Source organism: Nyctibius grandis, chromosome Z (genome assembly GCF_013368605.1).
Source record: "Nyctibius grandis isolate bNycGra1 chromosome Z, bNycGra1.pri, whole genome shotgun sequence".
Classification (NCBI taxonomy): Eukaryota; Metazoa; Chordata; class Aves; order Nyctibiiformes; family Nyctibiidae; genus Nyctibius; species Nyctibius grandis.
The window spans coordinates 28,399,260-28,524,236 of record NC_090695.1 but is presented as its reverse complement, the minus strand read 5'-3'; the positions used below and the strand labels follow the sequence as shown (position 1 = coordinate 28,524,236).

General features: G+C 42.7%; 1 protein-coding gene across 4 annotated transcripts; it reads left to right on the top strand.

Moving 5' to 3' along the window:
- The first annotated feature begins 33,043 nt into the window (after positions 1-33,043).
- Positions 33,044-93,908, top strand: LOC137676209 (polycomb group RING finger protein 3). 4 transcript variants are annotated; one of them, XM_068422872.1, is made up of 11 exons: positions 33,044-33,129; positions 55,044-55,164; positions 63,910-63,952; positions 74,084-74,201; positions 80,459-80,555; positions 83,211-83,266; positions 84,252-84,362; positions 84,841-84,929; positions 86,766-86,903; positions 89,200-89,280; positions 90,439-93,908. In XM_068422872.1, the coding sequence occupies exons 4-11, from the start codon at positions 74,093-74,095 to the stop codon at positions 90,484-90,486; spliced, it is 729 nt and encodes a 242-aa protein (XP_068278973.1). In that variant the 5' UTR covers positions 33,044-33,129; positions 55,044-55,164; positions 63,910-63,952; positions 74,084-74,092; the 3' UTR covers positions 90,487-93,908. The 4 variants fall into 4 exon arrangements, with proteins under 4 accessions (XP_068278973.1, XP_068278974.1, XP_068278975.1 ...); XM_068422873.1 differs by lacking the exon at positions 55,044-55,164 and having other exon boundaries at positions 33,060-33,129; XM_068422874.1 differs by lacking the exons at positions 55,044-55,164; positions 63,910-63,952 and having other exon boundaries at positions 33,086-33,129.
- The last annotated feature ends 31,069 nt before the right edge of the window (positions 93,909-124,977 follow it).

Below are 124,977 nucleotides of genomic sequence, written 5' to 3'. Positions count from 1 at the left end.
AAAGGGAGAGAGACTTATGGGTTGGAAAGTTAAAAGTTTTAATGAACTATAATAATGAAAAAGAGTATAATAATAATAATGGAAATTATTAAATATATACAAATATATACGGTACCAAGATTGAGCTCCCCCCATGTCAGCCACGTCACAACCGCCACTGCAGGGCAGGCTCCGGGAAGGCCCAGGCTGGGCCTAGCGACGGTCGAGAGCTGGATTCAGGAATGCACGGATCGGGATCAGGGCAGCAGGAAAACAGACAAAGTCCTCTTTGGACACCGGCCATAGCAGAAGGGGGCGAGACCCTCGTGATCCCCCTCTTTATACTGAGAATGTTGTGTATGGGATGGAATACCTCATTGGTCAGTTTTGGGTCACCTGTGCTGTCCGCTCCTCCCTGGAGGTGCGATCCTTCTATGGCTCTTCACTCATAATCAGTGAGGAATTTAGCAGTGACCTTGGTTTCTCTAAGAATAAGTACAGCAAGAGCCTTTCTGCATAACATCCCTACCGGTGCCTCAGTGATAACTATAAACTTTGAGCATTATAAGTCCTGGAAGCAGTTAGTTTCAGAAAGTGCAGTTACTTAGAAGAAACTTAGCTGAAAGGAAAAATCACTGAAAGGAAAATTGGTCTGTTTTAGGCCAAACCAGGACAACATCTTATACAGTTGTGTTGGTTTTAATTAAGCCATACAGGGTTCTGATGGGAAGTTGCCTCCCTCTTTGCTGGAGTATTTTCCATCTATCTGTGCAGACATTGGGAACTAAGGTCTCTAGCCTGCCGCAAGATTACTGCTTCAGAAACAGGTAGAAAAGCTTCCCAAATCTGCTGCTGCATCCCCTCTGCACAGCATGCTGAAAGGTTTGGCTTGTATTTAAAACCCAGAGCAAAAGCACATTTCAAAATAATGAATCCTTTTGTACAGCAAAGTACCTCTCTCCACCAAATCCTCCTAAAAAAGCCTTCTAACAGGATAATTTACAGGCCTGGCAGCTGAGTGAGCAAGCACCATAGGTGGAAAAATGCCTGTTATAAAACTCTGCTCTGTCCTGAGCAAATTGGGAAAAGAGCAACTTTCAGACAATAGCACATCTTGTATGACAACACGGTTCATAAAATCCTTTTTCAGACAATGCAACAACAGCAAAACATGAACAGGCTTTTGGCTTAGTGGTCAGCCCTACATTTGCCTGACCTCAGCATTCACTGATTAAGAAAAGCTAACCCTTACTTTGCCCTGTTTTCCCCAGTGCTACCCAGATGGTAAATCACTCATTTAAGAGAAATAAAATGTGAACTTTATCATTGCCTCCTGGTCTCCAAGCTTTTATGATTCCCTCATTTGATTTCCACATTCTTTCCCAAAGACTGGAATTTTACTCCTGTATTTTTGAGATAGCTTTTTAGAAAAAATTTGACATTCACATACAGTTATTCAGTACCATGAGAACTAGATCTCATTGCAGAGATCTACCTTTCCAATAGGGTATGGAAACCCCAATCCTCATGCATAGCAGTCTCTGCATTGTCCAGTATGTTTTCCCTTGTGGGTCTTTACCCAGGCTCATGCTTAGCGTAAAACTTTGACAATGTATTGTTGCCCTATCTACATCTCTAAATCACTTTGTGTTCAGGAATTTTGTCTCTTGCTTCTATTTAATCTGAGTCAGCAGCTGAATTATGTTTGTTCATTTTATGTCCAGCAAGAATGACTTGTTAGGCTAATATTTTTTTAAGCATCCTTTTGAACAAGGTTTGCATAGGGGGCAGAATGACAAGATCTTTTTGTTGCAAGAACATTAAAGAGCATAATAAATTACACGAGCCATGCTCAGGTAATTTCTGCATATAATCTGTAAAATTGCTCTTTAAAATAAATTCAGAGCAGGAATGTATTTGTTCACATTAACAATGTCCTAAAGGGTATCGAAAATGAACTGAGACTCATGTCAGCTCCTTCTACGCCAAACTGAATGTTCTGTCTCTGATGTGCAGCCTGTTTTTCCTGTTGGTAGTTTGCTGTGGGTGGGTATGGGAGGATGTTTGGAGTGTAGAAGTGTTATTAGAAAGGCAAGTCAGGGCTCTCAAAGTCAGGGCTCCCAAAGCCTGTGGTGTTTGGGAGGGTTTCTCATGTTTATCACACTGGTTGCACTTGTGCCTCCTGTCAGTGGTCCTGCCAGGACAGTGCAGCGATGGGCCTTGCATCACGCTGCCTGTGAGTCTGTGGACTTTTATTTTCCCTGCCTCGCCAAGATGTCCCATGTACTGACCATAGCTATTTTGGTGAGGCCAGCTGAAGGCTTAATCTGTACAAAGGGCTTCCTCGCATATGCAGTGACAGCAAGCAACAATTCCTCAAGAACTGCTTCTTCAGCACCAAGCATAGTTTCTCTTCTTCCCTAACAATGTAAAGCTACCCTCATCAACAGCACAGACCTCCAAGAGAAGCATCCTGTGTCACCTGAAAGACACTTCTATCCCATCTCAGGTGGGACCCTGTGTTTTCTGGGCCTAGAGCTTTGGGGTCTCCTTGATCCTGCAGGTGAGGCCAGGGAATGCATGGGGCTTCAGCTTTGGTGGTGCAGTTCTGCTCTGCAGAACTGTACCCCGTGCTAAAGTGAGCGCCTGACCATTTTCACACCCTCTTCAGATTTCTTCTCAGTGCACACTCCTACCAAGTGACTTCAGCCTGGCAGGAAATGCTTCGTCTTCTTCCCCTCAGCCTGCCATTGCAGCTGGTAGGGGTCTTGCTGGGCTCTGGTGTAGACCAAGGGCAGGAGTAAGGAGCTGAGACCTCCACACCTGAGGTCTGACTGGGGCCCTCCCCACCCTACGTGGTGCCTCAGGGTGGCTGCTGACAGCACCTCCTTATTGCCGTGGTGGGGATGACAGAATCACAGAGCCCCAGAAGGGCTGAGGCTGGCAGGGATGTCTGGAGGTCATCTGGTCCAACCCCCCTGCTTCAGCAGGGTCACTGAGAACCAGCTGCCCAGGTGAGATGTGAGAGTGAGCTGGAATTAATTGCTGCGAATGTTTATATTAGGGTCTGCAAACTCTCTGCAATTAAAGGCAGCTAGTGGCTCCCAGACTGGTGTTAGACATCTTGCAGAGAGTAATTATATGCAGTTTCTCACTTCCCCATCGTATGGGAACTGACACGGTAGGTTTGCAAACAGTAAGCTCTTGCCAGTCAAAGGAAAGGACTGGTCTTGTTTTCTCCTCCTCTAGGTTTGTTTGCAAGTACCTCCTATCTAAAATGATTACAGTAGGGCTGAGTTTGAACCATGGGGTTTACTCTGCTAAAATTATTTATTTTAGTTTTTCAAATTTAGATCTAATTTAACCTACTTAGAATGCAATTGTTAATGACCATATTTGAAGTCAAGCTCCAAATCCAATAGCTTATTTAAAGAATCTAAAATAATTTCTAGACATTTTTATGTCTAAAATTTAATCTATGTTTTTGAGAGAGAAGTTTTAAAGACAGTTTTAGATAATTCTTTAGTCTTGAAAATAATTTGTGGAAATGGATAGCTTTTAGATCACTGTATGGAGACAAGTCTCTCTGTAGTTTCTCAAAGGTACTTACGAAAATTTGTACCAAAAGACTTCTAGTGATGTTTAAGAATTAGTATGGTGTGTGTAGATGTCCCAAGGTGGCAGTGTTAGGCAGCCTTTCAGTTGTTTTCTGTTCAGTTGGATAAGACAACCCTCTGTCCTGGGCAGACAGGCAGTGGAACAGCATTCATTTTATTATGCAAGACTCTGGATCACTGTTTCACACAGCAGCATCTGCCAGTAATGAAAAACAAAATGAATAAGTGCAATTACTTAAGGAGTCTCATGGCACAAAATAGTTGACAATCTAAACCTGTGTGTGAGCCGACACAGGCAGGATGCAGGAACAGCCACAAGACCACGGATAAAATGCAAAGAGCAAATTTATTCCCGTTACCTCGCAAACCGGGGGATCTCCGAAGCAGCACCCGGGCCAAAGGCACGCAAGCGGGGACGCAGACACCACGGAGCTTGGTTCCTGCTAGACAGAGAGCGAGAGATATTGGGCCTGCTGCTTTTGCCTGCATATAAAGGATTTCTAGCAGGCGGTAGTTTTCCACAGTGCTTTGATCTTCTTGCAGCAGGGCCGAAATCTCCGGCCTCAGCAATTAGGTGCCCCTGAGTCTTATCACAGGCCTCTGTTATCTAACTGCAGATGTTCTACTTGTCAGGCACACAAGACTAAACAACTGTTAGTAGTATGATATATGTGTTTTTTGTTACCCCAGGTGCAAGTCACTTGAGCGTGTTTACAATCCTCCTCGCCAATCTTCCGTTATATTCCCACAACCTGTCACTTTTTTTTCCTCTTATGAAGCCAAAGACAATCAGACTGAACTTTAGGTATGAGACAGTAGAAAGGAACACATCTACTCCAGCATCCCTTGAGGACAGTTTTAAATGGCGTTCCACCGCAGGGCTGGTGCATTGTTAAGGAACTATGCTAAACACCTTATCCTGTGTCATTCACACTTTGCTGTCTCCTCCTGGAAAAATCAGTATCTGTGTGCACCAGCTTCTGACCCAAGAATTCCCCTCTCAAGCTCATAGGAGAACCAAGGCCACTGCTTTGGATAGCCCCAATAGACTCAGCTGCCTAAACTTCTGTGCCACCTCATCCTGATTCTAGAGATACTTATCAACACCGCTGAGCCTGACTGCATCTGGGGACCTGTGTCGAGTTTGGGCTCTCCAAAGCAGGGCAGCTATTGACTCCATGGAAAACGTTAAGCAGATGCCACAGATAGGAGGATGATGCTGGAGCACAGCACATCTGGAAAGAGGCGGAGAGAAAGGCCTTCGTTCAACCTGGAGACAAGAAGGGAAAGGAGGACTCTTTTGGATGTCTTCAACTTCCTTGGGGTGGGGCAACTGAAAGGAAAGAGCCAGACTCTTCTCAGAGGTGTAGAGGGACAGCACCAAAGACACTTGGCAGAGGCCAAAGGAACCCCTTCTTCCCCAGGAGGATGCTTGACCCAGGAGGAGAGACCCAGGGAAGCCATGGGATCTCCAATCCTGTGGATCTTCCCAGGTGTACTGGACAAGGCCTGGAGCAGCCTGATTCAGCTGGCACTCCTTTAAGCTCCATGAGTGGTGGTGGGGCAAGTGGTGGATCACAGACCTCCAGAGGTCCCTTGTGAATGAAATTATTCTACAATACTATCTCACAGCTTCCTGCGCTTCAGCTCTGCTCATTTTCCTGAAATACCCTCTGCAACAAATTAGGATTCCAGAGCTAAAGGGGTAGTCTCGGTGTGCTGGCTGAATCCTTGCCTTGGAGGACAAATAGGCAATAGGAGATAATTTGTTCTAAGGCTTCTCTGCCCTGAAGCTGTAGTATTGGTGACAACTGTCCTGGTCTCAGGTCACCAAATGTATTTCTACTGCCTATTCTTCATCAAACTATGATCCCCAAATTTATCCTGATTTCAGAAGTTATTTGTGTTTTAAAAAAGAGACTTCTAATGTGTCATGTTACAGCCAGGCAAATAAGGTGAGATTCATCCAGGTATAAAGCTTTAAGAAAGCCTTACAGGAGCAAAAAGAGTCTGGGGCCTCTATAAGTAAACCTAGATGATGCTTTGGCTACTGGAAAGGGGTAAGAAAAGTTGATGGCAGAAACTGTAGCAGCAGCACCAGGTACAAGCAGGTAGAAAGGTCTAATGGCCTACTCCAGGGAGAAAAGTAGCACAAGTAGATATTTATGAAGGAGTTACATGCAAAAAAACAGCTTAGCAATGAAAGGGACAGAGCTGAAATCTAACATGGGTATATGCTTTCAGTTTGTCAAAAAAGGGGAATACTATCAGCTTGGCTTGCTTAGAACATGAAGGTTCTTCAGAGGAAATTAGCACAGAGCTAAGGGATAATGTGTTTCCCTTTACAGATAGCCCTTCTAAGAATTACTGTGTGGTTTATATCTAGATATGGACTTCGGAATTATTTTCTATTTCCTGGGTCTAAGCCTTGTGTCCCATTGTTTGCCTAGGCTTCCTTAGTAACAAAAGCTCAATGTGCGTGCTGAAAAAAATGAGCTGCGATGTTTTCCTAGTGAGAAGCTGAAAATACAGCCTTTGTATTCCTCTGGTATCCATCTTCACAAATGTGCCCATTGTTTCTGCTTGTTTTCTGCCTGTTGCACTAGCAACATGGAAAAAACAGTGTTGTAGTTGCAGAGCTGTACATGGGAATCCAAGAGCCCTCATATCTCAGCTTCAAATTTCTACATGGCTGGGACAGCCTTTCTGTTTATATTTTTTGTTTTGTTATCCGTTTGAAACCTCTTCTTGCTCGTTTTAAAGTGTACTCAGCTTCCCTAAAGATCTGGCTGCTTCAGGAGCCAGGACTCTGCCATTAATATCTCTTATCACTAGAGTCTAAATATGATGCTGCACTGGTCACCATAGAAATACCCTGTCACTGTGAGTCTTTCATGCATTTCTCATAACGTAAAAACATTTCTCAGTTTTCTTTTTTTAAATCTGAACTGCAATAAGCTAACCCACAAATGTCTTGGTGTGATCACACTATTAATCACTGTCATTGCTTTGTAGGAGCCTCACATCTCGGTTTATCCCATGTTTGCAGTTTGCTCCTTGACACTGAGGCTAACGTGGGAGGAGGGAAGAGAGAAAGGTGGGACAGCACCTTCCCTGCCCACAAACTCTTGCCCACTCAGGGCTGCAAAAGCCTGTGGAAGTCTCCTGCCACTGCAATAATTCTGCAGCCTACAGATCCTCCCCCATGTGCTTGGAAATGTGGCACAGATGGAGCTGTGCTGGCAGTGGGGATCACATACTGGGGGAGAGTGGCTACATACAAGAACCCTGTCAGCGTTTAAACCCACTTGCTGGAGGCTGATGGCGTGAGTGGGAGGAAGAGAACATGGGGAAGAGCTGTGACATCCCAGGTCTGGGCTGGGTCCTGTCCCGGAAAGGGAAGCAGAGATTGAGAGGCTGTCTTCTTACCATGGACAGAGAAGCACCTCTGGAAACCCACGGTGGAAACGGATTTCTTAGAACCTCTAGGAAGGCTATAAGTACAGATGAAAAGTAGAGTTTTAATGAGGGAAAGACCATCGGGAAAAGAAGTCAAACGGTGTACGTTTTCTGCCTGCACAGAGTGCGAGTTACATTCCAGGCACCAAAAGGATCAGATCAGGTCACATGGAAGCAACTTCTGTCTTTCTCTGCTGTTCCCTCCCGTGCTGTTTCTTCACAGCTCCTATTTTCAGGGCACAGTAACTCCTGCATGCTGCACCACTTGAAGGCTACACACACTACCAAATCAGGATGTGCTCAAAATCTTAGCAAGAGAATTTCTTCTCCTCAAAGGAGAATCATGCACTGTTTTGTATTCAGGAGATTTTCAGGGTTTTTAGTGTCCAACTGGTGTTAGATATGGTGCTAATGAGGAGGAATTACTTTTGAGGCCACTTATTCAAGTGTAGGTCTCTTGGCTCTTGCAGAATTTTTTTATTACTATGCTTTTATAACTATAGTTGAGCATTATATGTATTTCAGATAATACGGTAATTGAGCTGGTATTATTGGCCAAACAGGCTATTTTAACAAAGCACAGGACAGCTGCTCAGTATGCAAATGCTGTAATGACACTGAACTCTGAAAAGAGAAAAGCACCCATACAGGAACTGTATATTGTAGCATGCAACAAATCTTTGAATTACCCAGTGTTATATGAGCCAAGCTGAATCTTTAAATAAATGGGTATAGACTAATCATTAGAGATTTATCTTCAGTAATCAATTCAATTCTAAACTGTAGCACTCAACAGAATTCTCTTTGCCAGAGATCTGGGCTGCACAGTGGGACCTACTCCCACCCTCAGCCACACCCCACCAAAGAGAAAAGTCCTCCTGTAGGAATCTGCTGGGGGGCCCATCTCTAAATGAGGAAGTTAGAACAGCTGTAGTCCTGTGCTTGGATGGTCCCAACACTGTCCTCAGTCCATGCAACAGCCCATTGAGCAGACTGCCCACTTCAGTAGACTGGTAGTAAATGTGAAGATTTTACTCTCTCTTTACATATAATGGAAATTTCACTTAAATGTCTTAAGCATAGATTTAAGTACGGAACTTTGTATTCACAAACCTGTTTAGGTTGACATTCGTGGCTGAACCAGAGTTCGCAGAGTGCTTGCTAAAGGAGCCATATAATTGGTGTTAGCCCTATCAACTGCTCACTTTGGAGAAAGTCCTTTACTGTCAGCCTGTTTTTCGCCCAGGTTAACAGTGAGGACTAACTCTCAAAAAAGATCAAAACAGTGCTAGTAAGCTAGCATTTGAGGCACAAAGAAGGCAGAAAAATGTTAGGAAAAAAATCATGGTTTCAAAGCAGGCTAGTACAACTGTTGGTACTTCAGAACTGCTTGCAGTTTTTATACAAGTGGCTTAAGCAATCATCTTCTTTGTTCTCAGAGAAACATGGCACTCTTTCATTCAAGCCATGAACTTTAGGGAACCTAAAATGGGGTTTAAGAACGGAAGTAGGTTGCTAACTTAATTTTGCTTCTCATAAAAAAAAAAAAAAAGAAAATTAAAGAACAAAATATTTCAAAAGGGACTAAAGGTATCGATTTAAGAAACCAAAACCAGATGCCTGACTTTCAGAGTGAGCATGCAATACTTACTGTACTGCACCTCTTCAAAACACCCCAAATCATTAGTCACTGGGGAATAACATCATCTTCAGAGTTCACAGAAGGGATAAATATGTTCCTGTCCGTGACTGGGGACCTCAGCAGACTAAGATTCATTAATCAGCACTGCCTTTTCCTCAAGGAAAATGACAGCACTTCTAAATTTTATCTGTAGTTTTCATAATGTGTGGGTGATTTGGCTGACTCATTAACCCTGGGGGGAGACTGTTAATCAGTGGATGACTGCTATGTATGCCACAAAGCCATGATTCAGATTTGCTCCTTTATGGGAATGCCTGATGGAAATAAATTGCATGTCTTACATTAAGCTGTAGTCTTCTCATTTTGATCCTTGTTTTCCTAAGAAACATGGCTTATGTAAACAGTCCCTGTCTTTTCTCTGCCTTCCCAAAATCTTTACTTTCCTTCGCCAATTTCCAAAAAATTCATCAATAAAGTAGTGACCTCAGTCTCTAGTTGTCACAAGGTTTGTGATAGCAGGTGGCTGGGTAAGAGACACCACATTACTGTAGCCCTCTTTGAAGAGCTGCAGTCCTTACTAAACCTGGGTGGAAGAAGAGGTACAGGAGCCAGGGGCTTCCCTTCCCCTGATACACTCAGTGAGTGCATGACAGTGGGAGGCAGGTCCTCCTCCTGTGCACCTTCATGGCCACTGCAGAGGAGTTTTCAGATATGCAATTACAGATCTCCAGAGAAATTACTTGCATTTTTTCCATTCAGACAGTTGATTTATTTCTATTTTTCGTTTTGATGTAAATAGTTCTTCTACATCCCAGTGTGCAATTACAGAACAGGACAGACATTGCAGGACTGAAGGGGACTAAGAGGAGGAAGTTAGTAGACTTTATCCAGGTCTTAGGATTCTCCAGTATAAACTACTGTTAAAAAGTTATGTTAGTCATAAGCCTGGAAGTATTGCAGGGTTTTGTACACAGAGCTGGACAAAAGCTAGCTGAATGCCCCAACTTGGCAATTCCTTAACTAAAGCTGTTTAAAAGAAAAGTGGAAAAGCTCAACCCAGAAATCCCTGGGCTTTGTAGTGGCTGGCTTTTAGAAGAAGGCCCACATGCTGAAATGTCCTTTCAAAATTCAATGTAAATTCACAGCTTCAACTGTACCTTAGTGCAGTGTACTTTGGTTGGAAAGTAAAAAAGAAAGCAATGCTCTGGTGTCAATTTGGAAACACAATCCAAATCCACAAGCCACGTGGCTTTAGGTCATGGCACATAACCTTGTGCCACTGCCACTGATCCTGGGCTCAGTCACGGGTCACATGCCAAACAGAAGGTGGACCACCCATTTCATTTTGCCAAGGAATGCTTTCAAGCTGCATGCAAGAAAGGAGTGTGTCTGCAGTATGGATATCTGAAAGTTATAAACGGGGAATTGGCTTTTATGTATAGGTACTACATTTTCTGTAAAACGTAAGAAAAAAACAAATCCAAGCCTCATATGCAGTCTCCTCCATTTTCTCTCTTCCTCCCCTTTCTCCCCTCCTACAGACTTTCACAACAGTTTGTATTAACTCTTTCCCCTCTGCAATATTCTTCTCTCCCTGAGTATTATTTTGTGCTTAATTTTTCCCTGCTTAGCTTGCCTAGTAGATGCCCATCTCCCAGCCTCCCTTTACTTCTCTCGCACAGCCCATTGCTTTGCTCATGGCTGTTCCTCCTCACTCTCTGCAGCCATGGGTCCATTAATTTGCCACTCCTCCATGTCTCTGCCTCCTTGCAGTCCTTATTGTTTGCTCCTTCCCCGCTTCCTCCTTAGTCTTCTGTGGTTTTGCCCACTCCTTTCCTTCTGTCTTGTTCCCCATCAGTGGCTGTGGCTCCCATGCACTCCTGACCTCTCTCCAGCTTTCCTCCCTTCTTTCTAATTAGCAAGTGCTCCTTAGAAACACAAACCCAACCTATGGAATTTTTCGCTTTTATTGGGTTTACATGACAAGGGACAAGGTTTCGGCGGTGGAGGGGCTGTAGGAGGGCCTTTGTGACGAGAGGCCTGGGCTGCTCTGTACTAGACCCACCACAGGGCACAGCTGAGCCGCTCAGCCAAGATGGTGGCACCTCGTGGAGGAAGTACTTAAGAGAGGGCAAAAATGACACAAAGGCAAAGAAGGAAAGGGGAAAAAAAAGTGTGAGAAACAGCCCTGCAGACACCAAGGTCAGTGAAGGAGGGGGAGGAGGTGGTCCAAACGCTGCAGCAGAGGTTCCCCCATAGCCTGTGGAGAAGACCATGGTGGAGCAGGTTGTCCCCCAGCAGCCCAAGGAGGACTACAGTGGAGCAGATATCCACCTGCAGCCTGTGGAGGACTCCACACTGCAGTAGGTGGAGATGCCCTGAAGGGAGCTGCTGCAGCCTATGGAAAGGCCATGACAGAGCAGGCTCCTGGCAGGAGCTGTGGCCTGTGGAGAGGACCCCATGCAGGAGCACATTTTCTAGCAGACGCTGCAGCCCATGGAGCAGTCTGTTCCTGAAGGACCGTACCTTGTGGAGAGGACCTACACTGGAGCAGTTCATGAAAGAATTTATCCCATGGGATGAACCCCGTGCTGGAGCAGGGAAACAGTGTGCAGAGGAAGGGGCAGCAGAGAAGACCATTATGTACAGACCATAACTCCCATTCTCCATTCCCCTCTGTGTCTGGCGTGAGAGGAGGTAGAGGAGTTGGGAGTGAAGGAGTGAAGTTGAGGCTGAGAAGAAGGGGTAGAGCGAGGGGAAAGTGTTTTACTCGTCTTTGTTTCTCACCATCCTACTCTATTTCTAATTGGCAATAAATTTATATAATTTTCACCAAGTTGAGTCTGTTTTGCCTGTGATCGTAACTGGCAAGCAAATTCCCTGCCCTTATCTCAACCCATGAGCTCTTCCATCTTATTTTCTTACCCTGTCCTGTTGGTGAGGGGGAGTAAGAGAGCAGGTGGGTGGGAGCCTGGCAGCCAGCCGAGGCCAAACCCACACATCAGTCTTCACTGGGCCTCTTCCCTTGCCCAATTCCTTTAACTAGACTGTCAGCCCTCTGCAATCCTGTTTTTTTCTTCACCACAGTTGTCCTCCACACTTTCCTCAGCACTCTTCTCTCCTTTGTCCCCAGCACTTTCTGGTACTTCACTGCTTGACTGCTGATTTGCCTGTTGGCTGTGGGACCCCATCACTGTCCCATTCTGACATGGCACTGCAACTCTAACCACGTGGGTATGTCTGTGCTCAGCCTCTCTCACACTGTTAGTTCTCTTCCCTAGCACATCCAGGAACCAGCTGCCTTCTGAAATCTGATTTGAATTTCACCTTGGCGTCCACTCTCCCTTCTTTGAAGTGACAAACTTCCCCTACACTATCCCCACTCACTATAATACCATGTTCACACCTATTGCTTAGCTTCTTCCTGCTCGCTGGGTAGTGGCTGCCTTATTGTGCCCTTAGACACCAACAGCCAAGCACAGAGGAAAAAGCATCACAGCAGCTTCTCCTGGTCACTACAGGCAATCCTGACTGATGCTAACTGCTCTGTCTGGAGAAAGCAATTATGGGCAAGCTGACACCACTCTGTGAAGACAATCTCATTCTGGTCATGACTGGGCTCGATTACCTTAGGGAAATGGATGAAAGTGTTAACCACCTTCTGCCTTTCCCATACCACATATATATTAAGGAGTTCTTTAGCATCAGTGAGGCAAAAGACCTAGCTTTACCTCAGCCTCCTGGGCAAAGAGTGATCATAGCACATCCACATTAGAAATAAGGGCAGTAATTCTCTTAGGTAAAGAGAAACTTGGTTTGCTCATCCCTGAAAATGAGCTTGCTGCTTTGAACTCCTGTCTAGTAAGTACTACAAATGTTAGCTTGGCTAGTCCTTTAAGGCCAATGCAAGACATAAATAAGGCAATGCATCAAGACTGATCTATGCTGGAATGAAACAGTGCATAAACTAACTTGACCTGCTGGGAGGAGGGAGGACTGCTCATAGCATCTTTCCAGGCAAAATGATGTTGAGACCAGAAAAAGTGGCAACTGAGACTCTGTTTTGGATGAGGGAGAAAAGGTTGATGTAGTGGAGGAGAATTGGGAAATTGTGTCTTGTTTGGAAAAGACATCACTTCGAGATCTCTCCTAGCCCATAGGCAATGAAAAGTTTCTGCTACGATCCTCTCTGTTTTATTTGGCAGTTGCCAAGCCCTTGATACGTAATAACCTGTGAGTCTTTTTCATATCTCTTGGCCATATGACTATCTTCCACCTTATTGAACAGACTGAATGTCTGTTCTTAAGCTGAAGTTTCCATGTAAACTTCCAGAACTCCAGTTTTCAAATTTGTCATTGGAGACATGGGCTTGTCAGTGGAGCCTGCCAGTGGCTCAGAACTCATTTTAGGACATGGTTCCTATTCCCTCCCAACATTCTGCTTGGTTTAGCAGCTGGTTCTATTGGACTTCAACCTTCCCCCATGGCTTCTAGTTAGGTCTGTCCCTTTGTGGTCTTACTGATCTGTTATCTTCCCAGAGAAGTCTTCACAGGTGTCAATGGAAACACTAATGCTTGTCTCCATAGTCAGTAATAAATTGTCAGGAAGTCATGAGGTTGTGGCAGTTTGTCCAGGTTGCCTATGGTATGCAATGGGTGGTTTTGGCTAAATTTCTTCAGTAGCTTGAAGGTTTGGGGAGACATGCATTAGCAGGTACACCTCTTGCTGATCTTCCCTAGGTCTCTGTATCGTTTGGGGAAGCATTTTTTGTTCTCCTACATCATCTAAAATCTCACTCAGAGTTGAGGCCTTACAAATTTTAATTTGTCTCCTTGTCCAAAGGGTAATAAACCCGAGTAAACTGAGGGAAGCCCTCCTACAGGCTCCAAAGATAAACCTTTTCTCCTCAAACTGTTTTCTATTTGCAGAACTACAAAGCCTGATCTGGGGTCTTGGAGCAGATAAACTTAGAAAAGCAGACCTGTTCTTTCAACCTGAAATGTATTCTTTGAAACAGAGCTTTTGCTTCTGGTCTCCAGTTACTAACTATACTGACCTAAACTAGGAAGCTGTTCAGGAAGTGGGCAATGTATACTGTTCCCATAGGCTGTGAGTAGGTACCAAGGTTTAGTACAATTAAAGCCCTTTGTTAGGAGAACAACATTTTTAAAAAACTTTTGTATGGTTATGCATAACCTTGAGCCAGCCTTGTCTCCTAGATACAGACAGAAATGTTTTTTTTTTTTCTTATGTATTTAAATGTCTGAAGTAATACTGTTAAATAAAGAGTTGGGCAGATATAAACAGTAGGTAAAATGGTACCAGCTTAAAAATCAGACTACTGTAACTAAACTGTACTTAATACTTCCAAAGCAACATTTATTCTTTTTTCATCTTTCATTTTTGTTTAGTTTTCTTGGTGGATCAGGTGGTACCTGCGATCGTCAATATATAGTATTCCCTTGTGGTAGTCAGCTGCTCTCTGTTTTCACAGAATCACAGAATCGCAGAATGATTAGGGTTGGAAGGGACCTCTGAAGATCATCTAGGCCAACCCACTGCCAAAGCAGGTTCACCTAGAGCACATTGCACAGGGTCGTGTCCAGGCAGGTTTTGAATATCTCCAGAGAAGGAGACTCCACAGCCTCCCTGGGCAGCCTGTTCCAGTGCTCTACCACCCTCAAAGTAAAGAAGTTTTTTCTCATATTGAGATGGAACTTCCCATGTTTCAGTTTGTGCCCATTGCCCCTTGTCCTGTCACTGGGTACCACTGAGAAGAGTCTGGCCCCATCCCCTTCACACCTGCCCCTAAGGTATTTGTGAGTATTGATAAGATCCCCCTCAGTCTTCTCTTCTTCAGGCTAAACAGACCCAGCTCCCTCAGCCTCTACTCATAACAGAGATGCTCCAGTCCCAACTCCTGCTTACCTGCCCACCAACCCTGCAAAATTCCAAGGATGGTCTGACACTGTGGCCCTTTTCTCTTTTAATCTTGCTGAGTCCTAAAAATTGAAGTACTTTCAAAATTTTGCCTAGGACAAAAATGGCATGCTAGAGAGTGACGCTGATTTGACTGGTAGGGTTCAAGGTGGAGGCAACATATCTGTCCATGTAATTGTTAGAAGTAAGAATCCAGAATCCCTCTAGCTCCCTCTTCTATAGTTCAGGGATTCACAAATTACGTTATATGTCCTAGTTGTGGTATGCAAACCATTTCAGAGCAGTATTCTGCCCCAACAGACTGCAGCCTTCTCCCAGATGCTGGCTTAGTAGTACCTCAGAAAAGCTTGGAAACCTTTGATCAGACCAGTGTGGTCTCTTCAGACAGGCTGAATGAAGGATTAGTCACTCTTGCTCCTCCTCATCTAGCTGAGAGGTGGAGGCACAGAAGAAATAGTAGCACCAGAATGACAGAGGAGCTCTGTGGAAACAGTGAGATTTCAGTTTGGGTGCGCCTCAATTGCTGATCCACTGTTTCTTTCTTGGGAGAGATTGTCCTTACCCTGTTGGGTACATCGCAGCAGGGCTCTACTTGACTCGGCAATCAGAGAACCTTAAATGCAAGCTCCCAAGCATGACAGCTGTGTCATCTCTGCAAAAAAACAGTGCAGATTTGACACATTTGCTTGTGCTGGGGGGCAAAGATTTCCTCTTGCTCCCTGCCTTCCCTGACAAGTGGAAGCCCACAAAGTTTCAGGGAAGGCTCAAACTCTGCAGGACCTTATGTTGCAAATATGTTAATGAGATGACTCGATCTTGTCCTTAATTACCTCTCACTTGTCCCTGTGTTTTCAGATAATACTTTTCTTAAAGAAAAAGGAGAAATACTACACAGTAGCAGATAATGGGGAGGTGGAGGAACCAGGTAAAGATTTATGACTAGGTTCTGTGGTCATAAAGAGCAGTACAGTCCAAACACTTACAGTGTTAATATTTACAAGAGATTTGTCTTGACTTGAGATGCCTAAGACTGCCTTTGGACAATTATCCCACAAAAGTATTGGCTTCTAGTCATTAATATCCCATCCCAAAGAAATAGCTACTTTGGGGACTTAGACTCACCATTAAACATTTCTCTTTGTCTCCAGGCTACATCTCTTTCTCCTTCCCGAGTAAACTAGTAAGTACAAACTATTTCAAGTAAACACCATAAAAGCAGGGCACTTTGGTTCCTCTTGAGACAGGATCATGAAGATCAACCAGAAAGAAATTAACTTACAATAAACTGAATTGCCTTGTCTTCACTGGAGGAAGGTGGAGTTATTTTTCACTGGGCCACATTAGTTAACTGGATGTTAAATTATAAAAAGTGCTTCCTAGGTGTGGGTACAGCTCTTGATAAGTCCAGGTCACTATCAAACTGGTTTAAGACATCGTGTTTCCCCTTCATCTATAAACATCTGAATCCTTTCCAGTCCTGAGAGCCTCTGCCTAAAGTTGAGTGTCTCCCATGCTCCTGGGGAGCTTAATGATAATTACGTGATGGTGTAAGTAGTTCCTACTTTGAGAAAGGCTGTGAGAATCACCGATGTGATGCAGACCCAGCATGGGATGGCTCAGACTGTATGCTCTGTGTCACTTAGCACGGAAGGTCTCTCACAGAATCCCTGTACCCCCTTGGACACAGTCACAATGGGAAGTCACAGCCCACCCCATCTAGAGCTGCTCCATTTCAGAACACGGTGCCCTGTGCCTCCAGGTGCCACACTCAAGTCCAGACATCTGATGCAGCTTATCATAACATAGCTCTTTTCATAATGGACTATGAGTATTTCTCCAGAGCTAGGTGGCTGTTTGTTGTGCCTGGTGCAGCAGGAATATGCCAGTCTCACAAATAGGTATGATTACAAGTTGAACATATGAATTCCTGAGGTCTTGATGGTAGTAAATGAGTTTTCTTGAGCTTTCTTTTCTCTCTCTGTCTCTCTCCTGATTCCTAGATCAACAGTATGCTTCACCTCAAAGGCTGCAACAGCATCTTGAAACACTGGCCTTCTAGTACAGCAGCAGAAATTTCTCTGCTATTGGCAGTGATCTGACAAGCTTTAGCGTATCATCAGGATGTCCCTGTATTTTTTCTGCCACAAGAAAGCTGATTCTAAATTTATAAATCTTGTGGTGGTCTTTCCTGACTACATGTCCAGTTCCACGTGGATGAGTCACTAGGTGAGTATACTTGCCAGGGAGAATGTTTTCCTATAGTATACTGGACATCATCCAGATAACTTCCAAGACAATTTATAAATCTCTTGTAATACCATTGTGCAAAATGCTATGGGGGAACCTTGCAGAGAAATAGAAAGTCCAAGGAGGCCCATGAAAAGCCTAAAAAGGAATCTATCAAAGGCCACAGGAATCCCCAGACATGCTGGAGACCACAGCATGGGCTATACGCATATTCCCATGGAAGGAAGGATATGCTATGTCAGCCCACAAGACAAGAGGTGATATAGATCTCTAGTTATTATAGAGAATATTAATTGAAACTTGGGGATAAAGCTCCTGTATTATATTGACTATATATGTCTCACTATAATGTGAGACTATTACAGTGAGCAGCAAAAATGGTTTGTGCTGATTGAACCAATGTAACAGAAGAAAATTGGCTGGTTTGATTTTAAAGTTGTGGTTTAAAATACGCTATTAAGAAACGCTGAAGCAAGTTTGTCTTTAGAAATGGAAAACCACTTAGCAGATCAAAAATGTAGTGAGAAGATATACTGGAATTATATAAACAGGGGAATTCAGAAAAAGAGAAACAAAAAATGTAGAAGAAAAGCAGAGGGGCACTGTATACATTAATCCCTCTACAGTGCAGTGATTCTCCCTTGAGCAAGGAAAATTCCAGAGAGACCTGATCATAGTAAATGTGAAGGTAAAATTAGGTGCTTGTAAAAGCAAATCAGGATGCAAGAACCAAACATAGCTTCTGCATATGCAGGAAGAGATGGAAAACTTGATTGGGAGCTGTCAGAGATAATCTCTGTGAGCTAACGGGTTTGAATTGTTCACTGAAATTACTTTAATCCCAGAAGTGAGGGCTATTGTCACCCTACAAAATATAGTTCCATATGATTGCTAAACCATTCCTGTCTTGGAAATCTACATAGAAGCAACTGGTGATTGTACTAAGTTTACTTAAGGTGAAGTCCTGATAAGGCCCTTTTGAACAGGAGTTTCCTGGAGGATGTGCTGGAAGCTAGATTACCAGAAGTAAAAAATAGGCCCCCCACCCCAAGGTAAGATCAACTGGATTTACAGACATGTTTGTTGTCAGCCTGGCAGATGCCTGTTTAGCCTCCTAGGATAGAAACTACAGACCTTCCCTGCACCTTCACAGTCAGATGCTGGAAAAATATTCTCCCAAATACCTCAAAACTTTCAGCTATCTTTGATATGTCTCCCTCAAATGAATTTAGACTAAACCCATGCTCCACAGTCTTTCCTCTTAGGTCATATTTTCTACACCTGTTTATCCTCATGCACTTTCTCTCATTTATTTCTTCGAGTATGATACTTGACCAGTAGTACCAACAATATGGAAAAACTATCACTGACTTACAGGTCACACCTTTTTTACACACTGTGAAGTCAGATTTACTTCTTTTTTTTTTTGCATCAGCATAACATGGTATTTCCACGCCCAAGATAAAACACTTATCTGTAGCTGTAGTCCTTTGAGTGTCCCTTTCCTGGGCCCCATAACACCCTGCAATTGACCTCACTGCAGCAGTTCCACTTTCAGGACTATGGGCTCTTCTCACTGACTGAGATACTTGATTGGTACTTGCTTCCTTCACTGCATGCAGCCAAGACACTAATTTGCTTCACAGACAGTTCCAAAGGCTCATCAGAGCTCCTGAGGGGAGGCCCAGCCTGAAATGCGAACAGGCAGAATCAACGCTCCCATATTAGTCACTTGCGCGAACCTGTTCTCCCTCCCATCTTCCCTTCCTCCTTCCCTCTCTTGTTGTCTGATGTAATTGAAGGAACTTTGTTGACTGAAAAAAGATTATGTATTCAGTCACTCAGAAGATTCCCAGATGACATTGTGGCTGATGTTCCGCCTGCTCCTTCAGTTGTAACTGTTAATTCCAGCTCAAGAGTGCTGTCTGAGGTGTCCTCTCGTCCACATGACCCTACTGAAACATAATACACTGCACGACTGTTTGCACTCCACCTGCTCTCTCAAGGGAGAGCTAATCAAGATTCCTTGTATTTCATTCTGTGAAACAAGTGTTTTAAAGGGGAGAACTAGATATCTGAATATGCCTCTTACCTCTTAACTCATACTCTTCTTAGATAATGCAACTATTTAAGAACCGACACCTGAAATTTCAGTCAGGATCCATAGAAATGTTAGTGATCAGTGAACAAGAAGTGACTGGTAACTGTACCTGACTATATAAATATATAGCGTACATGGCACAGTTTGTGTAGAGGAATATTTGCCTATCATAATATGTATATGGTGAAAAAAAACCCAAATCTTAAATATATATGAAGGTGATATGCTTGAGTTGGAAGACCAATGACCCTCCTTCTTTTCCTGGATAATCTTAACAAATAAAATCTGTTTTCTGAAAGACAGATTTTACCCCAGAAAAAAAAAATGCAAATACTGGAAATCAGCAAAGCTCTATCACAAGTGGGTTTTGGTCAGCAGCGGATGGCCAATATACAAGTCAGAGTGGCTATTTTCTACCTGTTTGGAGGAACCAGAGCCAGAACTGATCATATACAGAGAACTACTTGGAGTAGCAGGTGGACCATGAATTACGCTGTCTTATAACCAGTACTGTGACTTGCAAAATGTGGAGGGTTGAAAGTATGTATGGGACAACACAACAGCAGATAAATGTGAGCAGGGTGGATACATGCAGTTGCATCCACTTGGTTATCATGGTTTCTAAGCCTGTCAGGTTTATGCACTGGTCTTGCAGCAACCTGTTGGAAAATGAAGTCAGGAACCTGAAGAGATGTGAGCCAAGCATTCCTTCTGCAAAGTGTGTCTTGGCTCATCACAATGAATAGGTAGCATTCTGCCAAGTTTGATTGTGGTATCACTGCATCTTGCACCTCAGTTTCATATCAAAGCTGCAACTCAGATTAAAAGAAAAAATTCCCCAAGGGAAAGGACATCATGTACAGCATTCTAATAGCCTGGAGCCTATCTGCTTAAAAACCCCTTACCCCTGCAATTTAGTAGCAGCACATGCTGGTAATTCAAGACGAAATTTTTTGAGCCCTTTTTCCAAATGTCTGTCACTTCCTCCTGTAGTCTGCTCCTTTTCCTAGTATTTACTTCTGATTTTCCATCTCTGCTTTTGACTTTGTACAGGTTGTCTGGGAGTGTATCTGAAACTGAATTGCTGGAATTTAAGTGGTGATGTTAGTGGTTTCTATATGCGTAGGCAAAAATCTCATCAGGGTTCTGTATCTATGTAGTCTGGTATGTTAGGAGCCAAATGATAACTGATGGTCATACAGAACTGCACCAGTCAGGAAGGTAACTTCCTCCTCAGCTTTAATGCAGTAACTAGAGCTGACAGTTGAAGGGACAACACATTGACGTGCATAATCCAGCAGGTTGCTGACAGCGTTCCTCATACTGGAGCAAGCTCCAAGTTCTGAGAATGAAACATCCCAGATGCAGAGCTCCTGGGAACTAAGTGTGGGTTTTTGTTTTGCTTCTCCCTGCCACCCTCTGCCCCCAGTGTAAATCTCTTCATTTAACAGTAAGGATATGGCTGAGGCTTTTTGTGTTTAAAAAACAAACCCTTAAAGGGATCTAATCTGTGTTTATGTAAGTAGTTAGTGGTAACAAACAAATACTTATTTCCTGCGTCACTTAATCCCTCTCTATTTCCACTTTTCTATCTAACGTTCATCTTCGAAGCACTAAGAGGTCTTCTGGTAAGGAAGAATACAAAACCAGAAGTTTCTAATTGCTAGTTAACAGTTGCTGACATGCTCTGCCAATAGCCTTAATCTTTCACTTACCAGTAGGAATATTTGTAAGCCTAGAGTTACAATAAGTGGCTGGTATTTGCTAAAATAGTGTGTTTCATCTTTTCCAAATGATTGCTGAATGAGTTTGTCTTGTACAGTTCAGTGGATTTGGCTAGAGGGCTTAATGAACCTGATTTATTTGCATTTGACATTAGAGAGAAAACTAGGGATTTTTTTTGCCGTGGGAAATGGAGAAATTTGAAAGCCAAGTAACAGTGACGATTGAAGAGCTCAGGTGGGTTGGAATGACTGAGGGTATAGTTAAATACCTGTCTCTTGGGTTTAAGTCTCACTGGGTTTTATGGTATCCTTCAATCATAAAAAAAAGCTGCAGATTGAACAGGGATAAAACTGTTCAGCTAGAGGCTGAGACAGCATGCCTTGTCAATTCAATAGCAGGGACAACAGGGAGAAAGATACCAACTCCCCAAAACCCAAAGATTACAGATTGTTAAAAGAAATAGAAGTATCTTACTGCTTTACAGATGAAGGAGGTTGCCTAACAGTTATGGAGTTAAAAACTGTTACGGATTACTCTTAAACTAAAGTAAATCTATAACAAAACATTGATTAATATTTCAGAATATGTCTGAATTTGTGGGGCAGTGAACCTCCAAGTTGCCTCTGATTTACAGCTCGCCAGCATAAGATTTGTATGACAGACTATACCTCCCAGTTTGTCACAGTGTTTCTGGGACAGCGTGGGTCCAGAGTCAGAGTTGTGTCAACAAACTGCATCTCTGGGTTTGTACATATTAGAGCAAAGCATCTGGATGGTGAAAGCAGATCTTGTTAAAAGCACTTTCCTGATGGAAGGTGTCGGGTTCCGGATTTAAGGTCCGCCTCTAAAGCAAATCTAGAAATAAAATGCAGACAGCCGCCCCCTGTCCGCCCCCCCCGAGAGAGAGAGAGGGAGAGAGAGAGGCCCGCCTAATTAGTCAAAAAAAAGGAGCAAATCTAGAAATAAAATGCAGACAATCCCCGTCCCCTGCTCCCCGAGAGAGAGAGAGAGAGAGATCCGCCTAATTAGTAATTCCAGTGCAGCCCACGTGCGGCGTGCCTGGTTCAATGCAGACAGCCCGCGCGCAGGGCCCGCCAAAAATATAAATAATTCCAGTGCAGCCCACGTGCGGCGTGCCTGGTTCAATGCGAACACCCGGTATGCTTAACCTGCCGGCAGGTAAAGCACCCCCAAACAATCCTGACCCGAAATATTAAAGATTCGTGATCCCTGAGTTCAGACAAAGCACAACCGAGGCACGGTATCAACACACTTGGCTCTGACTTTATTAGGTCCAACACTGAGGCAACTCAATATTCAAGGAAAAGAGAGAGAGAGATGAAAGAAAGAAAGAAACAGAGAAAACAGTTGAAAGAGAAAGAAAAAAGAAAATATTCACCACCCTGAGATCCAGCGATGTCTTCCTTGGAAGATGGCGGTGAGGGTCCCGCGTGGTGAAGTGATCCAGCCTCTTTTATAGAGTTTTTCGGCAGAGTCATGTGACTGGGAGCCGTCAGTCAACAGTTCGCACCAATCACAGGTCCGAAGGCGGGACATGTCCGGTTCCTGCGCCGTAGGATTGGTCCCTTGCCAGGCTGTCACCGGAGACACGCATCCGGAGGAGGGTGGAGGGCGGGCGCCTAGCTTATTGCGCCATCCCACGTTGCCAGGCTCAGGCATTCCAGGCAGCCGCCATAAGATGTCGCCCGAGCACGTGGTTTACGATTTCTGAGACAATGCCCAAAAGGAAGGGCCAGATTCCCACACCACCCCGTGGCTCAGAAATCATCAACATATAGTCAGTAGTTCGATTCCAGGGGGTGTAGAAAAGTTCGATTCCAGGGGGTGTAGAAAAGTTAGGACAGAAAAAGATAACAGGTTAAAAGAAAGAAAAGGGAAGAGACAAGGAAATGTAGAAAGGTAAGGATAGAAAAAGATAATAGGTGTTGAAGAAAGACAAGGGAAGAGTAAAGCATACAAGGAAATAAAGATAAGTCCAATGACTTGTGATTGGTATCATTCTAATAAACAGAATGAGTCACCTCTTCTTCTTTACAGAAGTCTAACAACAACAATATCATCAATAATGATAAATAGCTTTTGATAAAGTTATAGTGCAACTATAACATGTAAACAAAATGAGAAAAAGTTATACAGTGTAAACACATTTCCATTATCATCAATTTTCAGGAAACAATTACAGTCATTTAACTTTGGCACAAACTCCTTCTGTTAGCAGGTAATCGAGAACCAGCCAATCTTGATTGGCTCTCGAGCACCGCTGATTGGTTCATTGGTGTTTCAGGTTGCGGGTCCATAATACTCAATAATTCGTTGGGGATCATATAATTTGATTCCCAGTTCTTAGCTGCCAATTTTTAGAAGTATGAAGCATATCATCCCAATATACCATACCCCAGCCCAATTTTTTGGTAGTATTTTGAATGCATGGTGCCCGCAAAACCAATAATGACCTTTCAGGGTTCGCATACCATTTGCAAAGGACTTGGCCATGATCTGGCAGGGCGGTAGTCCTTTGACTCAGATGGTTCCCAGGCCAAAGGGGTTCCCTGTCACACCACAGTTAATGCAATTAATTTAATTCCATCCCCATTTGCATTACCATGCTCCTGCTCATTGTTTCCAAACACAATTTGTATGAGGGTGATTCTTTTCACAATTCACTCATGAGCAAGAGAAATGGAGATCCACAATCAACTTTCAGACCAAATGGTCCGCCACACACCCAACCATTAATAAGCTTAAAAGCTTGAGTAACCAATTTTCCCAACAACAAGAACTCATTTTCCCCATGTTAAACCTGAGAACACGGAAGCAAGGTTCTCACCGGGTAGGCTTTGAACAGTATAGGCGAGACAACATACAACTGCCCAAAACAATTTGTCAATAGTGACAAAGGCACATTGCAAAAATTATTAAGGCTATACAATTTAAAACTATACATTCAATCAAAACTTCCATTAAATGTTGCTTTCTTCTTCTGCTTCTCTGAACTTCTATCTTCCGACCTGCAAAGGAACAGAAAAAGAAACTTCTCGGTCCTATTAGTGGAAGGACCGGATGAGGTTTTGGTTAACCATTGTCTGGTGGAATAAGCTGGGGTCTTGGGAGTGAGCAAAACCATTCTTTTAAGGCTTGGGTTATGCTTTCCCCAGCGACAGGCCAGCCCCGAGCCCGAGCCTTACAGTAAAGATCCTTGGCTCCCATATGTCCTCGTCTGATATGCAGCCACTCCAATAATCTCTCCCAATTTTCCATTACTGGTTCATTTTGTAAGGGAGCTGGACGAGACAATTCACCTGCTCCACCATTCCATCGACCAGCCAGACCATCAACGCCCTGATGAGAGGCCACCCAGGCTATGGCAAAATTCCCTCGTTTGGCAATTCTTACAATGTCCTGCCACTTTTCCTTTTGCCATACCGGTATCTGGTTGACTTCCCACCCATTTTTCTCCCAGAAAGGAAGCCACTCAGTGCACTCCTTGGAGACAGTGAGAGAGTCAGTGTAGATGTAGACAGGAGAAGAAGATTGAGCCTCATGTTGGAAAACACTCCAAACAGCAATTAATTCACCCACTTGTGCACTACCTTCACCTTCTGTTATGATTTTCTCATCAGTCTGGGCTTGTAAAGCAGCAGCTCGATACTTCCACACTTTTGCCTCACGTTTGGCTGAGGCATCAGTGAGCCCGGTATTTGGTGATTGCTTGGAAAATGGAAGCACTACTTGTATGACAGGAGGTGGGAGGTTATTCTCATGATCTGGAGAGAATTCCTCCTGTATAGCTAATTTTTTAGGTGTGCCTTCTGATACGTTAAAGATGCTACAATAATGTTCAATTTGTGCATGCCATTTCTGTACAGAAGCTCGTTGTGCCACCCCGTCAGGGGGAGGGGTCCCTGCTATTTCCTTAAAGGGGCCTCTGAGAATGATTTGTTGCTGACGAATCATGTGCTCAGCCACTAGTAGTGCTAAGCTTACCACAAATAGTTCTATTATCCACAACACTCTCTTTCGAGATGTACTATCTCTCTTTAAATTTATCAGGTTTGGGCGAGAGGGCCTCGCTAGAGGACACTTTGCCTCCATACGCCTCACATTTTTAGGTCCTGATTTCACTGGACCATATTTCCACCCATAGTTAATCAATTCTTGAGCTACTTCCCCCCACGTCCACACTTTTTGTCCTGGGATACAGCGATCCGGGGTTACAGCTCTGGTTAAAGCAGCTGTCACCCGTGCACTCTGAGGGGTATTTCTGATCGTACTTTGCAATTGAATTCCTAAGGGTTTCAATGAATCAGGCAAACCTCTAACCAGGGGAGTCATCCTCTCAGGATCTACCGGTATCATCATTGGGGATTCCTGCCTAAGCTTCAATTCCCGATCATACATCATTTGCAAACAAGCCGCCTTGTGCACATTCTCCACAAGCTGATCCACCGAGCCTGTAAGCGCAAGAGGATCTCCCCTCTCCAAGGGATTCAAACCTCCAGCCCAATAAGCTGCTCGCTGAGTGAGAGACCAAGGGGCTCTATTATCACCAGTAGTCAAAAACACTCCAGGTCCCCAATATCCCTCAGCTTCTCTTTCACTCAACAGAATCTGATCACCACCAGTCAACGACACTCTCCACACATACTCTGTCTCAGACTCCTTTGGACTGCGTGAAAAATCCCTTTTCAACTTAGCCAATTCAGCTGCTGTGTACGGCACCTCCTTCGTAACCATCTTAGGATTATGGTCCTCACTATCCTCATAAGCATATTCGACCTTAACCAGCGGTCGAAGGGGTTGCGTAGGACCCTGCGGTAAATCACATTGTGTCCCCGCTTCCTCTGGTTCCCCCTTACGGTACAAACCATCCCCTTTGTGATCCTCACCAGGGGACGGGGCTGCATCAGCTGCCTGTGCACGACTCCGTCGCCCTCTGCAGTCACAAGCACGTAAGTTCTCCACAAAAGCCTCCTGCAAACACCTTACGTTCTCCCGCTCATTCTCTACTTCATCCTGCAGAGTTTTAACCCTTTCCTCCAATTCACAGTTTCTCTCCTCTAAAGTTACCAACCGATCTTGCAACAACCGCACCAAAAGCTCTTTTGTCTGCGGCGTCTGTGCCGAGTCCTCCAACTCCTGCTCTTGCGTTACATCAAATGCACTCAGAATTGCACCCATTCTCTCTAAGTTATTGATACCTTCCGAAAACTCAAGGATCCTGCCGACTACGCCAATTTATAAATGTCGGGTTCCGGATTTAAGGTCCGCCTCTAAAGCAAATCTAGAAATAAAATGCAGACAGCCGCCCCCCGTCCGCCCCCCCCGAGAGAGAGAGAGGGAGAGAGAGAGGCCCGCCTAATTAGTCAAAAAAAAGGAGCAAATCTAGAAATAAAATGCAGACAATCCCCGTCCCCTGCTCCCCGAGAGAGAGAGAGAGAGAGATCCGCCTAATTAGTAATTCCAGTGCAGCCCACGTGCGGCGTGCCTGGTTCAATGCAGACAGCCCGCGCGCAGGGCCCGCCAAAAATATAAATAATTCCAGTGCAGCCCACGTGCGGCGTGCCTGGTTCAATGCGAACACCCGGTATGCTTAACCTGCCGGCAGGTAAAGCACCCCCAAACAATCCTGACCCGAAATATTAAAGATTCGTGATCCCTGAGTTCAGACAAAGCACAACCGAGGCACGGTATCAACACACTTGGCTCTGACTTTATTAGGTCCAACACTGAGGCAACTCAATATTCAAGGAAAAGAGAGAGAGAGATGAAAGAAAGAAAGAAACAGAGAAAACAGTTGAAAGAGAAAGAAAAAAGAAAATATTCACCACCCTGAGATCCAGCGATGTCTTCCTTGGAAGATGGCGGTGAGGGTCCCGCGTGGTGAAGTGATCCAGCCTCTTTTATAGAGTTTTTCGGCAGAGTCATGTGACTGGGAGCCGTCAGTCAACAGTTCGCACCAATCACAGGTCCGAAGGCGGGACATGTCCGGTTCCTGCGCCGTAGGATTGGTCCCTTGCCAGGCTGTCACCGGAGACACGCATCCGGAGGAGGGTGGAGGGCGGGCGCCTAGCTTATTGCGCCATCCCACGTTGCCAGGCTCAGGCATTCCAGGCAGCCGCCATAAGATGTCGCCCGAGCACGTGGTTTACGATTTCTGAGACAATGCCCAAAAGGAAGGGCCAGATTCCCACAGAAGGCAAGGTGTCCGTCTGTCTTGGAGAGAAATGGCTGGTCTTTTGAAGAGGAAGAAAGGTCTGTTGGGGCGGAGAACTGGGAAAGTTGTAGCAAAGAAACACAAAAGTCTGCAAGCCCAAAAACTAGGATGCAAAATGAGGGAAAAAGTGGTTACTCAGTAAGAGAAGATTGACTGGAGGTTATGTCAGATATGTCACAAGTATTTGCAAAGACAAAGGGAATGAACTGCTTTGTCTACTAAAATCATAGCAGGAAGAGCAAGGTTAGAAACTGGGAAATACTTTCTAATAATCAGACCAACAAAGCAAGGCTAGGTTGTCAAACCTATTTGAAAGTCTCAGAGGACAGACACTTTATGTCTTCATGACTGACCTGTCAGAAGCTTACACAGTACAGACACCATTGATAGTATCCCTTGGTAGATCAAATGACCTTTCATGGCCCTACCTCATCCTCCTAAAAAATGGTTGGGGAAAGGGGGACGAAGCAAGCTTCTAAGGCTAGCATTGCTGGCAAAGCACGTGAAAGGGACTTAATGGTAGTACTAGAAAGGCCATTTAGCAAACAGTTCTTCATACTGAGCCATCTGGATCTGCATGACATGGTGTGCACTGGCTACATGAAATATACCTTTCATCTGCTTCAGCTGTTTCATTGCTGAAGCAACAGGTGTTCTTTAGTCAGTATCTCTGGTTGGCCTGTTGCCTATGCAGCTGTGTCCGTAGGGGATGCTAAATCATACCTGCTCCTGTAAAGGACCTCTAGGTCTTTATCTTCAAATGACAGGATTAATAGACTACATCTCTGAAGCCAGAATTTCCTTGTGGTAAAAGTGACATTCAGAAGATTGGTTCCCAGTGGTTCCTGAGCAAGAATGAAGTTATCATTCAGTCATTAGAATGTTCATGCAGAATCTACAATGTAAGAATGGCAGTGTTTGATCTTGTGATAAATAGAAGAAGCAAGACAGCCTGCTCTACCTGACCTTCCTTTCAGCATGGAGGCTGTCCTGGGTGATCTCCAAAGGTCCCTTCCAACATCATCCATTCTCCAATACTATAATAAAATGCTATGTACCATCTCTTTACTGTTAAGAGACTTATCCGGTTATTAGCAGAAGAATGGAGACACATTAGCAGGTGTCTCCCTAAGATTTTAAAAATCAGGATTCCATTCCCAGAATATCATGAATGACTTAATGCTAGAACAGCACTTGCATATAATTCTGTTGTTATTAAAACACTTGAAGCATAGTCACATTGTCTAAGCATTTCTCTAAACCTACATGATCTACAAGTTTGTAAAATAAATCTGCATATTCTTGCATGAACAGAAACCTGTGTCTTGCATCTCCAGGAACTGAAACTTTAAATTAAATGCATGCTAATGTTGCAAAAGTTGGTGATGAGGAATGTTTCATACTCTCAATGTAAAGGTTCAATGCAGGCTAATGCAATACAATGCAGGCCGGTAATGTACACACATTTGAGAGGAATGTGGTACATATGTGCGTGCAGATATCCACAAAAGAAACCCGATAGTGTAAAAGGAAAAGGTCTAAAAAAGGAGATGTCGAAATATAAGGTTTTACATATATATCTGTATCTATGTATATGTATACTCATATATATGTATGTATTGTGTGTGTTCTGAAGTGATCATTTTGTGCTGCTAATGCTCAAGTCTTGTAGATGCTTCCCATAAGTATAGGTTACTCAAATAATCAGTGCATGGTACATTCATCTAGAAGACAAAAGCTGGTGAATGTTTGGGTTCTTTGGTTTTAGGCTGCAAGATGTTTGGAGCCCAGCTCTGAGATCTTCGGTTACTACTACAGTGCTTTGCTTGCTGCCTGCCATTTGAACCTGAATGAAGAAATCTAAGTGAATCCAGTGCTGACTGAAGATTTATCACTGGAAAAGAGCAAGTGTGAAAGCTGGTCATTAGAAATGCTCCAAGTTTTCAGCTGCAACTAACAGGTATGTATCTGTACTCAGAGTGGCAGCAGTTGGTGAGGGCCTGTTGGGAGCTAATAGCAGCCAAGGTGAAAGGTGAAGCATGAAAAAAACAGCCAACAGTTCACTGACAAAGCTGAGTCATCCAGTTCAGCCTATTCACACACCATCTAAAAGGCAACGTTGTTCTTGAGCAGTTTGAGAAAGTTGCTCTGTCTTCCCAGGATGATTCAGCCATTTTAGATACTCTTTCTTCTGTTAATCTAAATTTTCCTGAACAATTTTGATTTCTCTGCTTGACAATTAATCCCAGTATTACAGAAACATTTAGATGGGAAGGGACATCCAGAGGTCTCTAGTACAGCCTTTTCCTTAAAGCAGGACTTTTTCCAGCCTTGTCTTGAAAACCTTCGAAGATGCACAATGCACAGCCTCTCTGGGAAACCTCTTCCCAAGTTTAACTATCCTCATAGTGATCTTTTTTTTTATCCTTTCTGTCCCATCAGAATCTCCCCTGATTCACCTCATGACCACTGTTTTTCATTCTCCTGCCATTTGCCTCACTAAAAGAGTTTGGCTCAGCTTTTTGTAGGTGACACCCTTGTAAGTGTTGAAGGCTGCTATTAGGTCCCCCTGAAGCCATCTCTTCTGCAGACTGAACTACTCCAGTTCCCTCGGCTTCTCCTTGCAGGACATGTTCTCCAGACCCTCTACCATCCTGGTAGCCTCTGCTTGACTTGATCAAGTTTATCAGTATCTTTCTCATTTTGGTGCATCCAAAACTGGATGCACTATGCCAGACTCGTTCCAACAAGTACCACATAAAGAGGAACAATCACATCCCCCAATGTACTGACCTGTTAATACATCCCAAGATGCTGTTCTCATCAGTGCCAGGGCACACTAGTGGCTCATTGTTATCCTATTGTCCCCAAGAATTGACAAAGGGTTTTCAATAGACCTGCTTTCCAGCTAGTCGGTCACACCTGAGCCTGTACCGCTGCAGGAAGTTAAGTCTGTTTCAGGTGCAGAACTTGGAATTTGTTGAATTTTATTCTTACAGTCTGTTTAGGTCCCTCCTAAAGACAGCCCTGTCCTCAGGCATATAGACTGCACTACCAGTTTGATGTTGTCTACAGACTTCTGTGTGTCCAAGTCATTGACAAAGATATTAAACAGGTCCCAGGGAAAACTGCTGAAGAACTTCATTCTGTCACCAGCCTCCAGGCAGAATACAACCTATTAAACAGTACTCTTTCAGACCAGCAAAGCAGCCAATATTTCACCCATCCAGTAGCTCACCTATCCAGGCCATAGTGTCCTAATGTGGGGCAAGAATATTTTGGGGCAAGAATAAGAAAAAAGCCTTGCTGAAGTCTAAGTACACAACGTCCACTACATTCCTCATATCCACAAAACCAGTCATTTCATCACAGAAGACAACCAGGTTGGTCCACCCTGATTTACCTTTAGTAAGATGCGTTCTTCTCCTTCATGTGTTCAGAAAAGGCATGAGTGGACTTGCTCACGGTTTTTTCTCAGGGACCAAAGTGAGGCTGTAGTTCCCTGAATTATCTTTCTTGCTGTTTTCAAAGACAGGTGAAATATTTAACATTCTCCGGTACTGGGGGACTCCCCTGGTGATCATGATCTTGCAAAGGTAGTAAAGAGAGAGTAGCCTTGCCATGATATCAACAGGCTCTCTCAGTACCCTCGGATGCAACCAGTCTAGTCCACAGACCTACAGGATCAACATAGGTCTATTGCTCTGGAAAGCAACTGCACAACTACTGGAAATATTAGTTTTCAACTTTGCTGTTTGGAAACACTGTATTATGGTCAGTCTTAAACTAGAATAATTTTGTCATATATTTGCCTACTTTGTGCTTTAGTACTGTTCATGAAAATAGCCTGTTTTGTTGCGTTTCTAGCCATTCCCCTGTTTATACCATTACCATTAATGTGCTTTTGCTGACCAATACCTTTTCACTGTTAGAAGTCCTAAAAGAGACAATGAACTTCTTTTACCTGAAATGTTTGGTTTTTTTTCCTGTCAAGAGGTCTCACATGGAACATTCTCTTCCATGAATTGTTTTAGCTAGGAAATACATGCTTCCAGAAGCTAAAGCTTCAATTTACCTGTGTTCACATTATGCTTTTGTTTGTGTGAAAACTGTGAGGACTAACACGTTAGTGTTAGCTAACAGAGAGAATCCTTTAAATGCTGTTTCTAGTTCCTCCTGAGTCATTCTCTGAACTTCTGTAGTTTGATCACAGCTCACTGACTGCAATGCTGACAAGAAGTTCCGCTCCTCTCCTAATACCAAGTGCTGCAGTTCAAACAAGGCAGTCGTATCGACTCAGTTATGATATTGGATACTCTAGTCACTGGCTAAGCTTATATTTCAGAAATATCACTTATAGGCTAACACACTCTTTAATAGCATTGCCAAAGGCATTGGAACTTATGTTAGGGTAATGAGGTTGAAAAGAGAGCAAACCATTGCCTTGGCTCTCTAAGGGTCACAACAGTCTTGTCACAAGGGGTATATTAAAGTAGATTAATTGTTTGAGTAGGCATGGCCATATCATCTTGGTTCAGGTACCATCTTCTGAAAAATATCTATAGTAAGAGAAATCCCAAACCCATAGACTCTGGCCTTAATGGTTTTCCCAGTCTGCAGTGTTTGGCTCCAGAAACACTAGGAACAACAACAACAACAAAAAATATAAAGCAGGCATCCAGTTTATAATTTCACGCACATTCTTATAGTTTCCTACTTTTGCTTTTGACTACTTGAACCCCAACTCCAGACGTCAGGAGGAGGCTCCAGTACTTTCTAGAATATATCTCTGTAAGCAAAAGCCTATGCAAAGTCATTTATGGTTAAACTGAAAACAGAATTTAAATTTCTGACAGACAAGATGCATCCATTTAACCACACAACCCTTGAAGTTAAACAGAACAAATCTACACTGCTGGCATATTTTCTGTTAACACAGGGTTAGTTTTTGGATAACACAGCTTCTAGAGCCAAGCACAGACCTTGAAGTCTTGGTCCACAATAAAGGCTCAGTAGTTTGGACAAGGAAGAAAACATCTTCTAGGGCTGTGCCACATCAGATAGCCCATTTCCAGTTGCATTCTTAGACAAGGTGGAAGACTGTCTTGTGGCTCATACTTGGTTGGCAGGGAGGAAAGAAACAGGGAAACACTCAGGAATGTTAAAGCATTACATTCAAAATATATCTATAATGGGGAATGTAAAGCTTGCTCTGGCGTCTTAAGATTGGACAGGGGAATTTTTAAGCACTTGTCTTTGCAACCTTGGCATTCAGCCACTTGGTGTGAAGCTGAACTTTGCATAGGCTTCTCAAGCTTTATGCACACTCCTTAACCCAAGACCTCACACCTTCCAACTTTCAGGAAGCCAAAATCTTCGTAATTTAATCAGTTGGGGTGTCTGAGTCACCTGCACTTGTCACCCAGCTGCGTGTCTTGACACCAGCGGTCCCAGCTCCAGATTTCCGCGTTCATCCGTTAATCTGCTTTTGAGGAGAACCTGGAGAGACGAGACAGCCTGGAGCAACACCCTGCCGAAAAGTAAACCCCCTTCCTTTGCCTCACCTGCCGCCCGTTCAGTGACTTTTCAAGGCTGAGCACGCGGGGGACGCGGACATCCTCCGCCGCCCCTCAAGCCAGGCTGCCGGGACGGCGGGCGGCTGCCGCCGGGGGGCGGAAAGCCCCTCGGCCGCTGCCCCCGCGGCCGGACCCCGCCCGCCCCCGGCACGCGCGCTCGGCGGGCAGGGGGCCGGGGATCGCGCGTGGGCCAGCCCCGCTGCTCAGGGGAGGGGGCGCCCAGACCCGTGCCCGGGTGAGACCCCGCGCGCATGCGCCCTGAGCGCAGCGCCCTCGCTCGGCTACGCTGGGGCCACGCTCGGCTATTTCCGCCTCTTTGTTTTAAACTCCGGGCCGAGCCTTTAAATTGTATCCCCCCACCTCCTTCTTCTTCTTCCCCCCCGCCTTTTTTATTTTTTTTGGCGGGGGAGGGGAAGAGGGGCTGGTGTTTCCCTCTGTCTCGCGTCACGTCGCTCGCATCCTCTGCTTTCTCTCTGTGGTGGCGCCCGGGGAAGGACGGGCCGAGGAGCGGAGGATCGGTGGCAGGAAGGAAAACCCCCCGCCAGCCCCGAGAGGCGACCGCGGCCCTCCCCCGCCAGCGGACACGGCGCCGCCCCTCCCCCGTCAGGTCAGTCCAGGGCCGCAGCGTGGCGTGGCATGGCGTGGGGGTCCACCGGTGGCGGGGCCGAGGTCCCGGCCTTCTCCTGCGCCGCCGCGGCGGCCGCGGGCCGAGCGAGGCCAGGCGAGGGTCTTCGGGGCGGGGCAGGCCTGCCCCTCTTCCCCCCGAGGTGTTTGAGGTGGAGGGTTGCGGGTGGCCTCCCGGCACGGGTGGCGTGACGCTGGGTGCGGAGCGAGGGTCTTCTCCGCCCCAAGGGTGTGGGGGTCTGCAGAGGAGGGGGGCTTCTGCCCCTGAGGTGTCTGGGGTTTGGCGGTGGGTGTCTGTGCTTGAACTTTCCGTGCTGCAGCAAGCACGCTGTATTCTCGGGGGCGGGGGTGGTAATACGAGAGGCTGGGTTTTGTGTGGGGTACCCCTCCACAAAGTTCCCTTCCGGAGCAGGGAGCCTTCACTGGAGCGTCCGTCCCCGTCCTTCCCTCTGTCTGGAGAGCTCCCCCCGCCCCAGGGGAAGGTGGCTCTTGTCTTCTAGGGGAAGGGAAGCCCTGACGTCCTCCACTCCACCCAGTCCTACCCCCGGGCAGTGTTACCTGTTGTGTGGAGGGGCCTGGGGCCGCTCAGCTGCGGGCAAGTCGGTGCTGCCTCCGGGCAGCCGGGGAGGATGGAGCTGTCCCGAGTTGTCCCTGAATGCTTCCTCCCCTTCAGGGGTGGGTTTGCAGGGCTCCAAAACCCCACGGCTTTGGGAGAAAGGGTCGCTTTGGAGGGTGGGGTGGCGGTTGGTAGTGGTGGAGATACCATTTCCAGTAAGCTGGACAATAGAGGGGACATGTCCCTTGCACGTAGGACCTCAGCTGTGCATATATGTGGCTTCAGTGCTGTGTATCTAAGTGGCATATGGGATTTTAAGTGTCGTGAGAAATAGGAATGAAGTGGTACTTGTAGGTAAAATATAGAATGCTTGTGGTTTGGGTTGTTTTAAGGTCTAAGGTTGTGTACATACACACACATACGTATATATATTTGATATATATATTGTTGTTATTGCAACCAATGAGTTTTAGTGAGTTGTGGTGCTGTTGGATTTGGTCTCTTTTAGTCTGAAAGTGTCGGGTGTCAGAGTGTTCTGTGTGGAAAGTTTAGCGTGTCCTGAAGTTAATAAGGCTCACAGGAGGTTTGGTTATTGTGGTTTATGAAGTACTCTGTTGTTCTTTTCTTACTTCAGATGCTTGGGGTATTTTTTAAGTGTTACAAAACTATCACTCTATGCACGCTTTGCGTCAAAACAGTTTAGCCATTTCTTGCCTTCTGTATGAAATGCATGCCTCTGAGAAACAGTTCAAGAAATTCTGTTTTATTATCTGTATATACTCTGGAACATTCTTCTGGAAATATTTTGCTTGATGTTTTTCAAAATTATCCTACATAATTGTCTTCCAGAGTTTCACAGAAGAATTAAGTTTGTGGATGAAAAGGTTTGAATTTAAAAAAAAAAAAAAGTTGAGATGAATCTTATGTTTAAGGAGCATCCCACATATGTATCTTCCATTGTAAATTGGTTTCCTTAATAGAGCATGAACAATTAGTCATATGCTAAATATGTTGTTATGAGTCTTTTTAATGCCAGTTAATGTGCTTTTTAAAAATTATTATTGATTATTGTTGGTTAGGATACTTGTGAATTTTATGTTCGTTCATTTAGTGGCAAGTCAGATGAGAATCTGAGCTGTGATACTTGTAATCTGTCTCATACAGGTGCTCTGCAATTAATAAAATTCTTTGGTTGGTGACGAGGTGACTAGAAATAGAAACTTTGTATCCTTCCAGTAACTTTACTGTTTCAATTTAAGTTGTACTTGCAGATATTTTATAATGTGTTTCAGAGAATACAGAACCTGTGCAGAACTGAAGGTACTTGGTGAGATCATGGAGGATACATTAGAAAAGGGTCAAGCAGTTTTCTGAGAGATGCATAGGGGTAATGCAACTGAAAGTTTGGAAAGAAATAAATTTTAAAGTATTTCGTAAACGACTTTTTGAGGAAAATCTGTTTCAGTTCTTTATGTGGGCCGATCTAGCCAGCTTGATCTTGTTACTCTGCTGTCACCATAGAAAATCAAGACTGAACACTTGTAAATGTTGTATTAAAGTCGATTTAGAGTTTGTAATTATGCTAGCCTAATATTAAAGCCTAGAATGGCAGAAATTAATTACCATGCTATGAAAGACTTCTGCTACTAAGAAACTGTATAGTACAGCTTCTAGTTGCTGCAGCTGCCCAACCTACTCTTACTTCTCCTGGCTACTTACATGCTTTAGAGGAGGTCATCTCTAAGCTTTATATATGAGATACAGGTTAGCTTTCTTGCCAAGAACTGTTCTGCATTTGCTTTAATAGCTTCCATTTCCCTTTTCCCATATGACTGTTTAATCTAGGTGGCCTTTTATCTTTTGTCAGGTAATGATCTCCCATAACTGAAATAATTCCAGATTAAATTCCTGAACTCTCTGGGAAACTCTGTAAAAAGAAGTAGAAGCATTTCCACTGAAGCTCTAAGCTAGATACAAAGTGGGTGCAGGCATGATGTTTTGAAAAGCATGCATGTTGATAGTGTTTCACTTTTCAGCTACTGTCTTAAGAAATGATACCAGCTTACAAGAAAGTGTAGTGAGATCTTTTATGTTATAAAATAAATATTTTCTCTGTTTTTTGTCTTGGAACTATTGTCCAATTGGCACACATGTGGAAGTAGGGTTACTAAATGGAAGCTTGTATTGTGTTTGGAGATGCAATGGGTTTAAGACTGTCGGCATTCCTTGGAGTTTAAACTACTAAACTCTGTTCTCTTTTTGTCATTGCTAGTAAAGATGTTTAATGATTGTTGAAACTACTCTGATTTGCTAGGTTAGGAGTGCTGTCATGTTTAAAGGAAATGTAGGGGAAATCTGCTCAGGGCAATTTGATTGCAGTAGGTTAAAAGCCAGTAAGAAGCTGTCCATGTCTTTTAGCTTATACAAGGCTTATTTTGAAGCTTTGTCTTGAAGTGAACTTATAGTTTTGTATTCCTTGCACCTCCCTTTTTAAAATGTAAGCTGGCTGTATTAGACTGTAAGTTTAGCTAATATATGGAAGTCATAACCGCAATAAAAGGGAAGAGAGAAAGAGATTGTTCTGCATTAAAACCAATCTTTGCTATTGTGATACGTAACAGTTTCGTTGCTAACTGAAGACACTATAAACAGTTGCTTGTTCTATAATTGCTCTAAGGAGCCAAGAAAAAACTTGCTGCTCTTATCTGAATTAGGTTTTCTGAAGTTAATTTTACTGAATAAGTGCATCTGTATTTAAATCAACAGACTATGAAAATGAAGTACTCAGTGTGGTGAGAACTAGTGAGATTGAAAGCATTATTTGCTATGGGAAGTTTGACTGAAGTTTGCTACTGCAGAGGCCTGAAGTCTTGCAATCATATTGCAGAGCCAGCACTTGAGGAAGGAATAAAACAACAGTGAGTTGATCAATGATACTATTTTTTCTTTTGTTTCCTTTTTTTTTTTTTCTTAATCAGAAACAGTACTTTATACTAGGAACTTCATACTATACGTATGAACTTAAGGGTCTTTTTATTCCTTTGTCAAGCACAGCACGTATTATTCAAAGTAGGGGGTAGTACAGATCATTCAAAAGCAGGGGGCATGACAAAGCATGGTCAGCTTAAGTTACTTGTTCTTTGTGCCAAAAGATGACTGCTCTCACAGTTATGACTCCCTCTTTTTCAAATCACAATTATAAACTGATGGAGCCAGTGGGAGAAATTGTTGAAGGGGTGGAGAGGAGAGTTGAAGGTAATTGAGGTGTATGTGTTGGCATTAACTACAATGCCAGGTAAGACTGTGAGGAAGAAATATGGAAGCATGAAGAAAATCAGGCTTTTTTGTAGTTATGCTGCTAGTGGAAGATTTAAACTACCTCTACCATTATTTTCCATCTCTCTGCAAAGTGGCAAGAAGGAGACTTACTATTATCCCTATAGATGTGTGTTTAGGTTGATGTTAACAGATAACTAGTATTCTGATCTTGTGACTGACAATAACTTAGAACTTTGCCTACATTTAAAGGGCTCATTTTTTTGCAGCAGTAAGGATCCTTGTTTGAAATTGAGGCCTTTTGTTAAACTGGTATCAGTCCTCTTAATGCTAGAAATGCTTTTTTTTCCACCTTTGAATTATTACTTGCTTCTAAGGTGTGAACTCCAAACTAGTATACAGTGTTTGCCTGATTGGTTCTCCCTGCATTTATGAACCCCTCCCCAGTCGCAGTGCTACAGCAAGCGAATGATTCCCTTAGTCTTTCTTGCTTTAGCGTTATACCTGTTGGTTGTTTACTGACTTTTTTTTTGAGCTTTAATGAATCTTTTTCAGGGAGAAGCAAGCATAACACCACCACTTGTGAAATGCTCACTTAGAATTTCTTATCCACGAGCACAAGTTGCTCTTACCGATTTATTAATCTTGTGTTTCTAATTTTGTACTTGCATTTCTTGACTGGCTAGAATGAGGTAGAAATCCCTCCCAAGATCAGGTCATTCTGTAATAACTTCAGAAAAGACTTGTGTTTATGTTCATAAAATGCTTCATTCAAACTTCTTATTTCGACCATTGTCCACAAGAAAATTAGTCTAGATTTGTATGGGATTATATCTGAGGTAACATAAATGGCACGAGAACAGATAAAAAGGCTTCTGGGTAGCTAGTGGAGCTAGTGTTTGTCAGCTCGCCTTCTTGAATGTCAGATTCTTTCAAGATTTGACAGAAGTTACCAGAAACAGTCTGTGTATATTGATCCACAGGGTATTGAGTCTTGGCACTTGAAGGTTTCATTTTATGAATACCTTCAAAATATTTAGGTGTAAAAAGTACTGTATTAGTTGCAGTCATTTTTAATGCAACTTTTTAGGCATAATCTTAAACAATTTCTGGTGGTAGCATCTATCAGGAATATGTTTGCTCTAATCTGTAACAGTTATTCAAATTTTGTAACATTATCACTCCCAGATGATAATAGCTCGTGGGTCGTGTGATTATAATTTTATGACTAAAATGGCTTGAATTTGGGCAAAGTGTTACAGACAGGGTAATGCCTTGTTTTGTTTTCATTTTTTTTGGACAAAAAGGTATTTTGCCCTGACCTTTTTTTTCTTTTTTACCATAATTAACACTGTAATGGGACACAAATACGTGCAGGACTAACTCTGTATATAAGCCATTCTGTGATCAAGTGTGTAAATGGATTACAGTCTTTGAATGAAGTATTTTTGCTACTTCCCTTTGGGAAGGGAAAGTACATTTTGTCCCCATGTTTCAGTTCCTCCCTCTGTTGCTCCACAAAATGGGTCAAATGACTTGCCTAGCGGAACTTGAGGTAGACTTCCAAAGCCACTGCTCTGTCAGGGCATTTATTCTCCATTCACAAGCAGGACTCTACACTGAATTGCATTTCTGGAGGTGATTGGAAAGTATCATGGAGATTTGTTTTACCTTTAGAATATGGAAATGCAGAGTCTAAGGATAAGTGAAAAGATTCCAGATTCCTCTTCTGTAGCCTCCGTTATTAAGCCTGATGTTACTGTAAGATATATTCATGGAGGAGTGAAGACAAGGGAAAAATAAGCTGCTTTTGCTTCTCCCCCAGATTCCTTAGCCACTTATTGCTTTCCATGATAAGTAGCCTTTTTTTCAAGTTAGTCAACCATTATCTACATCTGCAGACACTGACAGTTTTACAGAATCACAGAATCACAGAATGTTAGGGATTAGAAGGGACCTCGAAAGATCATCTAGTCCAATCCCCCTGCCGGAGCAGGATTGCCTAGACCATATCACACAGGAACGCGTCCAGGTGGGTTTTGAATGTCTCCAGAGAAGGAGACTCCACAACCTCTCTGGGCAGCCTGTTCCAGTGTTCAGTCACCCTCACCGTAAAGAAGTTTTTCCTCATATTTATGTGGAACCTCCTGTGTTCCAGCTTGCACCCATTGCCCCTTGTCCTGTCAAGGGATGTCACTGAGAAGAGCCTGGCTCCATCCTCATGACACTTGCCCTTTACATATTTATAAACATTAATGAGGTCACCCCTCAGTCTCCTCTTCTCTAAGCTAAAGAGACCCAGGTCCCTCAGCCTCTCCTCATAAGGGAGATGTTCTACTCCCTTAATCATCTTCGTGGCTCTGCGCTGGACTCTCTCTAGCAGTTCCCTGTCCTTCTTGAACTGAGGGGCCCAGAACTGGACACAATATTCCAGATGTGGCCTCACCAGGGCAGAGTAGAGGGGGAGGAGAACCTCTCTTGACCTGCTAACCACACCCCTTCTAATCCACCCCAGGATGCCATTGGCCTTCTTGGCCACAAGGGCACACTGCTGGCTCATGGTCATCCTGTTGTCCACTAGGACCGCCAGGTCCCTTTCCCCTATGCTGGTCTCCAACAGGTCTGCCCCCAACTTGTACTGGTACATGGGGTTGTTCTTGCCCAGATGCAGGACTCTACACTTGCCCTTGTTATATTTCATTAAATTTCTCCCCGCCCAACTCTCCAGCCTGTCCAGGTCTCTCTGAATGGCTGCGCAGCCTTCCGTTGTGTCAGCCACTCCTCCCAGTTTTGTGTCATCAGCGAACTTGCTGACAGTGCACTCTATTCCCTCATCCAAGTCATTAATGAATATATTGAATAGTACTGGTCCCAGTACCGACCCTTGAGGGACTCCGCTAGACACAGACCTCCAGCTGGACTCAGTGCCATTGACCACCACTCTCTGGCTTCTTTCCTTCAGCCAGTTCACAATCCACCTCACTACCCGATCATCCAGACCACACTTCCTCAGTTTAGCTGCGAGGATGCTGTGGGAGACCGTGTCAAACGCTTTACTGAAATCGAGATAGACCACATCCACAGCTTTACCATCATCTATCCACCGGGTTACGTCCTCATAAAAGGCTATCAAGTTGGTTGAGCATGACTTCCCCTTGGTGAAGCCATGCTGAGTGCCCCTAATGATCCCCCTATCCTTTATGTACCTAGAGACAGCACCAAGGACAAGTTGTTCCATCACCTTTCCGGGGATGGAGGTGAGGCTGACCGGTCTATAGTTACCCATGTCCTCCTTCTTGCCCTTTTTGAAGACTGGAGTGACATTCGCTTTTCTCCAGTCCTCAGGCACCTCTCCCGTTGCCCACGACTTAGTAAAGATGATGGAGAGTGGCCTATCAATGACTTCCGCCAGCTCCCTCAGCACCCGCGGGTGCATCCCATCAGGGCCCGTGGATTTATGGATGTCCAGATTGCTTAATTGGTCCCTGACCCAGCCCTCATCTACCAAGACAGATTCCTCCTCTATCCTGACTTCTTCTGGGGCCACAGGGGTCCGGGGCTCCTCAGGACAGCCTCCAGCAGTATAGACAGAGGCAAAGAAGGCATTCAGTAACTCCGCCTTCTTTTTATCCTCTGTCTCCAGGGCCCCCACCTCATTCATCAGTGGGCCTACATTGCCTCTAGTGTTGGCTTTACCTGCAATGTATTTGAAGAAGCCCTTTCTGTTGTCCTTGACCTCTTCTGCAAGGTTTAATTGCAAGGAGGCCTTAGCTTTCCTAGTTGCCTCCCTACATCCTCTGACAACAGACTTATATTCCTCCCAAGTGGCCAGCCCCTCCTTCCATGATCTGTACACCCTCTTCTTCCACTTGAGTTTGCCCAGCAGTTCCCTGTTTAACCATGCAGGTCTCCTGGTACCCTTCCTTGACTTCCTACTTGTTGGGATGCTCTGATCTTGAGCTCGGAAGAAGCAGTCCTTGAATGCTAACCAACTATCTTGGGCCCCCTTACCTTCTAGTACCCTGTCCCATGGAATTTCCCCTAGCAATTGCTTGAAAAGGCCAAAGTTGGCCCTCCTGAAGTCCAGGGTTGTGATTTTGCTAGCTATTGTGTTCCTGCCACATGAGATCCTGAGCTCTACCATCTCATGGTCGCTACAACCAAGGCTGCCCTCAACCTTCACCTCTTCAACCAGACCCTCCTTGTTAGTGAGGATAAGATCCAGCAGCGCTCCTCTCCTAGTTGGCTCATCCACCATTTGCATCAGAAAGTTATCATCAATGCACTGGAGGAACCTCCTGGACTGAGGATGGCTGGCTGAGTAGGCCTCCCAGCAAATATCAGGGTAGTTGAAATCCCCCACAACAACCAGGCCCTGTAATTGCGAGACTGCTCTCAGCAGCCTGTAGAAGGCCTCATCACCCTCCTCATCCTGATCCGGTGGCCTGTAATAGACACCCACAACAGTATCACCCCTGCCAGCCTGCCCCTTAATTCGCACCCACAAACTCTCAACTCGCTCCTGATCCGCCCCTGGACAGAACTCAATACATTCTAGTTGCTCACTCACGTAAAGAGCAACTCCACCACCTCTCCTTAGCGGCCTGTCTTTCCTGAACAAGACATAGCCATCCATGACCACATTCCAGTCATGCAAGGCGTCCCACCAAGTCTCTGTAATTGCCACTAGATCATAGCCCCCCGACCGAACACGGATTTCTAACTCCTCTTGTTTATTCCCCATGCTGCGTGCATTGGTGTACAGGCATTTCAGGGAGCGAGCTGAGCACACCGATTTCACCCCAGGGGGATGGGAGGCCTCCTGGTCTCCTCAACACTAGAGCGTTGCCCCAGTGGTGCAAGCCCAGCTACTACCCCATCCCCCTTCGAATTTAGTTTAAAGCTCTCCGAATGAGCCCTGCTAATTCCTGTCCCAGAACCCTTTTGCCCCTACGACATAAACCTTTCCCATGTATTACCGTCACGCCTGGTGTCTTATTACCGTCACGCCTGGTGCATGTTTTAGCATGCAAATGGAAAAAAAAAATCAGTGCTCTCTCCTCCCAGGTTTAGTCCAAAACCAAAGGAATGAACTTTTCCCTGAAATGACTTTTTCAAATGCTCATAATATATAAAGAGATTTACACATGGTACATCTTGAAACAAAATAGTCTTTCAGATGCCCAGGATTTGCTGTGTGGAGATCACTGTGAGGCAGGGCCCACTCTGTCCTTGTCAGCCAAACTTTTAATGATACATGTTTCTTTTGAGGTATTTTATTAAGTTGTATTCTGAAGAATGGAGGGAGAGAGTGTCAGTGAAGATGTAATTTATTTGAACAACTATTACATTTTTATTAATGTTTGTAAGTTATTTTGATTGTCCCTTATGACATAGTTCAATCTCCAAAAGCAATTCTTGGTGAATTGCAGAGAGGAACCAAATTCAAGCCTATAGATAACTGCTAGCAGGCTGCAGTAGTTAACATCTTACACGGAAATACTGTTCCTTCCCTTTTTTTACTGTACATGTCACACATCGATCTAGTGTTTGAAATTTGTTGTAGGAAGCAATAAGGGTCTATGAAAGTTATTTTGCTTTTAAAAATTCCTGGGGGGAGACTTAAGGTATACCTGGAATGCAATTATTATGATACATAGCAAAGGTAGTGTTTATTTATTTACTTACTTATTCCTTGCATGGACTGTCAGACTGTTTAGGCTTAACATTTTCAGAGAATATTTTCTTCCTACAGTTTTTGAATAGTTGGTATCATGTGCAGCTGAAGAGTTTAGTTGGTAACAGATATCTCTTTGAATGCTAATTATCAATTCTGTGATAATTTTTTAAGTTCAGTGGTGTTTTTAATGATGGATACCTTTTCATATAGAATGAATAAAAGATTGATATAAAAAGTTTTAGCTCATCGATGACTTGCCACTGCTTTCTTTGTAACTTGCTGCTTTCTGATCTGCTGCTGCGGATTAGAAAGGTTCTGCAGTATATCATGGAATCACTATGTCCGTGTGAAATGCTGTTGTGAATGTCTGACTCTTGAGAGCATAAAACCCATTTAGTGGTTATTTGTCTGCTTTCATACTGTTTTTTCACATAGATGTCTCTTTTTTTTAAAAAAAAAAAAGTTGGTCTACTTTTCCGTTCTTCTGCTGATTTTATCTTTTATTAAGACTGTTTGTTTTACCTGGGTGTTAGTGCTGTCTTTGTATACTTGAAGTTGGAAAGAGCTAGCTGCTTAGCTATTGGTTTTGTTTCAACTTCTTTATTTTCACCAACAATCTTCTCTTACCTATAAAAGGTGACATCCGTGCCTTGTTTTAAGGGATTCTGAGGGGTTTTGTGCAAAGATCTAAATGCAGAGTGTGTCTTCAACTCATTTATAGACTAAAACTATGCCAGAGTCTGTAGAGTACCATTACTATGACTGAATAAGGAAGAGCGATTTAACTTTTGTACTGTTCAAAGACGTGTTTTCTATACTTCTGACTCTAGAGAGACAGACTTGAGCACGTGACAAAATGGCTATATGCAGTGCTAGAAAGCGAAAGTTCTGTTCAGGGGGTAGTTAATTTATCTTGCTAGCTGAAATCTGTGAAGCTTGTGTTAGTGTTGCAGCAGTTGCAGAGTAAGTTGTAGTAAGGGAAACTGGTAATTGCTTACCTTCTTTGAGATTCGGTTAAACTGTTGATATTTGGCAATTTAGAGAACGTTTTCATGGGTACTTATTAAAGTGTAAATCTTACTGAACGTGAGAAGGGAAATACAGGCTATCATTTTGGGAGATCTTATTAATGTGTGCTGTAAGAACAGCACTTGCGAATTATGGCTGACAGGCAAGCTGGTGGATGTAGCTCTCATTCCTCCTGCTTTTTTTCTTGAAGAGTTTTTCCCCTTGCTCTTCTGCTACATTAAGCCTGGCATAAAGCTGCCTTCATCAGTGGTTTGTGTAATAAGCATCTGATGTGTAAGCAATTTTTGGTTCAAGGTGGCCTTCTCCAGCAAGGGGGTGGACAGTTGCAGCCGGTAATTTCGAAAACCGGAGAAATGAGGCTGTCGGAGCCCTTGCACAAGTAAAACTAATCTCGTGGTGAGATTATTTTGTTGCCTTAATAATATAGACCTTTCAGGTCCTGCCTACTGCTGAGCAAATTTTCTCTGTTTTAAATAAAACAGCAAAAGTCAGGTCACAGCGAAGAATTCAGTTTTATAAGTGCTGAATCCTCTCATGCTGTTGATTTCCACTGGATTTTTCTGTCAAGAGTCCTTGTCCCTTAAACCAGTGTCATGCTGCAGCGTTAGGACTGACAGCCAAGATAGTGATGCTGTAATGGTGTTGCTCTGCTTTTTTGGTCAGAGTTTGCAGAACTACCAGTTAATAATGACTTTGATGCAAAGTTTAGAATGATTGATGTTCTATGAGGTTTTCTTGAACTGTGACACATCATTAGATTATGCAGTGAAAAAATGTCTTATCAGTTAAATTTTGGAAGTCTTTCCTTACTGCAACATGGCCAATGAAACATTTTAAAAAAAGAAAAAACCAAAAACCAAAACAAAACCCAAAACAAAACACAAAAACCACACCACAATCCAAAACCAAAAAAAAAAACCCCAACAAAACAAAAAAAAGGTATGAAAATTGCAGATATCTTTTCTATGAAGTGTCATGTCTTTGTGGAAGATAATGCATGTTTTCATATTGCTAGACATTTAACTTCCTCTCTCCCTTCCTACAGACATTCAGAACACTAGATCTGATCGTAGAATAATAGAACGGTTTGGGTTGGAAGGGACCTTAAAGATCATGTAGTTCCCCCTGCCTTGGGCAGGGACACCTTTCCACTACACCAGGTTGCTCAGAGCCCCGTCCAACCTGGCCTTGAACACTTGCAGAGAGGGGGCATCCACAACATCTCTGGGCAACCTGTTCCAGTGTCTCACCACCCTAACAGTAAAGAATTTCTTCCTAACCTAAATCTACCCTCTTTTGGTTAAAAACTGTTACCCCTCATCCTATTGCTACATGCCCTTGTAATAAGTCACTCTCCAGCTTTCTTGCAGGCTCCCTTCAGGTACTGGAAGACTGCTATAAGGTCTCCCCAGAGTCTTCTCTTCCCCAGGCTGAACAGCCCCAGCTCCTTCAGCCTTTCTTCATAAGAGAGGTGCTCCAGCCCTCTGCCCACCTTCGTGGCCCTCCTGTGGACTTGCTCCAACAGCCCCATGTCCTTCTTATGTTGGGGGCCCCAGAGCTGGACACAGTACTCCAGGTGGGGTCTCACGAGAGCAGAGCAGAGGGGCAGAATCACCTCCTTCAACCTACTGGTCATGCTGCTTTTAATGCAGCCCAGGATACAGTTGTCCTTCTGGGCTGCAGGCGCACATTGCCGGCTCATGTTGAGCTTCTCATCAACCATCACCCCCAAGTCCTTCTCCTCAGGGCTGCTCTCAACCCATTCTCCGCCCAGCCTGTCTTTGTGCTTGGGATTGCCCCGACCCACATGCAGGATCTTGCACTTGGCCTTGTTGAACTTCGTGCGGTTCGCACAGGCCCACTTCTCAAGCCGGTGAAGGTCCCTCTGGATGGCATCCCTTCCCTCCAGCGTGTTGACTACACCACACAGCTTGGTGTCATAAGCAAACTTGCTGATGGTGCACTCATGGCCCACTGTCCATGTTGCCAACAGAGATGTTAGACAGGACCGGTCCCAATACTGACCCCTGAGGAACGCCACTCGTCACTGTCTCCACTTGGATATCGAGCCGTTGACCGTAACTCTTTGAGTAAGACCATCCAGCCAATTCCTTATCCACAAAGTGGTCCATCCATCAAGTCCATGTCCCTCCAATTTAGAGACAAGGTTGTCATGTGGGACAGCGTCAAAAGCTTTACAGAAGTCCAGGTAGATGACATCAGTTGCTCTTCCCTTATCCACCAATGCTGTAACCCCATCGTAGAAGACCACCAAATTTGTCAGGCATGATTTGCTCTTAGCGAAGCCATGTTGGCTGACACCAATCACCTCTTTGTTTTCGATATGCCTTAGCATAACTTCCAGGAGGATCTGCTCCGTGATCTTGCCGGGCACAGAGGCAAGGTTGACTGGCCTGTAGTTCCCCGACTCTTCATTTTTTCCCTTTTTAAAAATGTGGGTTATGTTTCCCCTTTTCCAGTCAGTGGGAACTTCACCAGACTGCCACGACTTCTCAAAAATGATGGATAGCGTCTTAGCAACTTCGTCTGCCAGTTCATTCAGCACCTGCGGATGCACCTCATCAGGTCCCATGGATTTGTGCACCTTCAGGTTCCTTAGATGGTCTCAAACCTGATCTTCTACAGTGGGTGGTTCTTCATTCTCTCAGTCCTTGCCTCTGCCTTCTGCGACTTGGGTCGTGTGGCTTGAGCACTTGCTGGTAAAGACTGAAGCAAAAAAGTTGTTGAGTATCTCAGCCTTCTCCATATCCCGGGTAACAAGGTCTCCTGTTTCCTTCCGGAGAGGGCTCACATTTTCCATGGTCTTCCTTTTATCATTGACATACCTATGCAAGATTTCTTGTTGCCCCTGACATCCCTGGCCAGATTTAATTCTACCAGGGCTTTAGCTTTCCTAACCTCATCCCTGGCTGCTTGGATAATTTCTCTGTATTCGTCCCATGCTACCTGCCCTAGCTTCCACCCTCTGTAGGCTTCCTTTTTGTGCCTGAGTTTTTCCAGAAGCTCCTTGTTCATCCATGCAGGCCTCCTGGCGTTTTTGCCTGCCTTCCTCTTTGTTGGGATGCATCACTACTGAGCTTGGAGAAGGTGATCCCCTTGAATATTCACCAGCTTTCTTGGCCCCTCTTCCATCTAGGGTTTTATCCCAAGGTACTCTGCCAAGCAGATCCCTGAAGAGGTCAAAGTCTGCTCTCCTGAAGTCCAGGGTAGTGAGCTTGCATCTAATGATGATGAGGAAATGAAAATAAATGGAATGTGAGGGCTTTAAATGTATAATTCTTTCTACAAGTGTAAGTTTTCAAACGCTGCTATCCTGTTGAAAATACTGTGAATCTTTTTGAACTGGCAAGTTGGAGTGGTCTTCAGTCATTTGTAATGGGGTTGGGTTAGAAAAGGATGGTTGTTTCAATTCTTAAAAGATATGCACCCCCCCCCCCCCCCCCCAAAAAAAACCCAAACAAATCAGTAAAAAAAAAAAATTATCTGTGGTCAGGTAGACAGGTCCTTGAGAATGCTGGCTTCTACACTCTGACTTGAAAATACAGTACTTGTTTTACATGATCACACATAACAATTTAACAAAATTTCAGAGATACCAGGCTCATGTCACTGTAATGACTTCATTAAGCCTGCCAGAAGTGTGAGGTGGAATCTTCCCTTTATGCAATGTAACTGATCCCCAACACAGACATCTTAAGAAGAGTTACGAGAAACATGGCTGATAAAATGTAGTTATGAACGTCTTCTGTGTTTTGGTGAAAGATACTTTGATGTCTGTGCTGTCTGCTGCTTCTAATGGATAAAGTTATTGCACTTAATTGCTGAAAAGCTGTAAAGGCAAAAACTATTAAGATGGCTGGGTTAGAGAGTATCAGTAGTTTAGGGCTACTCTTTATGTTCTTGTTTTGTTTTAGTAGGGTAAAGGAGGTATGGTCAGCATGTCAAAATAAGCCAAGAGCTGAAAAAGCTAGAATTACTGTATTAGAAGAATGTTTTTTGTGCTCATTGCATGAGTGCAGGTTTTTCCTTGTCTTTATAGTCTAATTCATTATAAATGGGAAAGAATTAAAAAAAAAACACCCAGTAAACTAGATTACGTTTCGGTGTTTAATTTTCTCTTTCTTCCAGAAGAGTAACTTTCCTTTCCTTCCTGCTTTGTTCAAACTACTCTTTTTCACTTTCCTTTCTATTACCTGTTTAATGTTGCCATTTCTTTCCTAATTCTTCTCAACTATTCATTCTTCTACTACAAGCATACGTGCTTTTGTGACTCAAATGGCAGTCTTCATTTCAAGTGCTGTTTATATTGAAGCCCATTTCTCAGTTGGGTTGAGTGCCGTTTACATGGGTACAACAGGGGAAAAGGAGAGTTCTGCTGACCACACTTGCTATGTCCAGGTTGTTGTTTTTTCCCTGCCTTTGTAAGGTTGACAAGTGCTTATTCATTGCTCTTGATTCTGCGGAGGGCAAATAGCCCTGTGGGTTTTTTGCACAGCTGTGGAATAGAGGGCCTTACAGTGTCATGACAGTTCAGCTGCTCTGTTGCTGGTTGATGGAAATGCCTTTTGGGCCTTCAGCATTGTGGCTGGCTGTCCGCTGCCTTTCAAGGGAAGTTTGTCACGTGGAGTGGATGATACTTGACTGAAAGACTTACCATGAGAAATATGTGTGCAGCGCGAGGCCTATAGGGCTGACACTAAGGAAGGGTCTGCTAAAATAAGAGATGATGCTGCTTCATGGCAAGTGCACCCTCTCTAATAAGTGATGATTTTCTCCTGGTATTTTAGTATGGCTATCACTGGTGGAAGTGGAAGGAGAGAGGAAGATAGCAAACAAAGCAGCAGTGTCACTTGGCTTAAAGTTAGGTGACATAATTAGGACTAGGAGCTTCATGGTAGGATTTGCTAAGTTTCATGCTACTGTTGTGATCAAAATAGTTTTTCACAGTATGTTTATCTTGTAAGGCATTAAAACTGAAAATCATATATGAAGTACTATAGATTTCTCCCTAAAAGCACCTGAAAAGGTAGAATTGGCTACTTCAGATACTACTCTCTACTGTCATAAGCATACTGAACTAAAGATAAATTTTGTTTTAAAAATACTTAAGTTCCTAATATTTCATTTATGCTAAAGATTCTACTCGGCAAAGAACTGGAAATGAGAATTCTTGTCTCACTGAAAACTTTACACTTTTGGCTTTAGTCTGCTCAGCCTTAGGACTAATACGTTTTAGTAGTTTACTTGACGCAGTCCCAGGTATTTAGTGAAGAAAATAGCAAGTCCTCATAACAGAGAAGTCAGATGTTACTGTGTTGTCTCCAAGTATTAGGACTGTTGTGCTCCCACTTACTAAAAATAAGCCTTTTGCAGGTAAAATGGTGTTGAATTTGATTAGGTTGTCTTGACTTGTACAGTCAGTTTTATCAATCAGAAGTAGAAGTGTACTGATGTGGGTTTTTATCACCTGATGAGGTTTTCTGTACTTCGGTGCATTTGGGCAAATATGTAATTGTATCTTAGCTTAGTTCTGGACTGAGTCAGCTCTTTGAATGTGCTGTGTGTATGCTCAGACTGGTGTGTTTGTTCAAGGAGAGGGGCAGATGTGCATAGCTGAGTGAGACTGTGGAATAGAAACACAGCAGGCCAGAACTGGATTGGCACAGCCTGTTGTCCAAGTCCTTGATGAAGCTAGTGGAGATCAAGATGCAGGTATACTAGACGTCACATCTAAGATTCTTCACATTATGCTGAGCCAGGCAGTGTTGGAAATAAAAAAATTAATGAGGAATTGTCGAGAAAACTGGCTCTACTCTGCAGTGCTATTCGGTCTTGCTCAGACTGTCATAAATGGCATCAGTGCAGGTGATCTGAGTATCTCCCTCTCTCCTCTCGTGTTGTACTTGAGGTCTTAAAGCAATGACAAATAGTTGCAACAGGTGTTTCCTATAAAACATTGAAAATGGTCACTGTGAAAACAAATTCTATTTCATTTGTGTTAACATCTAGTTAAAAAAAAGTTGTATGCCTCACATAGTAAAGCCAGAGTTCTCTGCTGTTTATACTCACTGTACTTTGTATCCTCTAAACATAAAGTACTTGCAGAATACTATGTACTGTAAATTTAGCAGTGGTGTCTAAATGTGATACAATGCTTAAAAGCCGTACAATTTTCATTTTTAAAATCAGTTGGATTTGTACTGGTGAAGAATCAAAGCTGTTTCTCTTAAGTTCACAATGCCTAGCAGTGCAAACTCCTTTATACTGAACAAAGTGAAATGTTCTTAAAGATAGTGAGAGGAGATTGCTTGGATACTTGAAAAATATGCCACAGTAGTGAAATAAAGTAGTAAATTTTTTAGATGATGAATCCAGCCCTTTGCAGGTGTATTGACAAAGAATTACAAGCTATTGGAGTAAACTTCAGAGGTTATGAATATTTTCCCTGCTGGCAGTGATTGACAAGTGTAGCTTTATTTGAACTGTTAATGGGTTGATGTATTATTGAAATGATTTGTATGTCTTCTTGTTAAGAAAAAGGAAGCTTTTAATAGCACATTCTACTGTATTTTTAACAAGGAGAAACCTTGCAGTCTTTGGAAGTAACACATACAAGCTTCTGGTGCTTTTGCTCTATATTAACATCTGCAAGTCCCAGCTCAGATGGTCCTGATTTTGTATTGCATTCTTGTGTCCCTTCCTAATGTGACAATTGTATTTGTTTTGAGAGAGAAAAAAAGAAAAACACTGAGAAAATATTTTCAAAACTGATGTTTCAAGACTTCAAGGTAAGAATTCAGGCAATCAAATACAGGAAGATATGGAAGACTAAACAGTTTTACATGGAAAGGAAAAAAGCTTTTCTGCTCTATTGATTAAAATCCTGCTATATAATTTAATACTAAATAAACAATGCTACCTGTCAGATTTTTTTTCACATTTGCAGTCATTTGAAAGGCTAGGATTGTGTCTGGGGTAAGAATGCTGCAGCAGGAAGAGTTCAAAGGAGACTAAATGACTGTGTTATATTATTGCTTCAATTTATATCTGAAAGAGCTGAATGTTAGGACAATAGGAGAAGTGTGAGCAGAGTGCATCTTAAAGCCCTCCTGGGAGTTCAAGAACAAAAGAAGAAAGATTTTGAGAGAATTGGAGAATTCTGAGAATTGGATTAATCTTGTGTTTTGTACATTTTTGGCTAGTTACATGAATGCATGATTTTTGTAATGAATGTTTCTTTCTCTAGGATGAGTGCTTTTGCAATGGTCAGCTCTTTTTTTTTTTTTGGTTACATTTTTATGTTTTACTTCCCCTCCTCTTTTTTCTTTTGTAACATACTAGCAGTCTTTTGGATTAGTTCAAATTACTTCTCAGTATTGATTTTACAACGAAATCTGTGTTGAAATCTATAAGGTAAAGGTAGATCACTGTAACTGCACTTAAGGCAGCTTTTTAAGTTTGAAAGATTGAAAACTGATTGAAAGAAAACTAAAAGTATCTATAAAAAAATTCTCATATCATGTATTCTTTTGTATTCCTGATCATGTTTTCTTTCTGGTAAGAGATGCCTGCCGTCTGTTGCCACTTGAAAAGCCTCCTATTGCTGAATTACGAGAATGTGATCTCTTCCATATTTACACTTGCCAATGTGTCTTGAGTGGATGTAATACATATTTATCCCTTGCCTGACTCTGTAAGAAGAGTTGAGGCAGTGGAAAGAGTGGAGGAGGAAGGGTATGGGGAATAACACACTAGGACTGACAGTTGTGATGGTAGGTGAGAAGCAATCAAGTAAGTAGGCCAGGTTGCATTTAGGATGTATATACATTTTCCGTACTTTAAAAATCTGCCATTCTTTTACTTTTTACTCTTATTGCTCCTCTTCCTAAACAGAACCTTTTAAAATGCCAGCTCCAATTTAGTATGGATGCTTTATTCATATTAATATAAGGCAATTCTCAATCATCACTGCTTGAAGTCAGGAAGACCTTAGTCTTGCATTTCTTTGCACTGTTTGCTTTCATCTTCAGAGCTGAAAGGATCCAATGCCAAAATCTGTCTCCAGCTTGATAGAAGCAGGGTGCTCAGTTTCTGTGCTCTGTTGAATTCCCATTTGTACATTTTAAATGCACTTTCATTTTCTTTCCTTATACATACTCCTGCAACAAAACTCTGTAGTGGGCTTCTACAAGAAAGATTTAAAGAGGTTACAGGTAGTTTTTACAAGAGGGGATTAACAATGGGTGCGTTGTGAATCAAAGAGTTGAAGGTATGACATAGTGTGTGTTTGAAGCTGGCATACTGAGAAAGAAAAACAGGTATTTATTGTAATCTTCCTGAGTTTGCTGTGACCTTGATGTACCAGGGGCTCCATCTTAGACAATAAAAGCCTGAAATGTCGTCTGGATCATTTCGTTAACTTTGCTAATGTCTCCACCATCTCCCACTGTCTGTAGATAAGTAAAGGAGGTTCCTGGTTACCTACATTAACTGAAGTGTAAGACTATTACAGATATTTGGGAACGTTTTCCTAAAGCCCTCCTAAACTTAACTCTTAGATAATTTATGCATGTGCTTTCTTTCCATCATACGTTTTTGGCTTAAATAACTCTTTCTGCTTTCTCCTTACAAGTAGCAGTCATACTGCCCTCTCAGAATAGGATCTGATAGGTGTATATAGGAAAGACAGAGGTTTTTTTCGTTCATGCTCTGTGTTCTCCTAATTGTGATAACCCTTCCTGGTACTTGGTCCAGTTTCATGCCATTTTTTCTTAATGTGTTCAACTAGAATTGAACATCATTTCAGAAGTTGTTTCACCACTGGCTTGTAAAGTTGCAATGGCAGTGGACTGTGGCTATTGAAATTGACCCATGACACATTCTGTGTTAGTATGTATCTGATTATGGCTGTGGTAAATATTGCTAATGTTTGAAACTTGTACTTTCACGTTTGGATGGAAGGCACTGTATATGGGGGATTTTACATTGCTAATTCATGGTGACTGTGAATTCAGATCTATTACGAATTTGGTAAAACTCAACATTTACCGAAAATGAAATATGAGTCTCAATGGAGGCATGATGTCCATCTTCTTTGCAGTGTTCTGTTACACTAGTGGGTAGGCAAAGGCGTAGATGAGTTGCTAAAGTACAATAAAATACTGTGTATTACAACTGTCTAGTCTTTTGCCTTTTTACTAACAAACTGCTATTTGTTGTATTTATTTGATTTTTATTAAAGGAATAACAGTTAATTATTTACTTGATTTTCAAAGTGTCTTCCTTAATTTAGTGCTTTATAAGCATCTGTTGTCAGGTGGAAGGTTAAAGAAAAGAACTAACTTTCAGAATTTGGGTATTTGTGTATCTATTTGGATGCAGACACTTGGAGAGATAGGTTGTGTGACCATTTTTAGCTAAAATTTAGCAAGCAGGTAGTGGTTATTTGACTGTTCAGGACTCTAATAGAGTCAGTTTTAATACAGACTCAAAATCTAAGCAATATATAAGAGAAAATATTTAAATAAAACCTTATATTAAAATGTCTTAATATCCAAACCCCATATTAAACATGTGTCTACTAACTTTGAGCTTTTTATGATTAGATGCCAAACTGAGATTGAATGGCTCTGTTTTTTTAAGAAATATATTTAACATTTTGATAGTACTTATTTTCTGTGAATTTTCTAAGAAAGTTAATTCCTGCAACAGCTGGAAGGAGGTGGTGTTTGATGTTCTTCTTTCCTCTCTGCAAAGTTCAATGACAGAAAATAAGTTACCAAAATTTGTGTGAAGGGGCGTAGGATCCAGTTTTGAGTCACTCAGTTGCCAACTGCATTGCTATTTCTCCTGCCTTACCAAAGTCCTTTTTTTCCTCATTATGTCTTTTACTAATAACATGCAAGACAGAAATTTTGAACAGTCATGTTTGCTGTTTTGACAACTTACTGCAGGACATAATTCATTTTGTGTAGACAGCAACAGGTGTTTTATGGAAAAGTACCAGATAGATCAGTCTCTCATTGCACCATAAAAGGTAAGTATGTGGTGTGAATGAAGATTAAATGGGTAAATTTAATGCTATTACGTCCTGATCATTACTTCTGCTTTATCTCATTTATGTCGCTTTTTACATGTCATTTATTAACAGTGGTGTTTTTTACTTTCCATTGAAATGAATGAGACCTGTGTAAAAGTGAATGTGTTTTGCTTTGGGGTGGACATTTCTTAAACCACTCTAGTGCAACTATTAGTAATGGTGTGACTACACCACATGTAGTTTCTCTTTAACCTGTTTGTCACGTCTCCTCAAAAAAGACCAAACTGCCTTTGAGCATAATAGATCGAATAAATGAGTAGTACATGGTCATTTGCAGAGGATGTTTTCATGAAAGTGATGTGATATTAGAGTATCTTCTTTGCATTTTATTGCCTGATGACTGATGTTACCATTAATCATGATCTAAATTCTCTAAAAGAACATGACAGACTTTATTTCAAGTAAGTTGGCTAAAGATCACTTTATTCATACTTTGCTTGCCTTGTCTAGTCACCTACTACTTTTTGGCTTTTGATCATGAATAAATTGTAAAAAACTTAAGAATAATGTGCAATGACTAGTGAATAGTAAGAATTTCTGACTTAAAAATCTGATGTGTGTAAAACCCATCACTGGAACAATCTCTTGGGGAGTAATATTGAAGATAGAGATATACTTAACTATATACAAGCAATTCTACTACAGAAGTATTCAGGCAGAGCTTATTTTGGTTGGCAGGTGGCTGCAGGGAGGGAGTGAGAAAACATCTCACTCATTTGTCTAGTTGTGGAACCAAGACTAAGGGTTTAAAAAAAACAAAACAACCCTTTCAGTTACCAACTCACGTAGTCAATTTAAAACTGGGATCATGAGCTTTGTTTTTCCAGTATTCTTGTGGGGATAGTAATACTCTTGTCTTAATTAAAAAATTTTAGATGTCTGTCATGAGGGATCTTTTACTTGTTGTCCACAAAATAAGGTGGAATATGAAGATACCAAATAGTACTGGTCCCAGTATGGACCCTTGGGAGACACCGCTATTACTGGTTTCCACATGGACACTGAGCCATTGACTGTAACTCTTTGGACGTGACCATCCAGCCAATTCCTTATCCATTGTAACAGTCCATCCATCAAACCCATGTCTTTCCAGTTTAGTTGGAATGTGCTTCTGTGAACATGTTTAGAGAGATCTATTATGTTACATGCTAAAGCTTATCTGCACAGCCACAAAGGAACGCAAAGAGACAATGACAGATGAGATGGGATAATCGTACCCTGCCTAATTACTTCCAGGCCTGTCACAGGAGCCATCAACTTGTCAAAGGCCCATCTTCCCAAGCCCAGAGGAGACAGGGACACAAGGAAAGGGAGGGAACACAAATCAAGGACTCGGAGGAGGACACACCCCTGTCAGGTGCGTAACCTAACCTAGGTTGTTCCTGATGAGCCATCAGCCTCATTGTCCAGACATGATGCCCATGACCATGAGTCAATGCTGGAGCACCTTTTGTACTGGCGGCTGGAGGTGTTACTGCCAGGGGTGTGGGAAATGTAGGGTGCAGAGGAAGAGCATTTTGGGATTGCAAAGGACTTACAGGAGGTTTTGAGGAGGAGCCAAAGGCAGGGGAGGGGAGGCATTTGGGGAGGAACAAACATAGGAAAACAGAGAGGGGAGGGGAGTTAGAAGGCCAGGCATGTATAGATAGCTGGCTGGTCAGTACATGTGTCTGGCCATGCCCTGTGTCTGATGAGTGCAGTTGGTCCTACCTTCCTAAATTTCTTTCTAACTCCTTCCTGGGTGAGGGGCACTCTGTTCTGTGTGCAGGTGTGTCTGTGGACACCTGAATGCCAGCAACTGCAAGTCAGACCATGGGTCGGAGGGCCCAAGGTGCCAGCAGCTGGAGAGACTGGCATGAGTGGACTTAAGTGCCAGCCACAGGAGTGGGATCTGTGGTCACTGGGGCTTGTGCATCCATGGTGCCAGGAACTGGAGCAAGTGAGGGTCTGGGCACCACAGCTAGAGTGGGACTGCAAGCCAGAAGGGACTGTGTGCCTGAGCGCCAGTGGCTGGAGAGACTGGAGTGAGCAAAACCAAGTGCCAGACACTGGGGTGGGATCAGGGGTCAGAATCCCATGTGTCCATAGTGCCAGCAGTTACACTAAGTGGGTGAGTGTTAGTGAAGAACAAGACAGGCTAGCTTGCATGTAGAAATGGCCAGGTGTGTGTGCCTCTATAAGGGTGAGACCAGAGGAGGAGCTGGCTGTTGGGGTGACCATGTGAGTCTGCCTGGCTGCCGTAGGATCTGGGGATCTCTAAGGGTGAGAATGCTGGTGAATGTGTGGCCCTAAGGGCAAGACCACTGGCTACTGGGAGACCAGTGGAGCCTCAGCCGTCTGTGTGAATGTATGCCTGTGTGTCTCTGAGGGTGTGAGACCATGGTGAGGGGTGGAGGTGGGAACTACTGGGGGAGCAGTAGGGTCCCAGTGAGCTTGGTGTGTGCATGCATGTGTGTGTGTGTGTACATGTGCATACCAGCAGCCAGGCCCCAGACAGTCTGTACCAGCAACTGGAGTGGGGCAGTGGCCTCGAAGGCATGTACATCCAGGTGACAGCAGTTGTGGAGACTGGGATCCGAGGGACAGCTACTGGGCTGACTGGGGGTCTGAGTGCAGCTGCTGGGGGGATCCACCTTGCACGTATGTGTGTATATTCTCACTTGTGACCTCCATTCTGCTCAGCCATGAATGAAAAATTAATACCTTAATTTCCACTGGAACTGGAGAACCCTGACCTGTCAGTTAGTTTGCATGTGATGTGATCTCTGCAAGTTGCTCAGCACACCCATGAAATGGGCACAGAACTGAAATGCAGTGTTCCTCTCAACAGAAGGTAAACTTAAAGTAACAACAAAACCCCTTGAACAAATGCATCAGGAAGCATGCTGCTCTCTGTATTCTGGGGCTAGTGCTGGTTTCACAATAATGTCAAAATACTATGTACTAATTCAAATTAACTGCATGCTGTGTTTGTGCTCAGTAGATCTTTGTTTTAAGAAGACAGCGACAACAAATGTGTAAAGGTTGTTTTTCATTTGTTTTTCTGTTGGGGGGGTGGCCGCTTTTTTCTGTGATAAGATGTAGACCTGCTGTATTCCAGTAAGGGCACTGGTGCCATCTGGTGGTGGTAATACATTCCCAGAAATGGGAAAAACGACCTGTGAGGAGTTCCACTGACGGGCGAGAAATTGCTGGCATGATACTAAAAAGAGTACACAGATACATGTGCTGCCTTAACATATAATTATGCAGATGAAGTAAGTCATAAAAGGCTGCACATGGGCCATTAATCATAACTTGGCTTGCTAAAGCAAATTTAAATCTTTAACCATATTTCTTTCTGCTCAACAAAAAGGTTTGTTTGTAGTAGTTTCTTTTATTGAGAAGTGCTTTGCAAACACAACATAAAGAATTTTGTTGAAGGTTACAGTATTTTAAAACTCAATTTGGAAGAAGAATTTTCTTCTGTTGTATTTTGCTAAACCCAGCACAACCTTCTCACTGCTAGTATGTTTAAAGTTACTGGTTTTCTTTTTAAGTGGCTGATACATTAAGTTTGAAAGTAAACATTCAACAACATAAACCTGACAACAGTTGAAATAGACAACTTTGGTATCTGAAAACAAAACAACCACAAATATTTTGTTTTCTTTATCCTTCCATCACTTAAAAAAGGTGTCCTGCATTGTAAGTCGTTTACCTGAGGTAGTATCCTCATCATTCTCTAGAGTACTCTATAGGCTGTATTCACCTTGTTAGCAATGAAAGTAGGACTATGACTACTTCTCCAGTTCTCTTGAAATAAATTTCTGACTCATAATTATATTATATCTTGCCCTGTGATGGAAAGATTTGCGGAAGTGCGAGATACTTTATATTAAGCTGGTGGGGGTTTTTAATTCGTTTCACTTAGCAGTAATTCTCTTGATCTGTTGCAGGTCAGCATGATAGTATTTTAGTAAGTTACTGCTAAATAAATTTCCTCATGGAACAGAGGTCTGTCTGTTCAGCCATTAACGACTTACATCTTTGTATTGCAATTGATTACAATAATAGGCTATTTTTATGTTTTAATCCAGCTAGTTGAAGAGGTACAAATTCTGTACTTGTATTTCTTCATAATATCTGACCTCATGACCACCCAACACTGCCTTCAGTTGCATCATGCTGAAAGTATGAATTAGACTTCCCTTTTAACTAGGCATTAGTTCTCTAGTTACATGATTGTATTCACAATGTCAGGAGCCTTTTTTGGATTCTGTCTTGATGGCATGAGGTGTTTGCAGGCCTGTTCAGCTAATGTAGATTGTGGAAATAGATGGAAACAGCTGTTAAAATTGAAAAGATTTAGTAGTATCTAAGAATGTAATATTAATATTTAAATTAATATTTAAATAGTTAATTTATCAATATTTATTGGCCGCATTTGAGAGTAATTAAACTGGCTGCCATAGCAAGGATTGTCTTTTTTCCCTACAGTTTAATTCAGCTCATTGTAGACCTAGGTTTGTCTACTGAGTTTCATCTGCATGCAGTTACCACTAAAAGTGTGCAAGGCTTATACCAGGCAATCATAAGCATCAGAGTTGAAACTTTTCTTTCCCACACTAAGTTTTTGGGTCTGAGCAAAGTTCCATTGTTGTAATGTTTTGTTCTTGGAACTATGACTTTTCACTTTAATAACATTGTCCTTGTGAACTGAGGAATACCTGTTGCTTCTATTATTGTCATTCAGCTTTCAGTGCTGTATGACCTTAGTACCTTTCAGTAATTATTCAGCAAAATTACTGGCATCTGCCACATACAGCTTTTTTCCCCTCACTCTCTCCACTGTGAGCACTATACTTCTGCTTTTTAATGAAGTAACTATTAACGCTATATTTCAGCAAAATATAAATATATGTGCTTGTTCTTTTAACATAGAGCAAGCTTGTAATGGTTTGTAAATCCTTCAGGCATTCACTTCAGTTGTGGATTTGTAACCTGGTAGGAGTAACTTCCTGTTTTGCTTACAAAGCTAGGTGGTACAAATGAAAATCGCTGTTTGATAGTCTGTCAAGTTATCAAGACCAGTCATAGCAGTTGAACAGTCCTTTAAAGAAAATCCATTTTGGAATATTAGTACTCACGTCTGACTTGTTAGCGTGCAGGATCAGTAGAGCGATCCACTTGCCCATTCTCCAACAGCTGTCTAGATATAAAAATGAACTGAATTTCTCTGTCTTTAGCTTTTATAGCGCATTACTATCTTCCTGTAACCATAACATGAAGAATATGGTAGTGATTTAGGACCGGCTTGGTAGTTGGCTTTTTCCTCACAAGTTGAATGCCACTTTCTTCTTCCAGCTGAACCAAAGCGTTACCTTGTCCTCTTCCAGTAGCAGTGAGGGAAGAGGCATGACAATTCCTTTTGGAAGACTGTTACTCAGAAGTTTATGTTGTGATGTGCGCTTGGAATGGTGATAAGCCTCTGCCTCTGTTTCTTCAGAAGCAGTGTCATTGACTGCTCTGTTCTCCACATTTTGCTGCAGAAATAGATCTCTTCTTTTTTTTTTTTGTGGCAAATACCTTCTGGAGTTTTTCTCCTGTCCATTTGAGGGGCTTTCCATCATTGTTGAGGACTTTTTTTTGTGAGTTCCAACAAAAGAGCATCTCATGCAACTCTACATTACTTTCAGTTAATAGTAATTTTTCCTCTGAATGCAGTCATAGAATCATAGAATGGTTTGGGTTGGAAGGGACCTTAAAGATCATATAGTTCCAACCCCCTGCCACAGGCAGGGACACCTTTCTTCTAGACCAGGTTGCTCAAAGCCTCATCCAGCCTGGCCTTAAACATGGCCAGGGAGGTGGCAGCCACAACTTCTCTGGGCAACCTGTTCCAGTGTCTCACCACCCTCACAGGAAAGAATTTCTTCCTAATATCTAATCTAAATCTACCCTCTTTCAGTTTAAAACCATTCCCCCTCATCCTGTCACTACATGCCCTTGTAAAAAGTCTCTTTCCAGCTTTCCTGCAGCCCCCCTTCAGGTACTGGAAGACTGCTATAAGGTCTCCCCAGAGTCTTCTCTTCCCCAGGCTGAACAGCCCCAACTCTCTCAGCCTGTCTTCATAGGAGAGGTGCTCCAGCCCTCTGATCATCTTCATGGCCCTCCTCTGGACTCGTTTCGAAACCTCCATGTCCTTCTTCTGTTGGGGGCCCCAGAGCAGAACACAGTACTCCAGGTGGGGTCTCAAGAGAGTGGAGTAGAGGGGCAGAATTACCTCCCTCAACCTGCTGGTCACGCTGCTTTTGGTGCAGCCCAAGATACAGTTGTCCTTCTGGGCTGCAAGCGCACATTGCCGGCTCATGTTGAGCTTCTCATCAACCATCATCCCCAAGCCCTTCTCCTCAGGGCTGCTCTCAATCCATTCTCCGCCCAGCCTGTCTTTGTGCTTGGGATTGCCCCGACCCACATGCAGGACCTTGCACTTGGCCTTGTTGAACTTTGTGAGGTTCGCACAGGCCCACTTCTCAAGCCTGTGAAGGTCCCTCTGGATGGCATCCCTTCCCTCCAGCGTGTTGACTACACCACACAGCTTGGTGTCATAAGCAAACTTGCTGATGGTGCACTCATGGCCCACTGTCCATGTTGCCAACAGAGATGTTGAACAGGACTGGTCCCAATACTGACCCCTGAGGAACGCTACTCGTCACTGTTGTCCACTTGGACATTGAGCTGTTGACCGCAAATCTTTGAGTACGACCATCCAGCCAATTCTTTATCCACCAAGTGGTCCATCCATTGAGTCCATGTCTCTCCAATTTAGAGACAAGGATGTCGTGCGGGACAGTGTCAAGTGCTTTGCACAAGTCCAGGTAGATAGTATCAGTTGCTCTTCCCCTATCCACCATTGCTGTAACCCCATCGTAGAAGTCCACCAAATTTGTCAGGCATGATTTGCCCTTGGTGAAGCCATGTTGGCTGTCACCAATCACCTCCTTGATTTCCATGTGCCTCAGTGTGGTTTCCAAGAGGATCTGCTCCCTGATCTTGCCAGGCACAGAGGTGAGACTGACTGGCCTGTAGTTCCCTGGGTCTTCCTTTTTTCCCCTTCTTGAATATGGGGGTTATGTTTCCCCTTTTCCAGTCAGTGGGAACTTCACCAGACTGCCATGACTTCTCAAAAATGATGGATAGCGGCTTAGCAACTTCATCCGCCAGTTTCCTCAGGACCTGTGGATGCACCTCATCAGGTCCCATGGACGTGCGCACCTTCACGTTCCTTAGATGGTCTCGAACCTGATCTTCTCCTACAGTGGGTGGTTCTTCATCCTTCCAGTCCCTGCCTCTGCCTTCTGCAACTTGGGTGGTGGGGCTAGAGCTCTTGCTGGTAAAGACTGAGGCAAAAAAGTCGTTGAGTACCTCAGCTTTCTCCATATCTTGGGTAGCCAGGTCTCCCGTTTCCTTCCAGAGAGGGCCCACGTTTTCCCTAGTCTTCCTTTTATCACTGACATACCTATAGAAGCTTTTCTTCTTGTCCTTGACATCCCTGGCCAGATTTAATTCTACCAGGGCTTTAGCTTTCCTAACCTCATCCCTGGCTGCTCGGATATTTTCTCTGTATTCGTCCCATGCTACCTGCCCTTGCTTCCACCCTCTGTAGGCTTCCTTCTTGTGCTTGAGTTTATCCAGAAGCTCCTTGTTCATCCATGCAGGCCTCCTGGCGTTTTTGCCTGCCTTCCTCTTTGTCGGGATGCATTGCTCCTGAGCCTGGAGGAGGTGGTCTTTGATTACTAACCAGCTTTCTTCAGCCTCTCTTCATTCCAGGGCTTTATCCCAAGGGACTTTCCCAAGCAGGTCCCTGAAGAGGTCAAAGTCTGCTCTCCTGAAATCCAGGGTGGTGAGCTGGCTGCGCGCCCTCCTTGCTGCCCGATGGATCTTGAACTCCACCATTCATGGTCGCTGCAGCCAAGGCTACCCTTGAGCTTCATGTCCTCCACCAGCGCCTCCTTGTTGGTGAGAACAAGGTCCAGCATGGCACCTCTCCTCATTGGCTCCTCTACCACTTGGAGAAGGAAGTTGTCATCCACGAATTCCAGGAACCTCCTGGATTGCTTGTGCCCAGCTGTGTTGTCCTTCCAACAGATGTCAGGGTGGTTGAAGTCCCCCATGAGGACCAGGGCCTGTGAACGTGAGGCTACGTCTATCTGTCTGTGGAGGGCCTCATCCGCTTGGCCATCCTGGTCAGGTGACCTGTAGCAGACACCCACTATAATGTCTCCTGTCCCTGCCCTCCCTCTAATCTTGATCCATAAGCTCTCCGTCAGCTCCTCCTCCATCCCCAGGCAGAGCTCCATGCGCTAGAGCGCAACACCCCCTCCTCGTCTCCCCTGCCTGTCCTTCCTAAAAAGCCTGTATCCCTCCATTCCAATGCTCCAGTCATCAGAATCATCCCATCATGTCTCTGTGATGCCAGTAAGGTCGTAGCCTTGCAGGTATGCGCACGTCTCTAGTTCCTCTTGTTTGTTCCCCATGCTCTGTGTATTTACATAGAGGCATTTCAGTTGGGCCCCGGACGAAGCTGCCTTGTGGCCTGAAATTCCTATCTGTGGCTCTTCTGGTGCTCTCCTGCTGACCTGCCATCCTTCTCCAGTCTCTGGGCACCTATTACTGGCCCTGGCATCGGACTGGCTGAATTGGGATGGGCTGAGGATCCCCTCCCCTGGCAAATCTAGTTTAAAGCCCTCTTTACCAGCTTGGCTAACCCATCACCCAAGATGGTCTTCCCCTTCTCTGATAGATGGACCCCATCGGCTGCCAGAAGACCGGGTTCCTCAAAACAAGTCCCGTGGTCGAAGTAGCCAAACCCCTGGCTGTGGCACCAGTCCTGTAGCCATGTGTTGATTTCCCTAATATGACTGTCCCTTTTAGTCCGCTTCCCTTTGACTGGAAGGATCGATGAGAAAACTACCTGGGCCCCAGAGTCCTTTACCACTGCTCCCAGGGCTCTGTAGTCCTCCTTGATACGTCTCAGACTGCTCCTAGCTGTATCACTGGTGTCCACATGAAACAGCAGCAGTGGGCAATAGTCTGTGGGCTGTACCAGGCTTGGTAGCCTCTCCGTGACATCCGTGATGCGAGCCCCCGGTAGGCAGCACACCTCTCTAGAGAGCGCATCAGTCAAAGAAGTTCACAGTGGAATTGCTAAGAGATTTTTATTTGTAATGTGCTGAAGTTCTTGCCTAGTGCTGTCATTAGTATCTTGTATCATTGTAATTATAACTCCTGTAGCAATATAACAGTAAAATCAGTAACTAAAAGCTATGCCTTGGATTTTTTGGAGCAGGAAGATGGAAGTAGTAGTTCTACTACTACTAGATGGAAGAGTAGAAGACTCTTTACCTGTCTCTGTAACATCTGAGTATTTTCTGTGTGAATCAAATTAATAAGAAAAATTGCCTCCTTCTGTCAAGCTAACCTATTTATGTGAGATTATCCTCTGGTTAAAGGTGATGCAAAGGTCCTTTTTTTTAATATAATTTTATTTTGGAAAATATCTAGAGATTCTGGAAATACAAATTATTTCCCTGAAAGCATTTTTTGAAATTTAAGATACAAAGAGCAGATTACTTTCAAGTATAGCTTGAAAACTGAGACTAATACTCATCTGGCTGTGGATCTTCAATACAAAATATTTTGTTTTCTTACAGACTGATCACTATCTAGTTCATAGGTTGTGGTTCAAGGTTTCTGCTTATTTATTTGGTTGTTTTCCTTGTCCTTTTTGAAGATAATGAATTTCTTTTAATTTTGGCATCATATGGGGACAGGACTACTTGGATTTTTGAGTAATTTTCCTTGCCTATGTGTGTCCTTTCATAGGAGACTGTATTATGTCTTTTTTTTTTCCTTTTTTTTTTCCCAAGGATCTAATTCTGGTACTTTTCTCCCTTTCTTTTTCTTACTCAGAAGTGCCCTCTCCCCACTGTTACCTGAAAATAATATAGATACTTAGATACTTTTAGGTGAATTTAGTGAGCTAAGTATTTCTTTTGTGGCATCTGGATTTTCAGGAAATTTGGATGTTAACTTTCAGACTATTTTTCTGTCTTTTCAGGTCTCTGGATGGCAGACTCTGAAAAGAAATGCTGTTTTAAGAGGTATGCCTCATGTAGGCCAAAATATTGTGACTTGTGTATATATAAATGATAAGGCCATACTTCTGCGGAGTCCCTCTGCTGATCCTCTCTGTAAGCTTGCATGAATAATAGTTTTCAATACTGAAATATCTCTGAAAGGTGAAAGCTTGTACAGAGACATGCAGGCTCGTCTTACTGGTGACACAGTTTTAGTAAAGAGATCTGTAATACACTGCTTACCTTTTTGCTTCATCATCTTAATGGAACACTGCCTTAGTGGATGAAGTATACTGACTATCTGGCATGTGCGTATCCCCTGCCAACCTCTCCTGACTGTGTGTGTGAACTTTTGTTTCTTTGCTTGTTTAAATTTTAATTGGGAATGTAGTCCAGATGCCTTTGTAATTGTCTTCACTCACTTCCTCCTGGTGTGATGTAAGACTTACCAGACAGTGAGAGGTTGACACCATGCCAACAGTGTGGTGTAACATAATGTCAGTTGGAACCAAGATGAAGAAACACTAATCTTTGTGCAAGTGATCATTTTTGTGTATTAGCTGGATGTTTGGAACATTTTATGTGTTTGTTTGGGGTTTCATGTTCCAGAGCTTAAGGAGACTGCCTCTTCTCTCTCCATTGTTGGTATGTTGTTTCTGAATAATTAATTGCTTTACAGCTATTAGGAAAGCAATCTTTTCGAAATTGAATTGGATAGCTCTTCTGTTATGTCTCCTATCCATTTCAGGATTTGTAAGTGGTGGATTTTAGGAAAGTAGGCTTTGTTTGTCTTTCTAAGAGAAAAGTTGGTCTACGCTAGTCTTTTCAGGGCTTTCATTGTTTTAATTTTTTTTTAAAGGGGACCTCTTAATTCTTTTTTAGGCATGATTCAGCTCTCTGAAACTTCAGAAGGTTTCCTATTTCTCTAAAGCAGTACAGTGCTGATTTGTTTTGTTCTGACTCAAAAAGAATTCCCAGTGTAAAGTGCTAATGACTTGGGTTAAAAGTGGCTCTTCAGCTATTGACTGAGATTCTGGTGTTGCTGGTTTTTATGCTGTGTTTACACAGGTCCTAAAGAAAATGATGCTAAGAATAGGGTATATATTATTGCTATTTTCAACACATCTATGGAGAGAAATCAAGAAGATGGTGCTGCACTGTTCTTGGAGGGGCACACTTTTAGGATGAGAGGCATTGCACGCAAGTTGCAACTCAGGACATTCCTGTGGGACAGTAGGAGCACTTTTTGCCAGTGAGGGTGGTCAAACCCTGGAAAAGGTTGCCTAGAGAGGCTGTGGAATCTCCATCTTGAAGGTTTTCTGAAGGTAGCAGGAACAGGCCCACAGCAGCTCAATTTAAGTGGGCCTACTTCAAGTGCAAGGTTGGTTTAGAGCGGTTTGGAGGTTACTTCCGATCTACATAAACTATGTAAGCTGCTGAGGGGCCACTTTTTTGCATTTTACATTTCCTATAAAAACATGTCCGGCTCAGGTTGGTATGTTTTGTGTGTTTTTTTGTTTTGTTTTGTTTTGTTTTTTTTTAAAAAAAAAGCATCTATAATTGAGAACTGTTTTGTGATTATAGAACCAATGAGTTAGAGTAATTTCTTCCTATTCGAGCAACATGGTTTTGACGGAGAAGGACCATGCTTTGGCTCTACTGTTCACTTATTGTCTGGGTAAAGAGTGAAAAACTTTAAGTTTTTAATTAAATGTCACGGTTCAGTCAGTGGACTGAGAGTCTCGGGAAGTTATATACAGTTTTTACAGTTTATTTGAGATTACTTGCTGTAATACCTTACTATTTAAGCAGGTAACCATGTAGAAGAACTAATGGACCTCTGTGCCGTACAGATTGGCCTTTCTTGGCTTTGGCTTTCTAATAACTAAATTAATGTATGATATTTCTGTTGTCTGCTAACTGCCATAGAGATTTGATGGGAGCCTAAGGTTTGCAGTGCTCAACTGTGAAAAAAGGGGCTATTAAGTTCTGAAAATGACATTGTAAATGTTCAGATTCTGGTCTGTCCTCTGAAGTTGCCTGCTTTTATATAGGATGATACTTTCTTTGAGACTTCTGCTTCTGAACTTGGCTGCAATCCTCTGAAAGATTCAGAAGCTCTTGAGCATGCATCTTCTATGCAGTGACTGATTGGTCACATTACAAAATATGGCAAATTCAAATAGTCTGTTTATTGTAGAGGTTTGCTTTTCATACTAACTCCTGCACAGTCTAGTGAGTTTATGAAGTCTCTGTAACAAAGAAGTCTCAATTTTTGAGATACATTTTTGTTTTGTTTTGATTCTTAAAATTTTATGCAAGAAGACATCAGCCCAGGTGGTGGTTTGGAAAAATAAACTTATCGTCCACTCCTATTACTGCTTCAAGCTGTTGTGTGTGACTTTAACCTCAACCTGATTCTGCCAGTTTTCTTTTTAAAGCAACCAATTTTAGATGTTGAGCTCATGCTAACTTAATTGAGTTGATGTCTTTGTGATTATGACTGGATAACAGTTGCTTGAAGTACTCAATGAGCAGCTTGAGAGCAATCAAAACAGTAAGAAATTCAGCTTGCATGGATAGGTGTAGGTAGTGTAATAGCATAGTAAATTCATAGGATCATAGGATAATTCAGATTGGAAAAGACATCAGGAGATCATGTAATCCAACTGCTTAAAGCAGAGTAAGTTACGAGGTCAGACCAGGTTGCTCGGTGCTTTATCCAGTTGTGTGAACATTTGCATGGCCTTAAGCTGCAAGTTTGCTTGGGAATGTGTATTCAGAGATGGTTTGGGACTCTTGGTTTTCTTTTTAAGGTTCGATTACTTGTTTTGGAAGCTTCTGAATTCACTTTTAGCTTTCTTTTCAACATGTCACTGTTTGAGAGATGGAAAGATGAGATTTGTGAAAGATACCACCTGGAGTCAATATTTGGAAAAATCTCACTCCCTTTTTTAAAGGGAAGATATTAAAGGGAAGCCTGGATTTGCCTAGAAAATAGAAAAATAGGTTGGTTAAAGCAAGCTGGCTAATCTTGGTTGTTCTTAGTCAAACTTCATGCTTTGGACATTGTGTAGTCTTGCTGTTTGGTTACAGTTTGTATGAGATTACTAACATGGATTAATTGTATGTGCAGAAAGTGTTGTAGTCTAAGCAGAAGGATGTCACTTCATTCAGAATAGTTCAGAGAAATCCAGCAGCTGATAAACATGCTTTTCCTCCTTTCTTTATGTTACTACATGTTAATATGGTAAAAGTAACTCTTTAAGAGAGCTACCTAAATAACAAAAACAGATGCAGAGGCTTCTGAAGGATATTTTATCAAGATAGATGCTTTCATGGGAGTCCAGCAGTTAAAAAAAAATAACTAGATTTTCAGTTGCTTGGTTGATAAACTCAAATAGTATTTCCACTGAAATATGCGAGCTGATTACAGTGATGTAAAATCTTAAATTTTTAATAAATATTTAATTCATTACCGTACTTGTAAAGTTGAAATAACTGGTAGTCTTTATAATAATTAAGGTGGAGCTAAGATGGCATAGAAATAGGGCTTGAGGGTTTATTATATGCTCATAAGCATTAATGTCTTGGAAATTTTTTGTACCTTCTGTTTGCTTCTAATCTTCAAATCTAATCCACATTTTTTCCCCTACAGCAGTATACTTCAGTGTATATGCTTGAAAAGTATGTTTGGTGTGTTTTTTGGGTGCGGTGACAAGAACTTGGCTGTTCTATTGATGAAAGTGACTTTTAACTTTTGTTTGGCAGTAGGCTTTAGGAAGATGGAATGTTGGGACTCCTTTCCAAGAGCAGATGTGTGGTTCAAATAGGCTAGTACCCCTTCTGAGTTGGTAGTTGTTAACATATTCAGATAGGAACATGGAATACATCCTATATTAGCCATCTACGCACGTGGAGAGTTTCTTCCTAAGTATTGTGAATAGTAGCTTAGCTTTGTATTTTGTAGTATGACTGTGTATGCTTTTCAGATACATAAATAATGATAAAGAAGTTGATGGTGAAATTTGCAATTATGTTATTTCCTCTCCTCTGAAGTGATACAGAACAAACAGGTGATGAATGTGGAAGTACTTTACATTTTTAATTTGTTGCTGTTATTAATGAATGCAATTTCTTATATGAGGCTGTAATGTTAGTCCTTCTATTTCTTCTTCATCTCAGTAGTTTTGCTAATTTTTTTTTTTTTACCTCTTGCCCTGTCGGAAGCAATTCAAGCTGTCTTCAACGTCTGAGTCTTTAAATATGTTGTCTAACTGAACTGACATCTTGGTAATATGCCATTTTGTTGCTAGCTCCTACCTTTCTAAATAGATATGAACTGGTCTGGCCTTTTTAAAAAATTTATTCTGTATTTTTAATAAGGCCTTCTATTGTTACAGGTTAACTGTTTTTAAAAATGAGAGGCATTCCAATTTTCTTCTTTTTCCTGAAACTAGAGGACAGAGGCCTCAATTGCACAAGATGCAGGCTAAAGCAAAGTCTGACACTGACAGCTTGCTTACAGGCCTTAAAAGTTGCATTGCTTATTGGAGATTTAAGCTGTCTTGAAGCTACCATGTCTGGGCCTCTGCATATGCAGAGTAGAGTTCATTCCCTTGTTTTAGCAGCTTCAAGATAGCAGTGTGGGCCAGGCCTTCTGGAGAAATCTCCTACTGTAGCTTTTGTCTTGTTTTGAAACTGAGGTGTCTAATGCCCTGGTAAAAACTATTCCTATTTTGCTGCTTCTTCCAATAGTTCCCAGTTCCTGTTCTTTAAACGTCTAATGAGACGTTTGTGTTATTCTTCAAAGGTGTATAAAATTTTCGAAAGGTGAATTTGACAGGCTTGCTGTGGATATTCTAGAAGACATGTATTTTTCCATTACCAAAAAGAGTATGCTTTTGTTTCCCGTTCAGTCAGTGAATCACAGAATCACAGAATGTTAGGGATTGGAAGGGACCTCGAAAGATCATCTAGTCCAATCCCCCTGCCAGAGCAGGATTGCCTAGACCATATCACACAGGAACGCGTCCAGGTGGGTTTTGAATGTCTCCAGAGAAGGAGACTCCACAACCTCTCTGGGCAGCCTGTTCCAGTGTTCAGTCACCCTCACCGTAAAGAAGTTTTTCCTCATATTTATGTGGAACCTCCTGTGTTCCAGCTTGCACCCATTGCCCCTTGTCCTGTCAAGGGATGTCACTGAGAAGAGCCTGGCTCCATCCTCATGACACTTGCCCTTTACATATTTATAAACATTGATGAGGTCACCCCTCAGTCTCCTCTTCTCCAAGCTAAAGAGACCCAGCTCCCTCAGCCTCTCCTCATAAGGGAGATGTTCCACCCCCTTAATCATCTTCGTGGCTCTGCGCTGGACTCTCTCTAGCAGTTCCCTGTCCTTCTTGAACTGAGGGGCCCAGAACTGGACACAATATTCCAGATGCGGCCTCACCAGGGCAGAGTAGAGGGGGAGGAGAACCTCTCTCGACCTGCTAACCACACCCCTTCTAATCCACCCCAGGATGCCATTGGCCTTCTTGGCCACAAGGGCACACTGCTGGCTCATGGTCATCCTGTTGTCCACTAGGACCGCCAGGTCCCTTTCCCCTATGCTGGTCTCCAACAGGTCTGCCCCCAACTTGTACTGGTACATGGGGTTGTTCTTGCCCAGATGCAGGACTCTACACTTGCCCTTGTTATATTTCATTAAATTTCTCCCCGCCCAACTCTCCAGCCTGTCCAGGTCTCTCTGAATGGCTGCGCAGCCTTCCGTTGTGTCAGCCACTCCTCCCAGTTTTGTGTCATCAGCGAACTTGCTGACAGTGCACTCTATTCCCTCATCCAAGTCATTAATGAATATATTGAATAGTACTGGTCCCAGTACCGACCCTTGAGGGACTCCGCTAGACACAGACCTCCAACTGGACTCAGTGCCATTGACCACCACTCTCTGGCTTCTTTCCTTCAGCCAGTTCACGATCCACCTCACTACCCGATCATCCAGACCACACTTCCTCAGTTTAGCTGCGAGGATGCTGTGGGAGACCGTGTCAAACGCTTTACTGAAATCGAGATAGACCACATCCACAGCTTTACCATCATCTATCCACCGGGTTACGTCCTCATAAAAGGCTATCAAGTTGGTTAAGCATGACTTCCCCTTGGTGAAGCCATGCTGAGTGCCCCTAATGATCCCCCTATCCTTGATGTGCCTAGAGACAGCACCAAGAACAAGTTGTTCCATCACCTTTCCGGGGATGGAGGTGAGGCTGACCGGTCTATAGTTACCCGGGTCCTCCTTCTTGCCCTTTTTGAAGACTGGAGTGACATTCGCTTTCCTCCTGTCCTCAGGCACCTCTCCCGTTGCCCACGACTTAGCAAAGATGATGGAGAGTGGCCTATCAATGACTTCCGCCAGCTCCCTCAGCACCCGCGGGTGCATCCCATCAGGGCCCATGGATTTATGGATGTCCAGATTGCTTAATTGGTCCCTGACCCAGCCCTCATCTACCAAGACAGATTCCTCCTCTATCCTGACTTCTTCTGGGGCCACAGGGGTCCGGGGCTCCTCAGGACAGCCTCCAACAGTATAGACAGAGGCAAAGAAGGCATTCAGTAACTCCGCCTTCTTTTTATCCTCTGTCTCCAGGGCCCCCACCTCATTCATCAGTGGGCCTACATTGCCTCTAGTGTTGGCTTTACCTGCAATGTATTTGAAGAAGCCCTTTCTGTTGTCCTTGACCTCTCCTGCAAGGTTTAATTGCAAGGAGGCCTTAGCTTTCCTAGTTGCCTCCCTACATCCTCTGACAACAGACTTATATTCCTCCCAAGTGGCCAGCCCCTCCTTCCATGATCTGTACACCCTCTTCTTCCACTTGAGTTTGCCCAGCAGTTCCCTGTTTAACCATGCAGGTCTCCTGGTACCCTTCCTTGACTTCCTACTTGTTGGGATGCTCTGATCTTGAGCTCGGAAGAAGCAGTCCTTGAATGCTAACCAACTATCTTGGGCCCCCTTACCTTCTAGTACCTTGTCCCAAGGGATTTCCCCTAGCAATTGCTTGAAAAGGCCAAAGTTGGCCCTCCTGAAGTCCAGGGTTGTGATTTTGCTAGCTATTCTGTTCCTGCCACATGAGATCCTGAGCTCTACCATCTCATGGTCGCTACAACCAAGGCTGCCCTCAACCTTCACCTCTTCAACCAGACCCTCCTTGTTAGTGAGGATAAGATCCAGCAGCGCTCCTCTCCTAGTTGGCTCATCCACCATTTGCATCAGAAAGTTATCATCAATGCACTGGAGGAACCTCCTGGACTGAGGATGGCTGGCTGAGTAGGCCTCCCAGCAAATATCAGGGTAGTTGAAATCCCCCACAACAACCAGGCCCTGTAATTGCGAGACTGCTCTCAGCTGCCTGTAGAAGGCCTCATCACCCTCCTCATCCTGATCCGGTGGCCTGTAATAGACACCCACAACAGTATCACCCCTGCCAGCCTGCCCCTTAATTCGCACCCACAAACTCTCAACTCGCTCCTGATCCGCCCCTGGACAGAACTCAATACATTCTAGCTGCTCACTCACATAAAGAGCAACTCCACCACCTCTCCTTAGCGGCCTGTCTTTCCTGAACAAGACATAGCCATCCATGACCACATTCCAGTCATGCAAGGCGTCCCACCAAGTCTCTGTAATTGCCACTAGATCATAGCCCCCTGACCGAACACGGATTTCTAACTCCTCTTGTTTATTCCCCATGCTGCGTGCATTGGTGTACAGGCATTTCAGGGAGCGAGCTGAGCACACCGATTTCACCCCAGGGGGATGGGAGGCCTCCTGGTCTCCTCAACACTAGAGCGTTGCCCCAGTGGTGCAAGCCCAGCTACTACCCCATCCCCCTTCGAATTTAGTTTAAAGCTCTCCGAATGAGCCCTGCTAATTCCTGTCCCAGAACCCTTTTGCCCCTACGACATAAACCTTTCCCATGTATTACAGGCACGCCTGGTGTCTTATAAAACCAGCCATTATCAAAGAACGCAAAGCCCTGCCTGTAGCACCAGTCTCGTAGCCAGGCATTAATAGATGTTGTAATTATGTATTATCTTTGCTATCCTCTTTTTCTGGCACAGTGGGCTTTATTACCATTTCATAGTATTTTTACCTTCTTCGTTGAATGGTTCATTCATTGTTCTCATAATATTATACCCTATCTGAACTGGTGTTTGTTTGTTTCAGGTTTTTTTCTAGTGGCAGTGCTTGTCTCTACTGTAGTGGGGAAAAATTGTCATGTTTTTTCTAGAAAATAAATACTTTCTTTGCTTTAGTTTTCACTGTCATATCTTTGTCTTTTCTGCCTCATTAGTGCTTGGTTTCATTCTGTGATGATCCTGAGCACCTTTTTATGAATTCCTGCCTATGCAAGTAACTACGGTTGTACTGATACTGCCTTTTTAAGTATCCTTGTAGCTTGATTTATCTTTTGCCTGTCATGAATTATGTTTTTGAATGTGCTGACTTTCTATTTAACTGGTGGTTTTAAGCCATCTCCTAAACTCTTCTTGGAGTGGTGTTGAATAGCTCTTCCCCTGTGCCATAGAAATGTACTTACTTCATGCAGTAGCTTCTTTAACTGGAGACCTTGTGCACTAACTTCCAAGGGCTGGTTTTCAGTTGGTATGTGACTGGTTTTCAGGTGGTTAGAAATAATACAATTTAGAAAAGTAATTCAGTTTCCTAGCATAGATTCTGACCTATCTTGTGTACTGCAAAACCAAGTTACGCTTTTGTTCTGTAATGGCTAATTAAGAAATCTCAAATACCATAAAATCTCAAATACCATAAAGTAAGTTTTATTTTTGTGTCTCTTACTTCTTAGCCATGAGAACTGGAAGTCGTCCTAGTCATTTTTGTATAGGACAATGAAGATTTTAATGAGTGGGTGTTGGATGTGCTTTTCCATAGGTTATAGTGGAATATAAAGTACTTTTTCAATGCTGGTATAGTTCAGATTAGTGTGAAAGTTTGCCTTTTGATAGTTCGTTCTGCTTAGTACCGCTTCATCAAACAAAGAAAAAGAATGTAACAAATTAAATTAAAGATCAGACAACCTTGTTGTGATATTTCTATGTGAAATTTGGGGAACGTGTCACCATTCAAATTCTGAAATGTATTGCAAACTAAGCTAGATGAAAACTGGTATTTGTGAGCCAAAGACAGTAAAGTCACTTTAATGGACACCGTGTAATTTGGTGACTTATGCAGTGCGGAAAAGAAATGGTTGTAAGCCAGTTTAGCCTGCTCTGTTAATTAACTCTAATGCTGTCAATTTATGGTAACAGTACAATTTTCTTCTCAAAGTATTTGAAAAATAATGTGTTTGTTAAGGCATGGGCTTTGTGCGATGTTTTCTCTAAAAGCAATGGGGGCTGCTGCAAAAAAAAAGTTAAATGAGCTGTTTCATTTTTAATTTCAGATTTTTCTTCCTTTTAATGATGGTTATGCCATCCCTTGCTCTGAAGAGAGAAAAACTTTCTTGTTCATGTTTCTTAGTACAACAAACTGCAGCTCTGCCAATGAGACTATTTTGGTTTGTAATATGTTCTTTAACTTTAGTTTAAATAAAATGGTATTTCAGAAGGTTTACTTTTCAGCTCCATTATTGAGACACAGCTTCAAAATTATTCTTTAACCATACTGGCACAAGGCAAATGCTTAAAAGTATGGTTAAGCCTACTATGCCAAATCAAACCCAGTTATTTTGTCTTTTCAGTTATCAAAATGCTTTCAATTCTCAAATTGCTTTGAGAATTTTCTTTCTACAAATTTTTATGCATTTTTCCCTATTTCTAGGCTGAATGTGATGACTTAGATCAGTAGAATAGTAGGGTTTCACCTTAAATCCAAGTTCCTTGGTTAGTAAAAGAACTTATTAATACCATGCTAGAAAGACTGTTTTCTATGCTGTTGATATTTTGACTTGCAAAATAGTGTGGGTTTTACATTGTTTCACCTCTGTGAAGTCCTTAAAAAGTTAGTGCTTGAGTATATGAGAGCCTAAAGCTGTATAAATTTATCTTTAGGGTTAGTTCTAATTAATCATTTATTCCCAAATGACTTTTACCTGATCACTACAGCTGTGTTACTTTATGATGTCTTTTCTGCAGACACCAAAGATGCTAACAAGAAAGATTAAGCTTTGGGACATTAATGCCCATATAACCTGTCGTCTGTGCAATGGATACCTGATTGATGCTACTACTGTAACAGAATGCTTACATACTTGTAAGTAGAAGTATAACTAAGTTAAAGAAATTGTTTTTGTTTTTTTTAACTTGATGTACAACATGTTTTAATGGTTTTTAGTTGAAATTAAAAAATTTCGTGTGCACCAGCCAAAATAATGTGTGCTTCACTAGACACTGTTTTTTTAACAGATGATTTGCTTTTTTAACAAAGCAAATGAAGAGAACATTAAAGCTGTACTGCACAAACTTGAAGCCATATACAATTAGTGGTAATGTATGCAGTCAAGAATGCAGTCTGTCTTCCTGCTAAAGGAATGTGGAATGCCTAGTTCTCTCTTCTGTGACAGTTGACATAGCGTATGTTCCCCACCCAGAGCCTTCCAAATGTCTCTTGCTCTCCTGTTCCTCTGCAGAAAGCAGCCATAGTTTGTTGATAAATAAGTATATTGTATTGTACTCTAGAAATAAGCTTTTGTTCCAAAATATTATGATGAGATAGTTGTTTGTTCTTATGTTATTTGTGAATTTCTAGTTTCACACTGGTGAAGTATGCCCTAATACCTTGCATACTTAGGTATTAGGCTTCAAGAAAACTGAAGGTATAAGTCCATCCCAGCATCTTTGTTGTTGACACTGTGGGATATAGGAGTGCTAGGATTTGCAATATTCTGATGGAAACCTTGTGTATTAGCACAGTTCTAACTAAAGATCCAGAAAGATTCTTTCTGAGGAGAAGCAGCCTTATAGTCCAAAGTGGTAATTCTTAGTCCAATCTTAGTGGTAATTCTTATAGTCCAAAGTGGTATTCTGTCTTGAATCTGTTCTGATCCTCAGTTTCCTTTGCCAAGGTAGATATCAGCTGAGGAATTAACCTTAAGTCCAGAAGGCCAGCTGTAGTGACATTAAGTATCCTCTGTAGCAGCCACATGAATGGCTTACATTACAGGGTTTTACCAAAACTGTTTTTTCTTAGCTGTGTCTTCAGAATCCCTGCAATTTACTGACGCGTCCTTGTCAGCCAGGAGCTTCCGTTTGTCCATTTTTTTTCTGTTCAGAGCTAAAAATATAATTTGGGTTTTTTATATACACCTGTATTAACCTATTAAATAGTATTTGCCATGCAACTTCAAACATGTCATGTTTTAAAATGCTTCTGTCACAGTATTTTACTCCTATTCTGATAAAGCTAGTATGTTGTTTGAATAGCTTAATGACCCATAGTCTTAAACTTTCTTGGAAGAGAGTTATTTGGTGGCAGTGGCTTCATCTCTGCAAAATGAAAGCTTCAGTGGATTTATTCTTCACCTAAAATGTCTTACAAAGGGGAAATACAATGCTCCTGATTTGTCAGATATTACATTTTCCATTATATTTCATTTAGAAGTTCTGTTCATTAGCTTTAGTGAGTTTGTTGTTCTTGTCACGCTTCCGTGTCACTTTGGTTATTCTCACGTTCCTTTTGCATCTGTTTCACATCTTAAATTCCATTGTGTTCTTTTTGGAGTATAGACATCCTTAAACTAGACTTCTACTTAGTTTTGCCCCAGATTCTTTACTGCTGTTATTAACAAGATTATATACAAAACCAGTATTATAACAAGTTAGCATGGCCAACATAGAGCTAGGGAGGCATTTTTCATTGTTCTTTAAAAAAAAAAAAAACAACCCTCAAAAAACCCCCCCCCCAAAAAAACCCCCGAAAAACACAAACCAAAGCAAAGCCACAAAAACCCCTCAACTGACATCATCTACACCATTTATTACATTTGCCTATGGAGAGAATTTTTAGATTAATCCACAGTACTAGAGTGCTTCAGTGCTTGCTTCAAAAGCCAGGGAACGCTCCTTGCTAGCTTTCTGCTTCATGGTTTGTTTGGTTTTTGTTTTTTTTTTTCCTTGTGGCTTGTCCCTCCCTTGTTTTGTCTGTTTATATTTTAGGGTACTTCTTCAATGTGTGTCCTGTAGAATTACAGTTTTCTGAGAAGAGGCACACAGCCTGTCTTTTTAAAAAACTTTATAAATGTTGGCATCATTTGTATTCTTTATGTTAACGCTAATAATATATATTCCTGGAAAAGCATACTTGCAAAATCTATCCTGAAAGTGCCCTTTTTGTTGAGATAGTAAATTCTTTGCTGAATTACACTACCTTGAAATTTTATTTCTGTTTCTACTTGGAACTGCACAGTTTCCTTACCTTTTTCATTTTTCTCTAATTTCCTATCCTTCAGACTTTCAGAGACTCCTCACTTCAGTAGTAAGTGAGTCCTTTGGTGAGAGTCATTTGAAGGATGAAGGCCAATCCTTTGGAGGGACAGGGCCAACTTCTTTTGTAAATAGAATTCAGGGGAAAACTAGTGTATTTTTCTTCCTTTTCTACTTATTTCTCTGCTGTATCTTTAGTTTGTTGGTGACAGGCAGGCCTATACGTCAGTAGACAAAAACTTCATTAGCAGTAACTCAGTGCTAAGTCTTTCCTAGTTCACAACTGTTTCTTGATTAGAATTCTAGGTTAGATATACGCGGGTCTTGTTAAACTTTTACATTTGTAATTTGAGTTTCATTAGTGTTTACGTGTGAAAACTGTCCTTGTATGTTATGAAAGGGAAAGCCTTGTATGTTATGAAAGGTATTATTTTGTGGGTTTATGAGGATGATGAAAGACCATCTGTATTTCTTGAACTTGATATAGAAATGAAAAAAGTCAAGAGGAATAAAACTTAAAAAAAGTGGGTGACGATTAACCTTGCCTGTTCCTTTTCTAATGAAAGTTCTCTGATGTGTTTAAGCATACTGTAAAAGTAACCAGAAAATGTACAGCTCAGTTCAGGCCTAAAATCAGTGCCAAGTATCTGGATAAATGGAGATTGGAGACTTTGAAAATCCCAGGTAATGGAAAATCTCTAGCAATACTATTGTTTCAGACCCTAGAATGGTTCCCATATTGGCTGTCCTATACTCCTAGGACTTCCAGTTTCAGGAGAGTTTATTAATCTCAACTTGACCCTGTGAAAAAGAACCAATCTAGAAGACTGCAGCACCTTCCATAAGCTATCTAGTTGCATTTATTTGGATGCTGTGCTTAGACTAATAAACCTGCCAGAACCTAAGCCGACTTGTGACGGGTTCAGTTTAGGAGGAGTTAGTGTTTACTTAGTCTGAACTGGAAGATGTACTGAAATGGGAGGCTGTTTTAGAAAGTATCATGGAATCATAGAATGTTTTGGGTTGGAAGGAACCTTTAAAGGTCAGCTGGTCCAATACCCCTGCAGTGAGCAGGGACATCTTTCACTAGATCTAGTTGCTCAGAGCCCCTCCCAACCTGACCTTGAATGTTTCCAGGGATGTGGGGCATCTTCAGCTTCTCTGGGCAACCTGTTCTAGTGTTTTACAACTCTCATTGTAAAAAATGTATTCCTTATATCTGGTCTGAATCTACCCTCTTTTAGTTTAAAACTATTACCCCTTGTCCTATCGCTACAGGCCCTTTTAAAAAGTCTGTCCTCATCTTTCTCATAAGCCCCCTTTAAGTATTGAAAGGCCACAATAAGGTCTCCCCAGAGACTTCTCCAGGCTAAACATCCCCAACTCTTTCAGCCTGTCCTTATAAGAGAGGTGTTCCAGCCCTCTGATCATGCTTGTGGCCCTCCTCTGGACCTGTTCCAACAGGTCCATGTCTTTCTTGTACTGAGGACTCCAGAGCTGGACACAGTACTCCAGGTGGGGTCTCACCAGAGCAGAGTCTAGGGGCAGAATTACCTCCCTTGACCTGCTGGCCATGCTTCTTTTTATGCAGCCCAGAATAAGGTTGGCTTTGTGGGCTGCGAGTGCACATTGCCAGCTCATGTCCGGTTTTTCATCCAGCAGTATCACAAGTCCCTCTCCACAGGGCTGCTCTCAATTCCTTCATCCCCCAGCCTGTATTGATACTGGGGGTTGCCCTAACCCCAGTGAAGGACCTTGCACTTGGCCTTGTTGAACCTCATGAGGCTCACATGGGCCCACTTCTTGAGCTTGTCAGGGTCCCTCTGGATGGTATCCCATCCCTTAGGTGTGTCAGCTGCACCACTCAGCTTGATGTTGCCTGCAAACTTGCTGAGGGTGCACTCGATCACACTGTCTATGTTGTTGATGAAGATATTAAACAGTACTAGTCCCCATAGGGATCCTGTGGGGCACCACTCGTCACTGATCTCCATGCGGACATTGAGCCATCGACCACTATTCTCCGGATGCGACCAGCCAGCCAATTCCTTATCCTCCGAACAGTCCATTCATCAAATCAATATTTCTCCCATTTAGAGAGAAGGATGTTGTGGGGGTACCATGTCAAATGTCTTACAGAAGTCCATATAGATGACGTCTGTAGCTCTTCCCTTGTCCACTGATGTAGTCATTCCATTGTAGAAGGCCACTAGGTTGGTCAGGCAAGACCTGCCCTTGGTGAAGCCATGCTGGCTGTCATTAATCACCTCCCTGTCCTCCACGTGTCATAGCATAGCCTCTAGGAGGATCTGTTCCATGATCTTCCCAGGCACAGAGATGAGGCTGGCAGGTTGGTAGTTCCCAGGATACTCCCTTTCTACACTTATTTTTAAAAATAGGTGCAATGTTTCCTTTTTCTGGTCACCAGGGTCTTCACCTGATTGCCATAATTATCATGGAGAGTGGCTTGGCAACTGTATCAGCCGGTTCCCTCAGGACTCTGCGATGCATCTCGTCAGGTCCCATAGACTTATGTATGTTCAGGTTCCTCAGGTGGTCTCGAACATGACTTCTCTTACAGGGGGAGGGACTTTGCTCCCCCAGTCCCTGCCTTGAGGTTCATCCACTCAAGAGGTGTGGGAAGGGAGATAGCCAGTGAAGACTGAGGCAAAAAAGTTCTTGCCTTCACCTCATCTGTTATTACCAGTTTGCCAGTCTTGTTCATTGGGGGGGTATACTTTCTTTAACCTTTCTTTTCTGTCTGACATACGTGTAGAAGCCCATCCTATTATTCTTTGTGTCCCTTGCCAAGTTCAGCTCCAGCTGCACCTTGGCATTCCTAACCCCATCCCTACACAACTGAGCAGCGTCCGTATACTCTTTCTGGGATACCTGTCCCTGTTTCCAGTCTCAGGTTCTGCATTCATTGGCTTGGTAAGACTGAAGCTTCACTTTTGCAAATGGATCTACTACTTTGGCATTCCACTGGAACAGGCTGCTGTGCAAGATCTGTACTTAGTGGCAAAGCTGTGAGGCTTGGTGTAACCATAACCTCTACCAGCAACATCACTGTCATCCTAAGTGTGTAAATACAGTGCAGAATGCAAACTTACTACACTTCATTTGCTGCTGCATAATTTTTTTGGTATTAACAGGTGTTTGTTTAATTGTACTATCATCTTGTCTGAGAGGTAGATGGCACTATAGTTACAGAAATTCTTCCATTTATGTGATAGGAACGACTGCATTAATACCATGATTAAATGAACCGCTGCTGTTCAAGAAAAAGCTATTTTGCCCCCCCTTCCCCCATTTTCCCTACATTTTTGAGTTGTAACTTCAAGCGAGTCAGGATATCATGTAGTAGTACTGTTTGCGGGGGGCGAGAAGTGTAAATAGTTTACTTTGAATGAGATACAGGTGATTGTGTGTATGCATATGGAAACAATTACAAAAGCATGCAGCTTTATAACGAACGACTGCTTTAGTGACTTCTACGAGGACATTTTACAAATACTGAAGGTCTGTGCCCATGTACTTTTTCTTCTGGTGGATGTTTAACTGTAGTGTACCCTGTGAAATGTAGAATTAAAATAGCACCTGGATATCCACTTTTTGCAAGTTCTCTGTTCTTTTAAAAAGTATCCAACTTTGGAATAATTTTTTTTGTGTTGGATTCATTGCCACTGTACACTTTACTTCTGTATGTGGCCATGCTTAAAGCAAATAGGCTCAGTTCCTGTAATATCATCTGTGCAAGCTGAATGGTGCAAGCAATATGATGTTGACCTGCTAGAACCTGCTGTTCTAGTAAATTCCGTAGTGGGATTGTGTTGTATGCTTTATTAGGAAGATTCTGGCTAGGTACAGATGCCTTAATTCTAGCGCATCACTTCCCTGTATCAAGACCATTACTGAAAGACATTGGAAACTGTATTCTGCATGATTAGACGTCATGCTTACATGATGTAAAACATGACCTTTCTGTAAATTTCAGTGAGTTGCATTTCTGTGACTGTATAAAAACAAATCTTTTTTTCATTATGCGTCTCTTTATTTCTTTTTAATTATGAGTGTCCTTGTTATCAGTCTGTAGAAGCTGTCTAGTGAAATATTTGGAGGAAAACAACACCTGTCCGACCTGTAGAATTGTTATACATCAGAGCCACCCGTTACAGTATATTGGGTAAGTATGAAAGCAAAAGTGCAACTAGCTTCATTCTAAACTCTTTCAGCCTCTCTAATACAGCACAGCTTTTTCCTAAATTTTCTTACTTGCTTATCAGCGTGTTAAACAGTTTAAAGGAAGGTTGAAGGCAATTGAAGAGATATGGGATCAAACTTTGCTATGAATTTGTAACTCCTTGACATCTGTTAGCTTCTTCCAGACTTAAAAGCAAGCAAAGTATACACTTCACTGTTTAATTTCTGTGTGAGTTTTAATGGGATTTAGTCATTCCTCATTTTGTATGCTTGGGCTGTGAAAGTTACATAAATGAAACATTTGTAGAAATGATACTTTCAGGAAATCCTCAAAATAATTAGTCTCAGCTGAACAGTGCTCGTCAGTGTCTGACAGAGTAATGAGAGAAATGATTATCAGATTTATTTTTCACTTAATCTTTCAAAGGTCTGTTTAGTTCATAGGAACAGGTAAGAATATGGCAGCAAAGATATTAGACCAGTGGCTTTAATCTCTAGAATTGAACAGTCTTGTTGTTCGTTGTATTTTGGTCCCTACACAGAGTGCTCTCACTTTCTGACCCGACATGAATGTGGTATTGTTCATCATTTCCCTTTTTTTTTTTTTTACTAAGTATTTTTTCTTTTGTTTTCAAAAAAGACATTCCCTTTCTTTTCCTTCAGTGCTTTCCTTTCATTTTACTGAACTGCAGTAACTTTCACTGATGAAAAACCATTGTGACAGTGTGTTTGCACTAGCTGCTGCATATCAAGTAGGGTTTTCCCTACCTTTATAAAGAGCTCGCTTTCGTTTGTGGCAGTTTTCAGTGTGCTTTTCTCAGTTCTGTGACAACTTCTGAAGCAATGCTCATAGAAAATGTGTCTGATTTCTCTTCACTTTTACAGAAAACTGTCGATGTTCTATACACGCTTATATTGCTCGAGCTGATCCTAATTCAGGAGCCTGAAACTACTTATGCCATCTCTGCATTTGAAGAATAATAGTGTACACTGATAATACGTTATATGTTATGTTAATACCCTGTATGATTATATGCTTTGAACGGAAAAGTAGATGTCAATAGGCAAGAATGAATAAATGACATGTAAGACAGCATGTTTGTCTTCTGTAAAGCTACAGGAATACACCAGTGCCTTGGTTCAGAAGCTTGTTTTCTGTGCCAAAAGGGGCCAGGAAACAGCATCAAATTGAGAACAGCTAGAAAGGAACTTGCTACTTGTTTTTGGTCATTGAATACACTTCAAAGGAAGTATTTTGACTCAACTAGTTATAAAATACTGCCCCTTCAAGACTGAAACAGCCTTTGCCCAGCCTACTTGTGGAGGTATACATATATAAAGAATATAATATATATAATATATCAATTCTTAATAAAGAACTGACAGTCGGGAGTTTCACAGTATGTCCTAGAATACAGATGCACTACTATTCATCTCCCTCTATCTGGAAAATAGGTAAACCAAATGTGTGTCCTATTTTACATTTCTGAATGCTGCTGAATTCTCACCTCTGATCTAGTAGTGATGGCTGATTGACTCATTTATGTTCAAATATTTTTTGAGATGTTCCTGCAATCCATATGTGACACTTGAAAATCCCAACCTGTGCAAATGGGATTGCTACTGGTTGAAATTATATGAATAACAGAATTAACGATATTTTGATTCTTCTTGTAGTGCTACTTAAAAGATTGCAATGGTTGATTGTAAATTTCTTGATTTGGCACTGTTTCTGTTCTTACTGGTCTTTGCTGCTGTTAAGTGCTCATGTCAGGTGATGAGAAGCCTGAGACTACTCTTGTAAGCCTACTCTCCTGTTTAAGTCAGATTCAGGATTTGGTATTGCAAGCTCTGTTGGGGTAATGACCTTGCAGCAGCTGAGACAGACATTTGAAATGTTTCTGATTTTATTTATCAATTGGAATTTAGGATAATATTTTGTTTCTTTTAGACAGTGACTTATTTTAGACTAAAACCAATTCTGTCTAGGTGAGCTGGGAATTAAATTTTAGAGTCTTAACCAGTCCTGCTGCCTCCCAGTTCCAGTGTGATTATTACCTTTCTTTTATTTGAGCCACACTACCCATACAGGCTTCTAAGCTACATAATGTAGTTCACAGTGAAAATGTTGGCTTTTAAGAGCAAAGTAAAATTTTATTGTTGTGGTCTTTTTCTGTGAGGTGTTTTCTTGTGTTTTTCAAAAAGCCTAGTAAAGACAACTAAGTAATGTAGAAATGTGAGAGATGAGTCTGTAGCGGTAAGAAACAGACTATCCTTGATTCTTTTGGAATAAAAATGAGTTTACCTCAAAGTAGTCAAAGAATTTTGAGCTATTAGTGACATACTTGCCTTGATGCAGGAGGCCATGTTCCATGGGGCGTCATCTTCCACATGTCCAAGACTATTATTCCTCAAACTTCCACTGACTTTATGTCTTAGCCTGTATTTTTCATAGTTTGTTTCATGTTACTGTCCTCTCTTGTTTAATATAAATACTGATTTGAGAATTGAAATTCTTCTTAGGTGACTTTAGAAATTTTACATCAATTTAGTACTGGAACTTTTTTAAGATAAATGTTTTAAATAAAGATGGTTGACTTAAACTTTTAATTTTGTTTTTTTTTTTTTTTCTTGATAGTCATGACAGAACAATGCAAGATATTGTGTACAAACTTGTGCCAGGCCTCCAAGAAGGTAAGTTATGTTATGGCCTTTTTTAGCGGTTGTTTTGCATGTACTTCTTCAATACTTAAAAAAAAAAAAGTTTCAGGTGTTCAAAATGCAGGGGCAGGAACTGAGGAAAAATAAAGTGGAAAACCGTATTCCTTTATTTGTGTCATTTCTAGTGATTAATTTAATGTCATACCTGTACTAGCAACAATTGGCAGGGGGTGGTGGTGGGAGGAAAGATGAGATATTTCTTCAAAAAGTAGTATTATGTAATGCAGAATAGTAGTCCAGCTTTTGAATGTGGGCACACTGTAAGTCTCATTTGTTCTAGTTAAACTGTATACTTAAACCTGTTGTGCCAGCTTTCTAGAATTCTCAGAGGTAGAATGTAATGCGGAATGGCTTTTAGTTTCAGTGAAGTTTCTGCTACTGTGCGAGTCCTTTCTTAGCTGGTAACTTTCAATTTGTGTTTTCATAATCCTTTGAGACTGAATCTGTTCAACTAAAGAAGTACTTTATAGTAACTGCTCAGTAGTTTTTTGTCTTAATGTATGTTAGAGTATTTTAATCTAAATAGAGTATTCATCTAAATAGAGTATTTTAATCCATTTAAGCTGCAAAACCAGAACATTCTCAAACATCAATAAAATTAAATAGGTTATTTAAAAAATATTTCTAGCATATTAAAAATCAGAACTATAAATAAAAATTCAAAAACAATGATTTGACTGAAATATTGTGGAAGGCTTTCAAAATAAGGTTGTAGTATTTTAAATACTGTCTCATTCTAATAGGAATGCTACAACAGTAGCTATACAGATGACTTGTAGTATTCTAACTCTGAAAAATACAGGCACGACTTGATACAATACCAAAGACAGAAGAGAGTAAATACTGACAATACTTGTTGACAAGCCTGTTTCACTTAAGAGGGAAGGGATTTGGAATAACTTCGTCAATATTGCATTAGAACTTTATTACAGGAATTAATATTTACAATTTTAAACAGCGGAAATGAAAAAGCAAAGGGAGTTTTATCACAAACTGGGCATGGAAGTTCCAGGGGACATCAAAGGGGAGACATGTTCTACAAAACAACACCTAGATTCCCATCGAAATGGTAAATGGTCCTTTATTCTGTCTTGTGCGGGTGATGGCTAGTAAGTTGATGAACAGACCTGTTGGAGGTATGTGCATAGTTGGTTTATTAGGATCACAATTGTTTTCTAACACTGCTCAATACAGTGAGTATAGGATTGTTACTTTGTCCCTTGTTTGTGCACAAAATCTTTTTTTTTTTAGCTGATCATAGCATATTACTCTTGGTGAAAGAGATCTCCATAGTAGTGCCTACATGGGGACTCTGAAATTACCCAGCTTCTGGGATGCTAGCAGTTGAACTGAAGGTTGTGCTCTATATGTATTCCTCTCTTTCATCCGTGGGGCTGTTGGCAGCTAGTGTTGCCTAAGCAGATAGGCACAATTTGGGAAAAGCAAAGTTTATTCTGTATTACAGCCCTGAGCTGTGCTGTTTTAATCATATTCGCATTACAAGCTGCTGCTGAGTGTTATCCCATATATCTGGTTTCTTATCTAAGGTGAAACTAAAACAGATGAAAATTCAAACAAAGAAACTTCTGAGGAAAAACAAGAAGAAGATAATGACTACCACCGAAGTGACGAACAGGTGAGCTCATGGGGCATGTTTTAGTTTTGTCTTGTATTTTAGCTTTAGTGCTTTGGTAAGCCGACAGAGAAGAAAAATAATTATTTCAAGATACTTTTTCTGTCCTCTGATACCAACAAGATGCAGTGTTGCCCAATGTTTTTGTGTGAGCGTGAATTTCATCTTTGGGTTTTGGCAGGAACGGAGACTACATTAAAGACATTTGCATTGAGATTTGATAGTTCTGACTGTTTGTTTATGAGTTTCTGAAGTGTTTATTTGCTTTCCGCCAACTAAGCGCCATGCAGCCGCTTGCTTACTCCCACCTAGTGGGACGGGCGAGAGAATCGAGAGTAAAAGTGAGAAAACTTGTGGGTTGAGATAAAGACAGTTTAATAGGTAAAGGAAAAGCCATGCATGCCAGCGAAGCAAAACAAGGAATTCATTCACTAGTTCTTATTGGCACACAGGTGTTCAGCCATGTCCAGGAAAGCAGGGCTCCATCACGTGTAACAGTTACTTGGGACAACAAATGCCATCACTAAGAACGTCCCCTCTTCCTTCTTCTTCCCCCAGCTTTACATGCTGAGCATGATGTCGTATGGTGTGGAATATCCCTTTGGTCAGTTGGGACCAGCTGTCCTGGCTGTGTCCCCTCCCTACTTCTTGTGCACCCCCAGCCTCCTTGCTGGTGGGGTGGTGTGAGAAGCAGACTCTTCAAGCAGCACTTGATTCTGTGTAAGGACTGCTTAGCAATAACAAAAACATCCCTGTGTTATGAACACTGTTTTCAGCACAAATCCAAAACATAGCCCCATACTAGCTACTATGAAGAAAAGTAACACTATCCCAGGCAAAACCAGCACACTTTCAAAACTAATTCAGGTTTTTTGGCCCCCCTTCTGAATGAGTATATCCCAGTGTTATTGTGATACATTGAGCTGAGTGTGTTTCAATAATTATGAATAAAACCTTTTGCACTTTCACTAACTTACAGTTTATTTTATTTTAAACCTCTCATACTTAGTGTTAGCCATATACCATAAAAATAGTATGAAAGCCAGAAAGTTCACCATTAAGTTTTAAACACAAAGCATGTTTGAAAGTGAAATCTCCTTTTGGGATAAACAAGCCATCCCTTTTATGTTTTCCTGTTATGTGTGTCCAGAGTAAATTAAACTTGGACTAATTTTGTTTTCAATTATAATGTAAGGGATCTTTCAAAGGGATTGTACCTAGTACTAGATCCTCTTAGTGCATAAAGTAAATCATCACAAAGAGCTGAGACTAAGTAATGAATAGCTGGATGAGAAAAGTGAGAACTGAAGCACAGAAATTAGAAAGACCTTTTGGGAGGATAATCTTTAGAATTCTCAGAATTTGTTATGTCATTTGTATCCATTCTTTTTAAACTTCAAGTTATCTTTTAAACAAGTTAAAATTCTGTTTTAAACTGGATTTAGGAGTTGCATTAAAAGCAAGAAGTTATGTTAGAAGCAATAATTAAAAATTGGTAATGGTATTCTTGCTGTTTTTCTTACTCTAGCTCTTGACATAGGGTCCTCTTGAGCTATTGGCAGCCTATGAATTTGGACTGGAGCAGCTTTGTTCCAACATCAAAAATTCGTTCTTGAACTTTTTTGTTTAGATCCATTTTGGTTACAGTAGTGCTTATCACTAAACTGACAAGATGTTAGAAAATGTTTTCTTTAATAGGACTACAAGCATTTCAGTTTAAGGAATACGAGTACTATACTTTTTCTCTTTGTTGTACTAATAAAAACTGCATATTGAATACATAATGGGGACTGCAGAAAGTTGTTCCAGCCAACCCTGACTGTTTGCTTTTTCCTGAAGGTAAGCATCTGCTTGGAATGCAATAGCAGCAAATTGCGTGGATTGAAACGAAAATGGATTCGCTGCTCAGCGCAAGCAACAGTCTTGCATCTAAAGAAGTTCATTGCCAAAAAACTTAACCTTTCTTCTTTTAATGAGGTAATATTTTAATTTTTTAAAATGATTTTGAAGATATAAAAACCTTACATAAAATTGTGGGATTGTTCCTTTGCAAAGGAATGTCTTTTAGTCTTATTTTATTTTCAGAAAGCAGAAGCATACACTGTTTCTTGAATTATAGGTTCTGTAGCCATTTTTGTGTCCTTTCTTGGGTCTATACAGGCCTTGCTACTTAGTTTGCAGTGCATCTTTTCATGTCCATGTATAAATAGTTGAGCTAAAAGGCTTGGTTATGTGCTTCGACGTGTTGAGATAGATTCTGGCGAGGTGCCTTGTTTGACAGCTTGTGGTCAGGTATACCCCACCCTTTCAGAGATTTCACAATCAGTGCAGGGGACAGGCAGTAACAAACACTTTAACACTACTGAAGCACAGCTTGAGAGAAAGCAGCGCAAATATTTTGTTCCTTTACATGCTCTCAGTGAAGCTCAACCTGAAGTCGCTGCCTACCGTGAGCAGAGTGTTATCAGATACCTACTTTTCCCTTCCTTTGCAGGGAATACTTGGAATCATGGGAAGAATTTATGGTGAAAGGTACAGAAAGAAAGGCAATTCTTTGCGCTTCTAGTTCAGATTCAAAATTAACAGTGGCAAACATATGAATGCAGCCTCTGTTTACCACTTTGCTGGGTCTTGGTCACAGTCTCTAGACATCTCAATTGACTGGCACCTTGACATCTCCCAACCCCACATTATGTCACTGATACACTGGATTTAATTAAGACTTTTCATTAAAATCAAATCATCTGCTTTCCAATGTGTCGACACCTTTCTGCTCAAACTTTTGAACAGCCAATGTGCATCTGCTTCCTTCGTAGTTTCTGTACACTTCAAACCAACACTCTGTTGTATGTATGTCCCCAAATTCTGCTAGTCTTCCTGAAACAAAACTGTATCTCCTGTCTTGTCTTCAGCTGAATTGGATGTGTTTGACTCCTGGCTGTAGCCCAACAGCAACACAGCTACCATCACTGTTCAAAAGAGCGGGGAGGTCGGCGGCAGGGGGGAGTGAGAGTGTGTGTTTAAGCCCTCTTTTACTGAAGGAACAAACTTCCAGGAGCACTGTTTATTCTTTTGCCATCCCTCCCTGCCTTCTTAAACAGTACACAGATTGTGGTGTAATCAGTGTACGAGTACCAAGTAATGGGTACATAGTAGAAGGATTTAAGCTTCTGGGCACTTGGTTGATTGCTATAGACTATTGCAGGTTTGAGTTATTGCCTATTAGATAAGCCATGTAAGTGGACTGCATGCATATTCAGGCCTTTCTGGGTTGTGTGGTAAACCGTTGTTAATATAAGCCACCTTGATAGAACTTAACTGTTTTCATGCATGTTCCCTGTTTTAGTTAATGTTCAACTGCTGTAATTCAGCTGATTAGAGTCATATGATCCTCATGTTTTTATGTTTATATCTTTATTGTTTCTAATATCAAGATCTTTCAACACTGGCATAGAAAAGTAAAAATAGCTATTGAGTATCTGCAAAAACCTCATAAATATAGTATATGAGGGAGGTGGCAGACATTTTTTCCTGAAAAAATGTATCCTTGTAGCAGAAAGCCACCTGGCTGGTGTTAGGTAAAAAATTTTCAGTATGTTAAATAACAGAGCTCTCTTCGAGATTTGTGAATTCTGTCTCCTTGATTGTTTTATTGGGCCTTTTTAAAAGCATGTAAAGCTTTCAGAAAAGGGCATTAGTACTGCTTGGGAAGCTAAATCAGACAGTTAAGTCCAGTTCACGCAGTATTTCCTAGATAGGCACAGACATGGTCTTTCAGCACTTTATGTTGAGAAAAGACACTCTCTTTTCCTTCCTGGTACTATTTTTTCTGCAGAGCAACTGCAAGATGAATGGTTCCAGTGTCTTCAGAGAAAAAAAAAATCTTCTCAAACATTGCCCCATCCCAGTAAAAACTGGATTCCCTAGCCCCCTCCCAGTACATCTGGCCCATGTCCCAGTGCAAACTGGATCGCCTGGCCTCTTCACAGTACAGACTGGGCCCCATCCCAGTACAAACTGGATCCCCTTGTCCCCATCCCAGTACAAACTGGTAGCTGTAGCCCAAAACCCCTGAGCCTGAGGACGGCAGGGAGTTCACTCATGTTTGGTTTGGCATTAGGCAATCCTGTGAGGAGCAGGGAGTTGGACTCGATCCTTATGGGTCCCTTACAACTTGAGATCTTCTGTGATTCTGTGATTTGTAGTATTATCTGAAATATGTTGTTTCACGTGCTGTGTCCCAATGAATTAACTGTCGTATTTGTTTTGTCAGCTGGACATATTATGCAATGAAGAGATTCTTGGCAAGGACCACACGCTTAAGTTTGTAGTTGTTACTAGATGGAGATTTAAGGTATGACACAGTGGTTCCAAGTAAATCATGAAGTGGACAAATAAAATTTTTATAAAATAGGCATAATTTGGGAACTATACGGCAGTAACCGCAAACTTGATGAAAAGGTACTTTAATAAATACCTAATACAGCATCCTTAAATGCCAAGTATTAATTTTGTTTCCAAGAAAACGAAGGAAAAGGGAATTAAGTATTAAGTGCAAGGGAAAAGGAGTAGGGAGGTTTTTTCTCTCTTTGTGTAGAAAAATAATTGACTTGCGTAAGAGTCACAGGATAGAAGTCAACGGTGGAATCCTACTGGAATCTGTTTTGTATGATGTTCTTGAATGACCTGGAAAGGTATTTGAGTAGTGCAGTAACAGTGCCCTGACAACATTGTGGTTATTTAGGGTGGTGAAGACAAAGGATTGAAGCAAGCCTTTACAGTTCTGAGTGACAGGTGATGAATGAGCACCTTAAGTTCCATGTACGTAAATGTAAAAGGATACAAAGCAAATATTAGGGATTTTTAGGTGGGGGGGTGGAGAGAGCCAAACAAGGGCATCAAATTGATGTGCATCTGTGCAAGTCTACTCTTCACTTTTATCATGGAAATCTATGCAATTGTGAGTCACATGGAAAAGGGAACTGTAAATTGCCTTCTCAAGTGAAAGAGGTGGGGGATGTAAAATGAAACTGGGAGGTGGGAGGTCCAGAAGAAACAAGAGGAAGCAGTTCTTTACATGAGAAGCAGAACTCTGTGGTGCAGGATGTTGTGAATGTTAGAAGTTTACCTATTCATAAAGAAGCAATGGATACATTCACAGAAGAGGAATCAAGTGAGAGCAGTTAAATGCGAAGTACCACATGCTCTTATGCTTCTTTCTAGACATCTGTATTTCTCCCTTACTGGGAATGGGTTTTCCAAGTTAAACAGACCTGGTAGAACAGATCTTAAGGTGATCAGCTCCTGAGACAAAAGGGAAAGGATTCTTCATCTCTTGTTTGAGCTGCACAGATGAAACTGCATCTTGTCTTTGTCTTGGTGAAATTTTGATAGGTCAGATAGCTACTCTGATAGTTCATTTAAGCTTTAGTTTATGAAACAAAAGTTTTGCCTATTGAACAGATTAGTTCTGGTTTTGTTTCTTAACTTATCTGATATTTCTGTCTTGCAGAAAGCACCTCTACTGCTACACTACAGACCCAAAATGGACTTGCTGTAAGATAACTTTATTGTCCTTCTGGACAGAGTTTTTTTGCAGACTATCATCTGGCACCTTCTTAGTGCATCACTAATCACATGACACAAACCAGCCGAATACTTTTGGAAGACTGTAGTGCTTTCATAGCGGACTGTCCTTCTGAATATTTCTTCTAGGGATGTGTTACCTAGATTGCTGGACAGAAAATATTTATACTTTTTTTGTACGGAAGAAAGAAGTTGCAACTCAGCAAGACACTACCAGCACTAAGTTTACAGATACTGAAAACACTTCACAGTTCCTTGTAGCTCAGCCTGATACAGTTACACAGAAATAAGTTAGAATGTTGTAGGGTGCTTTAAAGTCTTGCTTTTGACATCAAGTTGCATTTTGTTACTTTTCACATTCTGGATCTTTAAAAACTATATTTTTGCAAAGTGTTACTGGGCTTATATAGTATGCGTGATTGCATTGGCTTTATTCAAGTTGTTCTGTAGAGCATTGAACATACCTAATGATATAGTGACTGGTGATAATTTATTATGCTGCACTGAAAACTTCTGAAAACCTGGGAAAGCAATAAGTTTGTCATTTTTGCCCAGTTATTGCTCTCCCTTACTTTGTGTTTTAGTAAAGTTTTGATACTCCCCTATGCATGTTGATTTGGTAAGATTACTGGAAATAATTTCAGTTGATTTTAATGTGCCCTGATATTTTTCTGTGGTGTAAATTGCACCACATAATGACAAATACTCAAAAGTACTAGATTTGTGAACCTTTTAAAAAATAAACATTTCTTATGTAGTTGTGGCTTGCAGAAATCAGTTTTTAATTCAGAGACAATTTGCTCTCACTAGCTATTGAAACACTGTTTCTTGGGCAACTTTGGGTGATATTGCATGGTGTTCACTTCACTGGTTAAGAATTGCTCTGATCATTATTTCCTTTACCTGTTTTCTTATGAAACCATATCATTTTCTTTAGCACAATTCCTAGCTGTCGCGGGGCGGGGAGCCGGTGGGATCAGACAAGATTAGTTTCTCACTTTCTGGCCTTAACTGATAATTTTGCTTCCATCAGCCCTAATGGATGCAAGGCAATACACATGCATGTATATATGTGTGTATACATCTATACACACATATAACTATATAAGTTATAGAATGCACCCTCAGTAGCACTCAGCAGGATTCACTGCACTGTTTGTAAGGCTTTTTGAAACAGTTGGCTTTTTAAAACCAGTAGTTGAAAGTGATTTCTGCAAGCTGTATACAGTATAGCATATATAGTACGATTGTGAGAGTATTTGTCTGGCACAGGTGTCAAGTCAGTGAAAACAGACTATGCCGTATTATTGGCAGCTGGAAATAGTTAACTTTCTAATTTTTGGAAGAGTTTTCCAGTCAGCTGAAAATGATAGTTGCTATTCCTATTATTAAACCCTGTTACTTTTTGAAATTGTCTTTGGATAAGAAAACAAGTTTGCCTGTAACTGCCCTGCTTCCTCTAGCTATGCTCCTTCCCTTCTTCTGCTAGAAAGTATTGCTTGTTACTTGCTAACAGGAAGGTGATACTGCAAGAGGTTTATCCAGGCATTTTAAATCCTCTTCCTCTTCTTGAGTTTTCAGAGCACCACATTCCTCAGCATGTGTCCCATAATTTCCTTCTTTGGAGTCTTCAGTCCTCCTTTCTCAGTTCTGCTGCTGCAGAAGGAATGCTTCAACTTGTGTTTACCTTTGAAAACAGGGTTCCTCATTTTTAATTACAGTCGCCGATGTGAAAGGGAAGGACATCAAAAAGTATGCGAGCAGAGAATAAAAGGGAGCGTACTAAACTGTGGAGATATAAAGGAAAGCCACACAGAAGCCAAAAAGTACTGCTGTCCTTGCAGATGAGGGTATAGGATAGCTGCATTTGAATGTTTGGGTTTGGCAGAACTCTGTATCTGGGCTGGGTGGCTGGGTTTATGCGGGGGGTGTGTCTGTGCATGCATATAGCAATGGAATCGAACCTGGCTCTGGTTTTGTCTTACTGTTCGTGGACTTGGATATATGTATTTTAGCTCTTTTTCTGTCTTTAACATTACTTGAACTGACAGAAGAGAACAAATGGGTCTACCATTTTTGTAATCTTTTCATGAAACAGTGAATGCAAGTGGTATGGATGTGTACACAAACTGACATACTGGGCCTTTCTGGAGCGGTTTATGCAGTTGTTACTGTCCTAGTGTAACTAAGGGACTGGCTTTAGCCAGCGAGGCACTGAGAGTATGAACAGGGCTATAAGTGTGCACCCTCTGTGCACCCTGAATATACAGACCCTGGCTGTACCTGGTGTAGACACAAAATTAAAGCTGCCAGACTGCATTCTGATTAACCAGCTTAATAAGGATATCTATATACATAAACCCAAATATATATATATGTGAGATCTGTCTACCTCAGAATGTGTGTACTGCAGAAACTTTTTGTATGACTAGATATTGATGCAGTACTTAAAGTACATTGGGATTTTAGTACTTTCCTGTGTACTTGTGCAACTGAGAAATTAGTTACGAACACACAAATTCTGAAGCCTTTCGAATCTATCTCTTGCTGTAACAATCTACAGTACAGAACGTAAATTTGTAGCTTTGTAACCATCTTTAGAATAACTTGAATTTATTATGGTGCTATCAATATATTGAAAACTCTGTTTATACCTATATGGATACATAGATTCAAGCTGGTATTAATATCTACACCTGGGTTTTTTTTCTCATAATCGTGTGCAACTGCTTTTGCAATGTGTTTAATGTGATAAAACCTCACCAGTAAAAAGAAAAAAAAATACAATACCACACAGTTATTTTTCTAAATCACATGTTACATCATCTTCACTAGAGAAACTCTTTCCCTCAGGAGGGATGTGACTGTGTCTGGAACGTATGTTTATTTCCTTTAGCCTTACTAAAAGACTACAATGCAATTGAATTGAAGTCAGAGGGAGGTCTCCTTTCAGTCAGAGCCTTGTTTCACTTCTGTGAAGCTTAAGAGACAGTTAATTTATATCAAGATTATATTGATTAAAATAACCCTGATATTGTTCAAAGTTGGACTAAAAGTTGGACTCGGCATAGATATCTCTTAGTCCCAGTGATATCATGTTCGTTTATTTTGGCTTTTGTGAAGATGCCATTACTGTGAAGTAGTTTTCACAATTGCTTATGCTGGTAAATAATTGCAGTAAAGAATCTTGTTGCATTATCCTCAGCAGCAATGAGACCGAATCACCCAGGCTCAGAGTCTCATTATGTATAGTTTCATTAAAAGTAGAGAATTCAGATAGAATGTATAATATTGAATTTAAATAAGATTTGGGGTTTTAAATTTTAACTTTATAAAATTATTTATTCTATTTTAAGCCTTCTGTCTTATTTTACCATCCAAGTATTTTTGGTTTCAGTGGTCCAGCTTTATTTACGGGCATATAAAATGAAATTGTAAGATGTTTTTACAAGCTTCTTCCTTTTACATTGAGTTTGAGTAGCTTTTATTTGTATGTTTTTTTTGTATGGATAAAGAGTATTACTTATGCTTTTGTGCAATAGGTTTGAAACATGCATTTGTTAGGCATATATTTAAATTGTAAATGTAGCATCTACTTACCATTAAATTTAAAAGGAATGGAGATGGCTTTTCTCCCTTGTTCAAATGGGGTTTTATTTGGGGCTATTATTTGAGGGGATTGCTTTTTGATTTGTTTCTTTTTTATTTTAAGAGTGAAGTGTGGGATTTGAATTTGTGTAAGTACAAGAACTATCTGTCAGCAATATTTTTAAATAAATGATCTTGCAAGAAACCTTAATGTGAATTGTGGAAGCAATCAGCGAGACTTGCAGCCTGTCTAAAAGTGTTTTGTGCCATTGTTATGTCTGGTATCTATCAAACCTGGGAATATTTATTTTTATTAGTTGTGCAATAGTATACACAACACTATCACCTCTGGGGATATGGGACCATAAAAAATATCAGACTACAACTATGATGGTGCTATTTTTTTTCCAGTAGGCTATGAGTCTTTGAAAGCTTATCTGGCTCTTATTGTCTTTGTAACAACATAGGAAGACCTAGGAGATTCATTGAGTTTTTTTCTACCAGATGATAAATATAACCATACAAGTAGTCTATTTTACAGCATTATGCATCTAACCATTGAGCTAAATATAATAGGAAAAAGCCAACCAGTCTGTACATCAGCAAGATGAACCTTAATAAATACTTAAAATGCATTTTGTATGGAAAGCTTGACTGTACAGAAAAATCAAGTTTCTGTGTTTCCTCAGGTAATCACTTCAGTTTAGATGTTTCACTGGAAATGTTAATGCAATCTACACATCAGTTAGTCTGCCTAAAGTTGATAACAGGGCAAAAAATTGTCCCATACACTAGAATCTCATTACATATATAATGTATATAGTATATATAACTAACTGTAACTAAGGTCTTGAGATCTGTTGTTGAAGTAAAAAGTTGCAGAGAGAACAACATTAAGGACCACGGAACAATGCTTCAATCTCTGCTTTAATCAAAACTTTTGATCAGTACAAACACTTTCTAGGAACTTGTGTCTTGTGGCAAGTTAACAGGAATGTAGTACTGTGGAGTTATGGTTTATTTATATACAAATTAAAGCTCTCATCCTGCTATGTGATCCATGTTTGATCATCCCTAGGGCTTCTTGGACATCTGCTGAAGCCACAATGACCTGTCCAGATCCTAGTGGTAGGGTAGGAACTAAATGTCCAATTCTATGAACACTTATATTGGTAACTTTACTAATAACCTGGATGGTTCCACAGAAACCAGTGGGATTATTCATATGAATGATTATGTGTGGCTAAAGGACCGAGCCCTGATTTTTGAATACTGATGTTCCGGTGTTTTTTTTATTTTTATTTGAAACTCAAAGCATTGGTTTAATGGAATCTTGAATTCAAGTGACTTATCTGGACAAAAGAGGAGTTTGTTCTTTCCTTCTGCAACAAGATCATTTTATGGTTAAGGGACAATAAGCCAGTGCAACCACTAAGCCTCTATCCTCATATATGGCATAATAAAGATTCTGGAACTGTCTCAGTGTAAAACCATATTTTTGGCTTAGCTTCATTTGAAAGTTTACAATTTTTTATGCTTTGTGTTGCTGTGTAATTTTTGTACTATTGGTGGCTAGTTTCGTCGGAATAAGCCTTTTGGGATTATTGCTTAATGTTTTGATTTTATGATAGTGAAGCTTGTATCCAGTGTTTTGCCAATTAATATTATATGCTTGTTAATAAAAGCAGAGAAACTAACTGAAATACTGTCAGGCTGGAAGTTATTGTCCCATTTTTCCCCAAGAACATAAGGAACTAGCCATCATAATATCATGGCACTGAACAAACACAGTGTGACTGAAACAATGGTGGTGTGGCATTGCATTGTCATAATCAGCCTTTTACTCAAAACACAAGCATGGCCTGAAGTATTACTCCACCGCACAGAATGGCAGTACGTCTGTGACAAGTGTGTGGCAAGTAACTGCCAGTTAGGAAACAAAATGGCTTCAGCTATGAAGAGGAAAAACACAGTTGCCCTGATGTCTCTATGTATCTGTGGATAGAAGGGTACTTACCCAACCTGTAGGTCTTACTTTCAATTTTGCCCTTACCTGGTGGTGCTGATGCGCAGGGGCTGACTGTAGCATTCTGGAACACAAACAATGACTTGGACACATGCCTAATTGAAAAGCATATCCACATGCATTCTGATTTTATTTTATTTTACTTTGGTGAGCTGCTAGGGTCTCTTACTTATAGGAAGCTTTGATTAGTGAACTGAATATGTTTTGCCTTTGAAAAAATTGGTCTGTTTCAGTATTTGGCAAACGTTGGTGCTTGCCCTCTTTGTAATTTCAGGAGCTTTTTTCCTTCAAGATCCTTGACATTTCTTTTAATACCTGAACAGAACAAAGGTATGGGGCAATTTTTAGGAAAAAATTAATTGAAATGCCTAGTCTAGATAATACAGTAAAGCTGCAAAGCAGATACTGCAAGAAATTCAACTGTAGCATCTAGATGCAGTAATGCAAATCTGTAGCTTGTGAACTGCTCTATACATACTGAGAGGGCAGGAAGGGCTTTTATTCCTGCTGTTGGCTTATTAGGATCTGCCAGCTATGGGCTGGTTTGAAGTCAGGGATTTATTCATCCATGTCTTTCTTATTTGCACTGATAGTACCAATGTATAATTGTCCTGAGGAAATTAGGCATTTGCAACTTACTAGCTTAATTTAAATACCAGCATGAGGGACTTATTGCAGAAAGGTCCCTTTGCCTGTGTGTAGTCACTTAAAAGTGAATAAATGTTAGCATTATTTGAGCAAGCATTACATTTTGTAAATCTCCCATGCTCTCATTATTAGTAGTTCTAACACTCCCCTGAACTTTGTACTACTTGTTGCTTCCATCTGTCTGTGAACTAATCAGCGATGGGCCTGGCTCAGCCTGCTGCTTCTTGCATTTTCAGCAACTATTACAGGAATCTGGAGAAGATGTGCTCACACAGAGGAGTTCTGTTTCATGGGAGTGTGATTACAGATTTTCTGACCTCTGTAAATGCTAGAGTAGTTAAGAGATGACAGAGCTTTCTTCTCCTGTGCAAGCAGAAGTTCATAGTCGCTTAGTGCTGTACACAAGTTGAGTTCTCTCTAAGTGGCACATTTATCATGAAGAAATTGCTCAGGTTTGCAGGAGGAATGACTTACATGTATACGTCATCTTAGGAATGATTAAAGCACCGCTATCAGCACCTACTGTGAATATGACTTTTGAAATGGTTGTGGCAAAAATTGTTTTGTAAGTCAATGTTTTGTGTTGTCCCATGTAAAATATACTTGTAGAAATTCAGACTCCGGCTTTGATTTGGACAGAAAAAATAATTTCTTTGTTTTATCTTTTATTACCATTACTTTCTGTTAGTTTGAAATGAGTCATTTAAATCTAGACTGCAAAACATTATGGAAATCCTAAACAACAGAAATACATGATGGAATCGAACTAATTTCCCTCATTACGGGAACGTGGTGCTAGTCTAATTCACGTTTGAGTGAAATTCCCAAGCCTCACAACAAGAAATTGTGCTAATAGTCATGTTAGCTAGCCCTGAAAGCATAAACCTGCCCTGCAGCTAATAGCAGCCAACTGCGTTTTTTTCAACAGAGGTAATTCAACATGAGAAACCTCTAACCGGTATTTCTTATTTTATATGTAACTGATACTTTCTAATTCCATTGACTGAATATTCTGCTATAAAAATCAGTACTTACAAGTGGAATGTCTCTTTTTTGTGCAATAACTTCCTTGGGATTTCCTTGAGATTGGAGCAGTCAGAAAAAATAATCCGTATTAATTGAATATGTGAATTTAAGACAGATGAATTCAGCTGTTTAAACCCTGGTGTAGACATAGTCACTCAGGATTAAACTGATCTCAACTCATTTAAGTTTAATCCAGTACCATATCTGAATGAGTATCTGAATAGAGGTATAATGCAATGCAACTCTCTGTGCACCTTTAAGTAAAAAGTCCCTGCATGTCTTTAACTTCTAACATGGACATCATTTAGGTTTTTTCTTTTCTTGAATTTTTTTTTCCAGGCTTCCTTTTGATTAGCTTTTCTGTGAGAAATTCAAGCAGTGGCCTGGTCTTAGTGGGGAAAAGAGTTTGCAAGAGTACTCTGAGAGATTCCTCTACCAAGATTAAGACGTGGGCCACATCTATCTAAACATGTCTAGTCTTTCATATGACAATAATCTTGGACTTCTACTGTCACTGCGTAGAGATGTTGTATAGATGGGTTTGAATTAGACATGTCTGTGCTTTGTATGTTGTGTGTAATGATTGTATGTTGATGTATCCAAACATATACCATATCCATGAAAATAAGAACAGAACAAAAATCCAAGCAACTGGCTTCAGTAGAAAGACTGACTGGGGATGCTTCCCTTACAGCCTTGCCTCTTGTTTTCTGCCTCTGCCTGTAGTAAGTGATTGTTCCTTTGCACTCCTGAGGGAAGGGAAGCTTCATTTTCATGAAAGTCTTTAAGGCTATTTATTTGCTTATTTATTTTCTCCTTTGATGCAAAGCTCACTGTCCCTTGTCTGAATTTTGACTCCTTCTTTCAAGAGAACACAAAGCCTTTGATTCTGGATGCTCTAAGGCTGCGCCATATGAAGGTCTCCATTACTGTTTTGAAAAATGCTGACTGCTGATGCAGCAAATAATGTCTCTGCTTCTGGGCTGTTCTCCTAGCTCTCAGCAGGCTGTGGAGAAAAGTTTCTGCTTTGGTATATTTCATAATACAATACACTCTCTAATGCCTTTGTTTTCCCACTTAAGCAATGTCTTTGTAACCAGCTGCAATGGAGTGTGACAGCATTACTTGGATTATTGTTTTAAATGTGTTTTGCTGATTTCTGAGAGTGCCTGGAAAGAGACGGATAGTACAGTGGTGAACCTGGATGTCAAGTAGAATGTATCCCCTGGTCCTGTTTCACATCCTATGGAAAAGATTCCTTTCTTGGCTTCATTTCAGCCTTATGGTCTACAGCTGCAACATCTGAGACCTGATGATTTCCACTGTTTCCTCTGCTCAGCTTTGAGGCTCTCTCTGGATTTTATTGCAGCAGTGGGCATTGCTTGAAAACGGTGATAATGCTGGTTCGAAAGAAAGATACTGAGTAGTTGTTTCTGGACCCTCTACCGCTGGCATCTCAGCAGATCTTTTGTGTTCTGACTTGAGAGACAACTGGCTTCTCATTCTGGAGAAACAGTCTCTTCTTTCCACTCCCTAGAAAATAAGCAGTCCCAAGTCTGTGTGCATTTTGATATGACAGGGACAGCTTCAACATTGCTCTCTTCAAGAGCTTTTGGGATTAAGAGGATCCTTGTGTTCAGACAAGGTTTACGTAGTTCTACTGTGGTTCACAGTGTCTTACAGAAGCTTTGGTAGTTTTAGTCAGAATGACAAGGCTAAACACCTGAAAAGAGTTGCTAGCTTCTGTGACGGGCAACTGTGGTATCTCACATTACCCTGCAGAAAGTTCACAGTTCTGAGATACTAGATCGCTCCCTTCTTTAGCATTTTCCGTAGCTGACTGGCATCTCACGATCATGGTTCTGATCTCTGGGGGTCCTCCTTAGCAAAGTGTGCTTTCAACTTGCCTTGCACCTCGTCCTCTTGCTTCCCTGGCTCTGATAGGTTGACTGCCTTTGTCTCTGTGGTGGGGGAGCTCTTCTTGCTGGATATGAGGACACCTCATTAATTTTCTTCATCTTTCCCTGGTCACTTACCTTGATCCATGGTCCATTTGAAGTTGCAGCCTCACCACATGCATGTTTGTTAGAGGTGACACTGTTGTGGTGGAGCTGTCCTGGCTTCAGTAACAGTGACCAGCATTTCTGCTGCATTCTGCCAAGTGAATTAATCTCTCTGTCTTTTTCAGGCTTCTTGAATGTCACAGCACATGAGAAACTCTTATAAACACCCAGTTTGGGTTGGGGGTCTTGGGAGTGGAGTCTCCTTCATTGTGGGATGTGACAGCAATGTGCCCTTCTGTTTCCTCAGGCAGCTGCTTGTTCAGGCTCTGAGTGTGAAAAATTCACTACAACTGCAGGAAAACCTCTTTCTGTGCTGCTTCCACCTGCCCCTACACCTTCTGGTGCCAGGTGAGGCACTTGCTGAACTTCAGCTCATCACCATGGCAGTATCCTGGACTCAAGCTGCAGCCAAGGAGACAGAAGAGCTCATGCAGGGTTTTCCCTGTCAGTGGGCTCTTGCCCTCAAGGCCTTCTTGTGCAGGAAGCTCTAGTGAACTGTAACTGGTCTTGTGCCTGACTTTCCTGCTGCCTCACTCCATGTAGAGGAGGTGAAAAGGAAACAGTTATGCTATCTGCTCCACAACGCAGCTTCCTGCTCCTGGGAGAAGACAAGTCCAGCTCTAGGTGTACAGATGAGCATCTGACAAGCTGCTTGTGTGAACACTTGGCCTGTGCATCCTGGTGAGGCTTGGAAGGAGGCAAGATGCCAACCACACCTGAATTTGTCCTCCTCTTTGTCAAAGGCGTGGTAAGGTTAGCGGTTGAGACCAGCAACCTCCTCTGCCAGACCAAGCCAAATGTGTGCCAGAGCTCTTGATGCTGCTTTGGGGTGAAGAAAGCTATACAAGTTGCTAGTCCAGTGCTCCCTGCACTGGGCATGGTGATGTAGTTTTGCAAACGCAGACCTGCCCCCTTATTGGTTGTGATTCACAGCATGGCATGGGAGAGAGAGCATGTGAGAGGTGGCTGCAAAGCAGGCCCGGATGGAGATCTGTCATGATTATACAACCATGAAATAAGAAGAGCGGAAGGGAGGAGACAGAGTGAGAGGAAAAGGAGCTAGTTATCTGATTGAATGAACAAAGCTGAAGTTACTAATGAGGCTAACACACTAGGTGATCATGGGTCCTGCAGCATGTTTTGCACATGTGATTGATCTTTCTTACAGTTGGTAACACTATCTGGAAATCTCTGGCTGGTATGCTCACTGTATTGTCTTTGGAGCAATAAGAGCTGTGCTTTGCCCTGGAACTGGCATGGTCTGAAGGCAGGCACAGCTGTAAACAAAGTCTTTCTGTGTTCAGGAAAACAGGTTGCAACTGTTAGCAAAGCTGCTGTGTGTTCCTGGCTTGGCACTGAACTTGAGCACATACTGGAGCAATAACCAGGAGCAGGGCTTTGTCATGCTAGGCAAAATGGCAAAGCCAAGGAAGCAATGGCAGCTGCTGGAAAAGCTTAGTTTGGCTGCTTGGTGTTTAACAGTGCCTTGGTTAAGTTAAACCGGAGGTGCATAAGCCAGACACATGGGCATACTTAGAAAAAAAAACAGTAAATGAGAGAACTTCTGTGTGAAGCATAGCTCAGTGGTGCAGATGACAGTTTAGCTTTCTGTTACATGCTAGGAGCTGGAGGTGCTTGGCGCAGTGGCTCTCGGCGTGGGAAGCCAAGCACAGCCCTGTGTTTCTGGCACAGTGCAGAGATCACTTGGTGTAAGTAAAATTGTATAAAAAGGGATAGTTTTGCTTAATAAAATGGCTTTCAGTTGATTCATATTGGATCGTGTGGAGTCCATTGTTTTCTCTCCTCAGATGGTGACCCCAACGTGATGCTGACTTAGCGAGGAACCGACGTGATCCTGAAACAACTACCGTTTGGCAGAAGACTCGGGGAACAGCCCAGAAGGAGAAACCCTAGCTGGAGAGCAGCTCAGCTGGACTGAGACCAGGACGGGACGGAGCATGGCCTGAGGGGGAAAAAAAAGAACGTACGCTGCAGCGGGACACCCAGTGAGGTGAGCAGCCGGGGAACGGAAATGGGCCAAAATATTTCTAAAGAGGAAAGTGCAATAGTGAGGCTCCTCCTGCATATACTCTCCAAGAGAGGAGTGAAATACGATGAGCATTCGCTCCGGAAACTGTTAGTCTGGTGTTGAGAACATGGGTTTCCCCCAGACCCACAAAATGCCTTTAAGGTAGACACCTGGGAGACTATCGGGAAAGTACTATGGGATGCAGTGAGTAGTGGGGATAAGGATGCTAAAGAATTAGCTACTGCATGGAGAGTTGTTCTTACCACTCTCCAAGATATGAAAGCAGAAAGATCCATGGCAGCTGGAGCATTTGCAGCCTTGAGTCCTACACCGGAGGCATTTCCAGCGAGGCTCCAAGTTTTTGGCCAAATGCAGATTCCAGTCTTCTCGGCTTCGTTGGCACCTCCGGTGGAGGAGGAGGGAGAAAAAGTGGAGACTGAAAAAGCAGCTGCGCCACCGAAAGCAGAGGAGGCAGAGAAAGTTGAAATGGAAGTCGATGAACCTTGGCCCGAGCGCCCACTTAAGCTGCCAAGACAGTCGAGATACGAGTATCCTCCTCTACCGCTGTCAACGCCTCTGTCTCCTGCTACTGCCGCTTACCTATTTGAGCCAGTCCGGGACCCAAAGTGGGTGGAAAAACTTTTAAAAAAATTAGAGGAACTGGAAAAACAAAACCTAACTGAACAGCAACATAAAGAAAAAGTTGATGCTTTAATTCGATTACAGAACCAAATTGAGGCGCGGGAGTCGTATGGTACTGGTGTGGGGGGTGGCGCGAACGGTGGTTCGGGTGGTGTGAGCAGGAGCACGGGGGTGAACATGCAAATACTGACTGGGATCCAAGGCTGCGGCAGAGGCAAGTTATTCAAAATGCATTAGTGGAAAGCGAAATTCTTCCAACAGCCTTCCCAGTAATTCTAGGAAATCAAAGACAACCAAATCGGTGGGTTTTCAATGGGACATTGTTAAGGAAGCTCGCAAAACGGTGCAACAGAATGGGCTGCATTCGCCATACACGCAATCATTTATCAATAACATTTTTATGTCTATGCTTCTAACCCCATATAATTGTAGACAGTTGATGGCTGTGATACTAATGCCTATGCAGGAGCTCTTGTGGCGATCCCGATGGCAAGATGCAGCACAGGCCGCTGCCGTAGAGAATTTGGGGCGAGGGGACGGTGATCCATTACGGTTGGCTTCGTATGAACCACTTGTTGGGGAAGGTCCTTTTCATGACCCACAACTTCAGGCTCACCTGAGTGCAGAAATCTTTACACAATCAGCAACATTGGCAAATGAGGCTTTCAAAACCCTCCCCGAGGATGGAAAGGTGACACCTTTATACACCAAAGTGAAACAAGCACCGAATGAACATTATATGCAGTTTTTGGAAAGATTACGTGAAGCATTAGAAAAGGCGTCACTAACTGATACTTCCCGAGAGGCTTTATTAATGACATTAGCAGTAGACAATGCTAACCCCACTTGTAAGCGTATTTTACAGGGACTGCCAAAACATTCTAGCCTTGCAGAAATGATGGATGATTGCGAACAAGTCGGAACAGCTGAAGAAACTGCTGGATACATGGCAACTGCTTTTGCAGCCGCTGTTAAACCCTTGGTGTGCCAAGGGAAAGGCGATCAAGGCCCAAAATGTTTTAACTGTGGGAAACCAGGCCACGTCAAAACACAATGCCAAGCAGTAAAACAAAAAGGGAACGGTGGGAATGGTTTTGTGGGAACCTGTAATCATTGTCAGAAATACGGTCACCGTGCAAATGAATGTAGGTCCAAATTTACCAAGGGTGGAATCCCTTTGGGAAATGGGGGTGCGAGCGTGAAGAGACCCAGCACGATGACACAAAATGGGTCCTCAGTCCGGGCTGCCTGGATGGCATCACCGCCGCCACAGCAGGGAGTGCCGGAGTGGACATGGCCACAGCAGTAGAGGTAACTTTAGTGGACTCGCAAGTAGAGTGTATTCCCACCAACATGAAAGGCCCACTGGGCCACGGCCTGAGTGCCTTGCTTATTGGGCGGTCTTCCACAACTCGAAAGGGTCTTTTCGTGTTACCCGGTGTAATTGATGCTGATTTTACAGGTATCATATCCATAATGGTGTGGACACCTTTACCACCAATTCACATACTTGAAGGAGCCAAAATTGGACAACTCGTCCCCTTTAAATCAGCTGTGCCCACAATTGAAAATCAAATAAGAGGAAGCGGGGGATTTGGATCAACAGACCAAGCTGAAATTTACCTGGCAATGGACATCAGTAAAGCAAAACCAACCGAACGGGTAACACTAAAAGAACCAGGTGGGAAAACTTGCGTGGTCACTATGTTAGTTGATACTGGAGCAGACGTCACCATAGTAAGTCAAGAGGCATGGCTGCAGTCATGGCCCCTGGAGACTCCACCAACATCCATTATGGGGGTTGGGGGAATACAGACCACAAAAATCAGCAAAAATGTGATTTGTTGCAAATTGAAGGATGGGAGCATGTGCACAGTTAGACCATATGTGCTGCCTGTCCTCATTTGTCTATCGGGGAGGGATGCTTTGAGTCAATTAGGGGCCCATTTGGTAACCAACAGTGAGGGTTTTTAGTGGCGGCCATTGATGAAGGGCGACCAATCCTAAAATTAAACTGGAAAACGGAAAACCCAGTTTGGGTTGAACAACGGCCGCTGTCTGCAGAAAAAATCGCCCATCTTGAAAACTTGGTACAAGAGCAACTGGAAAAAGGTCACATTGAACCCCCAACAAGACCATGGAACACCCCAGTATTCACCATACCAAAGAAAAGTGGAAAATGGCATTTGTTACATGACCTACGAAAAATCAATGAGGTCATGGATGATATGGGAACCCTGCAACTGGGGCTCCGATCCCCCAATATGATTCCTAAAGGTTGGGACGTTTTAATCATTGACTTAAAAGATTGTTTTTTCACTATCCCATTGCACCCCGATGATTATAAAAAATTTGCCTTTTTGGTGCCATCGGTAAACAAAGCTGCACCTATGAAACGATATCATTGAGTCGTGTTACCACAGGGTATGAAAAATTCACCAACAATGTGCCAAATGTTTGTGGCCTGGGCACTTGCTCCTGTACGAAGGAATTTCCCAAATTTGATCATATACCATTATATGGATGACATTCTAATAGCAGGAAAACAATTGGATAAGAAACAACTGATTAATACACTGCAGACTGAACTAGCAAATAGTGGGTTGCAAATAGCCCCAGAAAAAGTACAACAGGAGGAAAGCTGGAAGTACCTTGGGTGGGAAATTGCGAAAACAACTGTTAAACCCCAAAAACTAGAGATTCGAGTAAACATCAGTACTTTAAATGATGTGCAAAAATTGTTGGGAGACCTCAATTGGGTAGGAACTGTGTGTGGTCTCACCAATGCAGAATTGGCACCTTTGATGCAATTGCTAAAAGGAGGAGGCGGCATAGATGCCCCTTGCACGTTGACACAGGAGGCTGAGCAGGCATTGAAACATCTGAGCACCAAAATAGCTACGGCATATACTCACCGCTGGGACCCAGATTACAGTCTTGGACTGTTGGTTATCAACCACTATCGACATCCCCTGGCATTAATTATGCAGTGGGTGTCTGGCAAGGATCCTCTACATGTGCTGGAATGGATATTCTTGCCGATGCAACCAAAACGTACCATTACTACAAAGCTAGAGGCCATAGCTCAACTTGTGATGAAAGGGAGACAGAGGGTTGTAGAGATGGCAGGCGTCGAACCCGATTTTTTAGTTGTTCCACTGGTTGTGGAGTATTTACAATGTGCGTTGCAAAATTCAGTACATTTACAGATTGCATTGTTGGACTATAAGGGTGCATTGAAGGTACACTTACCCCCTCATAAATATTTCTCTGTGTTGTACACGGCACAATGGGAAGAAGTGCCAAAAAGATCAGAACGTCCAGCTAGTGGTGTTACCGTATTTACAGATGTGGGCGGAAACACTCAAAAAGCAGCATTAACGTGGTTAGACAATGGGCAATGGAAGGATGTCATTTTAACTGATATGGGTCTACACAACAATTAGAATCAAGAGCAGTCGTGGAGGTCTTCCAGCGATGGAAGACAGTGCTTGTCAATGTCGTTTGTGATTCCTTGTATGTTGTCGGGATTGTCTAGAGGATGGAACGTGCTTTGCTTAAAGAGACAGCTAACGAACAGTTATACCAACTTTTTTATGAACTCTGGCTTTTGCTAGCAGAGTGACAGCATCCGTACTTCATCACACATATCCGTAGTCACACGGGACTCCTGGAAGGCTTGGCAGAGGGAAACGACAGAGTTGACAAGCTCGTTGCACCTGCCTGGGCTGGACCGTCAGTAGATTGCTTCGCTCAAGCACAACGGCCCCATGCCTTTTTCCATCAGTATTGCGGCATCAGTTTGGGCTACGTGATACAGATGCACGTGGGATAATACAGTCTTGTCCCGACTGTCAGCATCTTGGGGGAGGTTTGGCACCTGGTGTCAACCCCCGCGGTACTGGACCTTTGGAGGTATGGCAAATGGATGTTACACACATCCCCGAATTTGGATGACTAAAATACGTCCACGTGAGTGTTGACTGTTTTTCCCTTGCTACCTGGGCAACAGCACAAACAGGTGAATCCAGCAAATACGTTCAACGACACCTGCGTTCAGCCACTGCGGCCCTGGGCATTCCATAGACAATTAAAACAGCCAATGGTCCAGGCTATGTGGCGCGTGCCATGCAGGACTTTTTCCAACTGTGGGGTGTAGTACACGTAACGGGTATTCCACATTGACCAACAGGACAAGCTATTGTGGAGCGCATGAATCAAACTCTGAAACGCCTTTTGCAAAAACAAAAAGGGGGAGAGCCAGTCTATCTCCTTCTGACAGGTTGTGTAAAGCACTTTATGTACTAAACTTCTTACGCTTACCGCAGGATTGCTCTGTACCTCTGGCGATAAAACATGGTACAGGGTTGAAGTGGGGTATGGAGGATTTTCAGAAAGAACAGGAACAAGGCAAAGTGATGGTAAAAAATGTGGTGACTGGTGTGTGGGAAGGTCCAACGAAATTAATAGCATGGGGTCGAGGGTATGCATGTGTCATTGCAGATGACGGAACCAGATGGGTACCAGCTAAGTGGGTGAAACCGTGGCTGCCAAAGAAATCAGACCTACGTGAGTCAACCAAGGACACTGATCATGAAGGAGATCCAATGTCCTAATTGTGGGGCCTGTGAACCGTGGGTATTGTGGCAATGTCAGAGGTGTGATAAGAGGTGGTATCGGACGGCGTCATTAGCATGAGCTTGGTGTGAGGACTGTGTAGTGGATGAACTGCAGACAAGGTATCAATTACTATATTTGGACTGTACCAGAAAATAAGTGGGAAAAGGTTAAGAGAAAGTGTGCAAAAAGGTTCGCATGGAAGAAGGAGGATCAGAGGGTTCAGCCATGGTGGTATTTTGTTTGATCTGTGCAGTCTTTATTCTGGCTTGGGAAGTAAAAGCTCATCCAGTGGTTAAGATCGATCCACGACAAAATATTTGGGTTACCATAGCCAATCAAACGGGTCAGGATTCCTTCTGCTTATCGTTAGCCACACCAAGAGATCCTTTCAGAACATTTTTAATCGGGATGGATGGATATGAGCCATCATGGTTCAAAGGGTTTGTTAAAAAATGAATCTGTTTTGAGTCTTTCACTGAAGAATATTTGTGATATTATCATACAGTCTAAGAAAAATGGAGGTAGAGAGGAGCAAAAAGCAGCCCTGTGCAAGCAGGTGAAAAAGACTTCGACGGCCATTATAACAGGTTTGATCTTGAACGAGCTAAATATGCCAGCTCCACTACCCCCACAAGAACTTGACATATTGGGATCAATGGTAAGAAATGAGTCATGTGTCATATTTGGAGGAGTTAACAGACGTTGGGACAAGGTTGGTCAAAGGTTTACTAATGTTACCTCATCAACCCCATGGTATGGGGGAGAGGCATATAGAGGACAGGAAATAGGATAGATATGGAGTAACAAAACTGCTAAAGCTTTACCATTGTGTCTGTTTCTAATCTGTGGAGACCGAGCCTGGCAAGGAATTCCAGAAAACCCTATCGGAGGACCTTGTTATATCGGTAAGCTAACCATGTTTTTACCATCAATGAGGGATCTGGTGAACAAAACAATATGGAATGTCACTAGAGGAAGAAAGAAACTAAGTGTACGTCGATTAGGTCCAAATTGCGATGACAAGGTAAAGTTTAGGGGCGTGTCAGCAAGGGTAGCAGCCTCTTTTTTCGCACCGGGAGTCGCAGCGGGAAAAGCACTGGGAACTGTAACTAAGCTGGGCTGTTGGGTTGCCAAACAACTAAATTTAACCTCAGATGTGATAACGCGGATGCTCACAGGCGTAGATAGTGTAAGGCATGCAACACTGCAAAATCGTGCTGCAATTGATTTTTTGCTTTTAACACAGGGACATGGATATGAGGAGTTTGAAGGAATGTGTTGTATGAATTTGTCTGATCATTCAGAATCCATTCACAGAAAACTGAAAGAGTTAAAAGATAACATGAAGAAATTGACAGTGAGTGATACTGGGCTTGATGGATGGTTAAAAGGCTTGGGGCTAACGGGATGGTTGCTGGACATTGTGAAGCAGGGAATGATGATCCTGATTGTTATCATTGTAATGTTATTAGTTGTTTCCTGTGGTTTTAAAATAGTGTCACGCATGCTTGAACGTAGCATGAAGAAGGTATGGCTGGCTCAAGAAAAGAAAGGGGGAATTGTAGGGGCGTATTTGGAGGAAAATGGACATGTACTGAGCCAGCCATTTGAGAACTGGGACTAAGCACGTAGCAAGTGGCAAAAGCAACTTTGAGGGGTCAGCAGCCTTGAGGAGAGAAAATGAGGAATCAGCAGCTGATCAAGTAAGAACTGAGAAATCAGCGAAAAGTAACCGATCAAGAGCGGGGTAAGAAGGACCAATCATAAAAGACTTGCTGTATTGCATAAACCAATCAGTAGTTCGCCAAGACGCGTGACTGCCTCACGGACCAGAATTATAACCAATAAGAATATGCGTGATCACGAGTAGGGAAAGTAAAATTGTATAAAAAGGGATAGTTTTGCTTAATAAAATGGCTTTCACTTGATTCATATTGAATCGCGTGGAGTCCATTGTTTTCTCTCCTCAACAATGGCAACTCCTTTCCAAGTTTTTTTTTGTCTGGTTTATTCAGGGATTATTAATGCTAACAGGACAGTGTTGGACTGCTCATCTCCACCCTGGGAGCAGGCAGTTGGGCCAAGGCATGGTGGATCCATACTCTGAACAGCAGCACAGAAGCAGTTAGAAATACCCTTAAAACTACAGGGCCTAGACATCTACAGAGAGTTGGATGGCGTAGGTAGTAGCTGCAGATAATCTTATGCCCACTAGTGACTGTTCATTTTGTCATATGTACACTGGGTTGTATGCCAATACATCTTTTTGATGATGAGAATTGTAATTCAGAAGCCTCTTGGTTTTGTCCTCTACCTTGCTTAAGCCCAGCTTCTTGCTTAATGGGCATGAAAGCTGAGCTATATGAGCTATTGGCTTTCCTTGAGGCTCATGCATCTGTTTTTTGTCTTACCATGCAAAGGGTTTCTATTCCAAAACTGTGTTCCTTGACAGCTGGTGATCCATTTGCAGCTTGATTTAGGTGTGTTTGTTTTCAGTGTTACTTCCATAGAGCACAGCCAGATTTCAGGGTCAGTGACGCTTGTTGAATACTGTCAGCTTCCTCTGTGTGTCAATACTGGAGAAAAGCTCTCTTCACCTGCAGTCCCTTTAACTTCCTCATGCAGTCCTGCTGTTGGGCTTACTGATTGTTTATCCTCATCTTTCTTAATCTGCCCCTTGTCATGGGGGCTGACAACTAAGCACCACGTAGCTGCTTGCTCACTCTCTGGAGTGGGATGGGCGAGAGACTCAGAAGAGTAAAAGCGAGAAAACTCATGGGTTGAGGTAAAGAAAAAGACACGCGTGCCAGCAAAGCCAAACAAGGAATTCATTCACTGCTTTGCAATGGCAGGCAGGTGTTCAGCCATCTCCAGGAAAGCAAGGCTCCATCACACGTAACGGTTACCTGGGAAGAAAAACGCCATCACTCCAAATGTCCCGCCCTTCCTTCTTCTTCCCCTAGCTCTATATGCTGAGCATGATGCCGTATGGTGTGGAATATCCCTGTGGTCAGTTGGGGTCAGCTGTCCCAGCTGTGTCCCCTCCCAGCTTCTTGTGCATCCCCAGCCTCCTCGCTGGTGGGGTGGTGTGAGAAGCAGAAAAGGCCTTGATGCTGTGTAAGCACTGCTCAGCAGCAGTCTCTACATTATCAACACCGTTTTCAGCACAAATCCAAAACAGAGCCCCATACTAGCTACTGTGAAGAAAATTAACTCTATCCCAGCCCAAACCAGCACACTCCTCAATTGGTCAGTGTAGTTCAGTGTACAAAGCCATGCTGAATTCCCAGAGCTTGGTTCCAAGTGGAAGAGGTTGTGCTCTGACAGCACCAAGTAAGACGTATATGCTTGACAGAGCAGAAAGTGGATGAAATCATGGATTTCAGTTTATTTTGTTAATCAAAGAACAGATTGATGGTATTGGTCTCTAGGGATCTAGGGAAGAGGAAGGTTTTAAGAAACACAGGCTCTTCTATCTAGAAGCCAAAGATGAAACAAAAGCTCAGAACTGGCACCAGTAACAAAACGTGCAGACTGCATGTGCTTGTGTATGTCTGTGTGTGCTGGAACCCCTGAACTTCACGTGTAGTCATTCACGGCAAAAATTTAATTGGTACAAGATAGATCCCTCCAGCAGCTGGACTCAGACCACCAGTCTGCCCAGTAGCTGGTCCCTGGATCCCAGTCTCCCCACTTACTGTCACTGCCTTTGAGGCCAGAGCTCTACTCCAGTTGCTGGTACAGACCAGCATACACATACACAGCTGGCCAGGACTCTGCTGATCCCATAGACGACCCACCCCGTGCTCTCGCTTGTAGAGACACACAGGCACTCTCACACCCAGAGCTGGCCCTTGCAGACTCACTCAACCCCTTGTTCCCAGGCCACTTCACCAATTCACCGCCTTCTCTGGCTTGACCTTCGTTAATGCTCACACACTAGGTTGCACAGCCACACTCACTGCAGCTACTGGCAGCCTGGGCTGCCCAACCCGTGGTCTGACTTGCAATTCACTGTCACTCAGGCCCCCACAGACACACCTGCACACAAAACAGAGTGCCCCTCACCCAGGAAGGAGTTAGAAAGGAGTTCACTGTGAAGATAAGACAGGTGCTGATCAGGCGCAGAGCATGGTTAGACGTGTACTGACCAGCCAGGTATTTACACAAAACTGGCCCTTTTAATCCCCTTACCCCTCTTTTTTTTCCCATGTTTTTTCCTCCCCAAATCACCTAAGCCACTCCCTTTTCCCGCCTTTGATTCCTTCCCTAAGCTTCCTTCCCATAATAAGTCCAGTGCAATCCAGAACTACTTTTCCCCTGCATCCTATAATATGTCCCATACCCATACTCAGACACCTGATCTGGAGAGCTGCTCCTGATGACTCATCATGGTAGGTATCACACCTGGACACCGGGCTGATGGTTCTCCTGGGACAGCCCTGGGAGGGGCTGGACAAGGCTCCTCAGGAGTCCTTAATTTGCCAGCCATTGTGCCCCTGTGCTGCTCTGGGCTTGTGGACATGGACCTTTAGTGGACTGGTGGCTCCTATGGTGGGCCTGGGAGCAGCCCAGCAGGATACTGTTTGCCCTCCACCAATGTCTTTCTGTGCTCCTTTGTGGGTGTGCAGATGAGTCAAATCTATGAGCACATAATCTAACAATTATGTGTTAGGTGAAGTGACATGCAAAGACTGAGGCATGAGGTCCAACCCATGTGGCATTCTCAGGGTCATGCCAGTCTTGGGCTATGTGCATCTGGCATGAAAGGCATCTTCCTGACACAGCAGAATGCTAGTGGAGTATGAGATGGGCTGTAAAAGCAGGTCTCACAAGCAATGTGCAAGCATGGCAAAGTTGCATGGGATCTCCCGGCCCCAAAGATTGCTTGTTTGTCACACTAGATTTAGGTTAGAGAATGTCATCTTGCTCAAGGCTTCCTGGGACAGCTGTGATATGACTGAAATGCTCAAATGATGGCATCAAATGCCAAATTATAATGTTTAACTACAGTACAAAACAAATTCTGCATTCCTACTCCTTTGCCCCTGCTGCTATCCCCCAGTCTATTTATTTTTAGGAGCAGTAATGCAAATAACTTGGCTACTAGTGAGTTCCTTTGCCTTCAGTCATCACTAGGACTGGATATGAAAACCAAATAAATATCCTCCAAGGGTATACTTGCCTCTGTTCAGAATTAAATAAAGATGAAAAACATCTTTCTGGTGCAAAAGTGATTCAGTTTTGCTGCTGTAGATGTGCAGAATAGCAGGAGAGGTAGTAGAGGAGAGCTGGTTGCAGGCCTTACCCACGTCTCATGTTGGAAAGACAGGACAGGATGCTCGCTGCTGCAAGTCATCCTTGCATGGATGATGATGAAGCATGTTCTCAGCTCAGCAGCATGCGTGGCAGTCAGACTTTGTGGTTATTCTGCAGAAGTGATGGCTGCCAATGTGAGATTAACCATCTGTCACACAGCTTTTGTGTATTGTGAATAAAGCACTTGCCTGGCTTTTATCTGGGGAGAATCAACCAGGTAACCACAGAAAGCAAGTGCCAGAGCCAGGGATGGAGCCCATTTCCTTCATCAACAGCCCAATTACTTTACAGTGACCTTTTGTCAGGGTGCTGGGAACACACCCACACCTGTTTTTCCTGCTGCCTGATGCCATTTTGAACAAGCTGCTGTCTTGTTTTGCACCTGTAACCCTGAAGCTTATAAAACGTGCAGAGAAGGGAGAAGCTTATAAAACATGCAGAGAAGGGAGGGCTGGGCAGGCAGGTCCTGCATCACAAACATGCTGCTGGCCCTGTGGGGCTGTGTATTTTGTCTCATGGCTCAAGCACCACCAAGTTCCCGCAGCCTTAGTATTCTTTTTATCACTAATCATTAGATCAGGTAGCATTTTGTTGTTTACCTTTTTTTTTTTTGTTTAGAAACTGGATTTTCCAAGGCATTTTGAATAAACTCATTTTAAAGCACCCACCTCATTTGTAGGGAAGGGGAAGCAAATTACTTTTAAAACTCTCCTGGGCATGCCTATGTTAAATACTTCCTGTGAAATACTTTGGCAGTGCACCTGCCTGCTTTTAAGGTCCTGGAGCACTTCAAAGAAATCTGTTTGCTGTTACCTAAATGCAATCTTCATGCAAGAAAATCCTTGGAGAGAAAGCTGTGAATAATGCTTGATAATTGCAAGGCTGTGTATGGGACATTGGGAACTGGAACACAACTGCTTAGAGGACCTCACAGCTGATGTAAACTGTCTGATGTGGGGATGAGGGGTGTTGTTTCTCAGTTTACCTGGCACTTCCTTCTGTGGTGTACTTCTGTGGCATTCAAGTTTAGGGTATTAATGGCTTTTTTGGTTCCTGTATAAACTAAATTCAAACTGTTTGTGAGCTAAAGGACCATTTCTCCTGTCCTCACCCTGGCTCTTTTCTCCCTTGCTTGGCCATCTGCCCGTGCTGGAGGTGGAGAGGACCGCTCTGATCAACTACAGAACTCCATTTTACTTCAGTCTAAAGGAAAATTTCAGAAAGTGAATAGACTTCAAAAGCCGTATTTCTTTCCAAGGCTTAAGAGCTCTGTGGCATCTACCATACAGTGGCCCATTGCCTGGCTCACTGCTGTGTTCTGGGCTGTCCCTTGGCTCAGCTGGGGCAGTTTTCAGAGGGTTTGTCATTTCACTGTGCAAAGAAACTGTCCTTGGAGCGGCATTTCATATGTGTTGTAATGAGGCAGGGTCATCCCGAGCACACACAGGAAGACGTAAACACAGGTCCTGAAATGGTGTTTTACATGAGTGCTGCATGCTGGGGCAAAGCTCCGAGGTCCAGGACGGTGCTGATACAGCTGGCTGAGGAGGATGGGGCCCAGGCTGCCACTGCAGATTTGTATGGGTAATAGTGTCTCCACCATTAGGTGAGAAGGTCTCTTGTAAGGGACATGAGGTCTTGTTCTTTAGCACAGGTGCCCAGACCACTGTCTGGAGCAATACTTTCACGTTTCTGGCTGAAGGACTCCTAGACAATGTTTTCAAGTAGAGGTATTGGTGTCACCCAGGAGTTTAGCTTGCCTGTAATGCAGAGGGCATTGCCGCTGTTAACCAGTTGAGTTCAAGGGCCAGATGGCTATTGACTTCATAATTTAAATCTCTATTTCAGATTGTTTGCCTATTTCAACTTTTGTGTTTCATGTGTAATAAATCAGAGATTTAAAAACATAGGAAGGTTTTGAGGGGTTTTTTTGTATGCTATTGCATACAAATTAGTACTTAAAGGGCTCGAGGCAACAGCTCTAGGAGAGCAGGGGAATACGGGTGGTCGACACCTAAGATCTCTCCAGACACACAAGTGTGTATCCAGAGCAATATTTTATTGAACAATTTCCAATATGCTATTACATTAGTACAGAAAAGACAACATAGTAGAGAGAGAGAGGTGAGGAAAACAACCTTTCGCTGGGCTGCACCACGTGAAAAGACAGCAGTGGTTTGGCTGAGGTGCCTGGATCCAAGCTGTATTTTAGCAGGCTTAATCCAGAGTTATATACATGTGAACTTTCCTGATGGTTTTTACAACAACTTTAATGTTGCTTCTGCTGTAATATCTGTCCCAGTTCACTGGAGCTGTGTTAAACCCTCATGAATAAAAACATACATGTTGTTCCTCCTGGGTGTTTGTCCACTTATTCCTCTGCTAAACAGGTATTCCCATGATGAGTAAAGTGGAGCTTGCCTGTCCTGGTTTGGCCCAAACCAGGCCAATTAGTCTTAGAGAAACCAAGGTCACTGCTAAATTCGTCACTGCTTATGAGTGAAGAGCCGAAGGGGGGTCGCAGCTGCAGGGGGGAGCAGACAGGGCAGGTGACCCAAGATTGACCAACAAGATATTCCATCCCACACACGTCATTCTCACTTTCCTATTTATCACTAACCCACTGCCTCCTGGAGGTGGGGCCCAGGAGGGAGGGGCCCTCCTGTCTCCCACTGATTGGTACCAGCTTTGCCAATTCTCCAGTTAAAAGCCTGCAGGTGTGATGGCAGGGGAGCTTTTGCATTTTGCCCTCTGCCCGTGCTGCGTGGAGCTACTGCATTTTCCCCTCTGCCCATGCTGGGGGAGCAACTCTGCCTGAGGAGGATTTCCAAGCTCTCAATCTTGGCTTTGTATATATTTGTATATATATTTGGTTATTTCTATTATTATTGTTATTATATTCTTTTTCATTGTTATAGTTTATTAAAACTGTTTTAACTTTCCAACCCATAAGTCTCTCTCCCTTTTCCCTTTCCCTTTCCCTTGGGGCGGGGGGAGAGGGTTAACAGAGAGCATCTGCCACCTGGTTAATAGCTGGCCCAGCTTTAAACCGTGACAGATTTATTGGCGCCCAACGTGGGGCTCGAGAGAAGCTCCAACAGGTTGCTCTGATAAGTTGAATCCTGGCTCTGGTGGGAGGAGACCTGGAGAGCTCAGCTGAGAGAATATCAGATTTCTTCCTTTGAGATTTACAAGGGGTTGGAAAGTTAAAACAGATAGTGAAGATGGTGATGTCATTTTTGAATGCTGTGTTATCTCATCTTTTTATGGAGTTTCTTTCACAATTGAGTATTGCAATGATGCCTTACCTGCCGTGGGCACTGTGTTATTGCTTGCTTCTTATGAATGTTTACATGCAGTTTAGCAGTGGGTGCTGGTCGAAATGTATTGTTTTGGTATGGGGTTTGATACTGATTTATGCTGTGATAAACTGGGCAGTTACTATTCCGATCTCTTATCTCTATGACACAATGATGGGCAGCTTTAATCGCGAATCAGTAGCAGCAACTTCATCTGCACGCTCCAGGCGTCCTTTAGCTGATTCTGTTAATGATTACACTTCCAGTTTTACTTTGGGAAATAGTACCTTCTCCTTTTCTGCCAAGCTGATTCCACTAGATTTTGCGAAATTAGGATGGTGCTGTCTAGGTGGCATGTTTTTATTTTTGGTTGTCCTGAATGTGTTTCTGATGTGGGATAAGATTAAATATCGGTGCAGGGACAGTTGTAGGTGTTATGCAGCCATCTCAGATCCTACAGTGTGTACTGCCGCTACAGCCTCAGATCCTACAGTGTGTACTGCCGCTACAGCCACGAAACCCACTGAAACCTCGGCAGCCTGCACCACAGCTGCTGCACCCCCCAAGATGGCCACTGCAGCTACTCAGACTCTCAGCACTCCCACGACAGCCACTGCATCTACTCAGACCCCAGCATCTATCGAATCTGTACCAATTGCTCCTGTAACCAGGAAGAAATACCAAAAGAAATCAGCTCGTGAAGAGAAGGATGATGACTTGGAGCCTTCTAAGGCAGAGCCATCATATGACCCAGGTGAGGGCCCTTCTCAGGCAGAGTTAGGGCCTGACACAGATGGGGGTTTCCTCGATCGTCCTTTTAAAGCAGACCCATCACAGAAGAAAGGTCCTTCTAAAGCAGAACTATCACAAGAGGACTCAGATGTAGAGATAACCTACCACTCCTTATCCCTGAAGGACCTGAGAAATATAAGGAAAGACTTCAGCCGTTATGACGGTGAACCTATTATTACCTGGTTGCTCCGATGCTGGGATAATGGGGCAGACAGCATGCAATTAGATGGCAGAGAAGCCAGACAGTTGGGATCCCTGTCCAGAGATGGTGGTATTGATAAGGCGCTCGCAAGAAAGTCAAACACTATCAGTCTCTGGAGGCGACTCTTGTCAGCTGTAAAGAGCAGGTATCCCTATAAAGATGATGTTATGAGTCACCTAAGCAAATGGACCACTATAGAAAAAGGTATTAACTACCTTAGAGAACTGGCTGTGCAAGAGATCATTTATAGACACCCACGGGACATTGTAGATCCTGTAGATCCTGATGAAGTGGAATGCAACCGATCCATGTTCCGGAAGGTCGTGAAGAATGCTCCACCGACATATACCCATACATTGTCAATATTAGTATGGGGAGAAGATGATATGGCACGTTCTACTGTGGGCGAAATGGCTAACTGTATGAGACAGTATGAAGACAGTATTTCTTCCCCACTGCAGGCCCGTGTCTCGGCTGTGGAAAAACTGACTAAGGAGAACAAGGACTCATTTAAACAACTGTCAGACAAACTGTCCATGATCGAGAATAAACTTGACTCTCTACCTACGCAGGCGCGCGTTGCAGCCGTTAGGAGAAAACGCTCTCCTACAGGACCAGCTCAAAGGAAACAGAACACATCACGAGGTATCCTGTGGTTTGCCCTGCGTGGTTATGGGGAGGACATGAGCAGATGGCATGGACAACCTACCAGTACCCTACAGGCACGAGTACGTGAGTTGCAAGCTAAAAGAAATACCAGAGAGAATTTTTCTAGAAGGATGGCTGCTCCAGTTACCAGTGAGCAGGACCCCAGTCAGGGGAGATGGGCCTCAAATCACTTTTTCCCAAGTGTGAATAGGAGAAATGAAGGTCCAGTCCCTGTGAGCAGCACGAATCCATTTCTTAATTAGGGGTGCCCTGCCTCCAGCCAGGTGGAGGAGAGGGACATCCGGATTTATTGGACTGTGTGGATTCGATGGCCTGGCACATTAAAACCACAAAGGTATCGAGCCCTGGTAGACACTGGTGCACAGTGCACCCTAATGCCATCAGATCATAAAGGGGCAGAACCTATCAGTATTTCAGGAGTAACAGGAGGATCTCAAGTGTTATCTGTATTGGAGGCCGAAGTGAGCCTAACTAAAAATGAATGGAAAAAGCACCCCATTGTGACTGGCCCAGATGCTCCGTGCATCCTTGGCATAGACTACCTCAAGAGAGGGTATTTCAAGGACCCAAAAGGGTATAGATGGGCCTTTGGTATAGCAGCTGTAGAGACTGAGGACATTAAACAGCTGTCTACCTTGCCTGGCCTCTCAGAAGATCCTTCTGTTGTGGGGTTGCTGAAGGTTGAAGAACAACAGGTGCCAATTGCTATAACGACAGTGCACCGACGACAATATCGCAGCAATCAAGACTCCCTGATCCCCATTCCTAAACTGATTAGACAATTAGAAAATCAAGGAGTGATTGGCAAGACTCGCTCACCCTTTAATAGTCCTATATGTCCAGTGCGAAAGTCTGATGGAGAATGGAGATTAACTGTGGACTATCGTGGCCTAAATGAAGTTACGCCACCGCTGAGTGCTGCTGTGCCAGACATGCTAGAACTTCAATACGAACTGGAGTCAAAGGCAGCCAAGTGGTACGCCACCATAGACATAGCTAATGCATTTTTCTCTATTCCTTTGGCACCAAAGTGCAGGCCACAGTTTGCTTTTACCTGGAGAGGTATCCAGTACACCTGGAATCGACTGCCCCAGGGGTGGAAACACAGTCCTACTATTTGCCATGGACTGATCCAGACTGCACTAGAAAAGGGTGGAGCTCCAGAACATTTGCAATACATTGATGACATCATTGTGTGGGGTGATACAGCAGCAGAAGTTTTTGACAAAGGAGAGAAAATAATCCAAATTCTTCTGAAAGCTGGTTTTGCCATAAAAAGGGGCAAGGTCAAGGGACCTGCCCGGGAGATCCAGTTTTTAGGGATTAAATGGCAAGATGGGCGTCGCCAGATCCCGATAGGGGTGATCAACAAAATAACAGCCATGTCCCCACCAACTAACAAAAAGGAAACACAAGCCTTCTTAGGCGTTGTGGATTTCTGGAGAATGCATATTCCAGATTACAGCCAGATTGTACGCCCTCTTTATCAAGTGACCAGAAAGAAGAATGATTTTCAGTGGGGCCCTGAACAACGACAGGCTTTTGAACAGATTAAACAAGAGATTGTGCATGCAGTAGCCCTTGGACCAGTCCGTACGGGACAAGATGTTAAAAATGTGCTCTACACCTCAGCTGGGGACAATGGTCCTACCTGGAGCCTCTGGCAGAAAGTGCCAGGGGAGACTCGAGGTCGACCCCTAGGATTTTGGAGTCGAGGATACAAGGGCTCCGAGGCCAATTACACTCCAACTGAAAAAGAGATACTGGCAGCGTATGAAGGAGTTAGAGCTGCTTCAGAGGTAATTGGTACTGAAGCACAACTTCTCCTAGCACCTCGATTACCGGTACTAGGCTGGATGTTCAAGGGTAAGGTTCCCACTACCCATCATGCAACTGATGTGACGTGGAGTAAATGGATTGCATTAATTACGCAGAGGGCTCGAATAGGAAACCCTAATCGCCCAGGAATCTTAGAAGTGATCATGGACTGGCCAGAAGGCAAAGACTTCGGAATGCCACCAGAAAAGGAGGTGACACGTGCTGAAGAAGCCCCACCATATAATGAACTACCAGAGGATGAGAAGCAGTATGCCCTGTTCACCAATGGATCCTGCCGTCTTGTAGGAAAGCATCGGAAGTGGAAAGCTGCTGTATGGAGTCCTATACGACGAGTCACAGAAGCCACAGAAGGACAAGGTGAATCAAGTCAATTTGCAGAAGTAAAAGCCATCCATCTGGCTTTAGACATTGCTAAACGAGAAAAGTGGCCAAGGCTGTATCTTTATACTGACTCATGGATGGTGGCAAATGCCTTGTGGGGGTGGTTAAAGCAGTGGAAGCAAAGCAACTGGCAGCGCAAAGGGAAACCTATTTGGGCTGCTAAATTGTGGCAAGATATTGCTGCTCGGCTAGAGAAACTAGTCGTGAAGGCACGTCATGTAGATGCTCACGTACCTAAAAGTCGGGCAACTGAGGAACATCGAAACAACCAACAAGCGGATCAAGCTGCTAAAGTGTTCCAAATAGATTTGGACTGGGAACACAAAGGTGAACTATTTTTAGCTCGGTGGGCTCATGACACTTCAGGTCATCAAGGGAGAGATGCAACATACAGATGGGCTCGTGACCGAGGGGTGGACTTAACCATGGACTCTATTGCACAGGTTATCCATGATTGTGAAACATGTGCCGCAATTAAGCAAGCCAAACGGTTGAAACCTTTGTGGTATGGGGGACGGTGGTTGAAATATAAATATGGGGAGGCCTGGCAAATTGACTATATCACACTCCCTCAAACCCGCCAGGGTAAACGCTATGTGCTTACCATGGTGGAGGCGACCACCGGATGGTTGGAAACATACGCTGTGCCCCATGCCACTGCCCGGAACACTATTCTGGGCCTCGAAAAGCAAATCTTGTGGCGACACGGCACGCCAGAGAGAACTGAGTCGGACAATGGGACTCATTTCAAAAACAGTCTCATAGACAACTGGGCCAAAGAGCATGGCATCGAATGGGTATATCACATCCCCTATCATGCACCAGCATCTGGGAAAATTGAACGGTATAATGGGCTGTTAAAAACTACCCTGAAAGCAATGGGGGTGGAACCTTTAAAAACTGGGATAAACATCTGGCACAAGCTACCTGGTTAGTTAACACCAGGGGATCTATCAATCGAGCTGGCCCTGCTCAGTCAGACCTTCTACATACAGTAGAAGGAGATAAAGTCCCGGTGGTGCATGAAAGGAATCTATTGGGAAAAACTGTCTGGATTCTTCCTGTAACGGGCAAAGGTAAACCCATTCGTGGGATTGCTTTTGCTCAGGGACCTGGATGTACTTGGTGGGTGATGTTGCAAAATGGTGAAGTCCGATGCGTCCCTGAAGGTGATCTGATTCTGGGTGAGAATACTTAATTCTGAACTGTATGTTGTTACTGCATAAGTGTCTTTCAGGTTAAGACAGTGGTGATGAGACCGGAGCTAGCTTCATCAAGTGGCGTCCAGTAACCTCCTCGAGTCTGACATCTTTACCCTGCAACCCGTGGGCACGAACCATGACAAAAGAGAGACTGCTAGCCAGAGAGACTGCTGAGAGACTGCTAGCCAGATGGACACCCACAATCCTGAACCAAATGAACTTAATGGACTTTTTGTATAGAGATGAATCATAAACTAGTGATATGTGTATATATATTTGAAAATGAAAAGGTAGTGGTGATCTGAGTATGACGTGAATGGTATGGAATAAGGGGTGGAATGTCCTGGTTTGGCCCAAACCAGGCCAATTAGTCTTAGAGAAACCAAGGTCACTGCTAAATTCCTCACTGCTTACGAGTGAAGAGCCAAAGGGGGGTCGCAGCTGCAGGGGGGAGCAGACAGGGCAGGTGACCCAAGATTGACCAACAAGGTATTCCATCCCACACACGTCATTCTCACTTTCCTATTTATCACTAACCCACTGCCTCCTGGAGGTGGGGCCCAGGAGGGAGGGGCCCTCCTGTCTCCCACTGATTGGTACCAGCTTTGCCAATTCTCCAGTTAAAAGCCTGCAGGTGTGATGGCAGGGGAGCTTTTGCATTTTGCCCTCTGCCCGTGCTGCGTGGAGCTACTGCATTTTCCCCTCTGCCCATGCTGGGGGAGCAACTCTGCCTGAGGAGGATTTCCAAGCTCTCAATCTTGGCTTTGTATATATTTGTATATATATTTGGTTATTTCTATTATTATTGTTATTATATTCTTTTTCATTGTTATAGTTTATTAAAACTGTTTTAACTTTCCAACCCATAAGTCTCTCTCCCTTTTCCCTTTCCCTTTCCCTTGGGGCGGGGGGAGAGGGTTAACAGAGAGCATCTGCCACCTGGTTAATAGCTGGCCCAGCTTTAAACCGTGACATTGCCTCAGACACCCAGACTGACTGGAAGAGGGTGTTTTTCAGACTGGCTTCCCTATCAGGTTTTCATTCAGATCATAAAAAACTTTACATTCACTACCCACCTTGCCCCCAGCCCCTGCCAGCAAAATGTCACCTACATTCTTCTAGCTCTGGCCATCAGTGTTTCATCTTTGCAGACAGTGATACCTAAGATCTTATAGGGATGCAGATGGCACTAGTACTGGTGGAGTTCACAGTGCTGGCAGTGAAAGTGATATTTACTGCATGTGTTTGTTTCCCTAGTAAAGCTCAGCTGCAACAACATGTCCCACCAGTGAGAGTGAGGGAAACACTGATGGAGATGCATTGTAAGAGCTTTCTCATTCATCTCATGACTCTCTTTCCAGGAAAAAAAAAAGAAGAAAGTTTTTCAGTGTCTTCGGGCAAACCTCTATAGACTACCACCGTGAGGTTTGATAAATGCTTTGCACAGATTCATCTCCTCGTGTGTTCAGTTTTGCTGGGATGGAATCTGTTTCTCTAGGGCAAGAATAATGGATGACAGCTGGCAAAGTAAGTACACGCTGAGCTGCCCACAGACTTTGAGTGCACTAACAGCAGTGTAGCAGCTGTTGGCTGCTGGCTACCTGATGGCTTTTCAAAGCGACAGGCTTTTTAGACAGTGGGGTCACAGTCAGGGGTAGACTGTTCGTGTTGTGTAGCAGGGGGGAGGGTTGTCATTTAGAGAGCACTTAAACTAATGGCTGTTTTTATGCTATACCTCCTCCTGGTTTCCGTTCTAGGACTGTCCCTACTAATACTCTCAAAAGTCAATTTTCTTGAGCTAATTGTAGGTTCAGTGGAACACATCCTAGTCCAGTGAGTGCAACAAAAGCTGAGCTCAGTTTAATGTGATGTTTGATGTGTTCACTTCAGCCTGGTCAGCCTTGCATTATTCTTCCCATTTCGTGAAACTTTCCTCATCCAGCCATGCTCTTTTTGTGCAGCCTGTGGGCATGAAGGTATTTCAATGGGCTTGGCTCACTAATTACAGTATTGGACAGAATGAATGGGGCTGAGAACAGAACAAGCAGAGCTCTCATGATGAGCTGTTTGGCAGTAAGCTTGGAGGTAGTTAAGTGAAGCTGAGCTTTTCCAACTCTGCAATAATCAGTTTGATTGTGGGTATAAGTCAGGTTAGTCCTGGAGATCCGGATCATTTTGGAGCTCCTTCCAGGCTTTCACAGGCTTTCTGGAATATAACCTAAAGCTGAAAAATAAGCACTCTTTGCAGGAGGACGTCTTTTAACTGCTTTGTGCCTGAGGGAACCAGCACTGTATGCAGAATGCTACATGCTGACATAATGAAATATTTCAAGGGCACCTCAGATGGCTGGGCTGGTTATAAACAGTACTAGAGGAAGCTGCGTGAAAGTGACATAAACTGCTGCTAAAAATCTCTGCAGGGAGGTATTTTTAATACCTACCCACTGAAGTTTCATTACTATCATCTATCTTACATTTGGAGAAAGACAGAGATGATGTTCTGCAAATATTTGTAGTACCCTAAGAAGCAATACATGCCAGTGATTAAATAATCATGGTCTCCCTCCACATTCAAGTATTTCTTTTTTTAAGTCTGCAATTAACCATTGCTTGCCTTAGAGAGACATTGGAGGACTGCAGGATTCTGTGAGATTTCACAGCTAACATTGGAAATAAATTAACTGTTGGTCCTAGCAAACATTCAGTTTAAATATCTGCAACGCACTCAGCTATGGGAAGACAGCAGCAATTCCTGGGTATTTCATAGCTATGAATTTTATTTAACTTTCCAGAGAAATATTTGAAGTGATGAGAAGATAGTAGAAGGGTGCAAAATCCAGGAGGCTAATCTAGTAATACATTAGCTTTGTAATGAGTAGAGTTTCTCTTAAGTGTCCCAGGAACTAGCTGGGGGGGACATTTGAAGCATTCTGTAGCTTGGTGGCTGTTAAGCAGCTTTAGTCAGGAAGAGTAAACGGAGGATTTAGGACAGGTTGAGCTACTCCCAAAACAGTTACTGAAACTTTCCTCAGGATATGAATAAACTTTGAAATGATCAGAGTATCAGACTTTCTGCTGGTTCAAGCACCCTCACCTTCAGCCCTAAGACTTTAGCCCATTACAGTAGTGCAAGCTGGGTTCCTAGACTGATTCCTGCCTAGGACAACATATCTAAGTCCACATCCCAGCTTTTCTTACAAATCAGTGGTTGAAGAAGTGCAGGGATTCAGTAAAACCGGGAAGTGGCACTGCTTGAAAGCAATGAGAAGTCAAGTCAGCCCCTGTAAAGGCAAATTCACAAACAGACAGATAATCTGATGGGACAGTGGGATGGAGCATATGTCCTAATTGCCAAGGCTGTGAGTTACCTTTATGTGTCACTACATGAACTCTGAACCAGAATGCTCTGGGGGTGTCACTTCTGTTGAAGCTTTAGCAAAAGGTGTATAACAGCAGAAAGAAAGAAAGAATCACTGGTTTCTTTCGCTTCTTGCCCTTCAGAACCTCTCCCAGAGCACAGATAATTCAGAAGGTTCCTTCCTACAGTGCGTTTGAAAGGCTTTTCCTGTTTCGGAAGCTACAACACTGAGATGTCATATGAACATCCCAGGTTTTTCTCTTAAGGCCTCAGATCTTCTGGAAAGCCTTTTCATCCTTGCAAAAAATTCAGAACTGTCAGGAATGCTTGAGGGACTGACATCTGCAAAATTATACATGTGGCTCATGTTTTGTGTGGTGATCTGGTGGTGCTGTCCAGTACTATTACATGTGAGATGCAACATGGCACTGTAAAATCTGCAAGGTGTCGGGCACTGACTTAGATTCTCTCTGAGCGAAAAAGAGAGGAGATTCTGCTTCAGCCCCAGAGTACATTTATTTCTCAGCTTCTCCTTTTGCAGGCCACTGAGATGAGTCTTAGAATTCCCCAAATGGATCTAACACCAAACAGTCATCTCCAGAGTCATCTCTGTCCACTTCCTGTTCGACCTCTCCCTGTAGCTTGATGGTAAACCGCCAACACATGACTGCTAGAGGGAGGGCACCAGTATGTCGGCCATAGCACAGCTTTTGAACTGCTGAGTCACCTGCTGTATTCCTTAGTGACTCTGAGGCCACTTAC

Bases quoted from the DNA above. Each gene is read 5' to 3' on its own strand.
- LOC137676209 (XM_068422871.1), top strand. From the start codon at position 73,459: ATGTTTCTTAGTACAACAAACTGCAGCTCTGCCAATGAGACTATTTTG. The intron at 73,507-74,083 runs GTTTGTAATATG...TCTTTTCTGCAG, and splicing joins CTGCCAATGAGACTATTTTG to ACACCAAAGATGCTAACAAG. The intron at 84,930-86,765 runs GTGAGCTCATGG...TTTTTCCTGAAG, and splicing joins ACCACCGAAGTGACGAACAG to GTAAGCATCTGCTTGGAATG.